This window comes from Leuciscus leuciscus, assembly GCF_965113295.1.
Source record: "Leuciscus leuciscus genome assembly, chromosome: 15".
Lineage (NCBI taxonomy): Eukaryota > Metazoa > Chordata > Actinopteri > Cypriniformes > Leuciscidae > Leuciscus > Leuciscus leuciscus.
Window position 1 is genome coordinate 17040887 of NC_138739.1, and position 117615 is coordinate 17158501.

General features: G+C 38.6%; 6 protein-coding genes across 21 annotated transcripts; 3 read left to right on the plus strand and 3 right to left on the minus strand.

Moving 5' to 3' along the window:
- Positions 1-16784: 16784 nt before the first annotated feature.
- On the plus strand, positions 16785-19539 carry LOC309474968 (elastase-1-like; the record flags this gene model as incomplete). Its single annotated transcript, XM_082137586.1, has 5 exons — positions 16785-17044; positions 18684-18820; positions 18916-19058; positions 19147-19296; positions 19426-19539. The coding sequence occupies 5 exons, from the start codon at positions 16785-16787 to the stop codon at positions 19435-19437; spliced, it is 702 nt and encodes a 233-aa protein (XP_081993712.1). The 3' UTR covers positions 19438-19539.
- Positions 19540-20040: 501 nt separating this feature from the next.
- LOC309475479 (uncharacterized protein) lies at positions 20041-28419 on the minus strand. Of its 2 annotated transcripts, XM_082138267.1 has the most exons (9): positions 27972-28415; positions 26848-27171; positions 26429-26749; positions 26220-26339; positions 24335-24643; positions 23871-24182; positions 23470-23781; positions 21274-21579; positions 20041-20629 (listed from the first exon to the last, which is right to left on the minus strand). In XM_082138267.1, the coding sequence occupies exons 1-9, from the start codon at positions 28015-28017 to the stop codon at positions 20574-20576; spliced, it is 2106 nt and encodes a 701-aa protein (XP_081994393.1). In that variant the 5' UTR covers positions 28018-28415; the 3' UTR covers positions 20041-20573. The 2 variants fall into 2 exon arrangements, with proteins under 2 accessions (XP_081994393.1, XP_081994394.1); XM_082138268.1 differs by lacking the exon at positions 26220-26339 and having other exon boundaries at positions 27972-28419.
- Positions 28420-29638: 1219 nt separating this feature from the next.
- On the plus strand, positions 29639-35469 carry LOC309476291 (uncharacterized protein). 2 transcript variants are annotated; one of them, XR_014197993.1, is made up of 4 exons: positions 29639-29751; positions 29839-30171; positions 31334-31627; positions 34268-35469. XR_014197993.1 is itself a non-coding variant. In XM_082139580.1 (3 exons), the coding sequence occupies exons 1-3, from the start codon at positions 29703-29705 to the stop codon at positions 30859-30861; spliced, it is 405 nt and encodes a 134-aa protein (XP_081995706.1). In that variant the 5' UTR covers positions 29639-29702; the 3' UTR covers positions 30862-31323. The 2 variants fall into 2 exon arrangements, 1 of the variants encoding a protein (XP_081995706.1); XM_082139580.1 differs by lacking the exons at positions 31334-31627; positions 34268-35469 and adding an exon at positions 30839-31323.
- Positions 35470-37437: 1968 nt separating this feature from the next.
- On the minus strand, positions 37438-67779 carry LOC309475980 (uncharacterized protein). 4 transcript variants are annotated; one of them, XM_082139025.1, is made up of 17 exons: positions 67702-67767; positions 67455-67606; positions 66198-66521; positions 65238-65582; positions 56700-56819; positions 54297-54593; positions 51389-51688; positions 49246-49548; positions 46520-46807; positions 45531-45572; positions 45206-45241; positions 43403-43432; positions 41805-41846; positions 41405-41440; positions 40742-40783; positions 40342-40377; positions 37438-38540 (listed from the first exon to the last, which is right to left on the minus strand). In XM_082139025.1, the coding sequence occupies exons 2-17, from the start codon at positions 67498-67500 to the stop codon at positions 38482-38484; spliced, it is 2346 nt and encodes a 781-aa protein (XP_081995151.1). In that variant the 5' UTR covers positions 67501-67606; positions 67702-67767; the 3' UTR covers positions 37438-38481. The 4 variants fall into 4 exon arrangements, with proteins under 4 accessions (XP_081995151.1, XP_081995150.1, XP_081995152.1 ...); XM_082139024.1 differs by having other exon boundaries at positions 67455-67779; XM_082139026.1 differs by lacking the exons at positions 40342-40377; positions 40742-40783 and having other exon boundaries at positions 67455-67779.
- A 9769-nt stretch (positions 67780-77548) lies between these two features.
- On the minus strand, positions 77549-80767 carry LOC309475327 (uncharacterized protein). Of its 10 annotated transcripts, none has more exons than XR_014197606.1 (3): positions 80328-80767; positions 77909-80153; positions 77549-77700 (listed from the first exon to the last, which is right to left on the minus strand). XR_014197606.1 is itself a non-coding variant. In XM_082138063.1 (3 exons), the coding sequence occupies exon 3, from the start codon at positions 80041-80043 to the stop codon at positions 78013-78015; it is 2031 nt and encodes a 676-aa protein (XP_081994189.1). In that variant the 5' UTR covers positions 80044-80153; positions 80328-80404; positions 80520-80767; the 3' UTR covers positions 77549-78012. The 10 variants fall into 10 exon arrangements, 7 of the variants coding, with proteins under 7 accessions (XP_081994189.1, XP_081994187.1, XP_081994186.1 ...); XR_014197607.1 differs by having other exon boundaries at positions 77549-77854; positions 77904-80153; XR_014197608.1 differs by having other exon boundaries at positions 77549-77806; positions 77851-80153.
- Positions 80768-102935: 22168 nt separating this feature from the next.
- LOC309475031 (uncharacterized protein) lies at positions 102936-104010 on the plus strand. 2 transcript variants are annotated; one of them, XM_082137644.1, is made up of 5 exons: positions 102942-103042; positions 103191-103258; positions 103428-103478; positions 103544-103605; positions 103829-104010. In XM_082137644.1, exons 1-5 carry the CDS (start codon positions 102948-102950, stop codon positions 103907-103909), a joined length of 357 nt encoding a protein of 118 aa, XP_081993770.1. In that variant the 5' UTR covers positions 102942-102947; the 3' UTR covers positions 103910-104010. The 2 variants fall into 2 exon arrangements, 1 of the variants encoding a protein (XP_081993770.1); XR_014197476.1 differs by lacking the exon at positions 103544-103605 and having other exon boundaries at positions 102936-103468.
- Positions 104011-117615: the final 13605 nt, after the last annotated feature.

Consider the following 117615-nt stretch of genomic DNA (forward strand, 5'->3'; position numbering starts at 1 on the left):
GCACGTGCCCGGCCACCTGAACGTGGAACCAGACAGACTATCCAGGAACAATGTTCCAGCAGGAGAATGGTCCTTACACCCACAGACAGTCCAGCTGCTGTGGGAGACATTCGGCAGAGCGGAAGTAGACCTGTTTGCGTCTCAAGAAAACGCTCACTGTCCGAAGTTTTTCTCCAAGAGCATGGACGCGCTGGCCCACGTCTGGCCCCGCTGCCCGCTCTATGCTTTTCCCCCCGTCGCGCTCCTACCTCAGGTATTAGAGCGGATCAGGGAAAACGGATGCTCAGTGCTACTAGTAGCTCCGTTCTGGAAGAACCAGGCCTGGTTCCCAGTTCTGATGCAGCTGACAAGCACTGCCCCATGGCCGATACCGGTGAGGAGGGACCTCCTCTCTCAAGCCAGGGGCTCGATCTGGCATCCTCGCCCGGAGCTTTGGTCCCTACATGTGTGGGCCATCAACGGGTACCCTCTAGCCTCCCGGAGGGAGTGATAAACACGATCACGCAGGCTAGAGCCCCCTCTACGAGACGGCTCTATTCCTCGAAATGGTCTGTGTTCTCTGGCTGGTGCACAGCCCGTGGCATATCACCCCCAGATTGTGGGGTGACGGAGGTTCTTTCCTTCCTACAAGACCTACTGGACAAGGGCAGGACCCCATCCACGCTCAAAGTTTACGTGTCGGCTATAGCAGCGTTTACTAAACCAACGCTTGGCCAGTCACTTGGAAGGAACGATCTGGTCATTCGCTTCCTTAGAGGAGCTAAGAGGCTAAACCCTCCCAGACCTCCCTCAGTTCCCATATGGGACCTTTCCACGGTCTTGGAGGCCATGAAAGGTGCCCCATTCGAGCTGATCCAATCAGTGGATATCAAACACTTGTCTTTCAAGACAGTATTTCTTCTGGCTCTCGCTTCAGTGAAGCGTATTGGGGACATATTGCAGTGCCCGTTAGGTGTTAGAGCGCACTCCACAAGAGGCATGGCCTCATCGTGGGCTTGGTCTAGTGGGATTGCCTTACAAGATATATGTATGGCGGCAGGCTGGGCCTCCCCGTCTACATTTATAAGGTTTTATAACCTAGAGGTTCCCGCTTTACAGGCTAAGCTGCTTTCGGTCTGTTAAATCGGTATTGTCTGCAACGATGTTTTCGGCCCAGAATACTAAAACTGCTTGAGCAACGCTCGCTGATCGATCGTGCAGCTCTATGAGCAGTGTGTAAGACCCATAATATTCACCAGACTAGGCCGAGTTGCGCCCTGGCTGTGTGTGAAACACTATTGATATAATTGCTCCTTATAGGATGCTATCTATTATAGGAATGATGCTATTCTAGCCCCTCTTCCTGGACTCTCTGTGAGTCCCATGATGATCATGTGCTATATGGGCCCCGGGCACCTGCCCTTGGGACTTTGGTACTGGATCTCAGCACGCACAGCGTTTTACACTGTGTTCCCCATAGCGTAAGATATTACGCAGTACGAGAGAACCTCTCGTAAGAGAACGTACTCGGTTACTAACGTAACCTCGGTTCTCTCTACACTGTAAAAAATTTCTAACCCTCCCAAATCAACAATTTCAAGTGACTGATAACATCTAAATTTTTCAATTGGCCCAAGTGAAATTCTTGTTGCAATAGTCTGTTAACATTGGCTCAATGAGAAATAATACGTCAGACTAATTGAAAAATGTAGATGTTATCGGTCACTTGAAATTTTTGACTTTTTTTTTTTACAGTGTAGAGAGGGAACGAGTACTGCGTATCTTGCCGTGCCTGCAACACGCTCTGGTTCGCTCAGGCTATAAAAACCAGCTATACCAGCCTCTCGAGCTACATTTATAGCCCAAGGCCACGCCCGTTCCGGCGGGACGTGACGAAGTTGGCGCGAAGCGCCCTCATTGGAGCTGACGTCACGACGGGGCCTTTCCATAGGCTGCTGCAGTTGCCGCAGAGCAGCTAATAGGCGCGCGAGCTGTTTCGCCTATGTCTGCATGCTGCCGCAACGCGTTTTACATTATTCCAAAATTAAGGATAATTTTTGGCTTCAGTATCTTGCGGAAAAGAGATTTCCCCATAGCGTAAGATATTACGCAGTACTCGTTCCCTCTCTAGAGAGAACCGAGGTTACGTTAGTAACCGAGTACATTTTTCATGGCAACTGTGTGTTATAATTCGCAGCGGTCTGTTATCAAGAAATAACAGACCGCATTCTACATTGGAATTCAACCAAGCCTGAAGCCATGTAATATATCGTTTTAATCGCTCTCTTTAGGCCAACAGGTTTTAAAGGCCTAAAGTATCACACTATTACTGTGATACTTTAGGCCTTTCAAACCTGTTATATGGCAACTTTGTGAATAATCACTTTGCTTATTTGAATGTTTGTATATAATATACGCTGCACTTACCCAATGAACGTGTTGAATCTGCAGATGCAATTATAACCATACAACAGACTTTTGCCTCCGCTGTAAAAAAAGAAAGAAAAAACCTCTCAGTTACAAACGTATCCTCGGTTCCCTGAGATGGAGGGTCCATTCCCCTGCGAACACGCTGCTCCGGGAAAGCATGTCTGCTCCCTGTTTCAGTCTGCCCAGCACATGCACCGGTCTCAGGTTGTGTTGAGCCCATAAGAGGAGGTCTCTGGCTAGCTTGTACAGAGGCCATGACCTGATTCCACCCTGGTGGTTTGTGTAGGACACCACCGCCATATTGTCTGACCGGACTAAGATGTGGTGCCCTGTTAGGTCTAGTAGGAATGGTTTGAGGGCCAGAAAAAAGTAATCAATTCCAGGCAGTAAAGGGATAAAAAGTTCTTAAAAGTGCGTGGTGCCAGAGACAGTCCGAATGGTTGGACTGTGTACTGGTAGGGCACCCCTTTGAACGCAAATCTCAAAAATGGTCTGTGATGGGGGGTTATTTGCATATTTGCATAGCGAGTACCTCTGCGCTAGGTATTAGTTCTGAGCCGGTTTTCACGTGTATTAATGATTCTGAAGACATTATGTTATGCCTAATCCTGATTTCAAGGTTAGAATTATGGCCAGTAACAGAAGAAAATGCAAACACGAGACAGATGTTTTCGGGGTTTTGGGGGGTTTTACCACATCGAAACAGCAACAAAATTACAGCTATTGAGAAAAACTGTTTATTTATTTATGTAAATTTGCATTCATGTAAAGATCTTTGACATTCAGTGGAGTGAACATATTTTTCCACTTCTTTGCAGACTGTTAATGTACATTTTAAATAAAAAATATAATGAAATACATTAATGTTACATTTTAAATGAAATTTGACATTTGACTGCTTTTGTTATATGCATTAAAGCTGATACAAAATCATCAAATTTGATAATAGGAGGCATTTTTTGCAAATTAGCGGAATTTTATTTAAGATGCAGGTAATGAATGAAATCAACTTGGCTAAAAAAATAATAATAAAAAAATTTAAATAAAAAAAACCGTGAATCCTTTCTGTGAAGGATTTTTGTGAATTAATATATATGGTATTTGGTCAAGGTAAAACATTCTAATTTTAATTAGTAATATTAATGTATTTTTTCACTGCTCTCTCTCTCACTGTGACATTTTAGTGTAAAATTCCTAAAAAGTTATAGGCCTCCTTTATGCCTCCTTTTGTACAATATTAAATAAACATGCTTTAATATGCTTTAAATTCTTCGGCCTCATTCTTGACCTTTGCAGACATCACAAATACAGCTCTGCTCTTTGTTTATTTGTTTCTACATCTTTATTCTGTTAGTCTTGAAATATAAATACATGAAAAATAAAAACTGATTCAGATTATGTGTCTTTATGTAGCTTTCACATTAGCATCAAAAAAGACTAATATAACAATTGAGAATAGCAGATCTATAAGAATATCCCCTGACAATAACATCCACTGCTTTTTATGATATAAAACAAAATCACTTCATATGTCTTCTGGATTCTGAATATATTTACATTATTTATCAAAAACTTTAAATAAATACTAGAGAAACTACAAGACCATTAAGAAAAACGAAGGATGAATTGGTGTAATATTCAGTGAATTCATAATCAAACTTTAAAAATGTCCTTCAAAAGGTGACAAACATTAATCTCATCATGGCTGCGAGTGTTTCTGTTGAAAATACTGTGTAAAACAGTTCTAGGAAGATGTTGTTGACCACTGAAGAGGGAAATAACAACGAGTGTGAAGTTGAGAAGAAGAAAAAAATCTGACCACAATCGCATCACGGTCGCAAAAACTAAATGTGTGAACTTTAGTCCCTTCAGTTTATTTTCCACTCTGCTCTTAGCTTGATCTTTATCTTTCATCATGACTATTTTAACACATTTCAGCATTCATCTCTGTTGAACCCTGTGATCCACAGGTGTTTGGCCTGATCAAGTGTCTCCATAGTCTTTTTATCAGCTGTTCCTGAATCAGTTGTGTCTTTGGGTTGAGATCTGTGCACACAAACCACACTGAACTAAACCACAGGCATCAGCTTCATCAGTCAACCGACTCGACACAGTAAAACAGAGTTCAATACAGCATTCTGAACGATTTACATCAACAAAACATGCGTTTCTGTGCAAATATAAAAGCTTGTGCTCAATTGAGAGCAGATGAGAGAGAAGAACTACAAGTGTAGAGACACTTTAACCGTAAACTCTGCGGTTTAATGCGCTTCTGATAAAACAAACATTAATAAACAGCGACACGTGAATCTGAAACTGTCAGGAGCTAAACGTGTCAAAGAGCTGCAGTTACTTCTGCTTTTCTGCATGTGAACGTGTGTGTGAGAGATGAAGTGTGAAAACAATAGCAGAAACTGACCAGTGCAGTGGAAACTTGTTTTTAATACTGAACAATGTTATATAGGCTATGCATTAAAGCTGATTACTCTATTTGGTAATAGTAGGCATTTTTTGCAAATTAGCAGAATTTAATTTAAGATGCAGGTAATAAATGAAATCAACTTGAAAAAACAACAACAAAAAAACAGTGAATCCTTTCTGTGAAGGATTTTTGTGAGTTAATGAATGTGGTATTTGGTCAAGGTCAAACATTCTAATTTTAATGAGTAATATTAATGTATTTTTTCACTGCTCTCTCTCTCACTGTGACATTTTAGCGTAAAATTTAAAGTTATAGGCCTACTTTATGCCTCCTTTTGTACAATATTAAATAAACACGCTTTAATATCCTTTAAATTATTTAAAGGACTTTAACCAAACGCTGCGATTTAATGCACTTCTGTTAAAACAAACATTAATAAACAGCGTCACATGAATCTGAAACTGTCAGGAGCTAAAAGTGTCAAAGAGCTGCTGTTACTTCTGCTTTTCTGCATGTGAATGTGTGTGAGAGAGATGAAGTGTGAAAACTAGAGCAGAAACTGACCAGTGCAGTGGAAACTGTGTTTTTAATACTGAACAATGACCTTCAGATCTGCTTAATATATCATAGTCATATTATGTTGATAAATAACATTTTTAAAGAATGTAGAAGCTGTGTTTACTGTGATCCTGGATGTCACTGTGAATGATTTAGACTAAAGGTCAAAATGTCAAACATCTCACAGAGAGCTGATCATCATGGGACTTTTCATATTTATCAGCAGTTTATGACCAATATACATGAAACAGAATCATTTATAAACTTCAGATTCAGTCATTTAAACGCAGTTTAATGGTGTACAGACAGTACGTCTCTCCTAAAGACCCTGATGGAGCGCCAACTAGTGGCTGAACATGGAAAACAACATGCTATTTTACAGCATTAAAGGCCTTAAAATTTGATATGTGGAAACCTCTGTTTTTTTGGGGGGGAGGGGGGGTGGACGGGTATTTTCATTTTCAATATGTTCCTATGTTATGTGATCAAGTCCTAATCCTGTTTCTGATATTGATTCAGATTCAATCTGATCATCATCACTAGAAGCTCCTGTGAAAACTGTCTGTATTTTATTCAGTGATCTTCAGTGTGTTTGATCAGGAAATATCAACAGACTTTATTTTCCTCACTGAACTCTGCGTCTTTAATATTTATCAGTGAAGGTGATTGCAATCTTCTTTGTTTCCAGAGATTCATGAAATGGTCTCCTCACAGTGACAATGTGCTTTTAAAATACAAGGACATCCATGACACTTTTAAAAGAAAATTGAGAATTTGAATGGTATATGAAACATATATTTAATAGTGTCTCACGTGTGTATTGTATTCTCTTCTGGTTAGTATTGAACGGCCTGTTCGCCCCTGCTGGTAGATGTTGTAACTACACTTATAGGAACACAAAGCGTCTTCCTTCTTTGAAGGCCATTCACATATATGTGCAGTCTGATGAAATAAAAGTATTTTCTAGCAAAATATAAAACTGTAATATTTCTATAGGCCTGTATTATATTTCAAGAAACTATTAGAACAGCAGCTACAAACATTTAAAATGATTGAAGTTGCACATAGCCCTACAGCAATCATTTTAATGCACTCTTTATAACACAGATATTTAAAAGGACAGGATGGATTTCTTCAAGTGATATGTGAGTGAAATTACTTTATCAGTATCTTGCTGTGGACAAAAACACACACAAAACAAAACGCTAAACCCAGCCTAAGATGGTTGGCAGGTCTTGGCTTGTTTCTAGTCTGACTAAGCTGGTGTTCAGCTGGTTGCAAAAAAATAAATAAAAATTGTTCAACACCTCTCTAAACCCAGTCTGCTAAACCAGTTATGACCAGGACGGGCCTCATCTGATCCTCCACACTCCAGCAGTCGTGTTCAGCTCCATCAGTTACACTGGGGTCAGTGAGTGTTTGTTGTTCAGTGAGATTCTGACAGCCACAAGATGGCGCCACAACAGTGTCTGTATTAGGAGAAACATCTGAACTGTTTATCTTTACTACTGACAACATAATAGTGAATAGCAGACACAATCCTTACATTACTGTAATTGTGCTTGGAGACGGGTCTGTGTTCCAGTGAGTCATTTTAAATGAATATGGAAAATATGTATATAAAGTGGTCTGGTAAAAGGTAAGGTAGGCAATTTTGGAGAGGCTAGCAATAGCAAGCTAGCTTTGAAAGCACATCTTCTAAAATACCAATATTATTGTGTTTATTGTATTTGATTTTTGTTAATATTTACCTTGCATGCATGGCCTCAAAAATAAAAAAACTGAGAAAAAATTGCACAAAAACATGATAAAATACTTGTGTTGGCATCAGCAATTTTTAAAAAAAAAATTTTTTTTAACACCACCACCTACACAAACAAATGCAAAGAATAGACTCATGGAAATGATCTTTTTTATTATTATGTCTCCACCTTACTTTTAAGGTAAAAGAGGGCATGACCATTTTAAACTTGAATGTGTGAGTCTTTCAGTGTCAGACCAATACCAGTTATTATTCATCTGTGCAAAAACAGTTCATTGTGCTGCTGGTAGGTCAGACTGTTAAACCTGTGACCTTTGACCCCTCACATGCAACATCATATTACACTGTTCTGACTAGAGCTTTTCATGCAAGCAAGATGAGTCAACATGTTTTGGTCTGTTTGGTCAAGAGGAAGATTTTCCTAATATCTTTTCTTAAAGATCGAACTTTAAATTAAATGTAAGTGTTCATACTTAGGATGGATTAATTGGTTAAATTGATTAATGAATTCAATTAGAGGATAATTTAGTTTTTACTGTGTTTTTCCTGCACAAATTTGGCCAGATTATGGTTTGAAGTGCAAACTCTGTCTCTGTTTATGTAATCCTCCAGATTTCTGCTGTATCTGTGGTCAGATTCAGTCTGGTCTCTGAAGATTTGATTTGGTACATCAATCATTGAACATACAGTATGAACCAACAGATTTCACATGACATGATAAATATATATATATAAAACTGAACCGCTGTATCAGTATTGCACACTAGAGGGCAGACATGATTCATGATGGATGACAGGAAGATCATATAGACCAGTGGTATAATATCAATATCAAACATTTATTCATAACAAAGAAAAAATGTATTCATATAAAAAAATTATAACAAAGGATTTTATCCAAATGACTTACAAAAAAGAATAATACAAACAGAAATAAATTGTACTTACAAAGCACAACACAATATGATATCATACCACATTACTGTAAGTACTAAAGTTGAGTCAGTGCAAGTGCAAACAAACAAAAAACTATACCAATACTAAAGCACTAATGATGTCAATTCAAAGTTCAGATAACATCATCCAATCCAACAATAGGCAGATGCTTATATAAGAATAAAAAAGTTGTGCTACATTCATGAAAACTCGGATGATTTCAAAAACATACTGTAAAATGAACTACTAATGTACTACTCATGTTAAACACTGCCATATTTCATAATTATTTACATATGACGGCTTTCATTCACTTGTACTTTATTTACTCCTTCACAACTTATTTTTCTGTGACTGTCTATGAGATAGTTCACACAAAAATGAACATTCAGTGATTTACTCACTCTGATGTTGTTCTAAAACCATATTACATATATAATGTTTGTTCATGTGAAAAAATGTATTCATGTATTAAAATAGCTTGAATTTAATTACACCCTTGCTTCATTTAGTATGTGCAGATTCATGAATATGCTAATTAGCCCCACCTCCACTCACACAGCTCAGTTTGCTGGATGTCATTTGACTCTACAGTGAGCACCACTTCCAGAGATCCACTCGCTCAACTTTACTGTAGTAAACGCTGCACAATAGCAAGTGAAAATTTGGTTTAATTCAGCCATTTATGTTTGAACCAGAAACTGATTCAGAAGAAGAAGTGGAAGAGTGAATTATACATCATATACATAATTCACCCACTATATAAATGTAGGGTTAGGGTTCAACAGAAAAATATACCAGGATAACCTGGTAGATCCCGCCGGCACGTTGACCTGATTGCTTACAAGGTAGTTTAGTTTGTGACGTCAGAAAAAACGGTGATTTCAAACCGCATTTTTGAGACTGTCTTTTTACACTTATGAATTTACACATGGTTTGTCTTTAAGCATTTTAAAAACACCACACAGACATATAAACAACATTAAAAGCTGATTTTCACCACAAGGGGGTCTTTAAAAAAAGAGTGAAAACATGCCATACAATAATCTCATGCGTTGCGTTGCATATATTCCAAATGTTCTGAAGGCTTTGATAAGAAAGAAACTATTTTCCTTGATAAAAACTGACATGTATCTAAGATATTATATAATGCAAGAGCATTTCCACTTACAATCCAACACGTTCTCACTCCCAACTCACGTATTGGCACTCTCCGCGTCACTTTTTAACAACAGCACATCGGTCATTTCTCACTTTCAATGGACAGATTCTAAAGGCTGATAAAAAAGACGGAGTTCAATTGTTGATGTCAGAGTGATTGACACTGGTGTGTGTATGTGTGTGTGTGTGTGTGTGCGTGCGTGCGTGCGTGTGTGTGTGTGTGTGTGTGTGTATCTCATCAAACTGAACTCGTCCCCTGCTGTACTCCGTCAGGAATCAGTGACATCACTATACTTGCTGATTCATTCAATCCGTTTCCAGTGGAATCTGAGAAACAGAGACAATTAGAGAAATTAAAAGAGAGATCTTAGACGTCAGAAGCGATGTTAACACTTCAACACTACAAGGTTCAGTCTTATTTTTTTACGGAGTAAAAATAGGAGGGGAAGGCGATGATCCCACAGGCAACGTGTGGACTCCCCTCTGGACCTGTAGACGCCGGCCAAAATCAGTAGCCCCATGTAGGCACGGAGATCTGTGGAGTCCACCCCGGTCCAGTTTCTCATTGTGCGGCGCCCATGGAGGTTGGTCATGCTGACAATGAGGTCAATCATCTCCTCCGTAAAAAACAGATTGAACACAGAATCCATGTTCTGGACCCTTGCGATGGCATAGCGCGTCGGCCCTGGAGTCACGCCTCTGGCAGGCTGAAGAAAGGGAGTTGTCTCCGCGTTGGTGGAAAACCACACTTCGCCGTTTCTCCCAACCCACCCAGATCCAGGATCCTCCTAATCCTCCGAATCGTCCTCGCCTTCAGTGGAAGCTAGAGAGGATGATGAGGGTGCCACATCCAAATCAGGATCTGACTCTCCTGAGTCTGCGGTGTCAGAGGGAGAAGACGATACATCCTGCAGCTCGCTGGAGGGGTCAGGCTGCATAATCATCTCTAAAACTTCACTACAAGTCAAGCCCTTTCTCATATTGCTTGCTGCTCTTCTCACCATCAACTACAACGTTTACTCCATGTAGTTCTGAGAGCTGAGGTGCATATTTTGATTTTCTCAGACGCATCAAGGTGAGTTCTCATACTCTCTCTCTCTCTCTCTCTCACACACACACACACACACACACACACACACACACACACACACACACACACACACACACACACACACACACACACACACACACACACTTTAATATGCTATTATACTCCATATAACTCCATGTAAAAGCCAGAAACTAAGCTTTTTTTTTTTTTTTTTTTACAGGCCTATCTAAAGGGTTAATGGTGCCACCTGGTTATCAACAGTACAATACATTACAAATTGTACCTCTTCCCAACAGGGAAAACCACCAACAATCAAAAATGCATGATTATATATATGGTGTCATGGCTTTGCAATCAAAAAATGTGGTTATAATGGAAGTCAATGGGGCAAAAACAGCCACAAACAGTAAATGAGGGAGAAAAAGTTAAAATCTGATGCTGCACAAAAACTAACAATGCATCAAAACCAATGTTGTTTCTAATCTTTGACATGTCCAAGACTGTGATAAAAGGTAAAAAAAAAAAACAGTCCACATTCACATTTTATATTGAAAATTAGTCATTGTGTGTGTTTTTTCCCCCCAAATCAGTGACATCATTTATGAATTTGGCAATTGAAGAGTTAAAATCCTGATAAAAAAAAACAAAAAAAACATTTAATAGTTTTGATCAGGAGTGAGGTTGATTAATAGATTTATGCAAAAAAAAAAACAATTTGAAAAAATATTTATCTGATACATTTTTACAGCAGTTAGTGGCTGTTTTCAGCCACGAACATAACGAAAGGGTAGTGAATTTGCCCACAGTGTACTGTTGAGTTTTTGAAAATTTTCAAAGCATTTTTGTCACCAAAAATCATTCTATTTGCTGAAACACGGAGAAAGTTATGGCCAAATTAAGACTCAAAAATACCCCATAGTGGATGAAAACATCCCCAACAGCACATAAGGGTTAATGAGCTGTAGTCACGCACTGACAGAAACACAGTTCAAGTTAAGTCCATTGGTTATAAGAGGAAGAGGAAAAGAAAGAGGAAGAGGAAAAGAAAGAGAAAGAGGAAGAGGAGGAGGAAGAGGAAGACAAAGAGTGGAAATTTCTGATGAAATTCGAGCAACAGTCATAGACCATGTTCTTGTCCATGGACTGACAATGAGAGAAGCAGGACTTTCACTGTATGTATAGTACTACATGATTTTTTTTGTAACTGCACATCTACTTTTTTTAGAATTGCAAGGCTGCCACATGCAGGTGGAAGGACAACTATATTCACTCAGGAACAAGAGGCCGTTATAGTGGGCATGGTCCTTCAAGATAATTTAATACGACTCAGAGAAATCCAAGAACGAGTGATACAAGACAACACACACTTCCAGGGAATCGACAGTGTGAGCATTTCCACAATTGACCGTGTCCTCCATCGTAACAGAATGCAAATGAAACAAGTATTCAGAGTACCTTTTGAGCGCAACTCACCAAGGGCGATAGAACTGCGAGCTCAGTATGCGCAAGTAAGTGTACATTCAGAAACATTTACTGTAATCCAGATTGTCTACAGTACTAACACATACTATGTGAATGACATTACTCTTCAGTACATACAATGTATGTGAATCAGAAGTGCATACAGTAGGCCTATTGTACTCTACAGTATATCACTGTCTCTGTAAGACTTACACAATTCTAAATACAGTATATTGTATTTCTACACAGACAATATTTGACTTGGAATCCTTGGACAGACCCCATGAGTTCATCTTTGTCGTTGAAGCAGGCTTCAATCTAACAAAGAGGAGAAGGAGAGGCCGAAACATGATTGGACAGCGGGCCATTGTTGCAGTCCCTGGTCAATGAGGTGGCAATGTCACAATCTGTCCTGCTATCAGCAATATAACACCCAGCACCTTCTAAGATTTATGGCCAATCTAAGACATATTTTATTTGAGCAGCAGGTTCAAGAGCAGCAGGGTCAAGAGCTAAATGAGAATCCCATTCCCACCTATGTGATAGTGTGGGACAATGTCAGTTTCCACCGAGCTGCTCAGGTAAGGGAATGGTTTAACATCAATGGGCAGTTTATGAACTTGTACCTCCCTCCATACTCGCCTTTCCTGAATCCAATTGAGGAGTTTTTCTCCTCTTGGAGATGGAAAGTTTATGATAGACAACCCTACACCAGAGTAAATCTGCTGCAAGCCATGGATTTAGCCTGTGGTGATATTGGTGAGGAATCATGTCAGGGCTGGATACGGCACACAAGAGGCTTCTTCCCCCGTTGCCTCAGGAGGGACAATATTGCTTGTGATGTCGATGAAGTGCTCTAGCCTCACCCAGGCCAAAGACAAGAAGCACATTGATCACATGTTTACTCCTTTCATTTGTGTTCCTTTGAGTATTGTATACTGTAGTACAGTGCATTGCTGTAGACTGTACAATGAACAAATTGAAACAATGAAACAATGACTGTACAATGAAAAAATATGAAATTTGTTTTGAGATTAAAAATGTAGTTCTCCCTGAGAACTATATGTTTTGAACAATGTGTTTTCTATTTTTTGGTGTATTGATTACTGACTGCTTGATAGTGTATATCATTTTGATCACTTTGTTTATGATTTGAGAGCAGTGTTTGATTTTGAACATAAAACTGTTTTGAGGCGAAAGTTTCATTTTGCAAGAGGAGTCAGAGGTTTTGTAAATAGTGCTTGAAGATGAGGCTTTGTGTTTAATGTTTTTGTTTTCAGAAAATGGAGCAAGGTTTCAGAAATTGTGTTTTAGCTATTGAGAAAAACTGTATTATTAGATACAATTAAACAATAGAAAACAAATATCACCCATACTAAACTAAGAGTCAACGAGCTGCCGACTTATATGAGCGCGAGGGATATATATATATATATATATATATATATATATATATATATATATATATATTTATTTTTACATTTCCAAAAATGTATATATTAAACAAGTAAAATCATTCTTGCTAATTGAAAAATGGAAGGAACAAAAAAAAAAGAAGTACATTTTCTATTATCAATTATTCTTAGTGACTTGATTAAATATTTTACTTTACATAAGAAATCATTAAAAGTAGGAATTTTCTTAAGAAACCTTTGTTTGTGAAAGTAAAACTTTGCCACAAGGATAAGAAGTTAACAGTAGATTCTAAAGATTTGTTTGGGTTTTCAAAAAGACAAATTAATGCAATAGATTACCATTCATATTAACTTTAGAAAAAGAAGGTGCATGGGCCTACATCAGCTAAATCACAGTATTTGGACAAAAGTGCGTTACAAGGGTATATATTATGCAGAATTTTAAAATGCACTTCTCTCATTTCATTGCTCCTGTTGCGTTGTTTTCACCCCTCTATTGAGTCTGTACAAATTGCGTTTACAACAAAAACACTAAAATGCATTGCACGTCTTTGCACATGTTCTATAGATCTGCGATTGAGTTACGTCTTCCTTCCGATGGCTCATAAAACGTTCTGTGCACTATGACCTCATATGACCTCAGGGTTTGTCGCATGTTGTGACGTCACAAGCTGCGACATTTGACTCCCATTTGCTGTAAATGCTACTCTCTTTTTATCATTGCTTCATCATTTTGACTCCACAACGCACTGTTTATAAAAATGAGTGTATCTTACAAAGTAATTTATGTAAACAGTTCAAATCAATTGTGTGTAGTTTTAAAGTGTTTTATGCAAGTTTTTTACATTTACAAGTTTGAAGTTGACATTTGTGATATTTCTGTATTTAATAAAATATGTAGAAAGAAACGATTTAAATGTTTTCGTTTTTTGTTTATTGCACTTTTGAGCTATTTATCTAGTTACTATTGATTTATAACATAAATAGCCTTAAAATTGGGGGTGTAAGGATTGTTTTGATGTATGGCATTATGAAAATACTCAAAAGAATGACGGAAATGTTCTATGTTTGTCCAGTAGGGGGCGGTGGCGCACTGTGTTTGTGAGCTGTAGCACTGTTACAGTTTTTCTCGATTGTTTACACACATTTTCTGAAAGCATGCCTCATATTCTCAGAACTCTACACACAAATCAAAAAACACTCACACAATGGGCAAAACCCCTCAATTCTCCTGCAAAATGAAACTTTACATTCAAAACAATGTTATTTCTTCTCAAAATGGTATTTTGTTTTCAAATGACACACAAACCATCATAATGAATAGACATTTATAAGAACCAGTTGAACACTGATGTGCTCAATGTAAAACACTATGATGAATGGAAAACACTTCTTCTCCATTCATCATAATGACTTAGGCCTTTTTTTGTTCAGTGTTACACTTACTACAGACAGTACATACATAAGTGTGTTGTAAAATATTAGAGAATATTGTTTTTATACTCAGAACACACAAATACATGGTAACAAATATATTTTATTTTTCCCACAAAAACAATGTACACAGTGTACATCCCAACCAACACAAAGTTGTACATACAGTGGTCTACATAAAACAACAGAAGAATTTACTGTATACAGATACTGTAAAAAAAAAAAAAAATCCAATGTTGGCATCCATTGCTCCATTGAAGAGCTCACCTGTTGCCCTTTTATGCTAAAGCTCTGATTGCTAATTGTAAAACTGTGTGACGGGTGTTTGCCCATGTGATGAGTCAGTGTGCATATTTGAATGGCAGTGTGTTCCTTGTGAAAACAAGAGATTTTCTGCATGAAAATTGTGCCAAAAGCAGAGAATTGTGTGTAGTGTTTTGAAAAAGGTGTGTTTTAGAACTGCAATTTGAGTGTAAAGCAGGAATTGTGCTTGTAGTTTAGCAGAATTGGTTCAGAGGGTTGGTGAATGAGTTACATGTTGTGGTCATTGTGTCTCAAGTACCAGTATTTGTGTGTAAACAATTGAGAAAAACTGTAAAACCAGAGATGAGTCCTAATAAAAGAGACCATCCAGAAGTTTCCGTTTTTAATTGGTATCTACGATACAACATATGGCGACGAGGATAAAAGTCAGAACTTTGGAGCAGCTGTTTCCTGAGTGCAAATAAAAAGCAGACGCCAACTGGGTGAGCTGATGAAAGTTAATCGCTACCACCTGAAGCCTACTGACTGAACTGAACTACCCATGGCTGGCATGGTGGGATCCGTGACACCATTTGATAATAAGTCACAATCATGGGATGAGTATTGTGAAATATTGAACCATTTTTTTTCGTGGCAAATGATGTCGAAGAACCAGAGAAAAAACTAGTCATATTGTTGAGCTGTGTGGGAGCTCAAACTTACATCACTGATGAGTCCTGAGAGACAGGTCGTCCCCTTGGAATTATAAGGTTCTATCTGCGTTCTGAGCAGTTTTGAGATATTGAGCTTTAAAGTTTTTGCATTCCATTCGACTGTGTAGAAAGAACCTTTTTATTTTCTAAATAAAAAGTTCCAACATGTACACAACTTAAAAAACAACATCACATAATGTAAAGAAGTGGTCACAGAATAAGAATATGTGAATAACAAAATTTTGACAAAAAAGTCAGATAGAACCTTATAATTCCAAGGGGACGAGGTGTTGAAATTCGGCACAACACCTGTATCAAAAAGTTATGCGGATCTGGTGAGTTTGCTGAAAAATCACTTTAATCCGAAGTCCAGTGAATTAGTTCAAAGGTGGAAGTTGAAAAGAGTATGTAGAAATGAACCACAATAAACTGGTGTTGATAAAGACAGGACATTTTGGAAATGGGGGAGGACATCAATCAAAGAGGGAAAAATTATCTTTAAGAAGAGGAGGAAGATCAGTCTGAAACCAAAAAGAACTTGCCTGAACTCAAAACAAGCTCTCTCTGTTTAAAAACATACTCAGGACAGTCAGTGCATGTTCTAGGTACCACCAAGGTTAAAGTCAAACACAAAGGGCTTATCAAAGAACTCACAGCAGTGGTGGTGGCAGGATCTGGGCCTAATTTATCAGGACGATCATGGCTCATAGACCTGGAACTCAGCTGGGAAAAAGTGAGTAAAATTAAAGACAGCTCAGAGTTGTTGCAAGACATGAAACAGTTTTCAAAGAGGAACTTGGAACATTAAAAGGAGCCACTACTAAGATTCATGTACCAAGTGATGCAAAGCCTATTTTTTTTTTTTTTTTAAATCAAGGTCACTGCCTTTTGCTATGAGAGAGAAAGTTGAAGCCGAACTTGATCAACCTGATTAAAGACCATATTATAGAGCCTGTGAAATTCAGCACCTGGCAGTGCCGGTTTTAAAGCCAGATGGGACAGTAAGACTTTGTGGAGACTACAGAGTAACCATTAACAGAGAGTCGTCACTGGAGCAGTATCCCATTCCTAGAATGGAGGGCATGTTTGCAGTTTTAGCTGGAGGTGAAAAACACAGCAAGTTAGATATGAGTCATGCATACACACAAAGGATTGTTCACGTACCCCAGATTACTTTTCTGGGGGAGTTAGTTCCAGTCCAGCAATCTTCCAGAGGACCATGGAAGGGGTCCTGAAAGACATTCTAAAGGTCACTGTATATCTGGACGATATCTTGCTGACAGGACGAGATGATCAGGAGCATTTGAGGACACTGGATCAAGTGTCGCAGTGGTTGGAGGAGTATGGTTTGAGGTTGAAAAAGGGAAAGTGTAAATTCTTGGAAAAGGAAGTATTTTTCCTGGGACACAAAGTGGATGCCACTAGTATTCATCCAGTTCCCGGAAAAGTCCAAGCAGTTCAAGATGCACCAAGACCGACGTCAGTAATCGTGCTGAAAGCATATTTGGGACTGTTGGATTTCTATAACAGGTTTCTGCCAAACCTCTCAACACTGCTTGCTCCATTGCACAGGCTTTTGAAGAAGGACGTCCCCTGGGGTTGGAAAGAGGAACAAGAGGAAGCCTTTCAGTCTAACTGTGTGTTAATCCACTATGATGAGAAAAAAGAATTGTTGCTTTCTTGTGATGCATCAGCGGTGTGGGAGCCGTGTTAGCACATCGAATGGCAGATGAAACGGAGAGACCCATTGAGTTTGTGTCACGAACACTTACAGTAGCAGAAAAAAAACTACTCACAGCTGGAGGAGGAGGGTTTAGCTGTAGTGTTCGGGGTAAAGAAATTCCATAAATATTTGTATGGCCGTAAATTTGTGATCTCTACAGATCATAAACCTTTACTAAGTTTACAGAATGAACTGAAAGCTGTGCCACAGATGGTCTCTCAAAGAATTATGAGATGGGCAGTGATGTTGGGGGTATACGAGTATGTCATTTCTTAAAGAGTGGGAAAGGACGATGGAAATGTTGATGCCCTCAGTCGTCTTCCTGTTCCAGAGATTCCAGAGAAAGAGCCGAAGGAGGATTATGTCTTGATGTTGGACAGCGTTGTTAGTCCTTTGAAGACATCAGAGCAAATCAAGCACTGGACAACTCGAGATCCTGTCCTCTCTGGTAAGTATGTGCTTAAAGGTTGGCCTGATCACAGTAATACAAATGAATTTGCACCTTATAAACAGAGACAAAAAGAGCTCAGTGTTCAAGACGGGTGTGTGCTGTGGGGAGACCGCACCATCATTCCAGAGCAAGGACGTTCGGGTTGCTGGAACGGCTACATCAATCTCACCCAGGTGTGTCGAGGATGAAAGGCCTGGCCAGGAGTTACCTTTGGTGGCCAAATTTAGATGCTGACATTGAGGCCCGAGTAAAAGATTGTACTGTGTGTCAAGAACAGAGAAAAGCCTTTCTCTCTACGCAATACCCCCAACCTCACACCAAAATGAATGTCAGGCCCTGTAGATAGGCTAGCCTATATAAAGATCATTTAGTAAGCAGAAATGTGAAATGTACCTTAGCATATTAGAGGAAGACGCTGATATCTCGATTGAATTGAAGAATGCACTTACACAGCAGCCACGAGTAACAGCAGAAAGGCTAGCGGTTAAAGTTTTCTATGCAGAATTTGATTTCACACTGTAAAATAAAGTGTTACTGGGTTTGGTTTAGGCTTAGTTACTTGTAATTATGCTGTTTACTGTTTTACTGTTATTACTATAGTAGTAATATAAAAGTACATGTAGTAACGTGTAACTACGTCACCTTAAAATAAAGTGTTGCCTTATTGTTTGCACTAATGACAGTAAACACATTTATCAACAATTACACATTTAACTTTAATGCCGCACATGCAACTACTGTATATCTACAATTACAGATAATATCAAAGCAGCATACTTGACTCTATTGTGTTTTTGACACAAGTTTCATGCACGACTACCTGGACTTACGTCATCAACACAACATACATGATCATATTAAAGATCTTCTAAAGTTATAGCGCCCCCTAGTATGAGAAATGAAGTGCACCTTGTAGACTGTGATGTCTGTTCTTTGTTTTTCAGATATGATATCGCTCTTATGCGTCTGTCTTCTGATGCCTCTCTGAACACGTATGTGCAGCTGGCCGCCCTTCCACCCTCTGGACAGGTTCTGCCCCACAACAACAACTGTTACATCACCGGCTGGGGCCTCACTCAGAGTCAGTTTCACTTCAGATAGCTTTGACGTTGCCTGAAATCATTTGCATGTACTGATTCCTGATTCCTTCCTCTCATGGATGTGATCTTCATTTAGCTGGTGGGTCACTCTCCGCTCAGCTGAAACAGGCCTACCTGCCCGTGGTGGCCCACAGTACCTGCTCTCGTAGCGACTGGTGGAGAAGCACCGTGAAGAACACCATGGTGTGCGCTGGTGGCTGCAGCTTGTCTGGATGCCAGGTGAGAAAGACTGGCAGTAAAACAGATCATGAACTATTTCATACTGCAGTAAAATGTCTTATTTTGTCTCCTGTTGTGTTGTTTTTAGGGTGACTCTGGCGGTCCTCTGAACTGTCAGGTCAGCGGTCAGTACGTCGTCCATGGTGTGACCAGCTTTGTGTCATCATCGGGTTGTAATGCCTACCAGAAGCCAACAGTCTTCACTCGTGTGTCTGCCTACAGCAGCTGGATTAGTGGAGTAAGTGCAATTATATTATCATTATAATAAAACTTTACATAAGGAACTAACAAGCAATCAATGTCATGACTGTATCTTATAATACTCTGTTTTCATTTCATATTTCTTGTGCCATTTTGTTCATTTCAGATCATTGGATAAGTGGAAAAACTGAGAAGATGAAAGAAAAACATCCTCCATTTATCAGCACCTAACATCTGCAATGGCAAGAAATATTTACAATAAACTTTACTTAAACTTTACAGCACTTAACTATTTGAAGTTATTTTTTTAAGTGGAAATTTTAATTGTTTATACGTAATGGTCTTGACATATTAACTCCTTCAGACCATTTGAAACAAATACATTTTTCTAATATGAGTAATGTCTGGTCACTGATTGGTCCCTGAGAAACCAACAACAATGAAAATATGCTGTCCATCGTAGTGGAAACCTCTATTAATTAATGAGTTCGCAAAAAATGTAGCTTTTTAGATTCATTTTTACATTTAAGGAGAGCAAAATATCAAGTAGGGAAAATTGTTTTGCTCAGTGGTTAAAAAAAGGTCTGTAGGGAATAGCAACATTTTAGGGAAATTTTGTGGGCAAAAAAGATCCACTGTCAATAGGGACAAACAATGGTTATTTTGACTGTACCTTAAAGTGAATTTATTGACTATTTTAAACTAGAGAATATTTTTGAAAATACTTCATCATTGTGGTTTACAAACAGATATTAAGATATTAATACCAGCAGTATGTATCTATATCTTATATGAACTTTTATTAATTGAGCAGAATTTTATACAAATGACTTGGAAATGAGAATAAAGCAAAAGCAATTCATCCAAGGAACACACACAAAAAAGCAGTGGAATACAAAAAGCAAGACCATAAAGAAACCAGACATGGAAAAAACCTCGAACCAGACTCATTAGAACCTCATTAATATCAAAATGTATACTATTACCAATTATAATATTGTCCAATGACTAGAGTCAGGCAGTATGCATGCATTCAGCCAATATGAAATATAGCACTGTCTAATACATAACACAGTAACAAATCACTGCTATACAGTACATATAAGGTCCATACACTAACAAGTTAAGGACTGTAGTAAAATAAATTCATAAACATATAACAAAAAAAAATAAAATTGATTAACCATTTGAACCAAGTTCAGTTATGATCACATTTGTTATGTTCACAAGCACCTAATTAAAATAGTCAATTATAAATTCTCTAAAATTGTTTACATAATGTCATACAAAATGTGCAAAAATTCACAGTTATATTTATATTAAGCGTATCCCCTCCTGCTCATCCCCGCTGTCTGTATTTCTTTCTCTCTCTGTAAGAAAACAAAGAATACTGGTTAAAAAGGTTGATGTCTCAGCTACTTTAGTGTCAATGTTCAGCCAATAAACATGTTTAAAAAACAAGCATTCCTACCACTTACCCGATCAAAAACACTCACAATAATACAGTGTTGAGTGTCAAACCGTAAAGAATTGAGAAAATTAAAGGACAATTTAGAAAATTAAATCTTGCAATTGTAAAATTGTAAATTGTAAAATTGTAAAATTGTAAAATTGTAAAGTAGTCCACTGAAGGTGAGCTTGTTGGGAACCCAAATGCAGTTTATTTACAAAAACGTGATCAAACAGAAAACAAAAGCATGGACACGGCACTTACCAAACAGTGGTTACAGGAAACAATACTTGACAAAGACACATGGCAAACATGAGGGCTTAAATACAGACTAATGACTAGACAAAGGACACCTATGAACAATGAAACAATGGACCAATGACAGCATGACACATCAGACAAGGGAACACATGGCAGGATCACATGACTAACAGGGAATCACATGACAAAGACATGAAACATGACTGACATGAAACAAAACCAAAACAAGACGTGACAGCAATATGTTCATTTCAGAGCGTCTGTACACAGAGCCAAAATAAAAAAGATCACCATGTTACTCACCACGGATTGTAACTTTATATCTCTTGTATTTAGTCTCTCGGCTGCTGATGATCAGTAGTTTATAGACTCCGGCATGTTCAGTTGTGCTGTTTCTTATGATCAGAGATCCAGTTTGATGATCCAGATTCAATATGTTTTTGAATTTCCCTTCGGCACCATAATATGTACAGGCACTTTTATTTGTTTCTCTTTTAGCTATGAGTCTGTCTTCAGCTCCAAACAGCCACAGAATCAGATCACCATCTTGTATTTCAGTTTTGTTGTGCAGAGTGACCGAATCTCCTTCCGTCGCTGACACAGTCTTCTCTTCATTTTGTCGCAGCATCGGAAAAAAGAGACAAACATGAACATTATAACAGGTGATCTGACCTCACTGCCACGGTAACATTGAAACAAACTGATGGCTGATTAATTAGGAGGTCAAGAGGGTACATTTTCTTCAATATTGTGATGGATTTCTGCGTTCCACATAAAGAATCTATACTGGTTTGGATTTGGAACGACATTTCAATTGTTAATCTAAGAAAACCTGGACGATCAAAATCAGTGTTTCTATAATAAAAAAGAAAAAAAAAATTCTAGGAATGTTTTGCTAATATTCTCAAACCCTCATCTTTCCTTCATTAAATTTTTTTTTTTTTTAAATGTAGTGTTCATCGCAGTGGTCCAAGCCCTTAAGACTTTTGTCGCACTTGAACCACCAATTCACACACACACACACACACACACACACACACACACACACACACACACACAAAAGTGACTGGATTCGAGGAGTTTATGTGTTTGTAATAAAATAAAAGTAACAAATCCTTCCCATGACCCCCTTAGGAATGAATGGATTGCGAGGAATGCTTCAGTATACGTGTAAAAACCTAACAAATGCTCAAAATTAAAACTAAAAATGATCAAACTTTACCAAAAGATGATTTTATAATGTCTAGTAATTTAAAGTTAAATTTTTTTTTTTTTTTTATCTCCCAAAAAAATTGCATAAGAAAATAGAAAATATTATAAAAATGAAATGATATAAGCTTTCTGGACAAAAACAGAAAAGAAAGTATAATTTTAGAGCTTCAGGTAATTTGTTCTTGGTAATGTGAAAGTTAAGTGAACATTCCATTTTAGAATTTTGCAAACATTATAGGAGTTACTTTAGAATGTTCTCTAAAACATTCTGAAACAAAGTAAAATAATTTTAAAAAAAGTTAGACGAACATCTAACTAAAACTTGAGAAAAAAAAACATTCCATGAATGATATATAATTAAAGGAGAACTTGGTAACTTTTTTAACTTAATAAAACTGTCTAGAAATCATTTGGATGGTTAAACAACCTGTTCTGGTGATATTGGTGACTTTCCCCGCTCCCCCCAGCGTTCCCAGGCGGAAAACCAACCTTGCAATTTTGGGACTACCGTCCCGGCAAGATAGAAATTGGAAGTCTCGTGAGAAGCGAGAACGAGAACGAGCGCGAAACACGAATTGCTTTACGGCAATTCGACATAAACACACACGCATGTATGATGTATTACCAGATTACTCACCTCGGTAGACATAGCTCCACACGATACAGTTGGCTTGCTCCGATCAAAACAAACGCACATGAGCAGCGGTAGAGAGGGGGAGGAGGCCGCCGCAAGTGAGTTTTTTACGACCGTGTTGTGACATATACGCCCCCCCACAGCTGTAGGGGGAGCTCGTGGGGAAAACATGCGACAACAAAAGGGAAAATCAGCGAAGAAGTGACTAGAGTTCGCTATTAATGTTACTGGAAGAACTTTGAGAGAACCTTGCCAGAACGTTAGCTAAAGTTCTAAGAACGTTCCTGTCAGCTGGAACGACATTTCAGCCATCATTTTATTCTTTTCACAAGATTCCTGTGTAAACTGTTGCCACCTCTTTCCTGCGTTAAAAAGTCTGATGTTTGAGTAAAGAAGGGCAAAGAGGGGGAAAACATGGCCTGTCGATCATCTTCTAGTAGCGGACTTTTATTTATTATATTCCTCGCTTTATCCACCAGATTAAATTATAGCCCAAATATTTTCACATTTTCTTGTCAACCTTGTAACAAAGTTATGTTTTCCCGTGAGATCAGGTTGGTTTTTTTCAGTTGTTTGTGTCTTTAACTATTAATAATCTGTGTTAAGACCATTAAAAGCATCAAAACAGTGCTAAATATGATTGTGTTACTCACCGTGGGCAATCACCATGAATCTCTGGCATGTGATCTTTTTGCCGCTGGTGATTTGTAGTGTATAAACGTCTGAATGTGCTCTGCTGATATTCCTGATGGTCAGATCTCCAGTTCGCTGGTTTAACTGTAATCTGTCTCTGAATCTCCCATCAGGACCTTCATAGAATAAGGCCTGATTGGTGGCTGCGTTGAGTTCAGCTATGAACGTTTCTTTATCGCTAAACTTCCACAGTATCCGATCATCATTCTTCAGATTGGTAACACCAGTTTGTAGAGTCACAGAATCTCCAACTGTATATTTCAGCGTATTCACTGCCAAAGAGAGAGAAACATATAGAAGAAACATGTGAATGTGAAAGTAAACCGCACTATCAATACTGTGATTATCTTGAGCTACTCACGCCAAACAAGAATGTTGAATTTCTTGTATGAAGCTTTATTGCTGCTCTTCATCTGTACTTCGTAAACTCCAGAGTCGCTGCTTTTGGTGTTTGTAATGGTGAGATCTCCAGTTCGACTGTCCAGCTCCAGTCTGTCTTTGAATCTCTCGTTGTCAACATCGTAGACGCTGGTCTCATTGGTTTGCCCATCAACTTTGGCTAAGAGGGCGTTTATAGGTTCAAACTTCCACAGAATCAGATCATCTTTCTGTATTTCAGCAATACCAGTCTGCAGATGGACAGACTCTCCCTCCGTGAATTTCAGTGTGTCCACTTCATTTCATAAAGAAATAGAAACAAAGCATGTTGATATGTGCAGATGAACAACTCAAATCCCACTTTAGACCTCAATGAAGTGTAAAATGAATAAATTAACACATTTACAGACAATACTGTAGGGTGTTTGAAGTATTTCACCCACATACCTCGTACAATAACCTTGAATCTCTTCATTTTGGATCTGCTGCCGGTGATCTGCATCTGATAATCTCCAGAGATTCGGATCCTGATGTCGCTGATGGTCAGATCTCCAGTCTGCTGGTCCAGCTGCAGTTTGTCGCTGAACCGCTCGTCGTCGGCGTACGAAATGTTACCGGCCTTTTTGTGTATTTGAGCGATGACCATGTCCTGCGGTCCAAATGTCCAGAGTACTTCATCCTCTCTCTGGATTTCAGTTGCACCGGTTTTCAGCGTGACAGAATTTCCCTCCGTCACTGACACCGTTTTTTTATTTTCTGTCTCAGCACCAAGATAAAAAAAAGTTTTAACAGATGTTTCATTTTTCAAATAGTTTTACGAAAAATTTACGAATAAACCACTATAAATGTCTGAGGTCCCATCAGAAATAATAGCTTTGCTCCAAAACAGTGAGAATGCATTTGCAATGAAGGAGCTGTTCTAACAAGAAACAGATCTTCTCTCAGATTTTGCTTTTCAATCTGATTCAAAAGCGTTGTTTTCTGACACCGTTTGTGTCTGACTCTCAACATCATGGAGATGTTTAATTTTTCAAAAATTCACAGCAAAAAACTGCAAAAACTCCTAGTGAGCTGCATAAATAAGTAGCCCTAATAAAGGGATGTTCTTTTTTTCTGTTGGTTTTCAATTTATTTTAAAAGTAACTTTATAAAATGCATTTCAAGGATTCTAGAACTTCCTGTATCTTAAGTGGGAACAAGAATCACAGACTGCATTACAGCTACATTCAATTCCTGTTTTTCTTAAAGGGATACTCCACTTTTTTTGGAAATAGGCTCATTTTACAACTCCCCCAGAGTTAAACAGTTGAGTTTTACCGCTTTCGAATCCATTCAGCCGATTTTCTGATATTTAGAAGAATGTCAGTAACCAGACAGTTTCTGGTCCCATTGACTTCCATAGTATATATTTTTTCCTACTATGGAAGTCAATGGGACCAGAAACTGTCTGGTTACTGACATTCTTCATGCAGCCATGCAGCCAGCAGCCATGTCACCCTGTAGCCCAAGACTGGTTGCCCACTGAAGCTAAGCAGGGCTGAGCCTGGTTAGTACCTGGATGGGAGACCTCCTGAGAAAACCAGGTTGCTGCTGGTAGAGGTGTTAGTGAGGCCAGTAGGGGGCGCTCACCCTGTGGTCTGTGTGGGTCCTAACGCCCCAGTATAGTGATGGGGACACTATACTGTCAAACAGCACCGTCCTTCGGATGAGACGTTAAACCGAGGTCCTGACTCTCTGTGGTCATTAAAAATCCCAGGATGTCTTTCGAAAGAGTAGGGGTGTAACCCCGGCATCCTGGCCAAATTTGCCCAGTGGCCTCTGTCCATCATGGCCTCCTAATCATCCCCATATACTGATTGGCTTCATCACTGTCTCCTCTCCACCAGTAAGCTGGTGTGTGGTGGGCGTTCTGGCGCAATATGGCTGCCGTCGCATCATCCAAGTGGATGCTGCACATTGGTGGTGGTTGAGGAGATTCCCCCCTTCTATGTAAAGCGCTTTGAGTGCAGAGAAAAGCGCTATATAAATGTAATGAATTATTATTATTATTATTATTATTAATTATTAATTTATTATTAATTATTCTTCTAAATATCAGAAAATCGGCTGAATGGATTCGAAAACGGTAAAACCCAACTGTTTAACTCTGGGGGAGTTGTAAAATGAGCCTATTTCCCAAAAAAGTGGAGTATCCCTTTAAGATCACACACATAATTCGTTAAAGATACAGTATTTCTCAATTGAAGGAAACATAGTTATGCAAATTAAATAAACTTTTAAACTCTTATATGGGGTTATTTCTTTTGCTATATTAGCTGTAGATAATGATTACCTTTCCGTTTAGAGTATCTGAACATGTAGTAAATCACAGCCAGAGCTACAGCCACACACAGCAGGAGAAAAACACAAATCAGCACAATATAACCAGCGGACAAACCTGGATCTGGAATGGCTGAAGAGAGAAAGTCATTAGTTTAAGTAATTTTACTGTGCGATTTAAGGCAAATGCTCATTTAACATGATAAAACATGAGCTACTTACCAACAAAAACATTGAATCTCTTGTATAAGGTCTCTTTACTGTTGGAGATCTGTAGTTGATAAACACCAGCGTCTGCGGTTCTGAGGTCTCTGATGGTGAGATATCCCGTCTGATTTTCCAGATGTAGTCTCTCTCTGTATCTCTCATCAGGACTGTATGTGATCTCATGAATCTTTACGTTCATTTCAGTTATAAAAGTGTCTGGATTCGTAGTTCCAAACGTCCACCGTATTAGATCGTGTTTCTCTGAATCAGTAACACCAGTGTGTAGAGTCACAGAATCTCCTTCTCTCTTGTTTTCCAACCCTGCAAAAATCACATCTGGAAAACAAACAGGAACAGTTATGCGATACATAGTGCATTTTAAAAGTAAAATAGGCCTAAACTATAATCAATATAGATATATCGGAGCTACTCACCATGGACAGTAACACTGAATGTATTGACTAAGGTCTCAGTGCTGATGATCTTTATATAATAATCTCCGGAGTATTTGGTTCTGATGTCACTGATGGTCAGAGATCCAGTCTTATTGTCCAGCTGCAGTCTGTCCTCGAATCTCCCATCATCAACATCATATAATGAGACTGTCTGAGCTGTGCCCTCGATTTTAGCGATAATGGAGTTTTGAGATCTATACATCCACATCAACAAAAATATTCTCTGTATTTCAGTGACATTAGACTGCAGAATGACGGAATCTCCCTCTTTCACTGACACTTGTGTCGTCTCCCCAAACACACCTGAGAAATAAACAAAATATAGCTGAAAGTTTTCAATATCAGTAAACTGTAAACAGTGCAATCTTAAAAATAAAGGTTCCAAAAGAAGGGATTTCTCAGCAGTGCCATAGAAGAGCCATTCCTGGTTCTTCAAAGGACCGTTCAGTGATCAGTTCTTAAAAATATGTTACTCATAGTGTAAATTAACATTTAAATAATGTAAAGAACCTTTTTGTGCAATGGAAAAGTTGGTTCTTCATAGACATAGATGCCAATAAAGAACTTTTTTTTTTTTTTTTTAGTGTAACAGCAGTCGATATTTAAATCTTAACGATTATATCATCCTATTAGAACAGCCAACAGAATACACTGAATAACCAACTATAAAATTAAATATCATCATAAAATGAAAATCTTATCATTGTGGAATTTGTCCACGAATGATTGCGCAATATTTGCATAACAAAAGAGAAGCAGTGTGAATCTTATGAAGGCTATGAATGAAGGAGTGGATTCCGTCATGAATGTATCTTTGACCAATTTAAGATGAGTTTATCAGATGTTGATGGCTATAACTGTTTGTGTGGAAACCCACCCCCTATATTATTGTAGAACAGACAAAAGCAATGATTTAGCTTTTCGTATATTCTTTGCAAATTATTTTCCTTACTTAAAAATGTTCCGATTCATCAACATTACAGCGACGGTGAAATTCGTATTTCCCCGAATCTGTTGTAACCTAATACGTGACATTTTACGGATAAGAACATAGGCTATTAGCCTGAATGTGAAACCGAAAGAATGACGAACCGATGACTTACCTTGAAAAAATAAAGCGAAAGAAAAGAGCAATAACAGTTTCTTCATATTGTTTTAGAATCCTAGATCATAACCATGACTCGACTTGATGAGGTGATCGATCCGTGACGTTTCTGTCGTAGGCTATAAACGAGCAAAGCACGAGTGACAGTGAGAGACCGTGACGGATGGCAAAAAAACAAAACAAAAAAATAGTGTTGACTCACTGTTGAGGAATTTTGAACAGATGAGCCGGTTACTACAAAACAACGAATGTTCGCTCATGAATATCATTTAGGTTATGCACAAATGTTATTTTTCTGTAATGCTCATTTTCAAGTCAAACCAGAAACGTAATTATAACATAGGTCTATAATATGCTGTTGGTTTCCAATCTCTATCTAGTGTTCTTGCTTGTAGTTTCTGCCATTGTACTCATGAGGGCAGAGGAAGGCAAAACCTGATCACAGATCAGTAGCCTATCTATTTTCCATTTAACTTCCTTTGAGCATTCAACATGCAATCAGACTGTAAAAAAGAATTCTGTGGCTTAGTAAATATTACAGAAATATTTAACTTTATTAACTTAATAAAATCTCTGAATATCGTTTACTTGATTGTTTGAGTTAAACATACCAAAATAATTCAGTAAAAATCCAACAGTTAATTTTATCTAAAATTTACAGATATATTTCAGTTTTTTTTTCAATAAAATAATTTAGTATTTGACTAACCAATTATTTCTTTATAATACACTTAATATATTTGTGAAATTTCTATCAAAATATTTGAGAATGTTGAATTAAACTGATCTGTTTCAAGAAACAAAAATATTACTTAATTCAAATCAATATTAGGCTATTAATATATTTAACACACTCAAAAGAAATTGAGTAAGTTTACTCAATTAAAACAATTCACCCAATATTGGTAGGCAATATTGTATACATGTTAAAAACAGTGTAAAATGTGCTGTATTGCTGTACTCATCGACAATAAAGGCCAATGTCATGTAACGTATACTGGTGGTTGTATGGAATAGGCTACTATTTTACAAAGGTTTAGAGGAAATAAAAAAAAAGTTAATATTACTCATAAATAAAAACAGTTAGGATAATATTACTCATAAATATTGTTTTTAAAATGTTTAAATGTTAAATTATTTCTACTCAATTTTATTTGTTAATGTACCAGATGCAGTTACTCAGATTTACTTAATTTTTTTACTTGCATTTACTCAATAGCCTACATACAGAATATTTCATTGATTTCACAGCTTTAAAATTTACTACATTTTTTTGAGTGTAAAAATGTTTCACCAAAAAAATTTAGTAAATAATAGTTAAACTTTTTACAGTGAGACAAAGCTTGTATCCATGGCCTGTTAATGTTTTTTTAATAAAGATTGGAACAAAACTAATAGGACTTCAGTAAGTCAATGTGTTGTTATGGGACTATTCAATGGACTAAAAGTTTGAAAGGTACACATTTAAAGTTCAGTACTTCTAAACTTGATATTAATGTATCAAAAAAAAGATACAGTTGAACACAAAAAAGGATATTGTTTGATTTATACTGTAAAATGCTCTTATACACATAGGCCTACTGACTGCACAGTCTCTCTAACTTTACCGCTAAACAAGGAACTGCATCTCATCTCGGCAAGAAACAGTTTCAGGGTTCATTTCAAATAAGTCTTTACCTCTTTAGACTCGTGAAGGGTTATTAGAGCAGGTTGCAAGTTCTTGAAGAAAATGCATCACACGTTTGGTTTTTTCTGTCTGTGGATATTGTACTTAACTGGTAAGGTGTAAATGTTCGTTTTTTTAGTTACTGTTTTAAAGCATCATCAGTTGTGACTGTGAATCTTTTCCTACGCTTGTTCTCCAGGTGTGTTTGGTGTTGAGGCCGGTGAAACAGAGACAGAATCAGTGATGGAGGGAGATTCTGTCACTCTACACACTGATGTTCCTGAACTACAGAGACATGTGATAGTGTGGACGTTTGGACCGCAAGACACTCACATCGCTAAAATCAACAGAGTTCACAATGAGACCTTTCACGATGGTGCCGATGAGAGATTCAGAGATAGACTGAAGCTGGACTATCACACTGGATCTCTGACCATCACAAACATCAGCACAGAACATGCTGGACTTTATAAAATCGAAATCTTTGTTGAAAACAAGGTCTCGATCAAGAATTTCATTGTCACCGTCTATGGTAAGCAGAGCATTATACTGTCTGCACATTTAATTTGCCTCTTGCCATATTCTTATTTCAAGTAGGATTATTAAATTATCATAATATAATATAATATGTTAAGATATGGGGTAAAATATGGGCTAGTGGGTAAATTGAGCCACCAATTAAACTTAAGGGAACAGTGCAAAAGATGATTTGCCAAGGATAAGGCATTGTGTCATGACTTCTGTAAAGTTGCTTTGAATAAAATGAAAACAAAAATTACTTGATTACAAAAACGTTTTTTTTTAATCATATATGGTGCATTATTTTATTTAAAAATATTTAAAAACTTGAGATGGGAAGAAAAAATATATTTTAATGCTTTTTTGTTGCAAAAGTTTTGCAATACCCTGATAAACTTTGCATTCGCTCGCAAAACCTTTGCGTTCCCTCGCAAAAGTTTTGCAAGAGAATGCAAAAGCGCTGAAATATATTTTTTCCTCCCATCTCCTATTTTTCCCATCATCACCATGTCCTTTTTAAGGGCTCTGTACTTTGTCCCTGACATGTCATCTAAATCTTCCACTTGGTCTGTTATTGTGGTATTGTCTAATCTACATTCCTAAATGTCATTTAAAATCAGAACTATCTGTGGTTGGTTGCATTCCTTGTTGGTCAAACTTTTCTCTTTTTTAATTCTCAGCCCAGAATGAAAGCTTTAACTAATGAAGGGTGATTCAATCATAATGACTTAATCATAATGTGATAAAAAAAATCCTTTCAATGAGGAAGTTCACAATGCAAAACTCATCACTTCTCTGTTCAGGCAAATGGTGGTTCAAATAGGGGAAGTACCCAAATACTGTTTCCCATTTCTCCATGAAAAAAAAAAGAAGAAGAAGAAGAAGAAGAAGAAATTCAGTGTGGCACCTTCTATAAGCTAATTTTGTAGCTATATATTTCACAGTTGCAACTTTACTTCTAATACTTGTGACATCTTAAAATTGTGACTTTATACTGTATTTCACAATTATGACTTCATATCTCACAATTACGACTTTATTTCTCAGAAGTGCGTTTTTGTTTTTTTTTGTTTTTTTGCATTTCATTTTTTTATAATTCTTATAAGTCACAATAAGACACTGGCACTTACTCTGACTTTATTTTGGTGTTTTGGTATTTTTTTTGTGTTATTCAGCTCTTCTGCACATTCCTGTCATCACCGGATACCATGCACAAAATCCTTTATCATCCAGCTCAAAATGTTCACTGCTGTGTTCATCAGTGTTGAATGTGAGTCATGTGACTCTCTCCTGGTACAAATGAATCAGTGTATTGTCCAGCATCAGTGTGTCTGATCTCAGCAGCAGCATCTCTTTACATCTGGAGGTGGAATATCAGGATAAAAACACATACAGCTGTGTGCTGAACAATCCCATCAGAAATCAATCTCAACATCTGGACATCAGAGGACTCTGCCAGATACGTTCAGGTATGACAACATGTGTGATATGATGGGGTGAACTATCCCTTTAAATACGATTGTCACTCCTCTTTTGAGCACTTTAATCTCATTCTGTCCACATGGACAGATAAAGCATAGTCCAGGCAAAGTAGCGTTTTACGACAGACTAATTGTAAAATAATTTTTTGTAGCTTAGATCATTTCTGAGGTGTCCAGAACAACATACTAAAAGTCCTAAGAAATCCTAGTTGAGGAAATATGTTTTATTCTCATCAATCCGAGATGTGTGCCAGTAAGGCCAGACAACAATACACCCCGATGGGGTTAAAGTATTTTTCCTTTACTCCTATCAAAATGAAACTTTACACAATGAAAGTGCCCATGAAAAATAAATCTTTGAAAATTAATTTTAATATACAAATGAGCTATAGGCCTACACTAATCGAATATGCCCAAAATAAACCCAAATAGGCTTAATTTTTTCCTTTACTCCTACCACAATAAAACTTTACATAGTAAAAGTATACATGAAAAGTAACTTTTTTTTGTATTACAAGTTTCTTTTTAAATGAATTTGAAAATGCACATGAGCTCAACACTTATTGAATATGTCCTAATTTGCATAGGCAGAAACACCATTCATATGTATGACAAATACATCGGCCCAACATGGAAGTGAATTCAACGGCAATTCATCAACTGGCCGCTTGAGGCTGGGTGCAGAATTGAGTCAAATCTGTATCTCCCCCATGTTAAAATACCCAACTTTACAGCAGAAAAAAAACACGTTTACAGCCTGGTGCAAAAAGTGGCTTTGGTCTATATAGCTTATTTTTCCCTTCATGACAACTATGAGGGGGGTGATTTTTTTTATAACTCACCCGTTTAAATTATATTAAGCCTTAAAGTTCTGCATAATTAAGGGTGTCCACTTTTGAGTGACAGGTGGATTCCCACTGCTGTGGTCATTAGTCATCATTAGCCGTTTGTCTGCGGTTTGTTAGCCGTCACGTTACCTCAGCTAATTGTCTGACTGTAAAAGTAAATAAATTCAGGAGTGACGCGCTACCAAGATGGCGACGGTCGGCCACGCCCACTTTAGGCTGCAAAAACGGTCTTCAGAAACCTACGGGTGACGTCACGGACACTACGTCCATATTTTTTTACAGTCTATGGGTTCCACTGGAGATGAGTTCTGAGTTACTTTATCACAGAATTGCCTGTATCTCAGCATATCCAGTAATTCATCTTTTTCGGCCCCATACAGTGATACTAGAGCTTTTTCACCTGCTGCAATGATGATGCCTTTTCCCACATTTTCCTGTGACTGGCTGAACACCTTAGCTTGTTCGAGAAAGCTAGTGTCATTCTTTACTTTTTTCAGTGCCATTCCATTTCCTATGCCAAATAGACAAGACGTAGAATCACAGCCTAAAATGGCATAAAGAGGAGATTGTCACACACCTTGAGCCCAAGTAACTCCTTCGTCTGCTTTATGCACCATATCCGTCATGTTTTTGTTGCTTTCTTTGGTTCTGTTTTTTTCTACTTGTGACTTTATGGCTTCTTGGCCATAAGTCAATTAGGCCTAGTGTTGAGCTCATTTGCATATTTAAAATATTTTTTTCAAAGAAACTTGTAAAACAAAAATGTTACTTTTCATGTACACTTTCACTGTGTGAGGTTTGATTGTGATAGGAGTAAAGGAAAAAATAAGCCCATTAGGGTGTATTTTGGGCATATTCGATTAGTATATTGCTCATTTGCATGTTCAAATTCATTTTCAAAGAAACTTCTAATACAACATGTTTTACTTTTCATGTAGACTTTCATTGTGTAAAGTTTTATTGTGGTAAGAGTAAAGGAAAAAATTAAGCCTATGCGGGTATTTTGGGTAGCCTATATTCGGTTAGTGTATAGCTCATTTGCATATTCAAATTCATTTTCAAAGAAACTTGTAATACAAAATGTTTTACTTTTCATGGATACTTTCATTGTATAAAGTTTTATTTTGATAGGAGTAAAGAAAAAAAAATAGCCCTATTTGGGTGTATTGTTGTCTGGCCTTATTGGCACACATCTCAGATTGATGAGAATTAAACATATTTCCTCAACTAGGATTTCTTAGGACTTTTAGGATGTTGTTCTGGACACATTATAGAAATGATCTATGCTGAAAAAAAATTATTTTACAATTAGTTCTATTTTTGGCTCCAAAATGAGTTACTTTGCCTGGAGTTAGTAATTTACGGGAGTGACAACCAAATTCTACAACCAAATTAATTATGATAGTGTTTAGGCTACATAACAAAACTGGACTAATAATAGTAGCCTAGCACTTAGCTGCTGTGTTCCCTTCGAGATGGTGGTGCAGTCACGTGACTCTCAGGTGAACGAAGCTTCGGCCATCATAAATCACGTGCTGATGGCAAAAACGAATTAAAAAACGGCATTCATTCAATACTTTTTGTACTATTTAATACAGTGTCTTTTTGTACAAGAATAACATTCAACATAAGCCTACTATAATATCAATGGAATAGGGTCTGCATTTTTAATCAGTTTTATTTTGATAAACATGACACAATATAATATTGTGACTACATGAAAGAGCTTGTTCTGTTATAAAAATGCAGAAGTGCAATTTTCCTTTCCTCTCAACCCTAGACTATGTCCACTATTATGGATTCACTGAAGCTGTGATCCGATTGGCTCTCTCTGCTCTGGTGGGCGTGGCTGCTGTTGCTGTGTTGGTTTATGACGTCAGATCAAGGCGAGTTTGAAAGCGGAGGACAGAAAGACGCCCTGCTGCGTTCTTTCCTCTCTCGCAATCAAAACTACTGTGAATGCCGCTTGCAATGTTTACTTTGTCACTGCATAGCATTGATTCATTGAAGAATAGTAAGGAACTTGCATCATATTGGTTCATTTAAACGAGTAGCCTATAAATTTGCGATAACGATGAGCGAATAATCTCTTTAGCTGCACATGCTCAGACAGTCAAAGGATGTTCCTGTAGTTTGCCACTGCTCAAACAGTGAAAGCTGAGTTTCTGCAGAGCTGGAAAGGGTGAATCTGAAAGTGTTGAAACTGTTTTATCACATTGAACATGACAGACAGTACATACTCCATCAGAATCTCACAATGAAACACTGTCAGATTAATTTGACCTTTGAAAGATTGAATCAAATGTTGCCAAGTACTTTAAATTTATTTCACAATTATAATAACAAAACAGGACTGTATTTCTTGTCACATTCAGTCTGATTTAACCCTCTCAGATGCCACTGTCAGCTGAATGCAGAAAGCTTTTAATGTCACAGAATGACCCATCTCAGCGTTTACAGGAACAGAAATTGTCACGCTCTGTGCAATTCAGATCCATTAGCTGTATTAGAGAAGCGAAAGCTTAAAAATGAGACGATCAGTCAGTTTTTAAATAAGTCAGAAAAAGCAGCAAACCCTGTAGGCTTGTAGTTTTGACACTGATTATTATATCATTGTGATTTCAAACAGAATTACAGCAAATTGTGAAAGACTTTCAACTGAAGGGTCAGATTCTGGAATCCATCGCTTCAATGAACATATGTATTTATATTCTTTTGAGTGATTTATAATGAAGTTAGTAATCAATAATCAGTATTTTTTTCTTTCTACATATTAAATGATTTGAATGACTTCTTAAAGCATTTATTTTACTTTTGGTGAATAGTGGTGAATGTCTGCACCTCTCATTGAGAGAAAGAACATGTTATCTGGATGCTTTTGGAAACTGTTCTGTTTATAGTTCAAGCTCGACCACTTTCAACCATGAAGAAGCTGTGTGTGTGTGTGTGTGTGTGTGTGTGTGTGTGTGTGTGTGTGTGTGTGTGTGTGTGTGTGTGTGTGTGTGTGTGTGTGTGTGTGTGTGTGTGTGTGTGTGTGTGTGTGTGTGTGTGTGTGTGTGTGTGTGTGTGTGTGTGTGTGTGTGCGCGCGCCAGTATTATGTGTTACAGATCAGTATTGGTGGACAACTGGCACTATTGGTGAGGTGAACACAAGATGAAAGGACAAGCTGGCGCCTATAAAGCAGTTCTGTGAGCTCAGGGTGTCAGCCGTATCATTAATGAAGAGATGCTTCTGCCTATCAGTCCATTTGTGGAAATTTACTGTTTATCTATTTCTTAGCCAATCAGAATCATTCAACCTGACATGATGACGTAGTTAGTGACATGTGTAAGAGTATAATTGATGTTGTTCTGAGACTGTACGCCAGAGCGGCCTACGAACCCCTTCTGCGATTGAAACTGCAAACTATATTCAGTAAAATTTTCTTCAATTTATTATAATTCTGACTCTTGTCTTTAATTGACTGTATTCATCATATCTGGTCCTTGAGTCGTTAACTGTAAATTCCCCAACACCACTGTGCTAAATCTGTAACATTATAAGGTATACATTATAAGTGATTATTTGTATTATATTGTTGTCTATTCAGGCATGCAGTTTTTCCATTCAGCGAGAAGAATGAAAGTTTATCTAGGCCTAAATGTGCTGTAACTGTGAGTCAAAATGAAACAAGGACAAGAAACATAATTTGATCTTATTTGTTGATGAATAGTTTGTGCTTATGAGTGTGTCTATTAATGAATGTATGTGCTAAGTGTGTGTAATGATAAAGGGCTTATTTTCCACTGCTCATATGAAACTAAAGGTGCAGTAACTATTGAGCATGAAATGGTGCAAAACATTCAGCTTTTATATTTTGTTATTTGTATTGAGCCAATAGGTCAATTGGTGACAGTACTATCTTTTATTGGTCAAATGTTTATTTTTGTTTTTTCCACAGGTGAGAATTCACCAAAAACAAACAAAAAACAAAACAAAAAACCAATAGATTTTTAAATCAACTCATTGACTTTCTGTTCACCAAAACAACTCAATTGGATTTGCCCACTTGATCACTGTTGATTTGAATATGCATTAATGTTGTAGTTAAGACCAGGTCAAGACCAGTGTGTGTTGAAACCAAGACAAGACCAAGACTTTTGAGGGGTTGAGATCATTGAGATCAAGACAAGACCATGGCAGGGTGAGACAGAGTCAATAAAAGACCCAGCGCTCCTTAAATTCTTCTAAAATATCCACATTTACTGCCTGAGAAATGTCTTATATTTAATCAATACGATAAAAACACCTACAGCTGTGAACAATCCCATCAGCAACCAGACTACACATCTGGACATCACTCAGCTCTGTCACACACATTCAGGGGGTGATATTAGTGATATGAGGAAATAATTTTAATTTAGGGGTGAACTATCCCTTTAAATACGATTAAGCGCTATACAGACTTTTGTAATACAGAGTACACAACCTGCCTTCAAAATAAGGCCCTAAAACGCCACTGTATGCGTTATAGAAATAAACTATACCTACTATTTCATAGCGTTGCTAACTTGCTATGGTTATTAATAAGTGTTTTAGCCACAAATTACAAAAGCAACGAGGCCTTGAATACAAAAGCGTATAAATTTGGGTATTGGCCAAGTATTTTTTTTAACACTTCTACTGCCATCTGGTGCTCAAAAAGATGAAGTGCATCTATAGAGCATTTTCATGGCTAGATTGGACTTTTCTTGAACTGTAATTCGTTTTTTAATGACATGCCACATTTGAACACAAAACCATTATACTCTTCAATTACCAAGCTAATTGAACAACATCTGAAACTTTAGTCCCATTTCATCTTTGCTTGCGATTATGATTAACACAACTATATATTTTATGGTTATAACTAAGTTCAGATTTAATGAAGATTGTATTGTGTGCATAAAGTACATATGAAGCAACACACATTTCACACAATTTTACCTTTTTATTATTTATTAATATTGTATATATAGGTACATTGTTTATGAGTTGCATGCTAAAACGGCTGTTAGTAAGTAAAATAAGTGTTTTTCCACTAGAGGACAGAAATGTAATAAGATCAGAGGCATATCTATATCTAACATGAACATCTATTCCTCAAGCAGATGCTTTTGTCAAAATCAATAAAACAACACAAAACAACACAATGTGGTTATAGTGTAACTAAGTACTAGGATTGAACAAAGGCACTTTTTACACCTTTTTTTGCTATAAGTGTAACAAGAGTAATATTAAGTGCTTCTTCATGAATACAAATAAATTCAGATCACATTTACAATGTGACATTCAAATCTGATTGGAAGATGAACAGATTCACTTCAGATCAGACCCTTATTTAAGCAAAATAAGGCACACATTTACAATTTCAATGAAAATAAAATTAAAAAAATGTCAACGCAAGTTTTTTTTTTTTTTTTTTACAATAAAAGGGTCACTTACAGTGAAGTTTAGTAACCCTGAATGGTCAAAGATGCACTAATGAATTTCTACACATGAAGAGAAGGTCATGTGATCTCAGCTTTAAAGACACTGTGATCAATGCTGAACATCAACATTAATCTGGTTCTGCTGTTATTTACATAAAACAGCACATTCAGTGGTTATAGAAATACTGCTGTGGTAAAACATCTAAAAAAAAGCATATTACTTAAACTCACCGTCTACAATCACACAAAATCAAAGCTGTAAAAGTCAGACTAGTATTATGTTAATAGAGTAACAGGTATGAAGTGTAACATTATAAAAACAATATATGAAACGTTTCCCTGTTCATCTAAAACCAAAGAAGCTTTTTACATAATTTAACAGCTCAACAGACACGGATTCATTTCTCACTTTAAGGCTCATACAAGCAGAAATATGTTTTTGTTTTGCAGCTGGAGCTGAATTGTTGATGATGTCAGAGTGATTGACACAGGTGGGCGTGTCTTATCTCATCTCAAGTAAACTCATCCCCTCATGTTCATTCCCTACACCCTGTTCATCAGCGGCAGCATCTCTACAGTCGCTGAATCATTCACTCTGTTTCCTGTGGAATCAGCCAGAAAATACACAGACAATTACAGATATTAAAAAGAGAGATGTACTGATCTAGAGATTTCAAAACTTAAGCTTGAACACACACTACAAGATAACGGGCCGATTTGTGTCCAATTTTCCCCTTCCGAGTCAATCCTAGGAAAATTCCTGCTTATCTTGACAGATTATTTTATCAGATTTTCCTGTGGTGTGAGGTGTATTAAGAGTGGCTGAATCTGCTCTGAAGAACGTCGGGGTCGCACCGATCTCAAATCATAAATATCCAACATGTTGAATATTTACAATCAGAAATCTGTTTTGTGGGAGGAGCCCAGAGGAGAAACACGCACGTCACAAAATACAAGCCACAAATAGTTAAATTAGATAACCCTGCGTGATCAATAAATCAAATTAAAATAAAAAAATATTAAAATTATGAAAGGATAGCCAGATTTGTCAACTTTGTCTTTTTAATTGCAGAGACAACAATAAACGCTAAACTGGCAGTCTCTTTAGCTAAACATGTTCACAGCATCCAGAAATCAAATTAGAACCGGTTGAAATGTTTTGAAATAACTTGTAGGCTATCCTACCTGACCAAAAGAAAATAAATCTAGTCTTTCACTCTATCTGTGTTCGTTTGAGTCTTTTCAAATTGTGTGCGCGGATAAATGGCCTACATTCTAAAAAGCATTAACGTGAAAAACGCTTAACGGCTTTTGTCCCAAGAAGACAGTTATTAAGAGATCAAATTCTGCACACTAAATTCCTTATTAATAAAGCACAGCATAAAGTCTACAGAAAAGCAGATGAGCCCAGAATATGAACACAATGAGTTTAATTACACATTAAGCATTTTCCTCTTAAAGAAAAAATTTTTATTATAAAGAAAACGCCTTCCGTTCATATTCTGCGCTCATCTGTGTTTCTGTAGACTACATATGCTTAGTGTGGTCTTTACTGAGTTTGGTCTTGTAACATCACTGTCTTAATATACATTAAGCCACGCTAAAGTGCCCTTTAAGCGTTTTTCACGTTAAGCGTTTTAAGAATGTCCCAAGGAAAACCAACTTGTTAATGTTGGCCGGCAGAAGTGCGATCATGGTTTTCCTGATGCTAAATCCAGGCTTGGAGAATATCCTTATTAAAAGCTTCTTTTTTCACATTTTTATTTACAGCATTATCATAATAGGCTGTATATTCACTTATTGGCAGAAACCCGGTTGTTAGATGTGAAATCACACACTGAGCATCCTCAAGCAAAATGGCATGATCCTCGTTTCATAACACCTCTGCGAAGATTTGACCTTGAGATTGGTAGTCCTCCTATCCATGCATCAAACCTTTGACTATTCGGGTTCACCCCTAATCTTGTCTTGTCAGGATAATCACATCTCAGGTCAGCTGTCAAGCGACTGTTGCTCGTTCAATTCAAAACATGCGTGAACCAATGATCACTGACATCAAGCCTGGCAAGATGCGTTTTGTAGTGCCATGTTCTTTCTTTTCATATTTTTCTCAAGAAACTGAATTTATGATCTAAATAAAAGCTGATGGAAGTACTTTTGAATGCACCCAGAATGATTGACAATTAGGAGGACCAATAGTATAGGTTACCCACCAGGAAGTAAAACATGTCCATTAGAAATACAATGCACAAAATCATTTAACTAATATATTGTCAGTAGCATATTTAGTGAACGTTCTATATAAATATAAGTTTAACTCTTATGAACACAGTGTAAAATGGTGCCACATCACACACACATCAGATCATGATCTTAAGTTAAAGAGCTTCAACAGAATCTCACCTGCTTCCAGCTGTTTCAGTTTCTTGTAAAACATTTCTGTATAAACAACAATCACAGACTTATTAGACAATGACCCTTTTTACATTCATTACTATACATTGTTATTACAAAAAAATAAGGTCATATAATCACATCTCAGGTCAGCTGTCAAGCGACTGTTGCTCGTTCAATTCAAAACATGTGTGAACCAATGATCACTGAGATCAAGCCTGGCAAGATGCGTCTTGTAGTGCCATGTTCTTTCTTTTCATATTTTTCTCAAGAAACTCAATTTATGATCTAAATAAAAGCTGATGGAAGTACTTTTGAATGCACCCCCCCCCCCCCCCACCCCCACCCGGTGCCACATCACACACATTAGATCATAATCTTAAATTAAAGAGCTTCAACAGAATCTCACCTGCTTTCCGTTCATCTTCCTCCATTCCCTCATAATGACTTCCTGTTTAAACAACAATCACAGAATTATTAGACAATGACACTTTTTACATTCATTAGATATTGTGATTACAAAAAAATAAGGTCATATAATCACATCTCAGGTCAGCTGTTACTCGTTTAATTCAAAACATGCGTGAACCAATGATCACTGACATCAAGCCTGGCAAGATGCGTTTTGTAGTGCCATGTTCTTTCTTTACATATTTTTCTCAAGAAACTGAATTTATGATCTAAATAAAAGCTGATGGAAGTACTTTTGAATGCACCCCCCCCCCCCACCCCCACCCCTCTTTCAAAAATCTTGCTTCTAACGCCACCGTTGAGAGACAATACACTAGAGGATCAAAACGGCTAAATCTATGGTTTCTTATCGTCATGTTTGTGATTTCTCACATTTATAAAGTCTTTTAGTGTGACCCCAGCCTAACATCAACATTCTACCATCAAATGTCCATTAGAAATACAATGCACAAAATCATTTAACTAATATATTGTCAGTAGCATATTTAGTGAACGTTCTATATAAATATAAGTTTAACTCTTATGAACACAGTGTAAAATGGTGCCACATCACACACATCAGATCATGATCTTAAGTTAAAGAGCTTCAACAGAATCTCACCTGCTTCCAGCTGTTTCAGTTTCTTGTGAAACATTTCTGTTTAAACAACAATCACAGACTTATTAGACAATGACCCTTTTTACATTCATTACTATACATTGTTATTACAAAAAAATAAGGTCATATAATCACATCTCAGGTCAGCTGTCAAGCGACTGTTGCTCGTTCAATTCAAAACATGTGTGAACCAATGATCACTGACATCAAGCCTGGCAAGATGCGTCTTGTAGTGCCATGTTCTTTCTTTTCATATTTTTCTCAAGAAACTGAATTTATGATCTAAATAAAAGCTGATGGAAGTACTTTTGAATGCACCCCCCCCCCCCCCCACCCCCACCCGGTGCCACATCACACACATTAGATCATAATCTTAAATTAAAGAGCTTCAACAGAATCTCACCTGCTTTCCGTTCATCTTCCTCCATTCCCTCATAATGACTTCCTGTTTAAACAACAATCACAGAATTATTAGACAATGACACTTTTTACATTCATTAGATATTGTGATTACAAAAAAATAAGGTCATATAATCACATCTCAGGTCAGCTGTTACTCGTTTAATTCAAAACATGCGTGAACCAATGATCACTGACATCAAGCCTGGCAAGATGCGTCTTGTAGTGCCATGTTCTTTCTTTACATATTTTTCTCAAGAAACTGAATTTATGATCTAAATAAAAGCTGATGGAAGTACTTTTGAATGCACCCCCCCCCACCCCTCTTTCAAAAATCTTGCTTCTAACGCCCCCCGTTGAGAGACAATACACTAGAGGAACAAAACGGCTAAATCTATGGTTTCTTATCGTCATGTTTGTGATTTCTCACATTTATAAAGTCTTTTAGTGTGACCCCAGCCTAACATTAACACTCTACCATCAAATGTCCATTAGAAATACAATGCACAAAATCATTTAACTAATATATTGTCAGTAGCATATTTAGTGAACGTTCTATATAAATATAAGTTTAACTCTTATGAACACAGTGTAAAATGGTGCCACATCACACACATCAGATCATGATCTTAAGGCGAGACACGGCAGGCAAAAACATAGATTTTTCATGCAGTGAGCAGTTTTGAGATTTTGGCCGAGTTTACTCCTTCAATATGTATTCTTTCAAGGTGCTATAAAGAAAACGCTGAAAATATACATTACGATGTTTATTTTATTACATTTTGTTTACTTGCGGCAGTAAGTTTCTCCCGAATTTACCAGGAAGTTAGTATTCCAACGCGACATGCCGAGCTCCGTCTGTTCACTGAAGTCTGTCATGTCCGGGATTGTTGTAAAGCTCTGAGTCTCATGCACAACGCTATGTAAACCAAATATGGGCATTTCCTTTGTATCAGTAACCAATCGTGAATGTCCAAAGGGGGATTTAAAGCTAACGACGAAATCTCATTTAGAACTATTAAATCTTTAACTGCCGTTTTCTCAAAATATTTTTTTTGCGTTTTTTTGTCATTCTCCAGTAGAAACATCTCAGCCTATGTAGCACCTATGTACACCAAACTTTCCAGTTATACACTTAGCATTATTCTAAAAATCTGTTCAGAGGGATTTGTTAATAAATCATTCCTGGCCTGATTTATGTGACATTTTAATTTAAAAAAAATGTCGAAAATCGATATTTTAAGGCTATGGACAGTATATTTTGATTTCCTAGGTAATGAAAGCATATATCCTGAAATCCCTCTGAACATCTTTTTTCATCTTGTGTGTAATCAAAATGAAAAAATTATTTTGCGTCTGGCTTTATCATATTTTCAGATATATCTACTGAAAAAATATGCAAAATTGCACATATTTAATGAGATAATACCTAATTTGCATAATTAAACATAAACATTTCAAAAACTTGTACAACTTTTTTTTTATGAACTTGTGTAAGTAATGAACTGAGGAAGTTTCATGGTGATATATATTATTTTAAAATTTTACCCTATTCACCTGTAGTGTCTCGCCTTAAGTTAAAGAGCTTCAACAGAATCTCACCTGCTTCCAGCTGTTTCTTGTAAACAATTTCTGTTTAAACAACAATCACAGACTTATTAGACAATGACCCTTTTTTACATTCATTACTATACATTGTTATTACAAAAAAATAAGGTCATATAATCACATCTCAGGTCAGCTGTCAAGCGACTGTTGCTTGTTCAATTCAAAACATGTGTGAACCAATGATCACTGAGATCAAGCCTGGCAAGATGCGTCTTGTAGTGCCATGTTCTTTCTTTTCATATTTTTCTCAAGAAACTGAATTTATGATCTAAATAAAAGCTGATGGAAGTACTTTTGAATGCACCCAGAATGATTGACAATTAGGAGGACCAATAGTATAGGTTACCCACCAGGAAGTAAAACATCCTCCGCTATACCTTTAAGTTATAGTATAGCAGTGGTCTCCAACGTGGCGCCTGTGAGTTGCCCGATAAACACATTCTATAAATAGCTCCAACTTGCCGTCGGGGTTCCAGACTTCGAATAAATGGTATCATTTTGCAACCTTTTCAACTAAACGTTTCAATTTGAACTTTTGCCTCTTCAAAATTACCCAACTCTCTTTGATTATACGCTGTCATTTGCATTGCGTATGAGAAACATCAAATGGCAAACGCTCAAAAATCGGAACAAAACTTGTTTGATCTGAGCAGCGCAGAGCATTATCAGATCGTGGACAAAGCAGCTGTGCGGGCTGATCTCGATCACGCGAACATTATTACACAGAGCTGCGCGATCCACTGAGAAGCAGTTCAATTCAGCGCAGAATTCTCTATCTCTATTATAAACCCACAGATGACTATGTGATTTAAGCTTGTAAAAAGCTAGATGAAACAGCGCTGATATTCTCAACATATTGACGCAAAAAAAAACAGGGCGAAACATTGTTCCGAGAACAAATCAGTTAGAAGACATTTCACAACTTATGAATTAACTGTAGTAAAACAAACTTTTTTGGCAGAAATGTGCCTGTATTCATATTAAAAATGCTGTTATATTAATAACGTATAATGTATTTAATGTATAAATGTATTAAATGTAATCCTGTAATGTTTTGTTTAGAAGTTATGGCAGTTTATTTATTTATTCATTTATATTTATACTAAATGTTTGGGCTACTGCTTTTGATAACACATACAATAGGTTTATAGAAAATCAACAAAAAAAATCAACAAATTTTTCAGGAATTTTTTTTTTTTTAAACGCTTATATAGATATAATATAGTATAATTATATATAGTAATATATAATATAGATATTTGATTATTTCCCATATGATGGTGAAAAGTAAAAAAGCTTCACCATGTTATATGTATAATAAATATTGGAGTATAACAAATAAAAATCCCTTCTAGATTATTTTATCCCTTGAGGTAGCCCTCGCACACAAAAAGGTTGGAGACCCCTGGTATATAACTATAGGCTATATTTTATAATTACAAGTTTGTGTAATTTGGGGTTTCTGTAGCCTGCAGTGACATTTCATTATTTGTATTTTATGGCATTGTACATTTTTTGTTTTTATTTGAAGGCTGAGGCTTCATTAATAAACACAACCCCAATTATCATCATTGGTTTTGAGATGTTACTTGCTGTGAATACCTTGTCTGATAGGCTACAGTATTGTGGCATATAGTATCAGGACATCCTGGCTAGTGTCTGTCGCACACGGCTAGAGGCGAATGGCCGGATGATGGGCCTATTTGGGAGAAAGTCCAGGGCTGTTTTTTAGCCCCAGTCCGTCCCTGCACACATCAGATCATGATCTTAAGTTAAAGAGCTTCAACAGAATCTCACCTGCTTCCAGCTGTTTCAGTTTCTTGTAAAACATTTCTGTATAAACAACAATCACAGACTTATTAGACAATGACCCTTTTTACATTCATTACTATACATTGTTATTACAAAAAAATAAGGTCATATAATCACATCTCAGGTCAGCTGTCAAGCGACTGTTGCTCGTTCAATTCAAAACATGTGTGAACCAATGATCACTGAGATCAAGCCTGGCAAGATGCCCCCCCCCCCACCCCCACCCCCACCCCCACCCCACCCCACCATGGTGCCACATCACACACATTAGATCATAATCTTAAATTAAAGAGCTTCAACAGAATCTCACCTGCTTTCCGATCATCTTCCTCCATTCCCTCATAATGACTTCCTGTTTAAACAACAATCACAGAATTATTAGACAATGACACTTTTTACATTCATTAGATATTGTGATTACAAAAAAACAAGGTCATTATAATCACATCTCAGGTCAGCTGTTACTCGTTTAATTCAAAACATGCGTGAACCAATGATCACTGACATCAAGCCTGGCAAGATGTGTTTTTAAGTGCCATGGTCTTTCTTTACATATTTTTTTAAGAAACTGAATTTATGATCTAAATAAAAGCTGAAGGAAGTACTTGTGGACGCAGCTCAGCAACAAAACGTGTAAATGTTGTTGATGAAACGATTACCGGTTTCAGGATAAACTACGATAAAATGTCCTGACGGTTAGTATTATTGTTTTAAATTGAATTAACATTAAAACAGTGTTTGATATCGTGATTATGAAAAACTGGCAGTAAATCCTGTCCAGTCATCATCAGTCTGATGCAGGCACTGCATGCAATTTTGTGTTTTGTACGAGAACACATGGCAGGAGGCAGGGACAGCGCTTGGGAGATTTTTCAGCCTTGGATCAAATCTGAGGTGTGATCATATTTTAGCTTTACAAAATTATTGGGGGAAACTTATTAGAGGATGGTCACCCTGTCTAAAGAACATGCAAAGTCACTGCAAAAGGGGAAACAGTTCAAGACATCTTCGTGACCACCACTCTCTTGCAATAACTTTTACCTCAATACCAAAAATAAGTTGAGGAAATAATTGGACACAAAATATTGTTTTGAGTAGAAATATTTCATTATCTCACTCACACAAAGTTCGAAGCAAGTGGCTTTGAGCCAAGACGAACAAACATGTTCAAACTAAATTATTAAAAGGTGACATTTAAGGGATAATGTTTATTAATTGTATACTAACACACAGATTTTTTATTACATTTTTTTTTGCTTATATGATTATAATTTGCTTATAAAGGCTTGAATTACTCACTATTGACAGCAACAACGAAGTTCCTTTCTATTCCAAGTGCGGGGAACTTTAGATGATAAAATCCTTTGTCACTGGTTCTGGTTTTTTTGATGGTCAGATCTCCAGTTTGATGATCTAATTCCAGTCTGTCTTTGAATCTCTCATCACAGTATTGAGTCTTATTAATGTCTCCGTCCTTTCCAATTGCAAGAATTTCGTCATTGAAGAACCAGTTTACCTCATCTTTTACGCTATAGGTATCAGAGTATAGAGTGACATCTTCTCCCTCCTTAACTCTTTTATCACCACCTGGAGAACAAACAGAAATAGTTATGTAGACAGAGATAAAACTGATATTTCACTGTCAGTAACTGAGTATAGGCTACTTGGGAAGAACAGAAATTTCGGCCGCAGAAAATGGCATTTCTGTTTTGTAGAAATAAGGAGGAAAATATGACAGCCCACAAAAAAAGGGAAAATAAATAAAATTGAATTAAAAAGTCTAATAATAATATAATTATACAAACTAAATAATTTAAATAAGAAATTAACTATTTTACAAAAAGTCATTTTAGGTTTCGGTTTTCCGCCTAGTGCTTCCAGAATTTTAATCTCAGTGCATCCTTAGATTAAACTGATGTATCGTGTCACTTGATCCAGTTTAAATGTAATGTTTACTGCAATTAGTCAGATCTTTACTGGTCTAAAGCAATATCTAGTGTTTACTATGAAATGAGTGAACAGGTCAGGAGAACATTTTACTTCAACAGATTATAGCAACTATATGCAGAAATACCCTAACTAATATAATACAGTTGATTTCTAATAAGTCAAGTCAAGTTTATTTGTATAGCGCTTTTCACAATACAGATTGTATCAAAGCAGCTTCACAGTATTAAATTAAAATAATACAACAAAGTTTGTTTCAAGAGGAATTTATTGATTGATAAAATTAAATTAAATATCCCCAAAATATCCCCCACTGAGCAAGCCAAAGGCTTTATTATATTACATTATTATATTATGATAATAATATCATAGACTATATGCTTAAAGGATTAGTTCCCTTTCAAATGAAAATTACCCCATGATTTACTCACCCTCAAGTCATCCTAGGTGTATATGACTTCTTTCAGACGAATACAATTGGAGTTAAATTAAAAAAATGTCCTGGCTCTTCCAAGTTTTATAATGCAGTGGATTGCAACCAACAGCTTGAAGCTCAAAAACGTGCATCTATCCATCATAAACTCCAACCGGCTCCTCTGGGTTAATAAAGGCCTTCTGATGTAAAACGATGAGTTTGTGTAAGAAAAATATTCATATTTAACACAATTTAAAATTCTAGCTTACGGCTAGAATTGGAGTTAGTTCATGATGGATAGATGCACGTTTTTAAGCTTCAATCTGTTGGTTGCAATCCACTGCATTATAAAGCTTGGAAGAGACAGGACATTTTTTATATAACTCTATTCGACTGAAAGAAGAAAGTCATATACACCTAGGATGACTTGAGGGTGAGTAAATCATGGGCTTATTTTCATTTGAAAGTGAACTAATCCTTTAATATGTAGCTCTGTTTGACACATTTTGTATCGGGGGTCCCTGCTCCATGTTTTTGTCGTCTAAAGGTGTCACACTACCAGCGGCAACGTCTCCGCAGTTTAATGTCGAGAGAGAGAAACCCCGACGCGCATCTGCAAAGGGACGGATGGCCCGACGAAACGCTGTGTCATCGTAGGAGGAATATGGACGAATGTTGACACAACATATCAAAGGTTGGCTTGCTCATCCTAATCATGGTGATGTTTGGCGAACTTTGCATATATCGCAGACCTAGCGTCAATCATGTTTTGCGTTCGTTCATCTGTGCAAGATAATTTAACCCTTTAAGCATGCGCGATGTTTCAGATAGTATGGCAATTGTAAACACATGAATCGGATATGGGTCACGGATATAGGCAACAAATCAGAATTTTGCATTAAGACCTGCAGTGTAAACGAGGCTTTAGATAGTGTTCTAAGTAGTTTAGAACGCAAGTTTATTTTGAAAAAAGAGAAACTTCTTCCTCGTCGAATTTCTGTCGCTCTACATACGTCATCTGGTATAATTGAAACGATTGGCTATGAGCTACATACAGGCGCATTTGATAGACATTCGTAGCGCCCAATAAACGGCTCTGGACATTCGTAAACCACGCCTCAAATACGAGAAAATTAACATGTGGTTCCCAGACCACATCTCAATGAGAAAGAGGTCTGAAGTTAGCCAGGCTAGATTCATGAAATTCTGACAGAATTTCATGTGATTTCAAACAGATGCAAAGATCAAACTTCCTTTCTGTCATGATCTGATAATCAGCCTCATCCACACTTCACCAGGGGGTTTCAAACTTTTTGATAACACCAATCCCCATGTACAATGATCCCATCATGATCCTAAAATACTATATATGAGCAACATTACATAGTGATGTTATAAACACATCATGTGGCTTCCAAAACTAAATGAATAGGCTTTTATATTGTCCTGGAGTCCCTAGCACCCCCTTGTAGCCTCTCGTGGGCCCTGGACCACAGTCTGAAAACCTGTGTGCTTTACAATCATAATTCAGAAAATAAACACACCAATTAAATGACAAATATATTATAGCTTAGTCATTGTATTCATCATGTTTTCATTTCATTTGTTGTAAAAGCAGTAAGGGAAATATCATTAAAATATTAAACTGAAAGACAATACTCACGATGTAAAACAATCACTTTGAATCTCTTGTTTGTGGTTCCTCTGCTGCCGCTGATCTGTAGTTTATAAACTCCAGCGTGTTCATTTCTCATGTTTCTGATGAACAGAGATCCAGTCTCATACAGCATCAGTCTGCCTCTGAATCTCCCATCATCATCATCATGTCTCTCTCCGGTCCCTCCTCTGATTTCAGCAATGAGAATGTCTTGATCTCCAAACCTCCACTGTATCTGATCATCTTTCTGTATTTCAGCATCAGCCTTTAGAGTGACTGATTCTCCCTCTTCCACTGATTTCAAGCTCGCTTCATTAGTGACAGAAGCACATAGAAACAGAGAAACACAAAGAAATGTTGCAGTTAGATCAAGAGTGTGAATGTGAACATCACAGCTTGAAACTACTACAGAAATATCATTCAGATGGACATGATTTGCTGTCTTTTCACACAGAAAATGTATATTACTGTCTCAGTTCCTGATCCGGAAAACTGATCCGAAAAGTGCTGATCTGAATAAAAGCTAAAGGAAGAACTTGTGGATGCAGGTCAGCAACAAAATGTGTTTTAGGTGAATTTAATAATAAAATAGAGAGATTGAGATGAATATCCTGTCATGTTATGACCCTGTTCTGTATCCATATTTTGAGTTAATGATGCTAGATCATGTCACACATTCTAGATCAATGGGGAATTGAGTTATTGCTGTTCACCACTTGAGAACTGTGGTTCCACTGGCAATGTGTTGGTCAGCCACATGTGGATCAGGATTTATTTTTCCCTGCATGTCTTAATTTTTTTATATATATATTTTTTTAATTGTTGCTGTTGTTGTTGTGCTGCCATGCAATAAAATATCAAGTGAAATAACATATTTTTGCAGCTTTTTCTTTTCTTCATTTGTTTGAGTTATGTGGTGAACATGGTCAATTTATTACTAAATATAAAAAAAATATATTTCAAATGTTTATCATGTTACCAAGAATTTCAGCATTAAAAGGTTGCAAAGGAAATGCGAAGATGACATGGCAGTGTCACACAATGTTATTCTTATTGCCTTAAAATTACTGACAAATGCAAGGTGTCTTCACTGAATGACTGAGTAATTCATAAAGTAGACTTTGTGTTCCATAATATTTGGGGAAGCAGTATTTTGACAAGAAAATGCCATTCAAGTGTCAAACAATGTAATAATTTAAGACTATCAGCTTGTGAGTGTGAGGTACAAGTTAACACGAGCCCAGACCATTGCCATAATCAAACACAGAAGAATTGTGAATGATCTGAATATCATAAACCAAACATATCAAACAAATCTTGAGTAACTCAGTTAAAAAAATTGCCACAACAGTATTTAATGGTGATTTACTTGGACGAGTTTGAATCCCGAAACAAAGTTTTTTTGTAAAAAAAAAAACAAAAAAAACTTTTTTTGTTAAACTTACTTTTGTGGTTACAAATTATGAAATCACTTATTTTTCCTTTTACAATGATACCAACAATCACATAGTGAGATCGTTTTCTTGTACTGGACATGTTGCACATGTTTGCCAGAAATCACCGGTTAACTGACATGGAAACCAGTTAAACCATAACATCTGTTGATCATCATTATCTTCAGCGCATGCAGCTCAAACAGCAATGCACAACATTAATAACTAGGAATGGGACTGTCATATTACAAAACATTATAATGAGAACACTATTTTAACAATAGACATAGGCTACTAAATGTAATAAAATTTTAAAAAAATTCTGTGAGGGTTATGTTTAGGGGACAGGATATCCATTACGCCAATGGAAAGTCCTCATAATGATAGCTGCACCACTGTGTGTGTGTGTGTGTGTGTGTGTGTGTGTGTGTGTGTGTGTGTGTATATATACGTACAGTACATGAGTCAAGAGTATTGATAAAAATCAATTTCCGGTGACATGCAAATTAAACATGTAACACTAAGAACTTTAATACTTCAAAACAAGTTCTAACATGTATAATATTTCTTGCAGATATATTATTTACTTTATTTGTTCATGCTTTGGCTTCGATTGGAACTATTTTCATTGATAGAGCAAAAACACAAAGTGGATCATCACTTTTCACAAAGACCTCATCTATATTTTAAAACTAAATTGAATACGAACTACTTACCAAAGACATTAACAACAAATGTCATGTTTGTGGTTCCTCTGCTGCTGCTGATCTGTAGTTTATAATCTCCAGTGTGTTCATTTCTCATGTCTGTGATGGTCAGAGATCCAGTCTTCTCATCCAGCTTCAGTCTGCCTCTGAATCTCACATCACCATCATGTGTCTCTCCGGTCCCTCCTCTGATTTGAGCTATGAGAATGTCTTGATCTCCAAACCTCCACTGTATCAGATCATCTTTCTGTATTTCAGTGTCAGGGTATAGAGTGAGTGATTCTCCCTCTTTCACTGATATGTTCCTCACTTCATTAGTGACAGCAGCACATAGAAACAGAGAAACACAAAGAAATGTCTCCATTAGTGTGTGCATGTGAACATCAGAGTTTGAAATTACTACATAAAGATCATTCAGATAATATTCTATCAGTTTGAAATGGAGAAAGACTCAAAACTTCACATTACCGTCTCTCAGTATCACTGTAATGTGTAGCAGGACCCTGAACCGACAGGTGACATATCCTGACTTCATTCCACATGGTTTTATTATTTAAGTGATCACCTTGTGCAGGTCAGATGAACTGATTTGCTAATATATAATCTAGTGTTTGTGACCCTATTTGAGACATTCAGTCGTTCATCTCAAAACTACCATCACACTCGTAATACTCAGTCAGTAAGTTGGCTAGCGATGGAGCAGCTAAAATATCAATTTTAGTATTGGAATAATGTTATAGTAATGTGTGATGTTTGTGGATGCTGCACACTTCAGAGTGACAGTGCTCTGTTCTGCTAGTATATACTACACACATATTCATGAGATGCTGTTTTCAGAAGCTTCTGGACAGAATACTTTATATCCACAGTACAGTAATGCTTACAGTTCACTTTTTTTTCACATTCACATAATTTCAAGCATTTTTAATTACATTTAATAATTATACAAATGGAATAATTGTATAATGGGATACAACAAGGATAAAACACATATATATATATATATATATATATGAAAAATGAATAAAAAAGCTTTGATAAAGCAGAAGACATGTTTAACTATTGTTTATGGTATATACACTACTGTTCAACAATTTGATGTAAGATTTGTGTAATATTGTGAAATATTGTTACAATTTAAAATAACTTATCTATGTTATTATATTTAAAAAATGTAATTCATTCATTTTTGTGATGAAAGATTAAAGTGATCAAAGCTGTATTTTCAGCATCATTACTCCAGTCTTCACATGATCACGTCACATGATCCTTCAGAAATCATTATAATATGATGATTTGCTGCTCAAGTAACATTTCTGATTATTATTAACGTTGGAAAGAGTTGTACTGCTATTTCTATTTAAAGAGAATGCATTTTTTTTCAGGATTCTTTTATAAATAGAAAGTTCAGAAGAACAGTTATTCTATTGCTAAATATTCTCTCTGTTTTTGGCCTCGTATTTTGATGTGTACTAAATCACTTCACGTTTTCTCTTACGTTCATTTTTGTTTCAGTGGTGTCCGATCAGTCCTGCACTAGTTTCTAGTTTAATTGATCAGTATCTTGTGCTTAAATAGCCCTCTGAAAGCTGTCCCGTTTATGGTTTTTCTCTCCCGTTTAGGATTATCTTGTTTACCTTCATCTGTTTGTTTTTTTCAATAAATGCTGTGATTAGATCCTTGCCTCTGCTCCATTCATTCTCCACTTCAGAACCACACCGTGAAAATTAAAAATGTATTTACTGTCACTTTTGATTAATTTAATGCATCCTTGCAGAATAAAAGTGTTCATTTATTTTTTTTATTTTTTTTTATTCAAACTTTTGAATGGTGGTGGTGGCGGCTATAAAGAAACAACATGAGGATCAATGGGGAGGCAACACGTCAAATCTGTCACTTGCTAATCCTAATTTGTTCAAAAAGTTAATAGATTAACAGTTGAGTGCATCTTTCAAACTATTTAATTTTCCTGTGGCTCAAACAGTAGAGCGTTGGCGCTTGCAATGCCAAGGTCATGGGTTCGTTTCCCAAGGAAAGCAAGAAAATGTTGTGAATTTTTTTTGTGAAAGCAAGAAAAAAAATGTGTACCTTGAAATGCAATGTAAGTCGCTTTGGATAAAAGCGTCTGCTAAATGCATAAATGTAAATGTAAATTTAGACCTTTTATTCACAACACTGATCAACGCACATCAATCTGAGTGTATCATGTTCAGGTAAACAGAAGCTAAAGCATGCGTGACACGCTAGAATCAATGATGTTTAGGTCTCATAATATTTGCACTTGCGTTTAATTTCAAACAGCTGAATATTAATTGAATTTGCTTAAATGTATAAAGAGATTAGTTATATTAATTTTGGTATTAAAAATAATATAAATGTAACTAATATGAATGTTAGAATAGTATTTAACATAAAGCTATATTTGTCAACATTAATTAGGAAACTTGACCTAAGAATATTATATAATTTATTAATCAAGTTCAATAATAATTTAGAAATATGTTTATACATGTCTAGCATATTAGCATTACTTAATGCATTAAACTAAATATGAAATATAAAGGCAACTCCAAGGAAGCAAGAAGACATAACATGGTTTATACAGATTTACAGTAACTTGCAGTTTTTTTTTTTGTTTTTTTTTAGTGTCAGAGATGATCTGCTTCTGTGAACATTAAATACACCAGAAAACCATCATAGTTCTTGTGTTCCTTCTCTTCAATCAATACTGTCTAGAAACTGTTGTGCTGTTTGTGTGATCAATGGAGTGTGTTAAAATGGTTTATTAAAAAAGACTGAAATGATCTAAGGAAACTGATGGGAAGCTGAATTACGCCGTTGAGCTGAATTACCTTTAGAAAAAACTGAAAGAATGAGGAAGAATATGACCATTATTACATTGACTGGAAAGACTCACCAATGACAGAAATGTAGAATTCTTCATACAAGGTCCTTATGTCTCTTCTGATCAGTATTTTATAGAGTCCAGAGTCTTCAGTTGTGGTGTCTGTAATGGTGAAAGATCCAGTCTTCTTGTCCACCTCTAGTCTGTCTTTGAATCTCTCATCGTGAATGATCTCTTCTCTCCCTCCTTTGATTTCAGCTATGAGAGTGTCTTTATCTCCAGACGTCTTGATCAACTGTATCCGATCACCTTTGTTTATTTCAGTGACAGGTTTTAAAGTGACAGTGTGTCCCTCCATCACGGTCTTCGCTACATGTCACAGCACCACAGAAATAGAGAAAAAGAGGAGATTATAAGTGAGTGAACTGAAGGACTGAGAGAATACTGTGTGATTCTTCATATGCTTTCTAATAATCACTTCATCATGTGGATGACTTCTACTTGATCTTCAACAATTAGCAATAATGTTGCATGTGTTAAATTAATTGTTTAAAGGGATAGTTTATGTACCCTCATGTAATTCCAAACCCATAACACAAAGGAAGATTACTTTAATGAAATATTTGAGCTTTCTGTCCCTCCATTGACAGTCTACGCAAATACCACTTTCAAGCCCCAGAAAGGTAGTAAAGACATCATTAAAGTTATCCATGTGACTCCAGTGGTTTAACCTCAACATGAAAAAAAAAAAAAAAAAAAAAATTTACCAATGCGCGCGTTCACAAGAGCATCACAACGCAAACATGTTGTGTTGACACGAGAACAGACTTTGTAGCATGAATACACATTACAGACGAGTATCATATCGCTTCATAAAATTTAGGTTAAACCACTGGAGTCAACGTTTGCAATGCCATAAAGGTGGGAAAATTATGACAGAATTTATATTTTAGAATAAACTGTCCTTTTATAGGAATAAATAACACTAATTTGCTTGGTTTTTAGTTCTGAGTTTCTGATTAATATTCTATGGCCAGGTTTCACAGACAGGGTTTAGATTAAGCCAGGATTAGGCCTTAGTTCAATTAGGTTAAGTAGCTTTTATAAATGCGCCTAAGAAAAAAAAAACTAAAACATTACTGGTGTGCAATCTTGAGATAAAACCATGGCACTGACATATTATAAGATATCTCAGTGCAAGTTGCTTTCAGTTAAACCCACTCAAACATGCATTTTAGTCTGGGACTGGACTTAAAAATTGTCTGTGAAACCTGGGGAAAGATGTTTAAATGAATAAGGTGAATGAAGCCACACACAATGACACAAACACAAATACAGCTGTGAGGCGGCTATGAAGATATCAGACAGTCCAGATAAAACTGACAGAAAAAGGACAGCAGGACTTTTTTTTTAATGACAGTTTCTGATAAATTTCCCAACCTTAAATACCAGAAGAACAAAAGTACATAAATAAATGTAGGACTGAGCGAATATGGGTAGAACTCTTTACTGCCCTAGTACTTCAGAAATCCTTTTAAAAGTAGACATGAATTAAACATGGCTAAATGGCCTTCATCATCATCACAGTATGCTAATGCCTATCAGTGCAAGGGTTTCATCAATATGCTGATTGAGGACTGTTGGGACACTCCAGGCACAGGATGGTTCTGTCGGGAGAGACAGAGTCGTTTGCACCTCAATGACACGTCTGTACTATTCGCTTCACAGGACATATGCTTTAAACTACATACTGTTTATTTACTAGTGTGTTCTAATATGTAACTATGCCTCTTACTATAAGAAAGGCTTTTACGGCCTCTTCTGCACAGCATTGCATTATTTGTTACAACTAAGTTTTCTATACAGTATGTTGTTCCATTCTACCATCTATTTAAACGTGTAACTTAATAAATAACTTTGCCTGCTTTAAAGGCTTTGAGAATCTTTCCTTTTACACTGAAATGTTGAAAGCTAAGTGATTATAACTTTCGTAATCTAAACGTTCAGGTTAAATCCTACGTTTTCCTATCAGTTCTAAGAAAGACTATTACCTTTAAAGAATAAGAGGTTAAAGAATAACAACAACTTTTATGGAGTCAGATTAATCATTTTGGAGTCAGATATATAACTGAATTATGCACGTCATCCTTCATCCATCAACTGCTTTTTGTTTCTGATTGTTGTTTCAAAATAGCAGCGTAAGCTTCCAGCCTTACACAAACAGACATAATCAAAAACGGATCTTAAATTCACAATTTTAAACAGACAGATATTCAGTAATTCGTTTATTAATGTAATTCAGCTCATTACTGGACAATCACACACTTCGTTAATTATTGCACCAAATCAATCACAAGTAGAGCTGGTAAAAAGTATAAATATTGACTGTAAAAAAATCATATTATACATTTCAACTCTACTGTACTACAATAAAATAAATATTTTTTCTATTGCTGTATTAAGTGTAATACTTACTTGTTTGTTTTTGTCGTTTAGGGATCTTGAGGAGATAAACACACAAAGCTGCAACTGCAAACCCCAGCAGCAGCAGAACAACAACAATCCCTGCTTTAGCACCTTGAGACAGACCTGGTTCTGTAATGATAAAGACAGATATTAGTGTGAGTGTGTCTGATCTATAACACACACTATAAACATCAGCACTATATAACCTGAGTGAAGATCTGATACTGTAATGATAAAGACAGACATTAGTGTGAATGTGTCTGATCTATAACACACACTATAAACATCAGCACTATATAACCTGAGTGAAGATCTGATACTGTAATGATAAAGACAGTCATTAGTGTGAGTGTGTCTGATCTATAACACACACTATAAACATCAGCACTATATAACCTGAGTGAAGATCTGATACTGTAATGATAAAGACAGTCATTAGTGTGAGTGTGTCTGATCTATAACACACACTATACACATCAGCACTATATAACCTGAGTGAAGATCTGATACTGTAATGATAAAGACAGACATTAGTGTGAATGTGTCTGATCTATAACACACACTATAAACATCAGCACTATATAACCTGAGTGTAGATCTGATACTGTAATGATAAAGACAGACATTAGTGTGAATGTGTCTGATCTATAACACACACTATAAACATCAGCACTATATAACCTGAGTGAAGATCTGATACTGTAATGATAAAGACAGACATTAGTGTGAATGTGTCTGATCTATAACACACACTATAAACATCAGCACTATATAACCTGAGTGTAGATCTGATACTGTAATGATAAAGACTGATATTAGTGTGAGTGTGTCTGATCTATAACACACACTATACACATCAGCACTATATAACCTGAGTGAAGATCTGATACTGTAATGATAAAGACAGACATTAGTGTGAATGTGTCTGATCTATAACACACACTATAAACATCAGCACTATATAACCTGAGTGTAGATCTGATACTGTAATGATAAAGACAGACATTAGTGTGAACAGGCACGTGCACACATAGACATCAAAGGGGGCTTGAGCACCTGCCCTTTTTATTCCTGGAGAGAAAGTGCCCTTTTTTCTGGGGAGCTTTTTTTTTTTTTTTTTTTTTTATAATATATATTCCTGTTTGCGCACAGCTTCCCTGTCAAACAAATATATTTATTTAAGAATAGTATATCTAAATATCAGGTCAGGAGTTCTGAAGCGCTCTCTCTCTCTCTCTCTCTGAAATTTAAAATTGTTAAACGTTTCATTTCTTTTTGAACATCTCATTTTAACAAAACCGTGATAATATTGAGAATCGTGATAGTTTTGGTCACTATAATTGTGATGTGAAATTTTATGCTTGTAATACTTTTGCGCAATGAAAGATTACGTCTTTCTTGTTCTGTCCTATCCATTATATGTTGTTGCAGTGTACAAAACAATCGTCCAGACAAGATGATCATTACAACAATATTATAGTAGGGGAGCGCGGGGCACAACCTAACGCAGGGCTAGTTGTAAAACGCTTGTTTTAAATACTTCCGCACATGCTTGGATGACGAAACTTTGTGTATTTACTAGTTGCCATATCAACACTATATAGAAAAAAAAGTTTTTTAATTGTATTTTATTTAGAAAATATTTTAGTTTGTTTTGTATATATTTTTTATTAGATCAGATAACATTTTAAGCTGTCATATGTTATGTTACAATGTGCCCCACACATGTTACAATGTACCCCACCTATGGGGCATGTTGTCACATTTAATTTCCATTCTTTCGGGGTATATCAAGAAAAAAGTATATACTGTAAAACAAAACCACATAATTGTACTAGACATGTGGGAAATTAATGTGGGAAAAAATAAATACTCTGAACCATAAGTAGATTTACACAAACTGAGAAAGTCAAAAAGCGTTAGGTTGTGCCCCGCTCTCCCCTAGTATTAATTCTAAAGTCTTCCGATTTCATTTTCAATACAAACAAAAACTGAGAAGCAAAACGATAAGTTGCATTTGCATGAAACGAGAGAGCGCATTCGCGGTGATACAAGAGATGTGCGCTGTGTTATAATGCGTTGCTATTGACGACGGTCATATAATTTAATGTTTCTGCTTAAAAAAAGTGCATAGAGCTGCTAATTTTATTTGCCGTTTGTTGATTTTTTTTAATAAAACATGTTCAAATTTTTTCCGTGTGTTTATCAGTGCTTTTTGAACATTTTCATCTCATTTTAACAAAACCGTGATAATATTGACAATTATGAGAATTTTGGCCTCTATAATCGTGATATATAGCTTGGGAGTTGAAATGTGCCTGAAGCCGAATACCTTATTCAGAAAGGCACAGTAATGGCTTCAAAAATTACGTATTCTAACAAATAATATGAAAAATATTCGTCAGACACGGTTAGGCTACTCCTTGTGTTTGCAGCACTGTAAAAAAATGATTATGTATTATGCCATTAATGACAAATTCCAGTAATTTTCAATTTTTATAGAAAATGTATTCAGTGTTTGCTTTACTGTTTTGACTTTTTAATCTTTAGTTTTCCGCTGGCTGCTCAACTGTGTGTTTATAAGACGTGTTTATTATGGTAAACGTGCAAGAGAAAATCTGATCAGAAGGTGTTGGTTATTTATCTGGGATGATATATTCATCATGTAGAGGTCTGATTCACTGAGTGAAATCTCTGAATAAATCAGCTGTTAATTTCATATTTTTTCAGCAGTTTTATGATATTATGACATCAGTGTTACGACAGATATTCTAACTTTTTTTGAAAGTCATTATTCAGAAAATGTTTGGAGCTGTGTCTTTTAGACGCACAGAGACATCAAGAAACAGCGAATGAATCTCCTCAATGGTGACAACCAACAAAAATCCTCAATCGACCAAAATCGACAATTGCAGCCATAGTTGAGATACATATGCTGATTGATGATGTCTGTGTGTCTACATGTCATGATCCTGTCAAAACATTTACTGTATAATTACTGCAGGATTTTATGCAGTATTATTGTAGGGCTACAATAAACAGTTTAATACTAAATTGTTTAAGAATTTAATAAATAACATAATAATATTAAATAATTTAATCAGAGATTTGACTCTGGGTAGTACCAATATGTAGCCAACATTGTCGGATCATATTTAATATTGCATTTTTGCCATGGCAAATGTGCTTTAGAAACACACAGTTACAGCAATATACTTACCGTATTTTTCGGACTATAAGTCGCTCCGGAGTATAAGTCGCATCAGTCAAAAAATGCCTCATGAAGTGAAAAAAAACATATATAAGTCGCACTGGACTATAAGTCGCATTTATTTAGAAATTTATTTCACAAAATCCAAGACCAAGAACAGACATTTAATCAGGAAAGGCAAGTTATTCAACTACACAGTAGCACACAGAACAACAGGCTGAATAGGTGTCCAGTATGTTAACGTAACACATTAACGCCCGTTTCACACATACTCCGTTTGTAGTGCGTATATTTTTCCGTACCCTTGTTAACAGGTCAGAGCTTTCACAATGCACGCGGTTGCAGTCCGTCGATCCGTTCCAGGTGCGGTGCGTATACAGCAGTGCAGCGATCGTTTCCGCACCGAGTCTATTTTTGCTGTGCTGCACGCGCTGAATTAAAGTGACAGCACACGGTTTGTGGTCAAAATGAATACAGATTGACCAGATTGACATGAAAATGTAGTAATTTCATCATAAATGCATTTAATTAAATACTAGCCTACTATTTTTCACAGTCATCTTTTTACTTCAAGCGTTGGTAAATCAAGGAAAACTACAATTTACTTCAACAAGGCGACATAATGAACAACACTCGTCTCATTCGTGGAGGTGGAAAAACAAGTTATTTGTGACATGCAAGATTTATTGTATAAAGATTTAAATTATGCAAAAGAAAGGGTATGAGTCTGCTGTTTTTGTCAATTTTAAGTTTTAATTTAAAATGTATGCGATTTTAATATAAGTGCATGGTTAAATATTTTACCACTTGCTTGAGCAACTTAATATACAATTATATAGAAGTAATGCATTGAATAATAGTTTGTTTAAATTGTGTTTAAACGTGAATACGTCTATTAAAGAGTATACGTATAAAGAGAATCGCAATGCTGACAAAAAACTTTTTCTTTTTTTAAAATAAAATTTGCTGATAACTTCTGGATTTGAAATACAATGTGTTTGGGGTTACAGCCGTGGGTCAGTTACGCACTGCAAACGCAGCTTATGTGAAAGCACTTTAGCGCGTGCTGCTCCTGCACAGCATATGCACCGCAACACGCACCGCACACGCACTGCACACGTTATTCAGCTACACAATAGCATAAAGAACAAATATCTGGGAGGCTGAATAAGCTAAATTAACATAAGCCAGCGAGTCCAACAAGCAAGTTACCAGTAAACAAGTTCACCAAGCTCCCGCGATCTCATTCCTCATCATTTTCTTCATCATCCGTGTCGCTTCTGAACAACTCCACCAACTAGAGCGCCCCCTCGCGGCTGTAGACGGTAATGTTTTCTCTTGGTTCATCTCAGTCTGAATTAATTTTGATATATAAGGGCGTTTTTCCACTGGGTTCGTTTGCTGCGGTCCGAACCCGAGTGCGCTCGTTCCCAGCGCCCCCCGCAGCGTTGGTCTGGTTTCACACTCAATTAGTTGTATCGAACCCAGGTGCGTTTGCAGTGATCTTACGTCATCGCAAACGCACACGGAAAATGCATGGATAATACAACTCGACTGAGCATAGCTGTAATTTGTCAGTTTTTTTGGTGCTATTATGCACAACATAGTGAGAGACATCACCTCTTCAGTGTCCCACAACGTTCCCCTGCCACTCATGGTTGTCGTGTGTGAGGAAACAATGATATCGACAGTGATACGCATGTCCGGGATACTATACTTCCTGAACAAGCGCGCACCCGAGTCCGTGTTGCTTGCACATTAACGCGAACCGCGCCACGGTTCGGGAGCAACCGAGCTCAGACCACCTCCTCCAGGTAGTCTCGGGTTCGGTACTCTAGTGCGCACCCGGGTCCGATGACAGCGTTCACATTAGCGATTTTTCATGCGAACCGTAGAGATGGGGAGTCGACTCCAAAAGAGTCGATTCCTCGACTCTCACTAGCCCTAGTGTCGGAATCGACTCCAGGTCAGGAGTCGACTCCCAGTGTCGAGTGTTTTTTTCAAGTTCAACACAGCAACAGTTCATTATAACGAAAAGATTATAATGAATGTAAAGATACGGAAATTAAAATAAAAAGATAAAGAAATGAGAGGGAAAAAAAAAGTAATGCCAGGAAAACAAAGAACAATAATGTATAGATAGATAGGCTACCTTATACGCTGAGTTTTGGTTCATTTATGAGACGCGCTTCAGTTCACTCGCCGGCGCCTACGTGTCGTGATTATCTATTTTCTACTATATTTACTTATTTATTAAATCCTGGATGAAACATTGATTAAAATTAAGATACAATTAATACAAAACGAAATTCACTTTAAAAAAAAGGCTTTGTGCTTTCTGTTTGAGGTCTCAGTGAAAGTTTTAAAGTCGCTTTCAGAGCGGTCATGTCCGTAACAGAGAACTGTCACGTCTTTTGTTTTTTCCTCATAAATGGGAACACGAAAAATAAAATAAAATCAATATTTTATGTTCTGTGGAGAGCCAACCCTTCTTCATCCGGTGGGTATTACTTTTGGTTTGCGCAGTGTAATTCACAGAATTAGGTACAAAAAAATATTTTGCTACCTAAAAGTGAAAGATTTTTTGTGTCCCGTAACGCATGTGTAGCCTAGGCTATTTCCCATTAAATATAAAACGCATACTGATATTTTTCAATATGTATTAAATGCATTTTCTGAGAATTTATATTTCAAGTTTTTACTGCAAATGTCCCGTTTACAACGATGGAATTGCCCAATATTAAATAATTTACCCTCAACTAGTTTTGTGGTGTAGGTCTACGTATTGTAGGCTATAATGTTAACTTCAAAAAAGGTGTGTGTCGCGATTCTGCCTTCTCACCGCGACACAGGTTCGTAGATCTGAGTGTAGCGATTTCGGATTCATATTGCTATTGTTACAGCCCTAATTATTAGAATATAGACATTAAGAGAATAAATTGTTATGCAAGTACTTTTACTTTTAATACTTAAAGTACATTTAAAATCAGGTAGGCTACTTTTTACTTAAGTAGGGTTTTCATTGTGGTACTTCTACTTTTACTAAAGTAAATATGTCTCTGGTTATTTGTACTTTTACTTAAGTACTGAGATTCAGTACTTCCTCCACCACTGGTAATAATATAACTAATATTTTTCAATGTTAAACAAAAAAAGTTAAAAAATAAAGTTAAATATGCTTAAGTTAAAGTTCATAGCTTCACTACATTAAAATTATATAAAATAATATACAAAATAAATAGATAAATACACTGTCTAAAACAAGTCTGCTTTTACAAGTTTAATGATTAATACTAACATATTGCACACTTAAATATGATTTGAAGAAGCTGCGATGTGAAAAGGAGGGGGATTTATAAGGTTTAGTTGATTAAACATTTTAGTATAGGAAACATTTGTATCCTCGCTCTTGACTCCTCAGGAAGCCTCCTCGTTCCTCGCCCCCCTCCCGGTGGAATTAAAGAATTTAGATGTCCTACATGAGAGCGGAGCTCGATCGGTTTCAGGGTCGTAGGACATACGAGCGAGAAACGAGGAAGTATTGAGACGCACCTTCTGAATCCTGACCCTATTTTAATTCAAAGTAAATGGAGTCGAGGAGTCGAGGAGTCGATTCCACCGACTCCAAAATTAGGAGTCGGGAGTCGGAGTCGACTCCAAAAAAAACGGAACCGAACACCCCTACCGTGCCCCGGTCCGCACTAAACTGCCAGTGTGAAAGCGCCCTAAGTCGCACCTGACTATAAGTCGCAGGACCAGCCAAACTATGAAAAAAAGTGCGACTTATAGTCCGGAAAATACGGTAGTTGCTTTATTTAAAGGCAGTAGCTGTCTAGTCACTAACACAGTGATGTCTGTAGTTACATTAGTTCCTGTGTGTTACAGCTAGCCAATGGTTAACAGTAAGAGATTTACATTTTACAGTGAAAGTGTACTGATCATAATAATTCAGGAAAGACCTGTAAAATAAGTGTTTTTCTATACATCATTTACTGAAAATTTCTGAAAAAGTTTTTGCATTTTATTCAAATTATGATATTTTACTTCAATTTTACGTTTTTTTTTTTTTTTTTTTGTCTGCCAGTAATTTGACTGTTTAAAAAAATATATAGTCAAGGTGTTTGATCGTCATAATTCAGGAAATATATGTAATATAACAGTGTTTTTCTGTAAAATGTTTAATGAACATTTATGTAAACGTTATTTTTCTTCCACCTTGTTTAAACCAGGAAATTTTACTTTCATTTTATGTTTAGCAGCTGTAGCTGCCAATCATTTTACCGTTTTTTTTTTTTTTTACAGTGTGAATAACAGCTGAGCCAGAGGACCATAGCACATTATATATAAACCTCTAAAATCACTATGCAATAATGATTGTTTGAAGTGAATAAGTTTAAACTCTATGAATGAAATGAGCAAAGCACGATCACAAATCAAATAGCCACATTCTCATCTCTGCACATCTCTCAGAAAACAGAGCTTTCATCAAGAGTAAAATCAACTAAGTCAAACACATTTTCGATATGTCTATTTAAATATTTTAAACCTTGTACGATATAATAAGTAATGGATGGCCGGTCCACTTTCCCGCAGGGTTTAGCAGCAACCCTGATCAAACTCACTTGTATCTTTCTAGTATTCCTGAAGAGCTTGATCAGCTGGTTCAGGTGTTTGATCAGGGTTGGAGCTGAACTCTGCAGGACTGAATCTGCCCATCCATGAGATACATATGTTTGTCTCACTCTCTCCTGGAACCGGCAAACATTTGTGTATTCTTTATCATTTGTCCAGAATTTGCATTTGTATGCATAGTAAAGTTTTTTTTTTTTTTTTTTTTTTTACCACTAAATATTTTATCTTTCAACTTCCATGTTCTCCAGTCAGTTGTTTTAGAGTCAGAAGACTCTTATTTGATGATGTGGATGACTGTCCTGACAACTCTGTACACAAAGTTCCTCTTAAAAAAGTTCCTCTTCATTTAACAATAACATTTAGTGTTATTGCTTTAATCATAAGATATTTAAATAAATTATTATATTTTATTATAATAGATATAAATGTTTTATGAGTTATACAAGGCATACTTGTCAAATGAAAACTTTAAAGGGAACATAATTATATTTAAACTGAGCTTCTCATGTAAGTTTCAAACTTCTGGTTTATACACAACCCATTTCCAGTTTTATCTGAATACACATACAATTAATTTTGAGAGGGTTACAGATTCAGATTTAGGCTCTGCTGCACACCCCTAAAATGAGCCCTTTGAAGTCACATTACCTGATTTACAGACAGCTGATAAACAATCATTACATTAAAAGACTTAAGTTACTCACCACTGACAGTAACAGTGAAACTCTTGTATAACGTCTGTTTGCTGCTGCTGATCTTCACTGTATAAAGTCCAGAGTCTGTGGTTCTGGTGTCTGTGATGTTCAGAGATCCAGTCTTCTCATCCAGCTTCAGTCTGTCTCTGAATTTCTCATCAGTATCATATATTGGTGAGCTCTTTGCCTCTATATCATGTTTAGCTATGAGTGTTCCTTCATCTCCAAACCTCACCACTATCAGCTCATCTCCGTGTGTTTCAGTAACACCAGTCTGAAGAGTGACAGAATATCCCTTCATCACTGACACACTCTTTATTTCAACTTCACCAACCACAATAGCAGGTGGAGATTCTGCAAGAAACAGATTCACAGAAAGAGATTAAACATATTAAACACCATTACTTGTAAAACAGCAATCTGAAGTTTTACAGTTGGTTAGCTCTGTGGTTACTACACAAGGCACATGCAGATTGATAAAATAATCAGTTTGACATGTACAACAGGTAGCTACATCCTAACTGGACTGGCCAAGAGTCGATGTTTGTATCACTGCAGTTGTCTGTGTTCAGTAGATAACATTACAATTCTTATTTCTACACAACTGCTGATTCTTCTTTGGACTATTAATACTGGTGGAACAACCTTAACAAAATATAATGACTTGACTTTCTTTCTAGAACCATTAAAAATGTTATAAAATCTATATCACACTCGCCATCATGCTGCTGTTCTGAATATCATTCATGTGATCACTTGTGACCCAATCATTGCTGTGATGATATTCAGAACATCATCATGAGTGTGATACTGCGTAACAAAAATAATGCAAGACTGCTGAACACAGTATAACTAATTTGGTAGTTACAATCTTAATGTAATTCAGTTTAATTTGTAAAACAAAAACAAACTTGAAAAACGTAATTACAAAAAAATATATAAAAATAATAATAATAATAATATGCTCACCATAAACATTAACACTGAATTTCTTGGCCACGTCCGTCCCACTTTCACTGACACGCTCTAGTTTATAAAGTCCGGAGTGGTTCCTTCTCATGTTTGTGATGGTGAGAGATGCAGTTTTACTGTCCAGCTGCAGTCTGTCTCTGAATCTCCCATCAGGACCATCTTTATATAAGATGTTACCTTCAGTGATCTGAGCTATGAGTTCAGTGCCAAACCTCCACAGTATGTGCCTATATGTGTGTATTTCAGTAAGATCAGAGTTCAGAGTGACAGAATCTCCCTCCATCACTGTCTTCACTTCATCTGCATCAACACCAAACACTCCTGCAGAACAAACAGAAATTGTTTCTCCAAGTTTAAACTTACACAACACTGCTGGTCATGTTAGTAATCCAGTTTATCTGAGTCTTGTCTATCTGTTAACTTATGTCTAATTGACTTATGTAAAGTCTTCCAAACAGAGTTACAAACACAAACAAAACCTGTCAGTGGTTTTTAGAATCTGAAGATGCACTACTTTTACATTTATTCGATTTTTATACACTTTAAACATTCACGCCACAAAGTTTTTTTTTTTTACCAAAATATAAACAATTTATCTCAGAGGCAGCAACATGACAGAATTGTTCAGAAAATAATTAAATAATAGAGTTTAGAAGCTGATGCGTTTTGTGGTTGTGATTGCTTCTGTCTGATATCACTAATTATGGATAAACATCAGAGAGTTGATATAGCTAGAGATGATATAACCATTAAAAGAGAGGGAGAATTTTTTTTTAGAAGCACCTGGTATAGGCCTATTTGTATTTCGTTAACTTTTTCCATTAAAAATAAATAACAGATGTATAAAATCAAAATGTACAAACAAAATGTACAAACAAAATGTGCATTTAAATTAAAAAATGTACAAACAAACCAGTTTTTTAGTTTTTTGAAATTATAAATTAAAATACATGTGTACCCATTTTGTCCCAAAATGGCATGCATAAGTAGTAGTGTTTAACAAAGGAAGGCTTATTGATAAACAAACTTTTTTTTTTAATAGAGCGTTGTTTATGTATTATGGCTGCTAATGACAACGATCGAATATCTATACAAGTAGAAATATCATTCCCCTCTGATTGTGGTGCGTCGTTTTGCCTGTAGGCAGTGTTCGTTGTCCCTGCTCCCCTCTTCAATGCGTTGGAATATCAGAAATCGTCGGTTTCCGGTTACAATATGAAACCAAAAGTTAGATAACATTTATCAAACACTTACCGCAGACGAACAATGAAAATATGAAATTTTGGGAAATGGTCTTCATATTGATGTTGTTTCAAAAATATATAAATCTTGATTCTGTCTAATTGTTTGTCGTTTCTGAACCGCACCCACACGGACAGCAAACGACGATTGTTAACCAAATCGTACTGAACAAAACAACAGAAATACTTTTATTACCAACTATAATTCACTAATACGTTTAACTATTATTTATATGCTATGAAAAAATAAACAGTTGTACGCTATATCCTGAAAGATTGGGCGAAGAGGAGAAGACTCAATGGCGGAACGCAGCGTCTCTGTCGGTAATGGAGAAAACAGAAATTTAGCGCCCTCTACCGGGGATTGGGTGGAGTCTTCTTCTTCTTCTTGTTACTGGCCGCTCACTCCTTAGGAGTATTACCGCCACCTACTGTACAGCCTATATGGGTGATGCATCTGTATAGTCATTTTATTTTATATTCCTTCCCTATTCTCTCCTTTTATTTGTGGATGTATGCCTCACCCACCTTCTGCTGGCGCTGCGTGTTCAGCTCCTCCAACGTCCGCCCTGGGCTCCTCAACCTTCAAGGTGGGCAGAAGCATCACAATCCCCATACATTATATGCGCTGATCCTGTATTCTTTAAAAAGGTTAAAACAGAATCTCTCAATCCCTTTCCCAAGAGGCCTGTGACATTTACTGGTCTATCCTTTTAAACTTGATCATCATATTTATTACATTTAAAAAAAATACATGCTCGTTTCTAAAACATCACATTCACCACACATACCATTTCCATGCTTCCCCATTACTGCAAGTGTTGAATTTAATCATGTGTGTCCTAATCTTAATCTAGAGATCATTACTTCTTCCTTTCTGTACCTTCCATTATTGTTCTTTTCCTACTAATTTGTCAATATTATAATACCATCTCCATGTGCTGCTATTTTCTTTTTCTATGTTGCCATTTGTTTACTAGTTTCTTTTTAATCACTGATTTTACCTCACTTCTCCCCAGTGGTACTTTCATATCCACTAAATTTTTCTTTAATGCCTTTTTTTTATTAATTTATCGAGATGGTCCTCACTGCAGAACACGAAATCCAGGGGGAGGAGTTGGATCCAGATCCAACTCCTCCCACCTTACACATACCTAAACCTACCCATCTCCACCCCCTGATCCCTAAACCCACCACTAAACCTCCACCCCTTAGATCTGGATCCAACTCTGCCCCCTGGATCTCGTGTAGGCTACTGCAGTGAGGTGCTACTGAATTTATCAGCGGTTTTATTTTCTGCTATCCCAATGTGTGCCGGTATCCAAAAGTACATTATAGCCTACCCTCTGTTTTCAATCTGTAAAATAATGTACATAGTTCCATCATTAAATCTTCTCTGTCACTTCTTGTAGACATACTTTTAAGAGCTGACGATGAATCTGAACAGATTAGGCTACAGTCCTAAATCTGTTCAATCCATTGTAGCAGCTATTAGGCTATGGCAATTAACTTTGGAATATAGACAATTTATATATTGATCCAAATTGCATCTTTGTGAATTGTTAAAATCACATATTCTTTCCTATCTTCCTAGACTGACGTCGTCATACTCAGATTCTAATCAGAATATGTGTGTTCGACATCGGCTGCGGCTGGATGTAACCCTATGGATGTATGTAACCGATCGGCGAGAGTAGCCGCGTGCAGTGAGCGTGCGTGCGACAGTATAGGCTGCGACAGCGCAAATGGACAATTCCGCTTCCAACCTGTAGAGGGACCGAAGAGGAAAAGTTATTTGGTGTTGCTTTAAAATGCAATTCAATGAATTTTTAATGCACTTCAAATAAGCATGTTGGGAATACAAATGTAGGCTATTATAAACATACTACTCGAATTTCAATTACATTTTTAATACATTTAATACTACGTCTTTTTCACTTGATATTGTCCCTCCTGCCTATTATGACCAAATAATTACGTTTTATGGCCAATACGTTTATTACAGTTATGTTATACAATCATATGCCACCAGAAACTACACATTATAGTCATAATAGATTAGTTTGATAAAATATATATTTTACCCGTTATTTCTTATAGCCTTAAGCCTTAACTGGCGCAAATATACGGTGTAGATCATATCAGGGGCCTGTACCATGAAGGTAGCTGAACAAACTCGGGGTTACAGGATTAGTTTTGAGTTGACAAAACCAAACCGATGCAATCAGGCTTTATTGGTACTGTAAATGCAGCTGCTTTTTTGAATTTATTTAGAAATGCGCACATACTTTTATTTTGACATGCCGAAAACCGGAAGTAGCGGCTGTTAGCTTCGGTAAGCTCCGTAAGCAAAGCGCAGAGACCAAGCGCACATGTAGCAGTGACACCTGTCTAGTTTCATTTTTGATTCTTTATAATCCATGATTCGTGGTGTTTACTGCAACTGTGTATAAGGGTGATTCTCCAACTAGGAGCACTTTTGGCACTGTGAGTTTATGGAAAATTCCCTCTCTTAAAACACTCGTAAAACAATCTTCCTAGCTTCAATCATTTGTCTTCTAACACAATATAACAGTGGGCAGTTTTAGAATTCCATGGATTATTATTATTTAACAGTTTTTCTGTAGAGCGCTTATAAAGATGTAATTTCCACCACTTTTCAATTTATGTATTTTATTACAATATAATATTGTAAAACTGTTATATAAGATTATGTATCTGTCAACAACATCAGTGGCTACCTAATCATGTAACAAAATAAATCTTAATACTTCATGAACTTAATGCATTTTTATTTAAAGTTGCTAAATGCCAGGAGTTGCCACGAGTTGGGATTTTTGCCTACAGTACGCATCTCATTTTTTGCTCAGGTCTATGTTTATTATAAGTCATTGTAAGTAATGAATTATTACTACTTGATTTAAAATACATTTAGATCCACATCATTGGTTATTCTTATTTTTTTTCTTAAAAACTGTAGTGGTGGAAAGTGGTGGAAATGACGGTTTCTGTTTATTTTTACTTAAATTGCCAGTCCAAAATATTTTTAACCATGTATTTTATTATTTAACATATATGAGTTGAACAGTATACCTAATAGTTTTAAAAATAATGATTACAAATGATATGCAAATTATATAAACCTGCTCAAAACATTCATATAAATATAGATAAATAAAAATACATTTAGAGTGTACTGGAATGGTGATATATAAAGTTCTCAGTCCAAAAGCACAAATATGTCATGAGAACATGTAAATAGCGCACAAAAACAGCATACATCATGTCGAAAGCTACGGCTGTAATTTCTCAGTGGTGGAAATGACAGAGGTGGAAATTACATTTTAGCAGTTTTTCTGCAATATTAGCACTCCCTCATGTCAGGCTTAGCTACTTTTGGACTTAGCATGTTGTTTACTCGTAATAAACATAAATACATTATTTTCATATTTGTTGTACATAATTCAACTGAACTACAGCCAAGGTGGAAATGACGCTGAATAAAAATACTCTGTATAAAAGCTTGAGTTACCTTGATTTATTTTCTTGTGCTGAAGAGCACATGTGCCTGAAGTTTCATCTTCAACTAAAACATCCTTTTCACTGTTATTTCCATGATTACCAAGTAAATAAAATATTTAAGGTGGATCTATTAAAGCTCCCTAAACCTACCCCTAAACCTACCCATCTCCACCCCTTAATCCCTAAACCCACCCCTAAACCTACCAATCTCCCCCCGTTTATCTGGATCCAACTCCGCCCCCCGGATCTCGTGTTCTGCATTGAGGTGCTACTGGAGAGTAGAGCTAGAGCGATATATTTTTCCACGGAGGAGCAAGAGATAAGCTGTGTCCCAATGTGAAGGCTGCATCCTTCGAAGGACTGAAGACTTCAAGGATGCAGCCTATGCGTCCTCTGAAGGACGCACCATCCCAGCTAACACAAGCTGTGTCCCAATGTGAAGGCTGCATCCTCCGAAGGCCGTATTTGAAGGACGATTGGCCGCATTTGAAGGCCGATTGCGTCACAGCAGCGCGACGAAGGACGTCCCAATTCAAAGGCTGCATCCTTGGAAGGTCGCATTTGAAGGCCGATTGCGTCACCGCGGCGCGATGAAGGCTGTCCCAATTCAGTTCTGCATCCTCCGAAGGCCGTATTTGAAGGCCGGTTGCGTCATCGCGACGCGACGAAGGCTACCCTGATTCAAAAGCGACGCCAAATGCGTCCTTCGTTTCCCCGTGAAAGGAAGGATACATAAATGAACACTCAGCGGCCTATCCTACCCTATTCTACCCCATAAATCATTGCGCGCCGTTGACGACAGCATTTATTTATTTATTTTTAAAGGCGGCCGAGACTAGAGATCGGTGGTGGACAGCAAATTCACATTTAAATATAAGTATTATGTTTTCATTTATTTAAATGGCTAGCAAAACCGAGTTAAAGTTTATTATAAACTTCATCTTAACTCCTTCGTCACCATTGCGTGGCTTCATTTTTCAGGTAGTTTGAGGCAAAACGTGTGCTAATATTAGTTTAACGACCTATTTGTAATATTTGCACTAGTCTATCTCACTTGTGTATTAGGCTAAAAGAAATATGCTAGAGAAGTAAGCCCACAACAATAAGAAAAGCAGTTGATAAGGCAATGGGGTTTCACTTTTATGTGTTTTTGTAGTGCTGTCATGAAAGCTATGTGGTTTTAACCAAATTTGAGTATATAGAAATATGATTTCTTAAGTATTTTGTATGCATGTCTTGATGTGTCATATTTTGCAGTGTTAAGAATGCACTTAAGATTGCACCCCTGTGTTAAGCTTTTTTAGAGCAATTCAGGAGAAAAAAAATCTTGCTCTGCCCTTAGGATTGCAAGTGTCCTGGGACAGGTGAGGGTGTGAGTGGGAAACCCACTGCTGAAACTTGGCCCTGGTTTTTCCTCAGGGCCCACGGTGAGGAGGAGCCAGCACCAGCAGCAGCACCAAGGCAGAGGCGAAGAGAGCAGGGAGAGGATGGACAGGCTGTTTTCTCTTCTTGAGAAAATGATTGAAAAATATATTTTTTTTCTACATATTCTTCAACTTTTTTTACTATTTTTTAAAAGGAAAGAAAATCTGTACATTATTTTTATGCAACTTTAAATGTGTAAATAAAAGAGAATGAATTGTTCTGGACATTGTTTATTTTTTTGACAGTCATAATTTCTACATGAAACAAACTCTTGTATACCTTTTTTTTTTCAAATAAAATTGGTAAATGAAAATCATTTGTTCCATGGGCTACATTAAATTACTTTTTCCAACTATTAACAACATGCGTTAAACATATCAAAATCAACAAACATTTACAGTACATAAAATAAGAAAAAAAAATGATGTAGACTATTATTAGAATTTATTAGAATAATAATTAGACTTTCAAAAAGAGTAATTTCTGAAAAAAGTACTTTTAATAACATTTTTTTAGTATCAAGAGTAAAACTAGAGGTATGTATTCTGCAGGGGGAAAAAAAACTCCTTGTCAGGGTTTTTATTATAGTTTGTATTTATATTATGCTACTCCTGCATTTTACTTATGAATATTTTCAAGGTTGTTACATTATATACTTTTGTGTAGTTTAATGTAAAATCATATGTGAGGGGAAAAAAGGTACTTCAGTAGGTTACTTCACATTTGTACGTGAATATTTAATGAAATATGCAGTTCCGAAAATTAAAGTCCCATATCAGTTTGAAAATTAAAGTCTCATATACGTTTGATAGTTGCAACACTATCTCACGACCAATTCGTACGAATGATAAAAAGATGGCTAAATCGTACGAGTGTTTGTACGATTTGTCTAAACCCACGTGATGGGTAGGTTTAGGGGCGGGGTCAGCGATAGGTCATTCGTATGAATTCATACGAATAGAGTGCCGAAGTTATGACGTCACTTTGTAGGCCAAAACGCGGAAGTGAGTTAGCATTTTAGCACTACGGGTTCCCTCGCCCTAAAGTCTATGGGTTTTTTGAATGGGTTTTTGCTAAATCGCCTGAAATAAGGTCTGTGGTTAACAAAGCCTCTAAATATTTTCACGTTTTGATCTATGACATAAAACACACCAGTTATAACCTGCTTGTGATTTTTTAAAACTTTATTGTGTCTTAAAAACGGTGGTTGCTAACAAGTTGCTAAAAGGGACTACATCGTTTGGCGGAGACTTTAGACGTCATCATGACAAACATGAAATCTCTCACTAGCCCGCGTTTCAGCTTCACGTTCTTAGAAGTTTACCTTTCAGTTAATATAGCCTACATAACGTTATTTTTGTTTTGTCCCGAGATGCAACCACAAGTCATCGAATGAAATCTCGTTTGTTTTCCGTCCGATGTTATCCAGCGGAGACTCTGGGTTCGTGCCAGATGGAGTAAAAAAGGCTAGCAGTAGCAAGAATAAACGTTTTTCATAACCAAATCAACAGCTAAAATACCTTTTGTCTTTCTCTTAAAATATCTAAAAGCTTGTTTACTTTGCCACTGTTTAATAGATTAGATCCGCTGCAGTTTTATTAAAGGCTAACGTTACGTTGAGAAATGTGTTTAATTAAAATATTCAAAATAATACCTGGTTTATTGACTTTTATTGTAACTTGTTTGGATATAATTATAGATAGGGTGGGTCCTGCACCTTGTGAACTTGGCTTTTACCCACCTATAATAATATGATTGTATTTGTAAACAGCATTGCCGGTAGTTAAAGCAGGCAATGATATTAATCTTTGTTATTTTAGTAGTAAATGTTAACTATATTTAATGTGCTATATAAACGTGGACAATTCCCAGAGAACACGCTGATATGTATAGCCTAATGCACTGTAAGTTGACTGTCTGACAAATACACAAATTAAATGTTAAACTATTGCATACTACTTGTATACTATTGTAACTACACTCCAGTCAGCTCACAGTAATGTGAATGTGAGATAAAATTTACTACACAGGCTCTCACATTGGGGCTTGTGGATTACCAGGTAAAAATAGAAAATGTTAACAAAATGAGGTTTATTTAGGGAACATATATGGTTTAATTATAATATATTATAATAAGCATTTGCTATTGACAATTCTCTTTAAATTCAACATATATAATTATATACAACTATTATATTAAATGTTTGGAATTGAACTGCGTTATGCTTGTTCAGAGATTATTTGTATAGTTATCTTAAATACATAGTTATCTTAAATACATATTATAACTCCTCTATCTCTCCCTAGTTTTACTTACTCGATTAACCTTGTACCTCATGCTGGCCCTTACAATACCGGCAAGTAAACCAGCATAAGCTGCACTGTTCATGTCCAGATTTATAGTTGTTCTCTCTTCGATCTATGGTTTTTCTATCGTCTAAGAAAAAGGACATGGAAATTGATACGGCCATAGCTAACGTTAACTGCTTCTGAGATGGTTAAAGCGCGTTTTTTTTCCTGGCGAATTAGCAAATGGTATGCAAACACACAATCAAACATAATACAGTGAAAGATAATCTTTAAAGTTTATTTGGGGCACAATGATCAGGCATAATAATCTTAATCACAAAGAAAATAATATTAAGGTTTATATAAACTAACAAAATAATAAACGAATAAATAAAACATTAACAAAAGATTTAAAAAATCTCAGAGAGGCACGCATAAACAAAATTAGTTTCTAACATTTTTTGAAAAACAGAAGGGGCAGTATTTCTCATGAAAAAGTGGATAAGTGTTCATACCATAGACTGTAAAAATAGGTTCATACCATAGACTGTAAAACATAGGTTCATACACAGCGCAGATCATAATGAGCGAGTGAGTGAGTTTGAGGAAGCTTGATGATGACGTTGATCCGCGACCATGGTGTGCTTTATGGTGCCTTCACGTGCTATGGTAATTATGGTAAATACCAAAAGCCGACGTGGAAAATGCACATGAACACCCCCTCATGTGGTATTTTCCACTGGGCAACTCGTAGAATATTTTGATGCACGAGTTGCCGAGATGAGATAACCTTTGACCTTTTCAAAATGGCGGAGAGCATCGCAAGAGTCGTGAATGATAAGCATTGTACACAACTAAACGTTTTTTGCTACTGTTAGCGTATAGTTTTTGTAGCCTATACAATGTTGTGTCATTAACAATTGTAATATAATGCGTTAACACTCAGTGTCAGTTTTAAAAATACCGTTATGGCTTGGTGTTACCTACCCAGAGCAGATGCTAGCTAGCAGTCAATAGGAGCCTGGATCTGAGAGTCCATCTTTTCCCTACATTACGACAACAAAAGCACTTGAACACAACACACTGGTAAATACCAGTTCACAAGTGGAAAACATCATCTTTTCCATAGCACGTGAAGGCACCAGTAGTCCGTTGATAGCCTACCGTTAGCATTTTATATCCGACGGCTTTATTTAGGCTTCAAAATGTATACATTTTGGATTAACTTGTAAAGATTATCTTGATAGACAAAACGTGTAAGGGTCACAACTCTTTGTTGAACACAGATCTTATTTTTTGCGATTTTCCAAAAGTCTATGGGGAAAATGCATTGCTTTTTGATCGAGGGAACCCATGCGCCGCTAACTTCCGGGTTGGCCTACAAAGTGACGTCATTACTTCGGCACTCTATTGGGCAATTCGTAAAATATGTACGATTTTGCAAAAATCGTACGAATTCGTACGAGTGAGGTCGTATGAATTCGTACGAATTAGCCACCTCGTAAAATTTGTACGTTTTCAAAGGGCTCATCTGAAGCGCTCGGACCGGTCGAGCCTACGGAGGATTGTTCTTGTCGCCTGGCAACCGTGACAGCTACCGATGACGAGCGCGAGAAATACTGGACTTTTTTTTATATTCAATTGGGTTGGCTAAACCGAAAATACATGATCCGGCAGCGCCGGGGCTGAAACATCCTCACCATGTCCTCCAGTAAAATATAAAACATAAAAATGACAATAGCCAATTCTGGCTCCATAGCTGTTTACTCAATTCAAGTAGAGGTAACTGCAGACTGGAGCAATGGGCGTGCCACGAGGTCGGAAAGGAATGGGGCGTGCCGTGAGGTATTTTCTATTGGACGCGAAAAGCTTCCTGATCCGCATAAAAGCGTGCTTACGGTCTATGAAAGCGAGCAATAACCTTAATCACTATAATTACACAAGACCAAATACATTTCTTTCACTGTAAAAATAGCAATGATGATATTAAGAATACATTCAAAAGTACGTTACCTTCGAAACCTTCTGTATGGCGCGGGTTACATGACGTCATCACCACCGCGACTTTTTATAGGATCAATCATTAAAAAACATTGTTTGTGATAAATGCACTTTTTGTAACACATCACTTGAAGATATTGAACATTTATTTTTGTATTGCCCTTTTTCTATTTCTTTTTGGACTGACTTTAAAATAGATATGAGAAACATTTGTCTTAATTTAGAACCTCATGACATTTTACTTTGTTTCCAAAACCCATATTTTTCTGAAAACAAAATTATATAATTCAAATATTTTGGCGAAGTTTTATATTCATAAGACAAAAATAAAAGAAACCCTAATATATTACCTTTTATAACACTGATCACACAGTATACTTTGAAAGCCTTTCAAACATGATCACAAAACAAAGTTTTTGAAAATATCTATAACTACCTTGATATTATAAACTTTTATTTTTGCATTTATTTGTATTATGTGCATTTTATACTTACTGTTATTCTCTGGTTTACACATTTTGAGCATTTACAATACCTTGTGTTAATCTTGTTTTTTTTTTTATTGCATTATACTTGAAATGTCTGTACTTGAACTAATAAAATAAAAATATCATTAAAAAACAAATTAAATAATTATTTTAAAGATAAAAATGTCTCCTGACACTATTAAAGTCATACTAGTTTGAACTTTCATTTAAACTACATACAAACTAAAAGTAATGTTATTTTTATAATAATGGTACAGCAAGTGTTTTTGCTGTATAAAGGCATATACATGTTTGATCAAACACTCACCATATAATTATAAAATGAAGTAAAAACAGTTTAATAAACTTGTAAGGGACATTAATCAATTAAGCAAAACAAACACCATTTTATACAAAATACATTTATTCAATTGTCATTTTTACAATTCATTTTTTTGAAACGTCAATAGAATGTCATCAAAGGCTTGTGTTCTAAGTCAAAACTCATTCCTTTACTGACTCATACTGTAGTAGCAGTCCATAGAACTGAAAAAACTCATCCCTTTACTGATTCATACAGTACAGTAGTAGCAGTCTATAGAACTGAACTCATTCCTTTACTGATTCATACAGTACAGTAGTAGCAGTCTATAGAACTGAACTCATTCCTTTACTGACTCATACTGTAATAGCAGTCTATAGAACTGAACTCATTCCTTTACTGATTCATACAGTACAGTAGTAGCAGTCTATAGAACTGAACTCATTCCTTTACTGACTCATACTGTAATAGCAGTCTATAGAACTGAAAAACTCATTCCTTTACTGATTCATACTGTACAGTAGTAGCAGTCTATAGAACTGAACTCATTCCTTTACTGACTCATACTGTAATAGTTTTGGAGCTGTGTCACTACTGGGAGGAGACAAAGACGCACACTGGACCGGTTTTGAAGCTGTGTCACTACTGGGAGGAGACAAAGACGCACACTGGACCATCTTTGCAGCTGTGTCACTACTGGGAGGAGACAAAGACGCACACTGGACCGGTTTTGGAGCTGTGTCACTACTGGGAGGAGACAAAGACGCACACTGGACCATCTTTGGAGCTGTGTCACTACTGGGAGGAGACAAAGACGCACACTGGACCATGTTTGGAGCTGTGTCACTACTCTGAGGAGACAAAGACGCACACTGGACCGGTTTTGGAGCTGTGTCACTACTGGGAGGAGACAAAGACGCACACTGGACCATCTTTGCAGCTGTGTCACTACTGGGAGGAGACAAAGACGCACACTGGACCATGTTTGGAGCTGTGTCACTACTCTGAGGAGACAAAGACGCACACTGGACCGGTTTTGGAGCTGTGTCACTACTGGGAGGAGACAAAGACGCACACTGGACCGGTTTTGAAGCTGTGTCACTACTGGGAGGAGACAAAGACGCACACTGGACCATCTTTGGAGCTGTGTCACTACTGGGAGGAGACAAAGACGCACACTGGACCATCTTTGGAGCTGTGTCTCTACTGGGAGGAGACAAAGACGCACACTGGACCAGTTTCGGAGCTGTATCACTACAGGGAGGAGACAAAGACGCACACTGGACCAGTTTCGGAGCTGTATCACTACTGGGAGGAGACAAAGATGCACACTGGACCATCTTTGAAGCTGTGTCACTACTGGGAGGAGACAAAGACGCACACTGGACCGGTTTTGAAGCTGTGTCACTACTGGGAGGAGACAAAGACGCACACTGGACCATCTTTGCAGCTGTGTCACTACTGGGAGGAGACAAAGACGCACACTGGACCGGTTTTGGAGCTGTGTCACTACTGGGAGGAGACAAAGACGCACACTGGACCATCTTTGGAGCTGTGTCACTACTGGGAAGAGACAAAGACGCACACTGGACCGGTTTTGAAGCTGTGTCACTACTGGGAGGAGACAAAGACGCACACTGGACCATGTTTGGAGCTGTGTCACTACTCTGAGGAGACAAAGACGCACACTGGACCGGTTTTGGAGCTGTGTCACTACTGGGAGGAGACAAAGACGCACACTGGACCGGTTTTGAAGCTGTGTCACTACTGGGAGGAGACAAAGACGCACACTGGACCATCTTTGGAGCTGTGTCACTACTGGGAGGAGACAAAGACGCACACTGGACCGGTTTTGGAGCTGTGTCACTACTGGGAGGAGACAAAGACGCACACTGGACCATCTTTGGAGCTGTGTCACTACTGGGAAGAGACAAAGACGCACACTGGACCGGTTTTGAAGCTGTGTCACTACTGGGAGGAGACAAAGACGCACACTGGACCATGTTTGGAGCTGTGTCACTACTCTGAGGAGACAAAGACGCACACTGGACCGGTTTTGGAGCTGTGTCACTACTGGGAGGAGACAAAGACGCACACTGGACCGGTTTTGAAGCTGTGTCACTACTGGGAGGAGACAAAGACGCACACTGGACCATCTTTGGAGCTGTGTCACTACTGGGAGGAGACAAAGACGCACACTGGACCATCTTTGGAGCTGTGTCTCTACTGAGAGGAGACAAAGACGCACACTGGACCAGTTTCGGAGCTGTATCACTACAGGGAGGAGACAAAGACGCACACTGGACCAGTTTCGGAGCTGTATCACTACTGGGAGGAGACAAAGACGCACACTGGACCAGTTTCGGAGCTGTATCACTACTGGGAGGAGACAAAGATGCACACTGGACCATCTTTGAAGCTGTGTCACTACTGGGAGGAGACAAAGACGCACACTGGACCAGTTTCGGAGCTGTATCACTACTGGGAGGAGACAAAGACGCACACTGGACCGGTTTTGGAGCGGTGTCACTACTCTGATGAGACAAAGGCACCATCTGTTTGACTACTTTGCACATATTTATGTGCTTTATAAAATCAGACTTTTTAATTAGGGTTTTTGAGCAGTGGAAGCAGTGAAAGTGCTTGGTTTGTCTGCATTCCAAGTGGCAGTCAAAGATGATCAAATCTAAAAGAATCATAAACATCAAACACAATTTAAAATAGGAAAATTCATATATAAAGCAAAACATGTTTGTCATAAGTTACCAATTATGATACGTTCACATCAACATTCACGTTATTATCTATAACCTTAACAAGTTATAACAGGCATGCATATCACAACTGAACTCATACTTACGTTCATGGCGAACCGCGCGAAGTCTGTGGCTTTGCAAATGACTGTGTATGCTGTGATATTCACATGGTCTAAAAACACTGAGAGCACAGAACGGACATCGATATAAATCGCCGACTGATGTCTTCGATGCAAATGGACTCATTAATTCTTCTCACTGTAACATGTGTCTGTCAACAACAATTAAATAATTACCCAAGCTGAAAGATGTAAAGCAAAGTATTTCCTCCGCCATCTCCTTTCCGTCTAAAGGAAATGACGATTTTTTTTAGCTAAAGGGAATGACGTATAACTATGGTTACTGCTGATTGGCCAACGCAGTTGCCAAGAAGGAAACTCCTTTGACCAATGAGAAACCTCTTGCCACGCCCCTACCTCCTGCCACGCCCCTACCTCTCTCCACGCCCATTACTCCAAGCTGCAGCTACCCCTGTCTCACTCAATTAGGCTATTCACCTTATTCCAGAAGTAGCACTGGGTGGCGCCATCCGCGTAATCTCACTTCCTGGTTTAGCTACTTAGCGCTGTGTTTGCCCTGGTCCAATCTGTTATCTGTCTTAAGGCCAATTTATACTTCTGCGTCGGGTGCGCGTAGAAGGTACGGCGTAGCATACGCATTGACGTGTACCATACGTCGTACCCTTCGCCGTACCCTGACGCGCACCTCCTCAAAAATGTAACTACGCGTCGCGGCGACGCGGACCGCAAGATCTGTGATTGGTCGGCTGGATAGCATCGCGTTTCCTCCTACACTCTGCACCGCCCGCCCGCCATTTTTAAATTCCGAAGATCAGTGAAGAGCCATGGAAATAGACCAAGTGACCGAGAGATTGCTTGAAGAAGTGTGGAAATACAGCCATCTGTATGACTCCTTCAGTCGCCATTGCTCGTAGAAACCTAAACTCAAAATAGCCGTGAGGAATGTAAACACAGTGGAACTGGAACATTAAAAACCCACCCGCGCCAACTAGCGTTTCGGCGGTGTAACTGCACATCAACACAGACATTCGCAGAAGTATAAATGCTCACGACGGCGTCACCTACGTGCGTAGCCTACGACGTACACTACGGCGTACCCTCGACGCAGAAGTATAAATTGGCCTTTAGTTTAATTTAATTGCCTTCCAATTTAAAGAAATTAGAGATGGCCAGTGTTAACTGTGCAGTCCGTGGCTGCCATAACAGCTGGAGAAAAAGAAATTTGACGCTGTCTCAGCTTTGTTATGAGCATCAAAAGAAGAGATCTGAATGTTGTGGGCCAGCATTTACTCTGCACCGACCCCCGGTCAAGGAAGAGGACAGGCGTGCGTGGCTTAAGGCGCTGAATTTAAAGAATCCGCCGAAGTTTCCTTTTGTCTGTTCGTATCACTTTGTGGATGGTAAACCTACTCCTGAACATCCATACCCCGAGAAATGGTTAGGCTACGTCGCGCCTCTGAAGAGACCTCGCCGGGTGCTAGTAAGACACACAAGTAAGTTGACATGATGAAGAAGTTGTTTGACAAGACTCTCCGCCTGATCCTGTTCTTGTATGTTTAGTGTAATAGACATTATTTATTGGGCTATCAGGACATTTAACAAAGATCATGTCATGTTCTTTAATTTGTTAAAATATGTAAAGTAATGTGATTGGTTCTATGTAACACTTTGTGAAATTATGAAAACCAGAGGTGGGCAGTAGCTGCGTTAGCTAGCTATATTTACAAAGTTTCTTTACTTTTAATGTAATTGAGTATTTTTAACAGTCTGTTATAAATGTTTTTGTTTAACTAAAAGCTTTATTTTGACAATATGAAACATTTCTTCTTCCAAAATTATTTCATTATTTCTTAGTTTTGTAAATTTAAGACCAGATTTTGTGTACTTTTCATTTGAATTGCATGCTTTTTTTTTTTTTACAAATTGTCAAACGGATGTAGCGTTCACAATTTTTCTAATTTGAGTACATTATTTTTACTTGAACCCCTACTGTTGTATTGAAGTAACTTTACTTAAATATACATGTTGGTTACTTAAACCCACCTCTGGTAAAAATAAAAACTACTCTGATAAATGTGCTTTGTCAATAGAAGTTAAATTTTGCAGAGATGTCACCAATGTTGTACTATTTTTTGTTTCCTCAGCTGCATCTGCCACCTGTGCTGTGGAAGACAATAATCATGAGGAAGAAACCCCTTCGCTTCCTCCTGACCACGACTACGCAGGGAGTCCTACCCCATTATTAGACCAGCCACTTAAGCACGATAAGGCAACACAGTGCTCGGGTCCCCCCGAACTGAACAAACAACTTCTCCGCTCTGATCACCTCAGCCTTCTGTACACAGGCTTGAATTTGGAAACCTTTTCTTTTTTAGCTGATCAGCTGACAAAGGATTACATAAATGCCTTTCAGATGGATGCTCGTGATCAGGTGTTTATGTCACTGATGAAGCTGCGGCTGAATTTGCTGCAGGATCACCTTGCTGAAATATTTCATGTTTCACAGTCACAAATCAGCAAGATTACATCATTGTGGTACGACATCATGGAGGAGAAGATGAGGACTTACATCCCATGGCTGCCCAGGGAGACCATTCAAGCTACAATGCCACAATGTTTTAAAGATCACTATCCAACAACAACCTGTGTTATTGACTGCTCTGAAACCCCCCTCCAGAAACCCCACAACCTTGACTTAAGAGGCGAGTCTTACAGTCATTATTACGGCAAAAATACAATCAAATACCTGGTGGCAATTGCTCCCTGTGGTCTAATAATGTTTGTGTCTGCTGCATATGGAGGACGGTGCAGTGACAAATTTATTACAGCAGATAGTGGCTTTTTGGACTACCTACGTGCAGGAGATGTAGTCATGGCGGACAGAGGCTTCATTTCAGACCTCCTCCGTGAACGAAAAGTTAAGCTCATCTTGCCAGCGTTCACAAAAAAGGGGCTGCAGCTGTCAGAAGAGGACACCACCAACACCAGACGCATTGCCAATGTCCGTGTCCATGTTGAACGGGTCATCCGTCGTCTAAAAAACTTCAGACTCATTTCACAGACTGTTCCGATTAATCTGGCCCCCAAATTGGACAAAATCTTGAGAATCTGTGCAGCTTTATCTAACCTGCGTGGGGATATCATTCATGAAGAGGAAGATTAGTTGTAAATTAATAATTGTAAATACTTAAGTTAAGCTTTTCTTTAACAGTGTTTCCTCTACTCAATTGTCTTTAGTGATTCCTGCGTGCTTATATTCAGCAACTGAGGCTTGTGTACATTTTTTTTACATAATGCACGTTTTAAAGAAACATGAAATTGATTCATGTAGAGTTATAAAATGTTGATAGAAACAATCACTGCTTGTTACAATGAAAGCTGTTTATTTGTACATTAAACAGAACATGGAACATTGTTTCTTCCCATGTACTTTTCTCCATTGTTGACATCTGTGAAAGATAAAAGTAATTAGTATAGTCAGAAACACTTAAAATTTAAATGTGACAGACTAATGATGCAGCAGACAGTGTGAAATAAGAGAGCGCTGTAGCTACATTTGTTTTTACATTTATGCTTTACTGTTCTCAGTATGATATTGATATAAGCACACATAGACTATAATAGTATAGCCAAATGCGTTGGCCTATGGTTATTAACAACTGCTGCACAAGTCCATATTACCCGCAAAGTAACGGACTAGCAGAGAAATCTGTGCAAACTGCAAAGATGTTGCTGGAAAAGGCGAAGGCTGACAAAAGAGATCCACACCTCAGTCTCCTGGAGTATCGCAACAGCCCTGTTGATGGTTTCAAGTCCCCAGCTCAGCTGTTGATGAGTCGTCGTCTGCGGTCAACCCTACCAAATACCAATCAGCAGCTCCTGCCAAAAAAGCTATTATGACAGAACGGCTAGACCTTTATCTCAGCTCAAGAAAGGACAGGCAGTTAGAGTACAGGAGCAAGGATACTGGAAACCAGCCGTTATCGTCAGAGCAGCCGACACTGAGAGATCGTATCACGTGCGTACTTCTGATGGACGGGAATATCGACGAAACAGACGTCACCTCCTGGACACGAAGGAACCTCAGGACAGTTCTGACATATCCTTGGGACATGATGGTGTTGAGCTATGTGAAACACCAATCAGCAGGGCACCACATAATGACATTATACACACACCTGACCACACTGATGACTTGCCCAAATCCGTCACTTACAGAACCAGATATGGACGCAAGATAAAGCCCAGAGTCATTCTGGATCTGTGATTGTACAAGGGTGTAGGCGGATCGCTGCCCTTAAAAAAATAAATAAATAATGTTCACAATGTTCAATGCAGTTTGCGTTTTGTATGTGACAATCCATTATTGTGTGAACACATACAGTATGCTAGTACTTTAGTATAATACTATATTGATGCTCTAGTTTGTGCATGTGATTTTTTTGAAAGCTGAATGTTCCTTTCACTTAATATGATATGCAATACTTTCCTTATATTGTTTATTTCAAAAGAAGGGGGATGTAGTATTCTTACATTCTGCTAAGAACCAATCACATGCCAGAGACATTGTATCCTGTGTTCTTATTGGCTACAGCACTTGTCAGTAAAGTTTATGCAGATTGGCTCTAAAAGTTCAGTGTGAATTATGCTGCTGAAGAGTTAACACTCATGTTGCGAGTCTGAGTCGAGTTAATAAATCCTCATGCTAAAACTAGTTCTGCGTGCACCCAGAGTCTCTTTGAACACGAATCATCATAACATTGACAACTTCGGAATGTGGAGGCATCCAAGGCAGATCTATAAAACATTAATATTTCGTTAACACAAACCAGGAGTGCAAACCAGATGAGGCTTCTGTAAGACTACAGGTGAAGCAGTGCTAAAAAAAAAGTAAAAAAAAAAAAAAGTTTTACAAAAGTCTTACAATAACTACTTTCACCAAAAGACGACAGGTTTGCACCACGTAATTTGAAGTTGGCCAAGATTACCTAAAGTTAGCATTTTAAAACAAGTTAGCTAGCAGTAAATTATACTGTAATAATTACGTTTAGAAAAGTCTTACAATAACTATTTTCACCAAAAGAGGACAGGTTTGCACCACGTAATTTGAAGTTGGCCAAGATTACTCTATCTAGCTAATCTATCTAACTCTATCTAACAGTCGAAATCTTAACTAAACAGGAAAACAATCTAACATGATTAAAAACTTACCCTCCATCGTGCAAAAAGATGTACACAGGGTAACGTTAACTTCCCACTCAACAGACGAGTCCAGAGACGGTTGGAAAAACTATAGAATCTTTGACGGGTCCCCGCTGGTGCGCATTGACCCTGGTCGACGAGAACCCGCATGAGAGATGTGACGCAGGACGTAACCCCGCCCCCCGGGCGAGATGCCCCAAAATGTATGAATCCCTGTTTGGGATAATGGTAGACCCAAAGGAGAAGTCAGGTTAAAAGTTTAACAGGTTGAATTAAGGTTAGAAGTTTATTCAGAAAAATTTGTTTACTATTTTATTTATTAAAAATCCACCACAGTACATGAATCTTAGCAGTGGCTCCTTTTAATGTTCCAAGTTCCTCTTTGAAAACTCTTTCATGCTTCCTTAAGATGTCTTGCAACAACTCTGAGCTGTCTTTAATTTTACTCACTTTTTCCCAGCTGAGTTCCAGGTCGAGCCATGATCGTCCTGATAAATTAGGCCCAGATCCTGCCACCACCACTGCTGTGAGTTCTTTGATAAGCCCTGGTACCTAGAAAGTGTCACGATCCACACACAAATGAAACAGGTAGATCCAATAGCAGTATATTTATTGGGGAAATCCGTAATCATACATCCAGTTCAGGCAATAGGTCGTAATCCATAAGGCAATCCAAATACAAGAACACACAGGCAACACAGGGTATCAGAAGTGGCGTGATAAACAACAAGGACTCCGTAACAAACACTAAACAGGCAGGGTATATATAACAGAACTAACAATGATAATGGGGAACAGCTGAGTGCAATGATGATGGGGAACAGCTGAGTGCAATGATACAGTGATGGGTATAGACAAGGATTGTGGGGAATGCAGTTCGAGAATGTGACAGACACCGTGGGGAAGGAGGACATCTAGTGGTGACCCAGGGAACACAAACCAGACACTGTGACATAACCCCCCCTCTACGGAGCGGCTACCAGACGCTCCAAGACGTGACAGACAAAACAGAAGTTCAGGCGGGAGGTGGACTGGTGGAGGATCAGGGGGAGGGATGGGGGGCCAGGTCCATGGAGGGAAACGGGGACAGGGAGTGACAGTCCATCGGGCGGCCAGGGCGGAGACTCTCCCTCGGGCGCCCAGGGAGGAGCGGACAGTCCATCGGGCGGCCAGGGTGGAGACTTTTCCTCAGGCGGCCAGGGCGGAGCGGCCAGTTCATCGGGCGGCCAGGGCGGAGACGACCCCTCGGGCGGCCAGGGCAGAGCGGACAGTCCATCTGGCGGCCAGGGCGGAGACTTTCCCTCGGGCGGCCAGGGCGGAGACTTTCCCTCGGGCGGCCAGGGCGGAGACTTTCCCTCGGGCGGCCAGGGCGGAGACTTTCCCTCGGGCGGCCAGGGCGGAGACGACCCCTCGGGCGGCCAGGGCGGAGACTTTCCCTCGGGCGGCCAGGGCGGAGACGACCCCTCGGGCGGCCAGGGCGGAGACGACCCCTCGGGCGGCCAGGGCGGAGGCTCAAGAACAGACCCCACCGGCTCAGGCTCAGGAACAGACCCCACCGGCTCAGGCTCAGGAACAGACCCCACCGGCTCAGGCTCAGGCTCAGGAACAGACACAGGCTCGACGGCGGCCATCTTGTCAGGGGAAACAGGCTCGGCAGGCGTGACGTGAACAGGCTCGGCGGCGGCCATCTTGTCCGAAGACACAGGCTCGGCAGGCGTGAAGTGAACAGGCTCGGCGGCGGCCATCTTGTCCGAAGACACAGGCTCGGCAGGCATGACGTGAACAGGCTCGGCGGCGGCCATCTTGTCCGAAGACACAGGCTCAGGAACAGTCTCTGGATCGGCAGACGTCCTGTGCTTCCTCCACGCCTGCAGTACCGCCACTGCATAAAAAAGGAAGACCACTCTCTTGGCCGTGGCAGGACTGACGGTGGGCGACTCCGAGACGTTCTCAGGGATGACAGCGGGCTGCTCGAAGGGGACGGCCTCCGGGACGACAGCGGGCTGCTCGAAGGGGACGGCCTCCGGGACGACAGCGGGCTGCTCGGAGGGGACGGCCTCCGGGACGACAGCGGGCTGCTCGGAGGGGACGGCCTCCGGGACGACAGCGGGCTGCTCGGAGGGGACGGCCTCCGGGACGACAGCGGGCTGCTCGGAGGGGACGGCCTCCGGGACGACAGCGGGCTGCTCGGAGGGGACGGCCTCCGGGACGACAGCGGGCTGCTCGGAGGGGACGGCCTCCGGGACGACAGCGGGCTGCTCGGAGGGGACGGCCTCTGGGACGACAGCGGGCTGCTCGGAGGGGACGGCCTCCGGGACGACAGCGGGCTGTTCGGGGACGGCCTCCTGGACGATAGTCTCGGCGGAACGAGACTCTGGCCTGGCGGTCTGGGGAATTGATAGCGCTGAGACCCGTAAAATTCCCGGGCTACCGGCTGTTCGGACAGATGCCAGCGGCCAATCGGCCAGCTTGGACACCAGTCCACTCCACCCTCGGTTGGGTCCAATGGAGGCAGCCGTGCTGGCTGATGGTTCGCTCCGCGGAGGGTCTCGCTTTGCGGCCGACGGAGACACTGGCTCGGCGGTGGCCATCTTCTCCGGAGACACAGGTGCAGGGTTCGCCCTCCCGTCAGGAAACGCCGATGTGGACTCAGTCATCCTGGGAGAAAAAACAAACCGGTCTGACGTAATCCACCGGCTACGTCTCTGCAGATAATTAGTGAACCCCCAGAAGTCCAGAGTCTCCAGCCCCATCATCTCACATCGAGGTAATGGGTTATCAAGGCAATTATTAAAAAGGTCTTTTAGTGCCGCCTCATTGTAACCCATACCTCTTGAGAGAGTCCAAAAAAATTGAGCTAGTCCACCCACCGACTGTCCCTGCTGGCGTAAAGCCATTAAATTACTGAGTCGTCCCCTCCTCTCTTCTTTGGTGGTAGGGGGACGGATTCGGAAACCCGTACTGCTGGATCCTTGCATGACGGAGTCCTTCTGTCACGATCCACACACAAATGAAACAGGTAGATCCAATAGCAGTATATTTATTGGGGAAATCCGTAATCATACATCCAGTTCAGGCAATAGGTCGTAATCCATAAGGCAATCCAAATACAAGAACACACAGGCAACACAGGGTATCAGAAGTGGCGTGATAAACAACAAGGACTCCGTAACAAACACTAAACAGGCAGGGTATATATAACAGAACTAACAATGATAATGGGGAACAGCTGAGTGCAATGATGATGGGGAACAGCTGAGTGCAATGATACAGTGATGGGTATAGACAAGGATTGTGGGGAATGCAGTTCGAGAATGTGACAGACACCGTGGGGAAGGAGGACATCTAGTGGTGACCCAGGGAACACAAACCAGACACTGTGACAGAAAGTGCACTGACTGTCCAATGTATGTTTTTAAACTGAGAGAGCTTGTTTTGAGTTCAGGCAAGTTCCAACACAGATGTTTTTTCTCGGTGCGACAGATTAGTACAGACCAAAACTTGACCATTTTTCAGCAGCAATAATCAGCCAAATTTGCGAGTTGTGGGTGATGGCAATGCTGCTTTTAGACCTCTAACCTGAAAACTGCTTGGCTTTGTAGTACCTGCCAGGGGAATAACCCCCGTCGGTAGTCTTCAGGTCACGGAGGCACACAAGCCTCCCCACCACGACAAGGTAGCAACAACAGGGGAGGTTTCTTTTTGGTGTTTTTTTATTTTATTATTATTAGTTTTTAGTTTTTCTTTAACTAACCTAGATATTGCTGTTGCTAGCTTCTCATAACACTGCAAAGCTACTTTACAAACGGTGGAAGTCTGATGTGTGGCTCGTCTGGTCTGAAATTCTTGCTAACTACAAAAAGAGAAGCAGTTTTGGTGTCTGGTAAAATTATTTTAAAGAGCTGGAAAGTCTGGAAAGTGTGTCTATCTGGTCTTCTGTGTGAGAGTGAATCGTTTAGTTGGTAAGAATGACTTCTGCCTGTAATCTCGTAATCTTACCAACAATACCAATCATTTGTAAATCCACCATCCCAAAATTTAATCTCACCACGTTACTATTGACTAAGATGGCTATTCTGACTTTATTCTGATGTTATCTGTGGTTGAATGTCATTCATTAGGTAAGGCTTTTTCGCAAAAAAATAAATAAAATAAAATAAAATTTAGAAAGCAACTGGAGGCAAGATTGTGCAATCAATTCTTAAGGTCAATATAAGTCTTTTTGTGGCAAGTGACCCAGGTAAGTGTGGCAAGTGACTTCAAATTTATTGTGTTTATGCATAGGTTACCTTACTGAATGGACATGAATGTGTTAGTTATTTGGCCCCTGTTTTTTCTACTTGTGACTTTATGGTTCCTTGGCCATAAGTCAGTTAGGCCTAGTGTTGAGCTCATTTGCATATTTAAAATAGATTTTTCAAAGAAACTTGTAAAACAAAAATGTTACTTTTCATGTATACTTTCACTGTGTGAGGTTTGATTGTGATAGGAGTAAAGGAAAAAAATAAGTCCATTAGGGTGTATTTTGGGCATAATCGATTAGTATATTGTTCATTTGCATATTCCAATTCATTTTCAAAGAAACCTCTAATACAAAATGTTTTACTTTTCTTGTAGACTTTCATTGTGTAAAGTTTTATTGTGGTAGGAGTAAAGGAAGAAATTAAGCCTATGCGGGTGTATTTTGGGTAGCCTATTCGATTAGTGTATAGCTCATTTGCATATTCAAATTCATTTTCAAAGAAACTTGTAATACAAAAAAAATTACTTTTCATGGGTACTTTCATTGTGTAAAGTTTCATTTTGATAGGAGTAAAGGAAAAAAATAGCCCCATTGGGGTGTATTGTTGCCTGGCATTATTGCCACACATCTCGGATTGATGAGAATTTAACATATTTCCTTACCTTACCTTTCCTTCCTTCCTTCCTTATGTTGTTCTGGACAACTCATAGAAATTATCTAAGCTGAAAACAATTATTTTTTGTTACAGTGCTCCTAGTAAAAGTTACCCTGGAGCCCTGACTTGTATTTCATTTAGGAAAGCCATCATATCTTCATGACAGCACTCATCCTGATTGGGCCCCATCCTTGAAGCTGGCAGGAGAGACAGGTCAGACAGGAAAGGCTGAGAGAGCAACAGACATCCCAGAAAAGAGACCCAGAAAAGAATGTCTAATGGCCAGGTACAATAGGGTGCAGCAGCGAAGAACACAGGCATCAAGTTCAGGGAGTGTTGCACAGGAACAAGAAAGCCCAGGGATGAACACTACAGAGGCTTACAGTGAGGTTGTAGAGGATTTTGAGACTGTTGAGGAATATACGTGCACATCTGAAGTGTGCTCCAAAATAAAAGCTGATCACCAGAGATTGCTTACTGATAATATTACTTTGAAATGTCAGCTAGCTACAGAAAAAATAAGCATCGACACACTCAGAGATGATGAGAAAAAAGTCAGATTTTACAGGTTTACCCAGTTTTGTGAAGTGTATGCGGATACTGTATGCACGAGATAGTTATAAATATCCGGATAAGTTACGGATGGCAATAAGGACGGATCTTTACTTAAAGCTATTGGGTCTATTTGATATGGGTCCAGACCAATCAAGCTGATCTTATCTTTATATCGACGAGATGAAGCCATTAGGCTAGCTGCTACTGCTCTCCTCAACTCAAATCTGCGTGCGGCTAGCGGCAGGAGTCAGATGTCATGTCAACAATATGGCCGCGGCAAGCTACTTCCGGTGTTTGCGAATAAGCCCTATACAGTGCACCTTATGACCCATGACGTTAACTTGAACTGCGTTTCTGTCAGTGCGCGACTACAGCTCGTTAATAAACAACGTTTTTTATTTATCCATTTCATACAATCCACCTTAATTTAGTGCACTTGTGCAAAAACATTTTTCAAGTTCAACATTTTTGTTTTTGTTGTTGCTGATAAAACAGATTCGCTGAGACAAAAAAAAAAGACATGCATTTGTTTTTGTGTGTTTCCTTTGTAAAAGTTTCCCCGGATATACTTTCCTATTTAATGCACACTTTTCCTTTCAAGTTATATTATCAGCATTACAATTTGAGTAAATGTATCCGTGTAAAATGTAAGTGATGATGCCACCCTTCTAGAACAATGTGCATTATTTATTACAGTGTAATTAGTGTTAGCTCACAATTTTTGCCTTATTGAGAGCATTAGGTGAGGTGAACTGATAATATTAGTGATTCTCATTTCTTTATCAAAACACTAAAACTGGTACCGTTTTGGAGAGAAATGTGGTATTTTTTAATCTCTCTATTTGACCCATGGTGTGTGATGCTGAACTATCATGTTTGTGAGTTTCTAAAGGTTCTTTGCACAGTTATGAACAATTATATGTTATGTGCAACAATACCATGCTCAATAACAAGTAAAAGTTCTGGAGAAGTGGAAGAAGAGAAACAGAGACAATCTGAGAATAAACTAATAAACAGATAAACTACTAATTTCTCTAATTGTCTCTGTGTAAAAGCAAAACAATAATTAACAATAACAGCATCACAGCATAAGAGACATTAGGATTCAAATTGTCCTTAAAAGATATTTATTTCTTGCAAGAAATGTTCCCAATCCATCCACAGACCAGCTGCAGGCGGAGTGAGACCCAGAGCAGAGGTGGGCCAGCTTCTTTATAGTGTTCTTTTCAAAAGCTATCTTTTACAGCCCCCACTAAACAAACGAAATAGAGGAACCCCTGTGGCTCCCCTAACCCCGGGAATCTTTACACCTCTGAAGTCTCACACACACCTTCCAGCTGTATAAAGAAACTCAAAATACAGTCAAATAAATGTATGGCATTTCATTTGTTAAATCATTGAAAATAAAATACAAAGAAAAGATCTTTTTTTTTTTTTCACAACACTCTGTTTCTCAGATTCCACTGGAAACGGACTGAATGAATCAGCAAGTATAGTGATGACACAGATTCCTGATGGAGTACAGCAGGGGACCAGTTCAGTTTGATGAGATAACACACACACACACACACACACACACACACACGCACGCACGCACGCACGCACACACACACGCACGCACGCACACACGCACAGTGTCAATCCGTCTTTTTTATCAGCCTTTAGAATCTGTCCACTGAAATTGAGAAATGACCCCCGTGCTGTAGTTTGAAGTGACGCGGAGAGTGCCAATACGTGAGTTGGGAGTGAGAACGTGTTGGATTGTAAGTGGAAATGCTCTTGCATTATATCATATTTTTAGTAGGCCTACATGTCAGTTTTTATCAAGGAAAATGGTTTGTTTCTTATCAAAGCCTTCAGAACATTTGGAATATATGCAACGCGACACATGAGATTATTGTATGGCATGTTTTCACTCTTTTTTTAAAGACCCCCTTGTGGTGAAAATCAGCTTTTAATGTTGTTTATATGTCTATGTGGTGTTTTTAAAATGCTTAAAGACAAACCATGTGTAAATTCATAAGTGAAAAAAAAAACAGTCTCAAAAATGTGATTTGAAATCACTGTTTTTTCTGACGTCACAAACTAAACTACCTTGTAAGCAATCAGGTCAACGTGCCGGCGGGATCTAGCAGGTTATCCTGGTATATTTTTCTGTTGAACCCTAACCCTACATTTAGCAATATAGAGGGTGAATTATGTATATGATGTATAATTCACTCTTCCACTTCTTCTTCTGAATCAGTTTCTGGTTCAAACATACAGTGAGGAAAATAAGTATTTGAACACCCTGCTATTTTGCAAGTTCTCCCACTTAGAAATCATGGAGGGCTCTGAAATTGTCATCGTAGGTGCATGTCCACTGTGAGAGACATAATCTAAAAAAAAAAACATCCAGAAATCACAATATATGATCTTTTAACTATTTATTTGTATGATACAGCTGCAAATAAGTATTTGAACACCTGAGAAAATCAATGTTAATATTGATATATAATGTTAATATATATATATATATATATATATATATATATAATTAAAATAAGTAAATAATAAAATAAAATTATAGCTAGGGCTTTGATCGCATAGTATATTTTTCAAATAAATAAAGAAGTTTCATTGCTTGTTTACTTTCCATTATGTTAAGGGCTTTGGTGAAAGAAAGAAACTCGTTATGAAATACATAGAACCTAGGTTTCACTTTCATATATTTACATTTGTGAATGTAAAATTTTGCAAGAATAATTATAATATTTACCAGGAAGTCCCATTCATTATTGTCCAATACAACTCCATAAACAATGTCATTCTGAGAAAAAAGTTCAATACGGATCTTTGTGTGCCGCCAGTCGTGGATATCAGTCCAGAGATCTTCAGAGTGCATACATTGAAAAATTAAATGAACAGAAGTTTCAATATCATCACAAATTTGTTCGTTTCAAAACCACATCTCTGTCGTAATAGTTCACCAGATGGATACACACCATTTAAAACCTTGAAATGGATTTCTTTCGCTTTTGGATTTATGGGAAATTTTAAGTATTTAGAGCGTAATGAATTTATAGTATCTTTGGTGAAGATGTGTTTAATTGAGTTTCGAAAAGACAATAAAGGGTGTGTAATATTATCAAGCATCTTTCTAATCGTTTTATTAGGAATTTTCATACTCTTGAAATCACAGTTTCCAACTAATAGATGTGGAAGATTAGGGGAAATTTGAGTTGAGTTCAAAACAATCTCTTGAATCAAATTTAATGTAGGAATGGGAATGGCTCTCATTATGGAAGCGAAGGAATTGCGATCAACTAAAAAATCATATTTAAGACAAAAAATTTCGTATGTCATCACACGCCCATTTCCATCAGTCAATGTTATGCGGGGTGAAATTATGGTTGTACAAACGTTTCCAATATAAAAGGACTTGCTGATGAAATAGGGATAATTTGACCGGAAGTTTCTGGATATTGAAATCACATTTTAACAGGAAGTCGATACCTCCAAACTTTTTGAAGATTTCACTGGGGATATGATACCAAAAGCTCTTATTGTTAAGGAAAGATTTCAACCAGTTAATTTTCAGTGTTCCATTAATGAAGACAAGGAAATATTGTTGCGCTCAGATGAAGGCTAGTTGTAAGTCCAGGTGCGTGAAAACCAATGAAATATTGAAGAGACTGTAGATGGTTTGCACTCTGAAAAAATAGACAAAGTCTTTAACAAAAATAATAAATTATTTTAATAGAGCAAGGGCAGACGTTTCAGCCATCCAGCTATTCTCAATGCTCATAATGAATCAACACCAGACATGCAGTCAATTAATACCCGATAAGTAATCAGGAAACAAGTAGCAGGTGCAAAGGGAGGGGCTTCAGCCCAGACCCAGAGAACAAATAGGAACACAATTCTTTTAATAGAAAAGTTAACAATATTTATCTCTAAAAAAGAATAAAAGCATTTACAGAAAACATGAATAGTTTATCTCTTCATTCATGCCTTTTGAACTGTTGAGTTCAAAAATCCAAAAAGATTCTCTCTGTAGCAGTTTTTTTATCTACATCACCACCTCTCCTTTTAGGCAAAACTCTTTCAATGCCCAGAAATTTCAGGTCAGAAATTGCATGCTTAGCTAGTTGAAAATGTTGGGAAACAGACGAAGTTGCATCACATCTCCTGATTGCACTCAAATGTTCCAAAATTCTCGTTCGTAAAGCCCTGATAGTTTTGCCTACATACAACAATGGGCAAGGGCAGATCAAAATATATACCACGTGGGTAGATTTACATGTAATCAATTGCTTGATTTTATATATCTTACGTGTGTGCGGATGTGTGAAAGATTGGAGTTTAAGGTAATGTGAACAGGAAGTGCAACTTTTGCATGGAAAATTACCCTGGGCATTAGAAAGAGTACCAGAAGGAGACGTGGCAATATCAGCATGGACCAGCCTATCTCTAAGGTTTGAGCTTCTAGAAAAGACACAAAGAGGCAAATTTTGAAAAAGACCATTCAGTTGATAATCACTTTTAATTATATGCCAATGAGAATTAACAATGTTTCTAATTTCTCTGCTCAAAGGACTATGGGTCAGTTTTAGAATGCAGCGGTTCTCATTTCGTTTGGAGACCAAATTAGACGAATGTGTACCAGAGGCACGTACTTTGTTTAGTGCTGTATCAAGCCAACTGTTGGGATATCCCCTAGAGTTAAAGTCTCTGTATAGAAGTCTTGCTTTTACCTCAAAGTCATTTTTGTCAGAGCAGATACGATGCAATCTGGTGAACTGACTGAAAGGCAGACCACGTTTCAGGGATGTTGGATGAGCACTTGTGGCATGAAGTAAGCTATTTTTCTCTGTGTCTTTCCTATATAAAGAAGAAACAATATGTCCATCAATAACAGAAATACAGGTGTCTAAAAAGTTCACACTAGTGGCACTCGCTGTATAGGTGTACTTAATAGAAGATCTTAAGCAATTCATGTATAAAACAAACAGTTCAAATTCAGATAATGAGCCATGAAAAATCACAAAACAGTCGTCAATGTATCTCTTGAACAATATTATCTTCTCCAAAAAAGGATTGTTATTGAACACATACTGTTCTTCCAAAAAACCAAGATATAGATTGGCATAGTCAGGGGCCATAGTGGCAACCATAGCTGTGCCACTGATCTGAAGGTAATATTGATGTTCAAACAAGAAATAATTTTTAGTGAGCACTAATTCAGACACATCTACAATGAATTTAGTAGGTAAACCATCATCATTAGTCCGAAGATCAAGAAAATACTTCAAGGCAGTCAAACCATCAGTATGGGGAATGTTTGTATATAAAGAGGTTACATCCATAGTAGCAAGCAAAACACCCTGACCTAGATGACCAATCTGAGACAGACATTTAAGAAAGTCAGATGTGTCCTTGAGATAACTTGGGAGCAAAGTAACCAAAGGTCTGAGAATGAAGTCTACAAAATTAGAAAGAGGTTCAGTAAGACTATTATTACCTGCAACAATTGGGCGACCTGGTGGATTAGATAGATTTTTATGAACCTTAGGCAAAATATAGAAAGCTGGTCTAGTTGGGGTACGATTGAACAAATATTGAAATTCTCGTTCAGAGATAAGAGAAGAGGAGTGAGCTTGCTGAAGGAATAGTTCTATTTCCTTTTGAAATCTACTGGTAGGATCAGTGGGCAAAGCTCTATAATAAGACAGGTCTTGTAATTGTCTTAGAACCTCCTGATCATACAGGGTTTTAGGCATAATTACTAGACCACCTCCCTTATCAGCTGGCTTTACCACAATATTTTTATCTTTGCAAAGCTTGTCAAGGGCCTGTCTTTCAGAAAATGTCAAATTATTCATGCCATTGTGAGGATGAGGATTGCTAAAAAGCTGCTCAACATCACGTTCAACAAGTCTACAGAAAGTATCCAATGAGGGGTTAAAGATGGGAGGGCAAAAAGTACTTGTAGGTTTAAATTTACCTCGTTCCTGTTTGTTGTAAATCTGAGAGTTGTAGTGTCCTTGTAATAGGTTTTCAGTCTCAGATTGCGAAAAAATTTAAACAGTTCTATTTTGGTGACAAAGGAATCAGCAGGTTTACTAGGGACAAAACTCAAACCCTTATTTAAAAGGCTTACTTCGTCTGGGTGTAGGGTGTTGCCTGTAAGGTTGAAGATTAAGTTATCTTTTTCCGGCTCTGCTTCCTCACCATTGATGTGGATTTGCTGTCTGATCTTACTGCCTTGTCGACCTCGGCGCGTCTTCTTAGACGTGGACGTGTGGCACTTTGGAGGCTGTCGGTGTCGCTGGACTGTCCTCCTAAAAAATCACTCTCGACACTAGACGCTGAGGTCAATGAGGCACCATCTTCAAAACGAACTTTGCGAAGTGGCCTGGTTGTTTTGGTCTGATTTAGCCATGTGTAGACTTGGTTATCCCTGTAATCCATTGTGTCTCTGCGAAATTTTCTTATCTTGATTTGTTGTAGATCTTGTTTGAATTTTGCCAAAGACTTCTCAAGAAGCTCAGTATGTTGTTTGAACACAGTCTCATCATGGGAATCAATGATGGAGATTTGAATCTCATCGATGTCTTGTTTAATTGTTTTAGTGTTCCATTAATGAAATCAAAGTCAATAGCCTGTAGGCCTCCTTCTTTGTATTCTTTGGTAATTTCTGTTCTTTTAATATAGTGCATTTTCTTTTTCCAAATATAATCAAAGTTGATTTGGTTGACCTTTTTGATGGCTCTGTTAGGGATGGCCAACGAATACGCCGGGCAGGGCCGGTTCTAGACATTAGGAGGCCCTAGGCAAAATTCATGTTGGAGGCCCCCCACCCCCAATAAAAAAACACTTGAAACAAATATGATTCCTAACCTTTTTATTTATACAACATTTAATTTTAAAAGCAGTATATTTTTACTTACACAGTTCATAAGTTTGGACACATTACTATTTTTAATGTTTTTGAAAGAAGTCTCTTATGCTCATCAAGCCTGGATTTATTTGATCAAAAATACAGAAAAATAATGTAGTGACATATTATTAAAATAATGGTTTTCTATTTTACTATACTTTATATTTCTGTGATGCAAAGCTGAATTTAGTGTCACGTGATCCTTCAGAAAACTTAATAATATTCTGATTTATTATCAAATGTTAGAAATGGTGCTTAAAGGAGAAGTTCACTTTTAAAATGAAAATTCTGTCATCATATACTCACCCTCATGTTGTTTCAAACCTGTATGCATTTATTTCTTCTGCTGAACACAAAGGAAGATATTTAGAAGAATGTCAGTAACCAGACAGTTTCTGGGTCCCATTGACTTCCATAGTAGGAAAAAAATATACTATGGAAGTCAATGGGCCCCAAAAACTGTCTGGTTACTGACATTCTTCTAAATATCTTCCTTTGTGTTCAGCAGAAGAAAGAAATTCATACAGGATTGATGACAGAATTTTCATTTTAAAAGTGAACTTCTCCTTTAATATTTATTTTATAACCTGTGATACTTTTTTTCAGGATTTGTGATTATTAAAAAGTTGTTTTAAAAAAGTCTTCACTATCACTTTTTATATATTTAACACATCCTTGCTGAATATTCCTGTTTTTTTCTGTATTTTTGATCAAATAAATGCAGGCTTGTAGAGCATAATAATAAACTTCTTTCAAAAACATTAAAAATAGTAATCGGTCCAGACTTTTACCGGTACTATGTACATATTAATCAAACTTTATCTAAGGTAATCTCTTTTTTGTTTAATGAAGATGTTATTGTTGTTGTTGTTATTTTGCTGTTTTATTCAATTTATTCACAGTTCCAGAATCCCACTTCAGTAGATGAGCATAAGTGCTTTTATATTGCATTGCTACCTTAAATATGCTATACACAAATCAAGTGGAAGAGAAAGAAACGATCGCTACTGAGCAGAAAAAAATATATAAACTGATATTATTGGCGTAATGTCAGGGTATAATCTAATCATCAGCAGAATTTAGAAGATAGACCCATAGATATGAGATCCCTTATTTGAAACATTTAAAAATGTTGTAGTGTGTTGGCTTTTTAACTTAGAATACAGACGTCTTGTCTTTTAATTTTGTAGCTTTTTTACTAGTCAGCTCCCGACGCGATGTTATTCATTGTACGCGCAAATTCAAAGCGTCGCGTCTGGGCACGTTAATGACGCTCGCGCTCTTTTAAACTCGTAATAAAGGGGTGAATGATTTTTCCAGAAATGACGCTGATCTACAGTACAAGTTTATATTTAGAATACATTGCAATCACTCCAAAATAGATGACGACAACTCACACACCTGCATTATGAGCTGTGCTTCTTTGTGTGCTTATTAGGCTTTTGCCTCGCAGCACCTGATGGATGCGTTCGTTACACATACTTTCAGAAGCCGGCACCCGCTTTGTAACGGACACATTCATTGGTTTAACTGCAGTAATGTAACAGTCTATGGTTAAGATAAACATCGTCACTATTTTTAGTTAATTAATAAATATTGAAATAAATTGTAGATAGGACATTTGTAATTATTTCATTTTTTTTGTCCCTCTGTCTGGGCCCCATCCCGCCAATCGGGCCCTAGGCACGTGCCTAGTTTGCCTTTGCGTTAATCCGGCTCTGACGCCGGGTAGATACATCTGGATATACTTTCCATCTTAGTAAGAAAGACCCGCCCAAGTAAACTGATGTCTGTCAATAACCAGGAGTTAAGTTTAGTTTGACATTTGGTTATTATTCTCCACACATTCAAATTTTCACTTTCAGCTGGGTTTCTGGATATGTGAATTCATAAGTATTTGACAACAGATCTTATAGGAATGTTGTATGCTTCTGTTAAGTCACTTTGATGAATTGGCATTAATTCACATTTGTTCAAATTAAGTTTAAACCCAGAGGCACTCGGGAACGTATTAATTGCTTGTATTATCTTAGGGGTCTCAGTTAGGTGTTTCATAAAGATGGTCGTGTCATCTGCAAGCTGGCTAATGACAACAGGTAGCCCCATAACATTCAATGGAGCAATGTCTGAATTTTTTATAAAAACAGAAAGCATTTCTGTGGCAATAATAAAGAGAAAAGGAGAGATAGGACACCCTTGTTTGACCCCCCGTTTAATAGCAAATCTTGGTGACGTACCACTTGGTATCGAAATGGAGCTATTTGAATTATCATAAAGAGACTCTATGGTGGCTCGAAATTTGTTCCCAAAGCCTAAAAGTTTTAAACACTGAAAAATAAAAGGGTGTTCGATAGAGTCAAAGGCTTTATAAAAGTCGAGAAATAAAATAAAACCATCATCCTCTATTAAATGATTATAATCTAGGAGATCGATCACCAAATGGATGTTATTGTGAATTGATCTGTCTTTCATAAATCCGGATTGGGAGTCACTTATAATTGTATCTAGTTTACTTTTTAATCTATTAGCATAAGCAAGGGTTACAATTTTATAATCAGTATTCAATAGCGTGATAGGTCTAAGGTTATCCAATATTTTGGAGTCTTTACCGGGTTTTGGGATTAAAGTAATTATGCCTTGTTTCATAGTGGGCGGAAAAGATAAATTATCGGTTGCTTCCTTTAACATGAGAATGAACGGATTTTTTAATAGATCCCAAAAGTGTCGGTAGAAATTGGAAGTAAGGCCATCACAGCCGGGAGATTTATTTAAAGACAGGTTTTCTACAGCTCTGTCTAGTTCAAGAATAGTGATATCAGCTTCACATAACTCTACAAATTCGTCATCAATACAGGGTATAAGATCCTTAATATGGTTGAAAAAAGAGTCTGAATCAATCGCAGAGAAGGTAGACGAGTATAGCTTACTGTAAAAAGAAGTCAATTCCTTTTTGATCAAGGTTGGATCTGTACATAGTTGGTTTTGAATTAATAAAGTTTTAATTGAATTTCTCTCTTGCCGTCTTTTTTCTAATCGGCAGAAATAAGCTGAGCTTCTTTCACCATCTTCAATCCATTTAGCTCTGGATCTTATGTAGGCCCCTTCTGCTTTTTTGAGATAAATCTCATCAAGTTGTGTTTGTAGAGTTAGTCATTTCTGTTTATCATTATCATTTGGTAATGCCTTATTACAATGAATGTTTATTTCTTTAATTAAATTAAGTTCTGCTAGTTTGTTATTTTTGTGAAATGAATTTTAGAAACTCCCACTTTGAAACATAAGACATTATAGTGTTGTCAGTCATCACTTCAGTAATTAGAGATTTAATGCATCACAATATGCTTGACAATTTAATAAAGATGAATTGAATTTCCAATAGCCCTTATTTCTGCAGCCGCCACCAGGAGGCTTAAAGGCCAACTTGATGACCGAGTGATCAGACAGAGGAGCTGCTGACATACAGCAGTCTGAGACAGAACACATCATTGAAGCAGAAATTAGCCAGAAGTCAATCCTGGATTTTAATGTACTATTCGGTTTGAACCAGGTGTATTGTCTAACACTGGGGTGTACAAGGCGCCAGGGGTCTACTAAGAAATTAGATAAGGCAGGGTTATGAGAGCTGTGTTGACACTTAGAGGGGTATCTATCCAGATGTTCATCATAAACCACATTGTAGTCTCCTCCCACAATTATATTTGCAAGTGGGTAGGTGAGTTTTAGATTTTTAATATTGTCAAGTCAAGTCAAGTCAAGTTTATTTGTATAGCGCTTTTCACAATACAGATTGCATCAAAGCAGCTTCACAGTATTATTGTCTGATATTGTCTGAAAGCTCTGTAAGTAATAATTTATTTTGAGCTGGGTTGTTAAAGCCATAGATATTAGCAAGAATACAGTACTGGTCATCAATATTCAAAACACAGATTAGCCAGTGACCATTGTTACTAAGTTTAGAGGCCACCAATTTGCCAGGAGAGTTACAAAACAGAATGGCCAGTCCAGCTGATTTTGTGGAGCCATGGTCAAAAATGATTTTATCCCCCCATTGATTGGTCCAGCATTTTTCATCTTCCTGTTTTGAGTGTGTTTCTTGTAATAAAACAAAGTTTGCTTTCTCGCCCTTACAAAAAAAAAAAATAGATTTTCTCTTAGTAATATCTCTTAAGCCCCTAGCATTCAAGGAAATACAAGAAAAATCCGCATTCATTTTAAACAAATAGCAACCGCTAGTAAACAGTAACAAGTTTTACTGACTGAAGAGAAGTCAAGAATGAAAAAGACAGAAAGCCCGCAAAGATAAGTGTGGGCAGTGTCCCTTCAATATCTTAGAATATATCACTTAACTTAACCATCCAACCTTATTATCACAGGGGAAATAAAGACCCTATTTAGTGCTTGTGAATTTTAGGTTTTATCTATCAGTATACCTCAGGTGTTTTCAATGTAACCGTATCCTCCTCTGTAGTAAGCTCGTTTCCCAGCTGCCTGTGCTTGTTGTATCTTCGGCCACAGCGTTACTCGAGCCTCCCTGTCAGCCTTGCAGAGGTCTTCGATAAATCCAATCCCCAGTTCTTTGCAGATGGAGGAATCCTTGGTCATCTTCCACAACGCATCTCTGTGTAATCTCTGTGTGAACTGGACGATGACCTGCCTGGTCCTGTTCACCTCACGTCTTCCCAGTCGATGAGCCGAGTCCACGATGTGGTTGATGTTCGGAGCCCATGCAGGGGAGATTTTTATCAGCAAGTTGGCAACCATTTCTCGTGTGTTTTCTCCTTCACATTCCTTTATCCCTCGGATTCTGAGGTTCCAACGGCGCTTGTACCGTTCCAACTCCAGGACTCTTTCCATTAACATAGCGTTGTCTTTTTTAATCACTGACACCTCCCGCTCCGTGGTTTGTAGCTGAGTTTTGCAGTACTGATGCAGAACTGAATTGGGACAGCCTTCATCGCACCGCGGTGATGCAATCGGCCTTCAAATGCAGCCAATCGGCCTTCAAATACGGCCTTCGGAGGATGCAGCCTTCACATTGGGACACAGCTATAATCATTCAGAATTACGATGAATTTAAATATGTATTTCAAGCTCGAAACAATACGGTCTCTGCTGCCAAAGCAAGAGAAGACTGTTGGAGAAAGATTGCTGATTGTTAATGTGTAAGTTAAACAAATACGTTCTATATTTATGTAAAATTATGTAGGATATGTATGTGTAGCCTATACGTGTAATATAGCATATAGCCTATTTTTATAATATATAAAAATGTGCATGTACTAAGAAAGATTAATATTCATTGATTTTTAGATGCAACCCCAACTCCAAATGTTCTTGGCAGCAGATAAAGACAAAATATAAAAATATAATTCAAAGTGGTGAGTATTTACCACAACCTTTTATTATTTTTGTGAACATTTTATCACAAACACTTGTTTGCAGCAAACAGAAATAAAGAGTTCAATTCAGAAAACCAGAATACACTGTGGAGGAGGAGTTGGCTCTGAGTAGGCAATAAGGGACGGCCGATTATGGATGTGATTACAGGTGCTGTACAATCTGACCCTGGTGCTGGCTCCTCTAAGCAAGTAACACTGGGTACGTGTGCAATACATTACTACTTTTTTTTAAGTTTTAAATATGGCTGACTGTATGTTCTGCAGTAGAGGGAAATACAGTGTCCCTGTTGAAGCCAGCACACATACACACAGTCTCCCACACAGAGGTCAGTATGCAGCAGACAGAACACCAAACTTAACCTGCTTTACAACAGTTATGCTTTACATTGGCCTATTTTTATTTATTAGGGTGGAGGAAATGATGAAGACACTCTGTGTGTGTGTTCTCGGACAGTTGCTGATGTGAATGCACTGGGCTTTTTATTATGGCAAACATTTGAATGTGTGGCATAAAAAGGGACTGGCCCTTACACATCTCTTTTATTGTAGGATTTTTCACAACCTGCCCCAGAAACTGAGGCCTCTACCTCAATGGGCTTCAGAAGAAATGTGAACAAGGTCAGGATTTAAAACCCTTGACATAAATTACAGTCAGTCCTGTGTTTGTAGGAAGTCAAGGAACTTTTTGTGATTTGATGAGCCTCCAGAAAACTTGTAATGATCATGTTTGTGGTGGAGTCTTGAATTAGACTGCACACTAAAGGAGACTTGAACTAGACTGCACACTAAAGGAGACTTGAACTAGACTGTTCACTAAAGGAGCTGGACTGTGAGCTGAGGAGGCTAAAAAAAAAAAAAAAAAAAAAAAAAAAAAAAAAAAAAAATTTTGGAGATCAAACAGCTGGATAAAACTGATCTCAGTATGTGAACTTATTTAACCAAGTAACACTTTAATATGAATATTTATTAATGCAACTTTCTCTTGCTCTCTTTCTCCCTCCCATCCCACAAAACCAATAAAACAGTTTGAGACCTATCTGCAGTTTCAATGTGCTTTTATTAAGTGTAATATTGTATGGTGATTGCATCTACATCTGCACCAGCTGGGTGGTCAAGTGTGATCGGGTCAGTTTCATCGGGGAGAAGCTGGTTTTGTGGTGTTTCTCACTCCTTTGTGGCTATATTGTGCAGAATGGCACATGCAGCCACTATCTGTGATGCCCGCTCTGGTGACTCTTAAGCGCCGAACACAGTTGAAACATGCCTTTAGGATGCCAAAGGTCATCTCTATCTTCACTCTGGTTTTACTGAGGGCCACATTGAAGCGGTGCTCTGGCCCTGTCTGATGGTCATGATAGGGGGTTATTGTGTAGGTTTTTCTATTTCAGTTCAAATTAAGTGTTTTGTACTGTACCAAATTTAACTTGCTTTCCTCAAAGCGCTGACACAACAAAGACTCACGGAAAATTTGTGAGACAAGCACTGGAGCAAGGCCATTTGGCATCCAAACTTGATCATACGTTCATGACCACCACAAGTCGTCTGCAGATGAAATGTTTAGTAGATCATTGTTATATCTGTTAATGTTACTATTAATTTAAAGATTCATCTCACAGAAAATAATCATCTCACATATTCACATCATCTCTACCTGAACATTAAGGCTGTGATAGGACTTCCTATTAACATAATCTGCCTCATGTTCCCCTAGAGCAGTGGAGATTGGAGCAATAGACTGCATACATGTTGCAATGACTGTAGGGAATCCTATCATAAGATTAACAGAAAAATAAAAAAGATTTAAAATAATTCTTAACATGTATTGTATAGTACATTTGTGAAATTTGCTTTAAAAAAAATAAAAAAATAAAAATAATTTGATGTCACCCTATCAATATATCTTACCGGCAATTTTATAAAAGCCCTCTTTTATGGACATGGTCGATAAATGTCCGGGGAACGCTATTAATGAAACTATTCATGTACTCCTGCAGAGAGACCTTGCGAATGGTTCGTCAAACCGTGTTTTCCCCGAGCTTCTGTGCGTCACCCACCGTGCAAGTATGTACCACTTGCAAAAAAAACGCAACGCAACATTTGCGGTACAGTAAGTGCATGAATTCGACGTGTTAAATTCTTTATGTGCGGCTCAAGAAGTTCGCAAAGATAAGACATTGCTTCCGCGGACAATCTGTATCTTTCATACAAATAACTATCAGGAAAGGCAAGGGGATTTTGTCATGCTAAAAACTCTTTCTTTACGAAGTGCTCGTCTAACAATTTGCGCTGAGATGTCACAGGATTTGGAAGAAAAGGTGAAGTCATTAGGCCTGCTTGAGATGAGTAAAATCTGCGCAGAACCGATCACCGGTGATCAGCGCGAGATGCATGCCGGTTAGAAATGTGTCTTGAGTGCGGTCCGCCTTGCTCTGATGTCATGCTGACGTATGTCAAAAATCTCTCGCGAGCGCAAGGCGCACGTGTCGGATTCTGCAGTCGAGCGCAGTTGCTCTTCACTGACTGCGCTGATCAAAAGCATGATGGGAAACGACTCGCTGACGACACAGCTTAATGCTCATTGGTTGAAACAACTGTGATGTATTGTTCTCTTTTAAAATGTTTGATTTTAAAACTCTAATATCATGTTTTATGTGTATATGGGAGACATATAAGCCTGAAAAAAGTTTAATTTTTTTACTTCAAATATTAGGGATAAAAAATATTGAATTGTGTTGTACTGACTTTTGCATTTCCCACAATATATGTGGTCTTTTAGATTTTGTATTTGAAATTGGATTTATTCACCAATTTGTTGCATTCGTGCCTAAAATTGTCATATGGTGTGACATAAAAGTTATTCTATATAAAATGAAAATGGGATATACTCATCCTAAGTAACTAACTTCAACATAAATTGTTTTCATTACTATCTTAAGATTTAACATTTCTTTTGTGCAGATTCATTAGATTTAGTATTGTTTTTCTAAATCATCATGCAAAGTAAGTCATCTCTCCTCAGCGTTTCCAGATATTTTAGATTAATTATGTTAAACCCAGTTATAAATCTATGAAAATGCTTGTGACTCTTGCTGATACTATTTCTCTTGTGTTCCGTTTACTTTTTTATGATTTATAATTAAGAAAGTATTTTTACTGGCACAATTCTGAATGTCACACCAAATTATATAGTGTCACGCTATATGATGAACTGCACCACTTCACAATTAATTCAATTCAGTTAACATTAATCAAAAAACATACTAACATTGTTTTAAAACTTCAAGAACATTAAATTAAGTATAAAATTTAAAAGAAATACATTAATTGTATAGGTAATTTAATGTTCACTATTAAACATTCACTATTATCATTGAATAGTTATTTATTTATCATTAAAAAAGGTGTATGTAATATTGTGTGACAAACATATCATATGGTGTGACTTAGAAAAACAGTCACACCATATGACGTTTTGTTCAGTTAAGCTAATCTCTTGGTTAACTAAAAACAGCTAGCTTATACTTAGCATGTCAATTGCCACATGGCAGGAATGATTTTTAAGAATGAATAAGTAAAATTCGTATAAAAGTGTTTCATTTTTATGTAAATGATGTCACACCATAAGACACAAAACATTGACCACTAGTGAGCATATCAGATACAGAGCTTTTTAATAAAAAATTAAAAAGCCAGAACTCAACTCTTGACCTTGCAAACCACTCCAGAGATGACACTGCAACTTCCTGGTTGAGTGTGGACCTCTTCATCATAATGATGTCCAAATTATTGCCCATTCAAAATATAGATTGCAGTGTCACACCATATGACGCCTATTTTACGGACAAAATGTATTTGGCTAGAACTTGCTTTAAAATCATACACAGACATCAACACTTTCTGTGTCTGTTGAAATGGCCTAAGTCTGTTACTTAAACTGTAAATCTATCAATTATTTATACTTTGCTGATATATATTGTCATATTAGTAAGGTCACACATATCCCGGACAGTCACACCACATGACAATTTTGATATTTAGATAAAAATTTGAAGTAGAGGTCTTTATACACCAACTACAGCTATGGTATGCTGTAATAATATCTTGTCAGAGGAACAACATGAAGATAAATATTTTTAACAAATACCCAGAGCTTTTTGGCTTTTTTTGGATGGCTTTTTCCTGCCTGGGGAGCGCGCTTCGCCTGCGTCCAGACCAGCGCCCTTTCTTCCTGAGCTACATGAAGAAGTCGCTAAGTCATGGAACGCCCCCTATTCAGCTAGAGTGCGTCCTGCTGTCTCTTTGGCATTCTCTGCAGTCGACGATGCCAAGAACAGAGGATACCTTTCGCTGTCGCCGGTCGAAGAGGCGATAGCGGCCCACTTATGTCCGCCCTCCGCTGGACGGCGTGCTAAGCTGGCCCTACCCTCCAAAGCTTTCCGCACGACGTCAAGCCTGCTCCGCCGCGCTTTCGCCGCCGCCGGGCAAGCTGCATCAGCGCTGCACACCATGGCCACGTTACAGATATTCCAGGCCGATCTCCTCCGTAAGCTGGACGAGGAAGGACCTGATGCGATCTGCGTGCCGGACTTGAGGAGTGCCACGGACCTCGCTCTCCGTGCTACTAAGTCTGCAGCGCAGGCCATTGGACGGAATATGGCCTCTCTCACTGTGACCGAGAGACACCTCTGGCTGACGCTCTCGGAAATGGCAGAGTCCGAGCGCTCTGCGTTCCTCGACGCCCCGCTTTCCGCCACGGGCCTCTTTGGATCCTCCGTCAAGGATTTTGCGGAGAGATTCGCAGAGGTACAGAAAGCGTCACAGGCTATGAAGCACTTCCTCCCGAAGCGCTCCAGCTCTGCAGCAGGCCGTGCGAAACCGTCTGCACAGAGCTCACAGCCCCAGCCACCGTCCACTGCCGCCACTTCGCAGCGCCGGCAGGCCCGAAGCGCGAGACCGCGCTCCCGCTCATCCGGTCGCCACCCCGCCGTGCGTGGCCCGCGACCTAGGATTGCGGTAAAGCCCGAGGCCCCGAAGTCGTCCTAGCACACCTAGGAAAACAACGGTGTTCCAGTCCCGCTGCGGCCGGACTCACACCAAAGCTATTCGCTCATCCAGTTCCAGAAAATGTGACTGTTCCAGTGTTTTCTGCAGCCAACAAGCCGGTTCTGTCACCCACTTGCCTGCACACAAATGCCGTTTTCACGGCTACCCAGATAAATCCCCAAAAGAGTGTATTTTCTGGTGTCCCGGCCACGGCCGATGGTGTCTCATGTGTAGTAAGAATGCCCACTGTCCAGTGCCCATCCCTACACACAAGCACAGCCTGTCACACAGGGCTCGCGCACATAAAACCGACTCAGATCGGTTGCGCTTCAAACATGGTGAATGTGCCCACTACCCAGTGCCCACTAACACCACGTTATGCATGTCCCACGGTTTCTGTAAAAACGAAACCAGCGTGTATTCGCTTCACTCAAGCGAACAATGCTTTCGGTGTGATAAGTGTGCCCGCTGTCCCGCGCCCACATCCACACATAGACATGATAGTTCCTACGGGAACTGCCCAGCCCTCCCCCTCACGGCTGACCGCCGCAGAGGAGTCGAGCGCGGGCAATCTGCCCGCTGTTATCAGCGCGCCCCATGCCTCAAATGTCACAAGCACGACGCTTGTGTTACAGCACGCCGAAGTTCCTCCATCGCTGAGCGAGCGGAGCGCGCTTCGTATTCAACCCCTAGCTATTCATGCAGACGCATGGGCAAAGCTGCCCGGGGTTTCGAAGTGGGTGCTGGACATTATAAAAAGAGGCTATCCGCTACAGTTTCGCCGGCGCCCTCGCCGCTATGCGGCGCGCGTCGAGACCACGGTAAAAGCAGAAGTAGCACATTTACTTCGAGCCGAAGTGGCGAAACTATTGAACAAAGGGGCCATAGAGCCTCTCTCTCAAGTTCAGAGCGAAGGAGGGCTATACAGCAGATACTTCCTGGTACCGAAAAAAGACGGGGGTCTCCGACCCATACTAGATCTAAGGCAACTGAACAGAGTGCTTGTGAAGCGACGGTTCAGGATGCTCACGACCAGACAAATCCTTGCGCAGGTTCGCCAAGGAGATTGGTTTGTGTCAATAGATCTGAAAGACGCGTATTTTCAAATACAGATAGCGTCACGTCACAGGCGATATTTGAGATTCGCCTTCGAGGGCCAGGCATATCAGTACACAGTCCTGCCGTTCGGCTTATCCCTGGCACCCCGTACATTTACGAAGTGCATGGATGAGGCGCTCGCACCCCTCAGAATGAGAGGCGTGCGAGTACTGAACTATTTGGACGATTGGCTGATCCTAGCGCAATCACGCTCAGTGCTCATAGAACACGCGACTGCTTTACTCGATCACCTCGAGAATTTGGGTCTCAGTGTCAATTGGGCGAAGAGCTCTCTGTCACCCAGTCAGAAGATATCTTTCCTGGGCACAGAGTTGGACTCGCTGTCCATGATAGCGCGACTATCGCCACAGCGCGCGGTCGACATTCAACGCACAGCGAACTCGTTCCGCTGCGGCGCGTCTGTCCCGCTCAAGGGATTTCAGAAGATGCTGGGTCTCATGGCCGCAGCATCATCAGTACTCCAGCTGGGCCTGCTCCGCATGCGCCCGCTGCAGTTTTGGCTGAAAGTGCGAGTCCCACGCCAAGCGTGGGCATCCGGTTTGATTCGCCTCAAGGTCAATCAGAAGTGCGTCACAGCTCTGAAACCTTGGAGAGCAAACGACTGGTACCAGTCAGGTGTAAGCCTGGGGACTTCCTCGAGGGTGAAAGTGGTGTCCACGGATGCGTCCACCTCGGGATGGGGAGCGCTGCTCGAGGGCAGACCGTTCTTCGGCCAGTGGTCAGAACGGGAGAGGCTCCTGCACATAAACTGCCTCGAAATGCTGGCAGTGGACAACGCGCTGACGCGTTTTTGTCCCCAGATAAAAGGACGCCACGTCCTGGTCCGCTCGGACAACGTGTCTGTGGTGTCCTACATAAATCGCCAGGGCGGCCTCAGGTCCAGGAACCTGTACAGGCTAGCAGAACGCCTCCTAGTATGGGCTCAGCGCAACCTGCGAATGGTCTTTACACCCACAGACAGTCCAACTGCTGTGGAAGAAATTCGGCAGAGCGGAAGTAGACCTGTTCGCGTCTCAAGAAAACGCTCACTGTCCGGAATTTTTCTCCAAGAGCAGGGACGCGCTGGCTCATGTGTGGCCCCGCCGCCCGCTTTATGCTTTTCCCCCCGTCTCTCTCCTGCCCCAGGTGATAGAACGGATCAGGGAAGAAGGATGCTCAGTACTGCTGTTGGCACCGTTCTGGGAAAACCAACCTTGGTTCCCAGTCGTGATGCAGTTAGCAAGCACTGTCCCGTGGCCAGTACCAGTGAGGAGAGACCTCCTCTCTCAGGCCCACGGCTCGATCTGGCATCCTCACCCGGAATTGTGGTCCCTTCATGTCTGGGCCATCAACGGGTACATGTTGGACTCCCTAAAGGAGTATTGAACACGATCACACAGGCTAGAGCTCCGTCTACGAGACGGCTCTACTCCTCGAAATGGTCAGTGTTTTCAGGCTGGTGCACAGCCAGTGGCGTGTCACCCACAGACTGTGGAGTGACGGAGGTGCTTTCCTTCCTACAAGAGCTGTTGGATAAGGGCAGGGCCCCTTCCACGCTCAAAGTTTATGTGGCGACTATAGCAGCGTTCTCAGGAACAACGCTTGGTCAGTCAATAGGAAGGAACGAGCTGGTCATCCGCTTCCTTAGAGGAGCTAAGAGACTGAATCCTCCCAGACCCCCCTCAGTCCCCGTTTGGGACCTTTCTACGGTTCTGGAAGCCATGAAAGGTGCACCATTCGAGCCCTTACAGTCAATTGATCTGAAACATCTGTCTTTCAAGACTGTGTTTCTGCTGGCTCTCGTTTCAGTGAAGCGCATAGGGGACTTACACGCGCTCTCTGTGAGAGCGACGTGCATGGAGTTTGGGCCTAATGACTCAAAAGTTATACTCAAACCTAAGCACGGTTATGTTCCAAAATCCCTCAACACACCGTTTAGGCGCAGGTTATCTCCCTGTCAGCCCTGCCGGTCCCTGATGAGGAAAGGGACGCGAGCCTCCTTTGCCCGGTCAGGGCATTACGAGCTTATGTGTCTCGCTCGTCTGTCTTCAGACAGACGGAGCAGCTCTTTGTTTCGTTTAGCGGGCGTTCTAAGGGACTAGCCGCGTCGAAACAGAGCCTATACAGATGGATAGTTGACGCTATAGCGCTGGCATATGCCTCCAAGGGCATACAGTGCCCGCTGGGTGTCAGAGCGCACTCCACGAGAGGCGTGGCCTCTTCGTGGGCCTGGTCAAGTGGGATTGCCTTGCAAGATATTTGTACGGCGGCAGGCTGGGCCTCCCCGTCTACATTTATAAGGTTCTACAACCTAGAGGTTCCCGCCCTGCAGGCCAGGCTGCTGTCGGTCTAAGTTAACCAGTATTATCTGACTTGATGCTATCAACTCAGAATGCTGCGTCAACTGAGCATAGCTCAATGGTCGACAGTGAAAAGCAGTAGCACGAGATGTGCCTGGGCAAACTGTGTAAGACCCACATTTTCCCATCAGTTCAGGCCGTACCCCGCCCTGTCTGTATGATGAAATTCGCGTCTAAGCGACGCTGTCATATGTGGAAGAGTGCGGCTCCGCCCCTCCCTCTTCCCGGACTCCCTGTGAGTTCCCTGAGTGATTGTGCACTATATGTACCCCGGGTTTTCGCCCTTGGGTCTTTGGTGTCAGATCTCAGCATGCACGGCGTTTTGCATTGGGTCCCCTAGCGTAAGATATCTTACGCAGTACGAGAGACCTCTCGTAAGAGAACGTACTCGGTTACTAACGTAACCTCGTTTCTCTCTAGAAGAGGGAACGAGTACTGCGTATCTTGCCGTGCATGCACACACTCTGGTTGCTTCGATGATGAAAAACCAGATAATAGCTGCCTGCGAGCGGTATTTATAGGCCTAGACCACGCCCATTTTGGCGGGACGTGACGCAGCGGGCGCGAAGTGCCCTGATTGGGTCTGGCGTCACGCCAGGCCTCGCTCGATAGGCTGCTGCAGTTGCCGCAGAGCAGCCAATAGGCGCGCGAGCTGTCTCGCCTATGTCTGCATGCTGCCGCAACGCGTTTTGCATTATTAAAAATTAAGGGCTTTTGATATATAAAAATAATAATTTTTGGCTTCAATATCTCGCGGAAAAGGATTTTCCCCTAGCGTAAGATATCTTACGCAGTACTCGTTCCCTCTTCTAGAGAGAACCGAGGTTACGTTAGTAACCGAGTACGTTTTATATTATATTTCTGTAAGATAAACTATCCTGTGTTGCCGATTACGGTCTCCTCCAGCGGGCGTACGTTAGTTCTCAGAGTAATGAGACACGTGACGCTCTGTCTCAACTGCCTGTATCCACTTATATGTACTAAACACTCGTTTTTTGGGGTCGAGAGCTAATAAAAACTTATCTCTGGGGTTTTTAGCTTCTTTGCTGTACACCTTGTCACACAGCAGCTTTTAGGCATTTTTCTGTCTTTTGTTAGAAGCAAGAAATGACAAGGAGGCAGCCTCTCGCAATACAAAGTCAAATGGCGCGTTTCCACCGAGCGGTACGGTACGGTACGGTACAGGTCGGTACCCTTTTATTTGCGTTTCCACTGCCAAAAGTTGAGAATGGTACCAAAAAGCCGAACCGTACCGTACCACTTTTTGGGTACCCTTTAGTTGGGGTACCTAGCACAGTGGTACGGTACTAAAAGGTGGAGCTAGACTCACTGCAGGACGTTGATTGGTTGACAGAGAATCGTCACTTGCGCGTGCTACGAGGGGAATGACAACATAAGCGCCATTTTTTAATATACAGTTTAATATAATACTACTGTTACTGTGTCACGAAATGTAATTTTAAGAGTTTTTCAGGCGAGAATGTAGTTGTTTAAAGCTCAAATCTGTGGTTTATTTATAAAGACGATTTGTTTTTCCCCGGTTGTGAGATCCATGCGATCAGCGGGCGCTCGGCGCTCATGTTTCCCGGCTGGATGAGCCTTTCCTCGGCTAAGTTAGTTCTTCTGACGTTCGCCGATGACTCCGACGGTAGTGGTTAAACATGAGATATAATTCGTCTTGTGCAGACCTAACGGGCGATCTTTGGTCTCGTGAATATATAATTCGTTCCCTGTCAATCGTTTTGGCTGAGGGCTAAGTTTAGTTTCATATTATAGGCTATTTGTATTTAACTTTACTGTTGTAATGTTAGACTAGAGCGCAGCATTTGGACATTTGACTGAATTGTTTGCTTTATTTCTTATTGTATAGCTTCTTGTACCTTTTACTTAAACTTTTATATTGGCTATTATTGATAAAACTGAAATTTTACAAAAAGAAATATGGTTTCTTGTCATTTTCTTATTACAAGATTATCACTGATGTTTATTGCAACATTTGTACAAATGCATATATTGCCTGTAATATGTGTAATTTTTTTTTATTATTATTTAAACGAAAAGAGGTAACGTTAGGGTTGTGTTTTAAATTTCGTTTTGTTAACGTGCAGTGAATAATCAATATGCGTTGCGCATGAACCACATTTGTGTCCCTATAATGTTTAATTTATTTAAATGAAAACGAAAAGAGGCAGAGTAGTGTTTTATAACATATTTCGTTTTATTGTTGCTTAAAATGTACATACAGAGTAACAGAGATAACCGGAGTAGCAGAGCTAGCTGAGTGACGCTAACGCGCTGTACCAATAGGTGTGTTCGACATCGGCTGCGGCTGGATGTAACCGATCGGCGAGAGTAGCCGCGTGCAGGCAGGGAGGAGCTGCAAACGGAGACGTGAAGTCGGACACTTTCTGGTTCCCGTAGTGACTGCTCACGTGGTGTTTGCATACTTTACCACAGCTGAAGTGAAATAAATGCAATATTTGCCAAATAATACACAGATGTTTCAGAGACATTTTCATTCAATACTTTATGTACTGCTTCATAGAGCGTCTGTTTGAACAAGAATAAAGTTCAACATAAGCTACTATCAATGAAGTGGAGTCTACGTTTTTTAAGCAGTTTTAATTTGATAAACATGACACAATATAACATGACAACGACATGAAAAGAGTGTTCACTGTTATAATAAACTGATTTGAGAGCTTTAGAGGAACTAAAGGTGTTCGAATAAACACGAAACACACGTGATCGTTGTCATGCGGTGAATCTGGCCAATCGTGGGACAGCTGTGTCGTCATCAGCCCTCCTGCAGCCCAGTGCAGCCGCTCTTGAGAAGCTGCGCTGGCTGAGTTCTCCGGCTACTCTCGAATCGCTCTCGCGGTACTTTGATGGCATATGTCACAGTCACGTGGCGTCGGCGCTGTATCAAGTCGGACAAAATTTCTAACCGGCATGCACTGCTTCAAGTCAGCCGCCGATCGGTCTGCGCAGAGCTGCATGAAGTCGAACAAGCCTATTTGCATGTAGGAGTCGCACATGGCAAGTACAAACTTTGCGTACTTAATATTGAGAAAAGCCTAATGTCGGCGCTTGTCTTCTTGTGACAAACATGTCGAGGAGCAAGAACAAGATCTGCTGTATATGTCATCCATTGTAGTTTACTATGTTCTTCTTCGCGCGAAAATGACGTCGATCGAAACACCACGCCTATCAAGTAAGGGTACTGTTGGCAGTGGAAACGCTAGCCAGATCATGGTTAACAGACCCGAACCGTACCGTACTGTACCGTACCGTACTGTACTGCTCAGTGGAAAGGAGCCAAAAGGGGACGGTTGGTTCCCCCCGGTGTGGGTGTGGCCTAAATGCGCTCTGTATCTATCCTGGGGAAAAAAAATATCGAGCCCCGGAGCAGGTTAGCCGTGCAGCGTAAGATACCATGGCGACGAACACCGATTAAAGCCAAGCTGCTTTCATAGTACCTAAAACCCAGGGTTGGCGGAAACTAAACTGAAACATAGACCTAAACCGGCTTCATGGTATAGGCCCCAGGTCAGTGGTTCTCAACCTTTTTTTTCAGTGTGCCGCACTATGTCTAAGTTCAAGTTTCACGGGCCGCATATCATTTACATTTGGCGTCACCAATGCAAACTAACCAGATATTAAGGTATCTAAATGATTACAGTTAGATTTATTATTATTATTAGAGAGTATATTTCTACTTACCATTAATGGGACACCTGATGTTGTCGGGAGCAGACCAATTTGGTGAAATTTGGCTCAAAAGGAGTAACAGCACAATGAAGTTGCGACTGTAAGTTGCAGTCTGTAAGACGCGCACGGAAACGTGACTTGATGCGCGTCATTGCAGAAAATGTGCGTTCGCAAATGTATGTCGACCCAAATATGGAAAGCACTTTTGAACTTAATAATCTGAGGTTTTGTCCAGAGATGTTTCGCCACATTTCTGTAACTGAGGATGACTGTTGCGCGGTATGGCTGTGTCCTCTTGCCTGAACATCCATCAGTTCATCTTCGAGTGCGCGGCGGGACAAACCGAAAGTTGCAGCCAAGTCCTTGATTTTTTTCCACAGGGAAAGTCAATGGCTCTCTGATGAAATGTCCTGCAGATTTTATTCTCTCAAAATCAGAAAAACGAATTTTTCCTGCATTTGACTGAGAGTTTTAATGAATCGTTCTTTCTGTTGTATGTCCACCCTCACACACGTCATTCAGAAGTGGAAAGGGAGTTAAATCATCATCTTTGAGTTGTGCAGTGTACAGCCCTAGCTTCATTTTGAAACTCTCAACACAGCCCAACAGGTCATCAACATGTTTTTCGTCACCTTGAAGCTGTAAGTTCAGCTTGTTTAGGTGAGCTGTGACGTCTGAAAGAAAAGCAACGTTTGTTTTCCACTCATTGTCTCTCAAGACTGGAAATCTTTCTCCCTCGCCGATGTCATTAAGAAAGTTTACTATCTCGGGGAGTACAGCCAGAAAGCGATGCAAGACTTTTCCCCGACTTAGCCATCTCACTTCACTGTGCAGAATGAGGTCTCCGTAAGCACTGTCCAGTTCGCCCAACAACGTAACAAAACGGCGGTGCATTAGAGGCCGCGCTCGAATGAAGTTGACCACCTTGACCACAGTGTTCATAACCTCCACGAAGTATCCATCAACTAACTTGCTGCATAGTGCTTGTTGATGCACAATACAGTGAAATGCCAACAAGTCAGGGGAGATTTTTCGCATTTCAGCTACGAGACCCTTGTGTTTTCCCGTCATTGAGGGCGCACCGTCAGTAGTGATGGAGACAACTGAGGATTCCGGTACGTTCATGTCTTTGCATGCTTCACTAAGTGCTCTATAAATGTCCTCGCCCCTTGTTCGTTCATGTAGCGATTTCAATGCCAATAAATCTTCTGTAACCTCAAATGTCTCTGAATTCACACATCTCACCCAAATGCAAAGCTGAGCAACATCTCCGATGTCTGTCGATTCATCCGCAGCCAAACTGAGTGCTGAAGCAGTGGCTAGCTTAGTTTTTAGTTGTTCTGTCAAATTCTCAGACATTTCAGAAATTCGACGAGTAACTGTGTCATTGCTGAGCTGTAAACTTTTTATCCTGCGAATTATCTCGCTCTTGTTGCTCAGATCATCAAACAGACATTGTGATTCCAGAAAACAGTTCTTAACTAGCTCTCCATCACTGAATGGTTTGCCGTGTTTGGCAAGGAGCCAGGAAATTTTGAACGTTGCTAATGTCACGGCCTGAGACACTTTTAAGCTAGCTCGCATTGTATTCTGTTCAACAATGGCATTTTTTTCAAGACTAGTTATCTTGAAAGCTCTTTCCTGAGATCCAGGTGGATATTTCGTGTCAAAGGTTGCATGGGTGGTATCGAAATGCCTTTTGATATTGTAAGTTTTGCATACGCCCAGTATTTTATTACAGAGCAAGCAGAAAGGCTGTCCATCTCGCTCGTTGACAGCAAACTGATTCTTCCATTCTTCAAGCACTTTCCTACCTTCACTGCTGATGCTACGACTCTTCTTGTTTGCATGTGTTCCTTTATCAGTATTTTCCTCACATCTTTTTTCTCCTCCAATAACAAATTTGTCCATTTTGATCGTTAATTGATGAGTTTTAAATCTGCCAGAGCGCGCGCTTGTAATTGTGTGCGTTAACTGTGTAATTGTCAGTTCATAGTTGCGTCAGTACTGCGCATATCTGAAACCAGTACATGATCACCAAAATTATTTTGTGACAAAAAAAAAAATCAATATTGTTCAAACTTTTATTGGTTTAATACATTTAAAAAAACAATAATGAAATAT

Coding starts and splice junctions, on each gene's coding strand:
- LOC309475479 (XM_082138267.1), bottom strand. CDS start 28,017: ATGAAGAAACTGTTATTGCTCTTTTCTTTCGCTTTATTTTTTCAAG. Junction 26,750..26,847: donor ATTCAGTGTTACTGTCCATG/GTGAGTAGCTCC, acceptor TTTGTTTTCCAG/ATGTGATTTTTGCAGGGTTG. Junction 23,782..23,870: donor ATTCAACATTCTTGTTTGGC/GTGAGTAGCTCA, acceptor TCTCTTTGGCAG/TGAATACGCTGAAATATACA.
- LOC309476291 (XM_082139580.1), top strand. CDS start 29,703: ATGCATCACACGTTTGGTTTTTTCTGTCTGTGGATATTGTACTTAACT. Junction 29,752..29,838: donor GTGGATATTGTACTTAACTG/GTAAGGTGTAAA, acceptor CTTGTTCTCCAG/GTGTGTTTGGTGTTGAGGCC. Junction 30,172..30,838: donor TTTCATTGTCACCGTCTATG/GTAAGCAGAGCA, acceptor TTTAATTCTCAG/CCCAGAATGAAAGCTTTAAC.
- LOC309475980 (XM_082139024.1), bottom strand. CDS start 67,500: ATGAAGACCATTTCCCAAAATTTCATATTTTCATTGTTCGTCTGCG. Junction 40,784..41,404: donor ACTGAAACAGCTGGAAGCAG/GTGAGATTCTGT, acceptor TTGTTTAAACAG/GAAGTCATTATGAGGGAATG. Junction 40,378..40,741: donor GGAAGATGAACGGAAAGCAG/GTGAGATTCTGT, acceptor TTGTTTATACAG/AAATGTTTTACAAGAAACTG.
- LOC309475327 (XM_082138061.1), bottom strand. CDS start 80,469: ATGAGTCCATTTGCATCGAAGACATCAGTCGGCGATTTATATCGATGT. Junction 80,154..80,327: donor TCGCGCGGTTCGCCATGAAC/GTAAGTATGAGT, acceptor TGATTCTTTTAG/ATTTGATCATCTTTGACTGC.
- LOC309475031 (XM_082137644.1), top strand. CDS start 102,948: ATGAATTTAAATATGTATTTCAAGCTCGAAACAATACGGTCTCTGCTG. Junction 103,259..103,427: donor TAAAAATATAATTCAAAGTG/GTGAGTATTTAC, acceptor ATGTGATTACAG/GTGCTGTACAATCTGACCCT. Junction 103,606..103,828: donor ACACAGTCTCCCACACAGAG/GTCAGTATGCAG, acceptor CTTTTATTGTAG/GATTTTTCACAACCTGCCCC.